This window comes from Armigeres subalbatus, chromosome 3 (assembly GCF_024139115.2).
Source record: "Armigeres subalbatus isolate Guangzhou_Male chromosome 3, GZ_Asu_2, whole genome shotgun sequence".
NCBI lineage: Eukaryota > Metazoa > Arthropoda > Insecta > Diptera > Culicidae > Armigeres > Armigeres subalbatus.
Genome location: NC_085141.1, coordinates 414,764,930 through 414,909,108, shown reverse-complemented (window position 1 = coordinate 414,909,108; position 144,179 = coordinate 414,764,930). Strand labels below are relative to the sequence as shown.

General features: G+C 40.8%; 1 protein-coding gene across 2 annotated transcripts; it reads left to right on the top strand.

Moving 5' to 3' along the window:
• The first annotated feature begins 75,128 nt into the window (after positions 1 to 75,128).
• On the top strand, positions 75,129 to 142,640 carry LOC134224242 (uncharacterized). 2 transcript variants are annotated; one of them, XM_062703565.1, is made up of 5 exons: positions 75,129 to 75,211; positions 141,150 to 141,618; positions 141,688 to 141,870; positions 142,304 to 142,417; positions 142,476 to 142,640. In XM_062703565.1, the coding sequence occupies exons 1-5, from the start codon at positions 75,166 to 75,168 to the stop codon at positions 142,609 to 142,611; spliced, it is 948 nt and encodes a 315-aa protein (XP_062559549.1). In that variant the 5' UTR covers positions 75,129 to 75,165; the 3' UTR covers positions 142,612 to 142,640. The 2 variants fall into 2 exon arrangements, with proteins under 2 accessions (XP_062559549.1, XP_062559548.1); XM_062703564.1 differs by lacking the exon at positions 75,129 to 75,211 and adding an exon at positions 129,582 to 129,764.
• Positions 142,641 to 144,179: the final 1,539 nt, after the last annotated feature.

The following is a 144,179-nucleotide window of genomic DNA, read 5'->3' as shown; positions in this document are numbered from 1 at the left end:
CTCGAGTTTTTGGTTATTTTTGCAAGAGCGAGCGAGGGGTTGCCCACTAGTGAATGTATAAAACAAACAGGGATTTAATTTGGTTTAAAAAATAAATAAGTTTGAACCTTAGTAAGATGTTGGGGTCAATATGACCCAAAACGAAACTTCAAAGTAGAATAACTTTTTACCTGATAATCCGATCGTTCTGAAATTTCTTGACTTTTAATATTTTGTGGAAATGAAGCATCTGACATGAAAAAAGTATTTTAAGGTGCAACAGGAACGACCCCACAAAAAAAGTTACGAATAAGATGTTAGGGTCATATTGACCCAGAAATGTAAATGCTTATAAAACAGTCAAATTATAACCGAATTACAAAGTTTATATACCGTTCAAAAGATAAACTCATCAATTTTGTGGCTATGTGGTGATATGCTGGTTCTGGAGACAATGGCCACCGGGAAACCACTTCCACGGGGACCTTGTCGGTCATATAAGGGGAGCATAAAAATCGCTCCATATATGCCTTTCGATCGCTAATTCTTCGTAGATTCTCTTAAAACGGTAATGTATGGTCCATGAGAGGGCTTCCGACGAAAGTGGCCATTCCTGGTGCATGCAAGGTGCCCCCGGGGAACCCGCAGGAGGGAACATTTTCGTTTTAGCACCAAAATATGCCGTGCGGCGGCTCTTTCGTCATGATTTTCCACAAAATAGATGATTAAGCGCTTGAAATCGATAATTTACCACATTGGCCATTCCTGGTACATGCAAGGTGCCCTGGGGAACCCGTAGGAGGGGACATTTCCGTTTTAGCACCAAAATATGCCGTGCGGCGGCTCTGTCGTCATGATTTTCCACAAAATAGATGATAATGCGTTTGAAATCGATAAAAGACCACATTGGCCACTCCTGGTACATGCAAGGTGCCCCGGAGAACCTGCAGGAGGGGACATTTCCGTTTTAGCACCAAAATATATCGTGCGGCGGCTCTGTCGTCATGATTTTCCACCAAACAGATGGTTATGCGCTTGAAATCGATAAGTGACCACATTGGCCATTCCTGGTACATGCAAGGTGCCCCCGTGGAACCCGTACGAGGGGACATTTCCGTTTTAGCACCAAAATATGCCATGCAGCGGATCTTTTGTCATGATTTTCCATCAAATAGATGGTTATGCGCTTGAAATTGATAAAGAACCAGATTGGCCACTCCTGGTACATGTAAGGTGCCCTGGGGAACCTGTAGGAGGGGACATTTCCGTTTTAGCACCAAAATATACCGTGCGGCGGCTCTGTCGTCATGATTTTCCACAAAATAGATGATAATGCGCTTGAAATCGATAAGTGACCACATTAGCCACTCCTGGCACATGCAACGTGCCCCCGAGGAACCCGCAGTAGGGGACATTTCCGTTTTAGCACCAAAATATACCGTACGGCGTCTCTTTCGTCATGATTTTCCACAAAATAGATGATTATGCGCTCGAAATCGATAAGTGACCACATTGGCCACTCTTCCAGCCTATGAGGTACACCCACCAAACAGATGGACGTGCGCTCGAAATCGATAAGTGACCACATTGGCTACATTTGGAACCTATGAGGTTCCCTCGGAGAACACGTAGAAGATGACATTTCCATTTTTACACCAACATTTATACCTCCGGGGAACCCGTAGAAGGGGACATTTCCATTTTTACACCAATATAAGCCGTGCGGCGGCTCTTTCGGTGTTTTCCCACCAAACAGATGGTCGTGCGCTCGAAATCGATAAGTGACCACATTGGCTACATTTGAAACCTATGAGGTTCCCTCGGATAACACGAAGAAGATGACATTTCCATTTTTACACCAACATATGTCATGCGGCGGCTCTTTCGTCGTGATTTTCCTACAAATAGGTGCCCTCGAAATCGATTATTGACATATTGTCCACCCTTAGAACCTATGAGGTGCCCCCGGGAGCCCGTAGAAGAGTACATTTTCATTTTAACACCAAAATATGCCCTGCGGTGGCTCTTCCTTTGATATTTTCTACCAAACAGATGGTCTTGTGCTTGGAGTTGATTAGTGGTATTGTCTACTCTTGGAACCTTTGAGGTGCCCTGCGAACCCGTAGGAGAGGACATTTTCATGGTTATATCAAATGTACTGTGCCGCTTGCGGCAGCTCTATCTTCGTCTATCATTGTCTACCCTGGCCACAAGTCTTCAAAAAGTTGGTTATGCGCTTGAAATTGTTCATCATTTCTAATTGAGTAATGAGTCAAATTAAAAAATAGTTTCTGAGCTACTATGATGATTCCTTCGAACAGCTCTCCAAGGATTTTCTATTCCGCATCTCGATATTACCATTAGTCTATGGTCCTTTCACCAGCTAAAGACCAATAAAGCAGCTGGTAAGGATGGTATCGGAGCTGAGCTCATCAAGATGGGCCCGGAAAAGCTGGCCACTTGCCTGCACAAACTGATAGTCAGAATCTGGGAAAACGAACAGCTACCGGAGGAGTGGAAGAAAGGGGTTATATGCCCCATCTACAAGAAAGGCGACAAACTGGAGTGTGAGAACTTTCGAGCGATCACCATCCTTAATGCCGCCTACAAAGTGATATCCCAGATCATCTTCCGTCGTCTGTCACCATTAGTGAACGAGTTCGTGGGAAGTTATCAAGCCGGCTTCGTTGACGGCCGCTCGACAATGGCCCAGATCTTTACTGTACGGTAAATCCTTCAAAATGCCGTGAATACTAGGTCCCAACGCATCATCTGTTCGTTAATTTCAAAGCGGCATACGACAGTATAGACCGCGTAGAGCTATGGGAAATTATGGACGAGAACAGCTTCCCTGGGAAGCTTACCAGACTGATCAAAGCAACGGTGGATGGTGTGCAAAACTGTGTGAAGATTTCGGGCGAACACTCCAGTTCGTTCGAATCGCGCCAGGGACTAAGACAAGGTGATGGACTTTCGTGCCTGTTGTTCAACATTGCGCTAGAAGGTGTCATGCGGAGAGCCGGGTGTAACAGCCGGGGTACGATTTTCAACAGATCCAGTCAATTTAATTGCTTCGCGGATGACATGGACATTGTCGGCCGAACATTTGCAAAGGTGGCAGAACTGTGCACCCGCCTGAAACGTGAAGCAACGAAAGTTGGACTGGTGGTGAATGCGTCAAAGACAAAGTACATGCTTGTGGGCGGAACCGAGCGCGACAGGGTCCGCCTGGGAAGCAGTGTTACGATAGACGGGGATACCTTCGAGGTGGTCGAGGAATTTGTCTACCTCGGATCCTTGCTAACGGCTGACAACAACGTTAGTCGTGAAATACGAAGGCGCATCATCTGTGGAAGTCGGGCCTACTACGGGCTCCAGAAGAAACTGAGAAAGATTCGCCAACACACCAAATGTGTCATGTACAAGACGTTAATCAGACCGGTAGTCCTCTACGGACATGAAACATGGACAATGCTCGAGGAGGACTTGCAAGCACTCGGAGTATTCGAGAGACGGGTGCTTAGGACCATCTTTGGCGGTGTACAAGAAGACGGTGTGTGGCGGCGAAGAATGAACCATGAGCTCGCCCAGCTCTACGGCGAACCCAGTATCCAGAAGGTAGCTAAAGCCGGAAGGGTACGATGGGCAGGGCATGTTGCAAGAATGCCGGACAACAACCCTGCAAAGATGGTGTTCGCTTCCGATCCGGCAGGTACGAGACGACGTGGAGCGCAGCGAGCGAGATGGGCAGACCAGGTGCAGAACGACTTGGCGAGCGTGGGGCGTATTCGAGGATGGAGAGATGCGGCCTCGAACCGTGTATTGTGGCGTCAAATTGTTGATTCAGTGTTATCTGTATAGATGTAGACTAAATAAATGAAATGAATGAACTATGGTCCCTTCAATATCGACTCATAGAAGTTTGAGGTTTTCACCGATGGCACTAATAGGTAGATAGCTCTTATTTTTCATATTTGTTTATTTGCATTCTAAAATTTCCTGCTGAACGCAACTTATTGTAAGCCAAGTATAAGTGCCAGAAAAGTGATTTTCCCATGCAGCTGCTAAAATTAGTATTTTTACCATAACTTCGGAGCCCATAGTCCGATCTGGCCAATGTTCAATAGGAAACAATAGGGCAGGATTTTGCGTCGAATGCTATTTAATGCGAGCAAATCGGTTGAGAAAAAGTTCCTAAAAAGTGAGTGAGATTTTGTGTGCACAGACACTTTCAATGGATTCTTCGCGGCACTCCACAATTACCGAAACTGGGCCTGGGGTTCCCCCGGGTTGATATTAGATTTCAAGAGCATAACCAACTATTTGATGGAAAATTTTAGTGAAAGAGCCGCTGCACGGCATGTTGTTAAGTATAAGTAAGAGTAAGCACGGAAATGTCCTCTCCTATGAGCTCCACGACGGTACTTCATAGGTTCCAAAATGGAAAATGTGGTCACTTATTCATTTCGGAATAAAAACGGAAATGCCACCATCTACGGGTTCCCCGTGGGCATCTTATTGGTTCCAAGAGTGGCCAATGTGGTCACTTATCGATTTCAAGCGCATAATAATCTATCCTGTGGAAAATCATGACGTAAGAGCCGCCACACGGCTTATTTTGTTGCTAATACGGAAATGTCTCTTTCTACGGGTTCCCCGGGGACAGCTCATAGGTTCCAAGAGTGGCCAATGAGGTCAATTATCGATTTCGAGCTGAGAAAACCATCTCTTTGGTGGGAAAACACACCGAAAAAGTCGCCGCACGGCATATTTTTTGCTAAAACGGAAATGTCCCCTCCTGCGGGTTCCTTATGGGCCCCTGTTAGGTTCCAAGAGTGGCCAATGTGGTCACTTATCGATTTCACTGGCATAATCTAGTTTGGGGAAAATCATGACGAAAGAGCTGCCGCACGACACATGTTGGTGTTAAAACGGAAATGTCCCCTTTTACGGATTCCCCGAGGGCACCTGATAGGCTCCAAGAGTAGGCAATGTGGTCACTTATCGATTTCGAGCGAATAACCATCTCTTTGGTGGGAATAATAATTGGTGCAATAACGGCCAATGTGGTCAATTATCGATTTCAAGCGCATAATCATCTATTTTGTGGAAAATCATGACGAAAGAGCCGCAGCACCGCATGTTTTGGTACCAGAACGGAAATGTCCTCTCCTACAGGTTCCCCGGGGGCACCTTGCATATACAAAAAGTGGCCAATGTGATCATTTATCGATTTCAAGCGCATAACCACCTGTTTGGTGGAAAATCATGATAAAAGAGCTGTCGCACGACATATTTTGGTGTTGAAACGGAAATGTCCCCTTTTACGGGTTCCCCAGGGGCACCTCATAGGCTCCAAGAGTGGCCAATTTTGGCACTTAGCGATTTCGAGCACATTATCATCTATTTTGTGGAAAATCACGACGAAAGAGCCGCCGCACGGCATATTTTGGTGCTAAAACGAAAATGTTCCCTCCTGCGGGTTCCCCGGGGGCACCTTGCATGCACCAGGAGTGGTCAATGTGGTCAATTATCGATTTCAAGCGCATAACCATCTATTTTGTGGAAAATCATGACAAAAGAGCCGCCGCACGGCATATTTTGGTGCTAAAACGGAAATGTCCCCTCCTGCGGGTTCCCCAGGGGCACCTTGTATGTACCAGGAGTGGCCACTTTCATCGAAAGCCCTCTCATGGACCATACATCACCGTTTTAGAAAAATCCATGAAGAATTAGCGATCGAAAGGCATATATGGAGCGATTTTTATGCTCCCCTTATATGACCGACAAGGTCCCCGTGGAAGTCGTTTCCTTGAGGCCATTGTCTCCAGAACCAGCATATCACCACATGGCCACAAAATTGATGAGTTTATCTTTCGAACGGTATATAAGCTTTGTAATTCGGTTATAATTTGACTGTTTTATAAGCATTTACATTTCTGGGTCAATATGACCCTAACATCTTATTCGTAAGTTTTTTCTAATATCCGAAGAAGGTTAAAACATATTACCATTTTGGAAAAAAAAACATGTATATTTTTTAAGCAAACGTTTGGAATTTGTTTCCGTGCGGGACAAAAGGTCGGTAGGACAGAACGTCGAACGTGGTAAAAGGTCGAAAGAGACAAAAGGTGGAAAGGGACAAAAGGTCGAAATAGACAAGAAACTGAAACGGAGAGAATCAATCTCGCACAATCCAGTATTTTGCACTCGGTAATGGCGTCGTGAGTTCCTTTCAATTTGACATTCAAGAGGTAGAAAACATTAGAACTCATCAAGTATGCCTCGTTTGAATCAATTTGTTTAAAGAAAATAAATAAAAGTCAACCTCCTTCTGTAGCGGCTAGCTTAGTGGTCTAGATATAAGGCCGATACAAATATTAAATTTATTTTATGTCCCCCCCCCCCCCCTCCCTCTTCAACTTTCCAAAAATATTGAGGGGGCGAAAAAAAAAATTTTTTTTTGCTCGTTTTTATTTCTCTTTTAATTTTGAACATTATACCTACACGGTTTTTTACTTGGTACGAAATATATCATTTATAGACCATAAATTTGTCACCAAGAGTATTGTAATGGAAAATACGAGCATAAATCTCTATCGGCACAAATATTCTCAGTACGTTCAAAGTTAATTGACTATATGCCGAGTATTAAGCTACCCGGAGTGAAAATTAATTAGGCCGATACAAATATTAAATTTATTTTATGTCACCCCCTCCTTATTTTTTTCAAAAATATCGAGGGGGCGAAAAAACAATTTTTTTTTTGGATGGATTTTGTTTTTTTTTTTAATTTTGAGCATTATGTTTGTTTTTATTTTGGCACGAAATATAACATTTATAGTCCATACATTTGTCACCAAAAGTATTTAAAGAGAAATTACGAGCATATATTTCTATCGGCATAAATATTCTATATTCGTCTAAGATCCCTTGCAATATGTGACCGACCCATTTCCATTCACGCTTTCGAACATCTATTGTTATCGGTATTTAGTATTCATCGGTTGCTCGGCACACGATATCCAACTGTTATCGTCGAAATTATAAATTTTAGATATCATGTGCGTTTCACGATAGAGTAAAACATTCGAATTTTGGTGCGTGTATAAATCCAATCCGATTGGGTCTCCAAATATTCCGAAAACTCGCGAAGGTAGCCATTCTGACTAGTGCTTCCATGTCGATCCCAATTTTGCAATCTGATGATATCAGACTGTCAAGATATTGAAATCTTTCGATCGTTCGACTACTTCAAAGTTTGAGGGGCTGTTCTCGATGACACTCAACCACATGGTCCTGCTGACGTTGATGGTAAGACGTCCCAAAGAAGGGTCAGCTCATTGAGCCCACTCCGCAGAAAAGAGCGTCTAGGTGTTTCATAAATATAAACTGTCAAACAGCTCAAGGTATGGCACACGGTCAATCGTATCTACCAAGATCTCATCGATTACGATGAGACGTAACCGTGGAGATGAAATACGTCCTTACTTCACATCAGCGACTATGTGAATGGGGTCGGTGAAGCTACGACCCTATCTGTAAATCGTATGCATCAATGGGCGCCACACAGATTTTCGTAATTCAGGCAATATGAATCCCTTCCGTAGTCAATGAATATTTAGCAAATAAAGGGACACTTCAACCTGTTTGACCTGCTCCAGAATGATGCGGAGCGGATATTGCATAATAGTTGCTTCAACATTCGCACAGACAGAATAGGGTCAGCCCTGAACACCTCCGCCGAAAGCCGATCGACCTTGAGGGCCTCTTTAGATTTCATGCGTCGGATGGCTGAGACTTGAAGTGCTCGAACCAACATTTCAGCTGTCCAAGTCAGTGAGTAATTGAGGCAATAATCTCCGGGTGCTGAGCCATCCTTTCTTCATCGGTCAGGATGTCCACCTATGCCCGACTGTCCTGTCTGCAGCAGCGCCCGACTCCCACTTACAGATAAACATACCGTTGACGGGACTCGTAATTTACTTTTCTGGTTCTCTCTGTTTCTCAGCCTTTGCTACTCTACGCTCCTAAATCTTCCGCCGCGTAATCCATTCTTTTCGTTTAATGCGCATCTCACCCAAGCTGTTCTCGCCGTTTCGATAAAAGCATTCTTCGCCACCCCCTTCTCTTCTACACTGCTATCTTCTAGAACATGCTCTACTCGAGTTCCAAGTTCTTCAACGAACAATCTCAGTTGGATCTTCTAATCGGTCTATGTTAATTCGTTGACTGAGCCTCTCCTCCAGCCGCTAAATCCGAGCAATGCGTTGTCGGATCTCGACAATTAGAAGATGATAGTTGATAGTCAAACGCGATGCTATCTCTGCGTTTATTACGGACTCAAGAAGGCACCGTCTCCGTTTTCAGCTGATCCATTTCTAGAGAATCCAAATACTAGTCCTGCCCACTACTCGGTTTTCCAATCTGCCAGATTCACGATTCAATCATCTTGGATTTAAGTATGGCAGAGCCAGCGAGTTTGGTTTAGCCTCCTGAATCAGTTCTCTATCGTGACAGCGTGCGAAAAAAAAATTTCTCGCGCGGCATACCGTATACATTATTTAGATTTTAGATTATATTTAGATGTTCTATGGCTATTCAAGAAAAACAAGAAAAAACTATTCGGCAACAATTCGGTTTTGGCAACATACGAATTTAAATAAAAATTTGTAGGTTGATTGAGCAAACAGCGAAGGTTTACTCAAAAGCGACTGCAATTTGCTTCAAGTTTTGATTGAACAAGGGCTATTTAACCGTCTAAGACGAATTAAGTACTCTCCATTTAATTCCACCAGTTAATTTTCGTTATCTTTGCAGATACGTATTTCGATCACAACTGTGTGGTCGAAATACGTATCTGCAAAGAAAACGAAAATTAACTGGTGGAATTAAATGGAGAGTACATAATTCGTCTTAGACGGTTGAATGCATTCCACTAAAAAAGCGATATATATATTTTTCTGAAGGGCTATTTATTTATTTATTTATTTATTTATTTCATTTTGTATATTTCAGATTTGTTTTATAAACTTTGAGACATAGAGTTTTTGTATCGGTCTTTCATCTTATAGCTACTATGTGCATCCTATTGAAAATACAAAAATTAAAGAGATGAACTAATGGTTTGATTTTTTTCATCAGTGAGCAAACGAAATCATTGTTTCATTCATTGTGATGCAATTTTTTATCGGCCCAAACAAAAAATCTCGTCAAAAGCAGAAACGGATACAATTTCAGTTATCAGAAGTCACGATTCGTGTCTGCATCGGGCAAAGGATACCGTACAATGCAAATATCATGCAAATTCTGCGTTATCTGCGGAATCTTATTACAGCTATGAACTTTCATAAAACTGATTTGCAGAAGCACCCCCATTAAAGTCCCCTATCGTCACGTTTTATCAAGCCTTATACCGTGGCTGTGGGCTATTCTGCACTGCACATCCAAAGAGTAGTAAAACTAATAAAATTCTTGCAAAAATTGTGAAAGATGACACCACAAAGCGTTTTCATAGGCCACCAACCTGCGCAGTTATAGCGAAAGCCACTGGAAGCATATCGCAACAAAACGATTCACGGCTACTGCGAAGAGGAAAAGCAATGGACTGATCCACGTAGTGATGCTTTCTCCTCATCTGTTCACTTAACTCTTGTATCCGTTTGAAATGCAAGGGGCTGAAGAGCGGTCAGTCTGGATCAAGATACTGAATTATTAGGAACACATATCAATGTTTTCAATGACAGAATAATACTTTAAAAATCATTTATCTTTGCTGAATTATAATCATGATCTTTCAAAGTAAAATTATTACTCAACAGATATCTAAACCTTCTATTCCATTCTAAAGGTAAACATGGATCATAAAAAAACGCCAAATCCCTACAGCCATGTACGATCCGGAAGTGACTTTTCCGCACACAGAATCGGTAACAAAACGGCACCTCTGCCTCGGGCTCCGGCGGCGGAGTGCTTGACTATTGTACTCCATCTCGCACTTTGTTACACAATATTGCAAGCGTTCGTTGGGTCTGCTGGTCGGTGCGCGCTGGATGTGGCCTACGGCACCATCATGGAGGCGGCCGTTTCGAGCGCTCAGCCATATTCCAAATCCTGCGGTGTCGCCGGTCCTGGAAGGAAGTCCTTGCGCTCGCTCATCCTAAAGCCTACCTCGGTGCACCGTGAAAGGAGCTGGAACTAAAAGAGATTTATTATTTATACACATTGTACCCGCTGGCTGATGCTGGTCGGCGTAGCAGCAGCACCCAGCTAGATTCTAGATGCAGGTCGCTACATGTAACCAGTAGTAGTGGCGCGCAAGCATATCTGAAGCCCGGCTCATCGGCCTCGACGGCGTTCATACCTTTATGGTGTTATTTTTTGCTTATTATTTTATTATCACGCCTTCTTGCACTCTGCTATGCGGCTGGGTAAAGGTACGCGTGATAGTTCTTACCCCGGTGGTTCCGCACTTGCAGGATGGGAATCAGGCGTTAACAATCTGGAAACAGAGCGAAAATAGCTGCGCCCAACTGGAGCAACGATGGTCTTCATTTGGTCTAAAGAGCAAAGGCGTTTGCGTATCAACTTGAACAGTGATGGGCTCGATTGCGGTTTTGTTAGAAAATATCAAACATTAGCAGTAATTGAATATCTGAAACCTATGAACATAGTAAAGATTTGTGGAAAATTTTAGTGGCAGGAAGAAAGGAAGAGAAAAAGTAGAAGTGACCCCACGTCTACTATACTTCATGTAGCTAGGTTGATAGATCATGGATGTTTTCCACTGCCTCTAATGTAACAAATCCCTTTCAGACGTTCAGAAAAGCCAGACGGTGGAAAGCTTTTTACAGCCAAGCTTGCAGACATTTTGGTATCAAGGTATGTGTCAAGAAAGACAAGCGGCAGAAAATCAACGACATGGTAGTGAAACATATGGCCATCGGTAATCCAGCTACAAGCTGTTTGTTAGTCCTGCAGAACAAATTAAAACGGATAGTTAATTGCTATAAACCATGATATCCTCGGAAAATGACGACTAGTTTTTCAGAAGCAATGCTACTATGAAACTTCACTGTTTGTACTCTTTTTGTGAACTTATTTTATTTGCTTATTAACTAATCATTCCTTATAGCCTATTCAGATTGGGCTATTTATGACTTTGTTAAGTGAGAGGGTATCCAATTATTACGAGGTGTTCAGACTGCAGCAAGATAATATATCTTGACGTTTCCATGTGTCCTCATTTGCACGCTAATACAGGGTTGAATTCAAGGAGAGTTTTAAAATTTAAATTGCGAAATCAAGCATTTGTGTGGCGACAATCGAACATTTTTTCTGAACAAAGTTTCTACGAAAAAATATTTAAAAATATATTAAAAGGATTTTCGGAGAATATTTGAGGCTCTCATTAAGGATAATGAGCGAAGCTACATTCATTAGTTGGGTGCGCCGTTCTTCGGGGAATCAGACTATTCCTCAATTTATTTTTAAGTTTAAAATGTATTTTGATTCTGTACTATGATCGAACGGAGATTTGATAGAAAAATTTAGATACTTTTGGGAATTCTCACAAATAAATAAAAAAAGGACGATTGGACCAATTTTCAAGAAATATTATCGAACTAAAATGTATTTCCACCAGTATCTCCATGTATGAAGGGCAACTCAGCAATTTAATTTTTTTTTAAATGGAAACTGAACCATTGCGTTCTACTCGACAATCAATGATACAGCTTCTAACAAAATCGAATCGTGTGAATGTGATATAATTTAAACTGGATTTTGGATGAATTAATGCATTACCAATCCATGTTTTATTTAAGGTTATTCTACTTTATATATACAATATATACAATATGGAACCAGTATGCTGCTTTGGGAAACAGCAGCTCCGACAGGTAATCTATCAGATTTCGATTTCTGAAAGTTTACCTGCAGTGCGCGATCTGAGAAATATTTTTTTATCAGATGTACAGAGGAAAATAAAATCAAACCTTCATGCAAAACTACTATACCACACTCCCTGTAGACCTAATTTATATCTATTTGCGGTCATATGAATGCATTGCAGCCATTTCTGAAAAAAAAATCGGTTTTGATTTTTTTTTCCATGTTCCCCCCATGGCGAATAACAATGTTTAGCCAATAACTTTAAAAAACACTGTGATCGATCGGGCAAATTTTCAATAGGAAACAACTAGACCACTTTCCGCGTCGATTGCGAGCAAACTGGATAATACTAAGTACCAAAAAGTGTGTCTCACATATTTACATTAGACTGGCCCAGGAAACAAAAAGTTGTCGAATTTCACGGGGCACCCCCCAGGATTGTGTCTATTGGTGAGAAAATCAATCTCTCAAATTTCAGCCCAATCGCTTGTTGCATAAGCTGGCGCATTTGATTTGAAGTTTGTTTGGGGATTTCGGCCAAAATATATAGTAAAATACACCTCCGTCACTCATTCGATCGGGAAATTGGTTCTGATTGCTCGATTGAGCTCAGAATTGCAAAAAGGGTAGTTGGTATGCTTCAGAACAATTTCACAGAACATTGTACGGTGATTAAATGAACTTTTATGTATTTTTCGGCTGATTCGATTCGGTCAATAAATCCAAAACTACACAATCCAGTTCCTAATTAATCAGCCGAAAATCAAGTAAAAGTTCATTTAATCATCGTACAATTACTAGGTCTGAAACTTGATTATGCATATGTACAACATGTGATAGATTTAGTTCGGAAAAGGTATTGGAGGGTAACCGCCTCTTCGGTGGTCTTTCAGAACTAACTCTCTCATATGTATTTTTGTACACATGCCAACCAAGTAGGATGAGTATTTAGTCAGATACTTGCCTATTGTTTTTCTTGGTCATAACATTTGTTCGGTCAAACGACATTTTCGGTCCGTTCGGCATACGGCACTGATGGCTGTATGACTTGTGCGTCCAAAAAAACATTTTCGGCCGAATAACTCATTCGGTCAAATGATATTTTTTATCAAGCGACCATTTCGGCCCAACGGCCAAATAATCTATTCGGTCAAACGACTTTTACGACCAAATGACCTGTTCGTCCAAACGAGATTTTCGGGAGGGGTCGTTTGGTATAAAGTTATTCGTTTAAAATCCATATAGTCATATTCCAATTGAACGAAACGATTATTAAACCGAAAAATTCATATGACCAAATGCGACATACGATCCTAAGCGTCATTCGGTCGAGCTGATTATTTGGACAATATTGTCGTCTCGCCGAAAGTGTCAGAAAGGGCAATTTTTTCGCAAAGACGGCTGAAAATAGTGTTGGCCGAAAATGTCGTTGGGCCGAATGGCACTTCGTCCAAATAGGTCATTTGACCGAAATTGACGTTTTTCCGGAAATGCATAACATGGTGGACAATGTCGTTTGCCCGTAAGGGTCATACAACCGTAAATGTCGTTTGCTGAACGAACCAAATAGCCAAAAATGTCGTTTGATCGAACAATGGGGAATGCAAAAAAGTGGGAGGTGATTAATGTTGATTAAGAGATAAGAGGTAAGAAATAAAAAATGAAAATAAAAAATAAAAATTGATGAGCAAAAAGAGAGAAATGAAAAGTGAGCAGTGAGATACAAAAAAAGTAAGAAAATAGAAGCGAGAAATATCCCTCTTCCTTTGCACTTTCCATTTCTTATCAATTATTGCTTCTTATTTATCATCAATCGCTTCACACTTTTCACATTCACTATTGTTTGACCGAGTACATATGGCCGCCATCATACGACCTACTATGCCGCAGAAGGCTATTCCACGGCTCCGCCACCGTTGCTGTAATCATGGAAGGGCCGAATATCGTTCGACCGAATGCCATTTATCCGAAGGCAACTAGGTCGAAAGTTGTTTAACCGAATATACTATTTGGCCGAAAAGACCATTATGCCGAAGGTCATTTGGCCAAAAGGGTCATTTGGCCGAAAGGGTCATTTGGCCACATGAGACATTTGGCCGAAAAGGTCATTTGAAAAGTGAGAAATAGGGTGTGAAAAGTGAGACGTTTCACTTTTCACTACTTATTTCCCACTTCTCACTGTGAAAAGTGAGTAGTGCGTAGTGAGAAGTGAGACGTCTCGCTACTCACTTTTCACTTCTCACAGTGAGATGTGAGAAATTAGGAGTGAGAATTGAGTCGTCTCAATTCTCAATCCTTATTTCTCATTTCTCACTGTAAAAAGTGAGAAGCGCGAAGTCAGTAGTGAGACGTCTCACTGACCACTTCGCACTACTCTCTTTTCACAGTGAGATGTCTTTCACACTACTTATTTCTCACTTCTCGCTGTAAAAGTAAGAAGCGCGGAGTGAGACGTCTCACTACTCACTTCGCGCTTCTGTGTGAGTGATTGAGAAGTGAGACGTCTCACTACTCATTTCTAATTTCATACTGAAAAACCCAGATTAATCCACCTAGCGGTGATGGTGCCTTTCTCGTTTCTTTCGAGTGAATAATTTCTACGCACTTTTGGTGAAAAAAAAGTATTTTGACCATAACTTCTGAGCCTATAGTCCGAATTTTCAACAGGAAACAATGGAACCGGATTCTGCATCGAATGCAACTTCTTGCGAGCAAATCGGCTGAGGGTACATATGTGACTAAAATGAGTGAGATTTTGAAAAATGTATTTTGGCCATAACTCCGAATCCCATAGTCCGATTCCGCCAATTTTCAATACGAAACAATTGGACAATATTCTACGTCGAATGAAACTTGTTGCGAGTAAATCAGCTAAGAGTAAGTGCCTAAAAAGTGAGTGAGAATTTTTCTTAAAAAAAATTATATTTTGACCATAACTTCGAACCCCATAGTCCGATTGGGCCAATTTTCAATACGAAACAATTGGACAAAATTCTACGTCGAATGAAACTTGTTGCGAGTAAATCAACCAAGAGTAAGTGCCTAAATAGTGAATGAGAATTTTTTTTATCAAAAAATATATTTTGGCCATAGTTTCGAAGCCCACGTTCCCAAATTTCGCGTCGAATGCAACTTGTTGCGAGCAAATCGGTTAAGGATAAGTGCCTTAAAAATGAGTGAGATTATTTTGCGCACACACATACACACACACATACACACACACATACACACACACATACACACACATACACACACATACACACACACATACACACACACGCACACACAGACATCACCTCAATTCGTCGAGCTGAGTCGATCGGTATACAACACTATGGGTCTCCGGGACTCCTATCAAAAGTTCGTTTTTGGAGCGAACATATAGCCTTTACGTATACTTTGTATACGAGAAAGGCAAAAATGGTATAATTTTCGATCCCATAGTCCGATATGGGATATACGATTTTCAATAGGAAACAACGGGACAGGATTCTACGTCGAATGCAACTTGTTGTGAGCAAATCGATTGAGGATAAGTGCCCGGAAAATGAGTGACATTTTTTACGCGATTTTCTCGTATGAATTTGTATTTTGGCCATAAATTTCGATCCCATAGTTCGATCTGGCCAATTTCAAATAGGAAATAATGGGACAGGATTCTGCGTCGAATGCAATTTGTTGCGAGTAAATCGGTTGAGGCTAAGTGCCCGAAAAATGAGTGACATTTTTTACGCGATTTTGTCGTATGAATTTGTATTTTGGCCATAACTTCTGATCCCATAGTCCGATCTGACCAATTTCAAATAGGAAACAATGGGACAGGATTCTGCGTCGAATGCAACTTGTTGCGAGCAAATCGGTTGAGGCTAAGTGCCCGAAAAATGAGTGACATTTTTTACGCGATTTTTTCGTATGAATTTGTATTTTGGCCATAACTTCTGATCCCATAGTCCGATCTGACCAATTTCAGATAGGAAACAATGGGACAAGATTCTGCATCGAATGCTACTTGTTGCGAGCAAATCGGTTAATGATAAGTGCCTGAAAAATGAGTGAGATTATTTTGCGCACACACATACACACACACATACACACACACACACACACACACACACACACACACACACACATACACACAGACATCACTTTAATCCGTCGAGCTGAGTCGATCGGTATATAACACTATGGGTCTCCGGGACTCCTATAAAAAGTTCGTTTTTGGAGCGAACATATAGCCTTTACGTATACTTTGTATACGAGAAAGGCAAAAACTGAGTGGTGCGAATTGAGCAGTAAGGCATCTCCTTACTAACTTCTCACTGTAAGAAGTGAGAAATGAGGAGTAAGAAGTTAGACATCTCACTTTTCACTCCTTTTATCCCACTTTTCAAATGACCTATTGAGCCAAATGTCCTATTCGGCCAAATGTCCTATTTGGCCAAATGTCCTATTCGGCATACTGTCCTATTCGGCATACTGTCCTATTCTGTCAAATCTCCTATTCGGCCGAATGGATTTCTGCCAAATGACCCTTCCCCAATTTTCAAATGGGTTGAATGACATTTGCCAGAAAGTCATTTGCAATGGTGGATGTGATCCCTTCTTTAAAAGTAGGCGTTTGCCGGGATTAATATAATGGAAGATGTGATTCCTTCTTTTAAAGCAGGCGCTTGGTCGGATCAAGGCAATGGTGGATGTAATTCCTTCTTTAAAAGTAGGTGCTTGTCCGGATTAACCCTTTCAGGACGGATGCCCAGGGCACTGAACAAACGTGCCCAGTCGTCCTGAATGGGTTCAGGCAATGGTGAAAGTGATCCCTTCTTTGAAACAAGCGTTTTCCAGAAATGAAGCCAACAAAAATTTGTTTCGAAGAATGCGCTTGCTCTGATTAAGGCAAGGGTAGTTGTTATCCCTAGGTGTTTGCTCCTGCCCGTTTTTTTTTTTTTTTTTTTAACTAATTTTATTTGCTAATTATCTAATACATGCATTTATCTCTTAGACTAGGTGTTCCGTGTTTTCTTAACACTATCATCCTTATTTGCTATGTTACGCTTTTAGATATTATTAATACATTTCAATTGCCTCTGGCAGTTACGATATTTCCTCTGGTTGAATTAAACCATGTAGGAATTACAATGTTTCCTGCCCGTTTTTGAATATGACAATTGAGGACATGATTCCTTCTTTAGAAGTAGACATTTTGCCTAGACTACAAGATAAAACTTCTTCAATGAGGGCAAATAGCTGTCTAGTATGACTTAAAGTGATATTATCCAATTGTAGATATGCTTCAATCAAATGAAGTCTGTGTCTGGCAAGAGGCGAAGAATAATGGTATCCATTCGTAAAGAGTTTGTTTGGTAATAGACAAATATGAATGTATTTTTTTTTTGATAAATAGTATCCATCTTTCTGAAAATAATAATATGTTAAATAATCCCTTTTATGAGAATTAATTATGTATACCGAAAACCCTTTGATTGGTAAATAATGCAAAATCCCCGCTATGCAAAATTATCTTATTTATATATTAGAGTAGAGTGGGGCAAGAGTACGCACTAAGTTTTCAATCGATCATGTGGCCCTTATGAAGCAAGCTTCTGCATATCAAATCTGTGTCGATGATTCATATACTCTTCCTATATGTTACCCAGGGGAAAAAAATATTGAATTTATTGAGATTCATTTTAGGAGAACTCTTTTTGCAAGACAAGTGAAAAACGCACTCTTACCCCACCGGTGGGGTAAGAGTGCGCATCGGGTGGGGTAAGAGTACGCATTTATCTAATCATGTGCTTTAAGTATATATTAACACGAATAAGAGTTAATAACATTTAATTGATGTTTAATGAGCATGTATTAGGGAATGTTTAAAGATAACGTAACTCTCAAAGAGGGAGGGGGTTTTAAAAATGTTCACTTTCATACCATTGCTTTTTATATATACAAAAAACTACAGAGGTAAAAATATATATATCAGGTTTCGCGTGGCGTATACAAAGGCATTTTCCTTAAAGAAAGCCCACCTATCACGTAACGTAAAATTTGGCTATTTCATCACCCCTCCCTCCCATCTTACACTATTTGTATGAATCCTCTAAAAATTATATGGATCGTCACACATCTCGCAACCCCTCCCAGCTAAACGTTGCGTAATTTATGAATGTTTCTTTTGATTAAATGAAATTATCATTTAGATAAAATTGTGTTTTCGTACTATGTTTAGGTGTACAACAAGTCCTAATACAATTTCATTATTTCGCTTCAGTGCTTTGTTCGCTAAGTCCTTTCTAACACCGAATTACTTCAACTTATCCTAAAAACTTGTGATAATTTCGAATTCTGTCCCTTTTTTCTTAGTTGTGGATCTCAACGCTCTGGAAGAAGTTTTATTTCGGCCGGAGATACGGATTTGACATCATAACTTGAAGATTCATATGCGTACTCTTGCCCCACCGGTTCCTGCGTACTTTTACCCCACAGTCCCAAAAATTATTCAAGTAATGGTTTTGACTTCTTGGAAAACCAACCGGATTGGTGTTCTGTACCATAAAGTACTCTATACAATAGGTTATCGAAATGGTATAATGTTCACCTGATTGAACGTATATATGGTAATGAAATACAAAAGGTCTATTCTTGAGAATGGCTTTCTGGCATATGGTCCATTCTGGCAAATGGGTTTCTGGCAAAAACATTCTGAAATTGGTTTTCTGGCTAATGTCATACAATCGTCTTATTTGGCAAACTGTCCTATTCGGCCAATTATCCTATTCGGCCAAATGACCTATTCGGCTAATTATCCTATTATGCCAAATATGCTATCCGGCCAAATGTCCTATTGGCCAAATGGCTTTCGGCCGAATGGATTTCGTCCAAACGACCCTTCCCCGCTGTAATCCTATCCATTCCGAGATCACCATTACATTATGATCGTTGCCGGCGTGCCCCGGTTGAATCAAGCGTAATTCGACACCGTATTTCTGCTTGCAAAAAGATGCCATCTCTGTTGCTCCCAGCATTGGGAATCAACAGTCTCCGTGCAACGACGCCACCGCCCATCTTCGGCGTCCAGTGAATGTAACCATCCAAACCGACTTCTTCGTTGTCTCTCCTGTGCAATACTGCCGAAAACGTAAAAGTCAAGTTCACGTGGCCATCACCATCTGCCACATTCGCGAATCACCGTGACGCGATCCCGTCCAAGCCGGATTCTAATGTGTGAAAGCATAGAGAATACACCCGTAGTGGCCAGACTCCAAAAAACTCTTTCAAAAGACCACTCCAATGGTGTGGGTAGCCTCCGAAAGACGGATGGTTCGCTCACTGTAGAGCCTAGCGATACACTGAGCGAATTGTTAAAGATCCACTTCCTGATTCAATCCCTGAGTCGAGCATCGGCGACCAAGGCACTGGAATTGCTATCTCAGATCCACAAGAGATCCAATCATGGGTTTCTGGATCTAAAAAGACGCAATAAAGGTTGCAAAGGAAGCTTTCACTCGGGCCAGGGTTGAGAGGGCTGTGAGATCTTTCGAGCCATTTAAGTCTCCTGGCATGGATGGAATATTCCCAGCGTTGATCCAAAAGAGGAGAAAACACTGGTTCCACCCTTGGTTGAGATTTTAAGGCGAGTCTGATTTTGGGGCACATACCTAACGAATGGCGTCAAATCCGGGCTGTCTTCATTCCGAAGGCAGGCAAGAGAGATAAAACCAACCCCAAAGCATTCAGGCCGATAAGTTTATCCTCTGTAATGCTCAAAATTATGGAAAAGGTACTATGCGAGTACATAAATCACAAATTTATGAAAGCAATGCCTTTGTCAAAAACCAATTCGCTTATCAAAGTGGAAAATCTACGATCTCGGCACTACATACGGTAGTTCAAAATCGAAAAACACTTAATGCAAAAGAAATTGCTCTTGTAGCATTTCTTGATATTGAGGGCGCATTCGATAACGCTTCTTATTCGTCTATAGAGTCAGCAATGTTGAGGAGAAAATTCGACCCATGCATTGTTACCTGGGTACATGCTATGCTAGCTAATCGGAAAATCTCCTCTGAGCTTAGCGGTTCATACATCACTGTTAAAGCAACAAGGGGGTGTCCGCAAGGCGGAGTGCTTTCTCCTTTGTTGTGGTCACTGGCGGTGGATGAGCTTCTAGACAGCTTAGAGAGAAGAGGCTTCGAAGTGGTTGGATATGCTAATGACGTTGTCATTATTGTACGAGGCAAATTCGAAAGTGTTATCGTGGAAAGAATGCAATCTGCCCTAAATCACACTTTTTCCTGGTGTCAAAAGAATCAACTAGGCATAAATCCTACAAAAACTTCCATTATCCCTTTCACCAAACGGAGAAAGGTACAACTGAAACCCTTTTCTTGAATCAAACACAATTAGCTTATTCAAGTGAAGTAAAATATCTAGGTGTCATACTCGACGCAAAGCTTAATTGGAACTCTCATCTCCAATCAGTTGTGCAGAAAGGTCTCAATACACTTTGGGTTTGTTCAAAACCCTTGGTAAAAGATGGGGCCTAAAACCAAGTATGATCATGTGGATATATAAAACCATTGTCCGTCCCAGGACAACTTACGCTTTCCTTGTCTGGTGGCCTAAAACTAATGAGGCTGCTGCAAGGGCTAAGCTCAACAAAATCCAACGCACCGCTTGCATTGCCATCACTGGTGCAGTTCGTAGTACACCCACTTTGGCCCTAGACGCAATGCTTCACCTGCCCCGGTTAGATCAATTCATAAATCTGGAAGCGGAAAAAGTGCTCTAAGGTTAAAGAGAACAAAAACACTGCTGTCGGGAGACCTTACGGGTCACCTCAGCATATTTAATGAATTTGCCATAAATCCCGCAATAGGAATTTGTAGTGACTGGATGGAAACGGTAGTCAATTATGACTTACCTTACGATGTGTTCATTCCTTCCCGCCAGGAGTGGGAAGGAGGTGGACCCAGCGTTCCAACAGGCTCTATAAATGTCTTCACAGATGGTTCGAAAATGAATAATCTGACAGGATCCGGAATCTATGGCCCTACAACAAAAATTTCTGTCCACTTAGGACAGTGGCCCACAGTATTTCAGGCGGAAATATATGCAATATTAGAATGCGTGTTATTATGCCTGAGGAGAAAGTATGGATTTGCAAAAATATGTATTTTCTCTGACAGCCAAGCGGCACTTAAGTCGCTTAATAACTACACTTGTAACTCAAAGCTAGTGTGGGAATGCATTCTGGCTTTGAAAAACTTATCCATACGCAATCGAGTCTACCTATATTGGATCCCAGGACATACGGGTCTAGAGGGAAACGAGATTGCTGATGAGCTAGCCAGGAATGGATCTAATGAAAGGTTCATTGGCCCTGAGCCCTTCTGCGGGATCTCAGACTCTGTAAAAATCTGACTCTGCTCTGTAAAAATGGAACTGAACAAATATATGGTCAGTCAAATCACATCAAACTGGAATGCACTTCCCCATACGAGCCAATCCAAAAGGCTCGTAACGATTAACCCCAAGAAAACCCAACAACTATTAGGTCTCAACAAAAGGGATCTCAACATCTACACCGGTCTAATAACTGGACACTGCCCCTGCAGATACCATCTACAAAAGATCGGAGCAATCCAAACCTCAAATTGCCGCTTCTGTGACGAGGAGAGAGAAACATCAGAACACATCCTCTGCTATTGCAGTGCACTCACCCAACGTAGGTTCAAAGTTCTCAGCAAGCCCTTTTTAGGGCCTGCTGACATATGGATCTTATCCCCAAGGACGTGGTTGGCTTCATAAAGCTAGTCTCGCCAGAATGGGGGAGTCACATACTGTAACTCAGGATCTCTATTCATCAATAATAGATGGTCTTGAGTTCAGTCGATACCAAGATATCTCAGTGACAAACATGTTACTGAGATAACTTGCGTATTTCACAGCAAAAGGGTATATCACAATAGTCCTAAAATCTGGACGCAGTGATCTTCACCCGACAAACGAGGAAAAAGCCGTCCACTTGGCGCCATCTGCTGGGTCCATTGGAATACAATAGAAAGCGTCCAAGTCACCGCAAGTTCCAGGAGTTCTCTCCGTCATCGGCAGCATTTGACGATCGCCAAGACGCCCATTTTCGCCGCTTACCTCGACGCAGGTCCGCCCCGTTATCACTAGGCGGAAACCCAAAGAGAGCCAGATTGCTAAGCGTATGAAGCCCAATAAAGCGACGATTGACTGTGAGTAATTTGTGTATGTTAGATCCGGAGCCCCGAAAAGAAGTCTTGAGCACCCACCCCAAAGACTGACGTTGGCACTAGACCAGCAGTTTCGAGTTTGCTGCCGGTTTCCCTCCGTTATGAGGTCGAAATTTTGTCTTTTATACTTGATTGGCTCATTGCAGCAAGTGGAAACTCGATCGATGAATAACATTGTTTAAGCAACACTACCATTTTGAATAAATTAAATAAAATCAATTTTGACATTACGCAATGGTATAAACATTATTACGCATACGATTAAATGAGGCTAATATCAATTGCAATACTTTTCAATCTACAACAATTACAATGTTCATTTGGCTCGGATTTGGACAGTGCTCAATGCTCAAGTAGTCGCTTGATGCTCTAGATGGACGCTTCCTCATATGCTTGAATATAGGATCCCTAATTTGATAGAACTCTGTATTTATTTCTTCGCCAATTTGATTTCATATTCGAAATGCCTAATATAGTCGTTACCCGTATTTATTGTGAGGGATATTTTCCGATATTTAAAGGAACACCTTGTAAAAATTTCGAGGAAGCTTTAGAAGAGTTACTGACAATTCGAAAAATAAAGCCATGTGGATTCCAAAGATTAAATAATAGCTTGATCGACACGAAGTGATTCACAAATTACGTAACGTAAAGCTGGACAAATTTAGACCTTTTCCCTTAAACCTTAAATGGAATCGTATTCTCTCGGCTAATGACAACTAGGGCAAGCAAAGAATGTTCCATTGGTCAATTTATATTCAAATTATTTTTCATCACAGATTTTTTTTGGTTATCATGGGAAGTACATTTTTATCCCAAATAAAATGTAACATGTAACACAATCTAGCAAATGGTGATGCGTCGTAATCCTACCTTCGCTTATTGTGCCATTACTCGAAGCAAATTCACTTTTCGCTCAACTCCCCTGAGGACAGAAGACATCGTGCTCCACTGCTTCGTGTCCAATCCTCCTCCCCGTAGCAGCAGCATCCTTAAAGTGACACACAACTCCGATAACAGCATGAACTGCGATGCGACCGGGAAGAAAATGTTGTTGATGCTCTAACATTTGATTACCTTTCATTCAATTTGAATGAAACGAACATCCATAACAATGTGCAGTGCACCAGTCGCTCGTTTCCTTACACGAGGTATGCACAGTCGGCAATCGGTTCTCCGGTTCCATTTGTATGAAAGTTTGTATCATACATGAAGCATAAAGGAGAACAGACGCTGGCAAAAGTGTCACTGAAAGCACTATTAATATTGTATTGCCCTCGTCGCTTTGCTTATATCTTGCCTTTATTTGAATCTCTGAAACACACATTTTTATGGATATGCAGCATATTCTGCTTCGTACATATGAAATCTCGTTTTATTGAGCTGCGCTTCGGAATCACAATCTCTTGGCAAACACACACGTGTCTTCGTGGTATCCAGCTCTGTGTTCTTCAAGTGTGTAGCGCTAGATCTAGCCAGATTGTGATACCTCTCGGCTGCATGCTCGGTGCTGATATGAACAAAATATGCACATTTGTGAGGTAGACTAGAGTCAAACTGTCACTTGAATGTCCAAGATATAAAATGTTGGAAAGTAATGTCTGTTTCACATAAGTTCAGAAAAAAATAATATTACATAGCAGCATATAAAAAACAGAGGTTGGATAACAATACCGCTTTAAGACCACTCTACAACAGTCAATGAGCGAAATAATGTAACCATCCGTAAGAAATCTGGAAAAAATAAAGTATTTCATAATGTTATATTCTAAATTTTAGCAGTGTCGTATATCAATTAGCCGAAATAGGGATGAATAAGTTCTCTGAGGCTCTTGAACCTGTCATGAGTAGTAGCCATTGATCGCCTATTCAGAGATTCGATTCTTCCCAATGACTAGAATACTCGGATTATGAGAAACTTGGTCTACCGAAATAAAATGACATATATTTATGCTAATTCTGAATGAGCGTTTATTCTATTTGAGATTAAAAACGAAGGTTTATGCGACATAAACCCTGTTGATGATCACAAATCATATTTCAAAACAACATCACGAAATATTTACTTCATTTGTTATAAATCGTTAATCCAAAGCTGTTCAACCTTTGCCTACCCTATGAATAGCTAAAGCTATACGAGATCTTTCAATGTGGATCGTCAGGACAAAAAAAACGAATCAACCATTATTCTTCACTCGTACCGAATTGGACGACGCTCAACATTCGCAAAATGGGTCTGATGGAGGAAGCTACAACAAAAAGGCACCTGTGGTGGGACAATAAGGCTGTACTGTGTTGTCAATCTGCTTTGTTCATAACTTATTTAGCAACAGAATATTTACAATTTCATTTTCTCAGCATTCCAATTCAATTTCGTGAGGAAAAAGACGGTAACATTTGGAACATTCGACAATTTAGAAATATCGTGCAATAGTTTAACCTCATATTTGGTTGATTCGATCCGACTAGGAAATGCTATTACATTTGTTGAAAAGTTATGACCCAAATGACGACAAAGACATATTTAGAGAAATTTCATAGCCAGAATTCAGTTATTTTGCAATTGTAGATGCTTTTTGATTGACATATGCAATAATTGTATAATACTTGTCCACAGTTCACTGTTTAGAGAAATTTTTGGAATAGGGCTTTCAAGGGACCTGATTTAGCCTAGTCGGTAAAGGCATGGCGTCACCAAGCCTAAGGTAGCTGGTTCGGTTCTCGGTTCAGTTAAGAGGTTCTTCCTTTCTTTCTTTCCTGCGGTTGATTGCCTGCCTGGCCTAACCTCACCCCTTTTTAGCGTGTATTACATGTTGCTAAAAAAAACCGCTTTATAAAATATCAATAACATTCGATAAAACAACAACAGAGTATCGTAACATAATAATCAGGTATCCATCTATCTAAAAACTAGTTATGTGATTGCTCTTACAGGTGGCAGCGTTTGTAAAAATTTTGGTCGGCGGCGGCGGCGTTTTCGGTGTTACGCCGAAAGCCATTTTAGCCGGCGGCGGTGTGAATCGGCGTGGCGATTTTTCATTACGTTTTTGAAAGATTTTTTTTTTGCATTTTGTGGGGATATTTTCAAGACATTAAAGGAATAATCTTTAAAATTCCGCATGAACAATCTAATGATCTTCTCCAGAAAATTCTATAAGTTTTTCCAAAATATGGAAATTATTTTCGGATTTTCCACGGGAATTACTTTGAAGTTTCGAGAAATCTTTGGAATTTCCAAATAAAAATGTTTGGAATTTCAGCAGAAAATTCGTCGCAATTTACATGAGAAACTTTAGAACTTTCACGAAAAGTTCCTGTTGAGTATTCTTCGAAAGAATTTCCAAGGGAGACTCAGAGGAGTTTACAATTAATGTAGATTTCCGGAAAACTGTTCGAAATTATTGGATTTCTACGAGAAATTCTTTGTACAGTAGACGTTCGATAACTGAAAGTCATTTAACTGTAATGCTTTAACTGTAATTCGGTAGTTACATCAGTTGCAGTTATCGGACAGCTGAACTTCAAAACGATGTCAAAGTCGATGATAGCTGGACTGCGCTGCCCAATAGGTGCACCACTATTGCATCTGACGTCGCGTCTGATCATTGTTCGACGTTTAGAATGCGTCGCAGTATTCGGTAACTGAAACGAAAACATGTTGCAGTTATCGAACGAGTAGTGTATTGTTTCCGGGATTTGGCCACGGAAAATCAAAATCCCGGCCCATTTAAAATACACGGGGCTCAAAATCCGGCCGAAAATTTTCCCGAGGTGTGAGACTGAATAGTTCATCCGCCCAAAAATGCCGTTTGGCCGAAATGGTCGTTTGACAGAATGTTGGAGCCAACAGGTCACATCCGGTAGTTTAATCGTAATTTAGTCAAAAATATCCATCAGTTTGAGCTAATGACATTTACGTTGAAAAGGCCTTTTGTCAAACTACCGTTGAAAGAAAGTTTGTAACCTCTCTACTTTTTAAGTCAATACTGGCCTTTAAGCCAAAAGTCATCAAACCAAATCCCATTAAGCCGAATTGAATGTTTATCCGGAACTGTTATCACGTCGAAAATAGTTTGACCAAAAATGTAGTTTGACCGAAAGCAACATCAGCCGAACTGGTAATTTGGCCGAATAAAATCGTTACACCGAATAGATCATTTGACCGAAAATGCCGTTTGGTAGGAATAGCCATTTGGCCCGAAAAAGTCCTTTCTGCAAAACAACCTTTTCTGCCATTTTCGGCATTTTCCGTCAAATGACCTATTCGTCTAAACGTATCTTGGCAAAATGATCAATTCAGCCGAACGATACTTTTCAAAGAAGGTTGCAGAAAGGACAATTTTCGGCCAAATGGATCTTTCTCCCAAATGACAATTCTTACCAAACATCATTTTTGGTCAAATGATCTATATTCGGCCAAACGACTTTTTCAGCCGAATGGCATTTTCAGTCAAATAACCTGTTAGGGCACTCATTTTTTGAGATTGCTAACGTAAGAACTGTATCACACACACACAAAACGCGACGCGAGACTGGACACAACACTTATGGTTCCTTCAAACGAAAAAGGATTTTTTAAAATTTACCTTTTTGTCGACCGGTTTCGGGCACGATGTTGCCCATCTACAGGACGTGGTCCAACTGGTTACAAATGGGGACGATTACACTTTTGTACTTGGCATAGTACACGTCAAAAAGAGATGGCATTCACATTATTTTTTGTTTCGTCAAGTTGAAAAGGGATGATGATATTGGCGCTTCATCTTCGTTCAACCTGTTAGGGCAAACAACTTTTTACAAGTCAGGGCAAACTTTCCTTTTGGCTGTACTCGCTTTGAACCAAACAAAATTTTCGGTCAAACCAGTTTTGACCTGATAACAATTTCCGTTAAACGTATAGTTTTGCTAAATGGTACTTGGCTAGATGTCTTTTGGCTTAAAGGCCCTTTTTGGCCACATTACCCACTCAGTCCGAGATTCAGTCATTGACAAATTGTTGGACCAAATCACATTTTCGGCCAAATGACCAATTCTGTCAAAAAAACCATTTCGGCTAAACGGCATTTTTGGCCAACGATCGTTTCGGACGACCTGTTAGGGCAAACGGCTTTTTTGGCCAAATTACCAGTTCGGCCGTCTGTGGATTTTGGTCAATGGAATTTCCCAAAAATATATTATCTAAAATAGAAAGATTTTTTTTGTCTTTATTATTGAGATTTTCAGCCCTAGGCTGGCTCACCTCTAAATAGAAAGAATTCTCTGAAGAAATGAATAACCCTGCTCCATTGATTAAAATATGTAAATATCCTTCAGAAACTTCTCCAGCGAATTTACTAAAAATTGCTCCGGCAATTTCTTCAGCAGTTACTCTCAAAATTCCCCCACGAGTTCCTCCGGAAAGTCCTCCATGAGATTCTTCGAATATCCAGAAGTTCCTGCGGAAATTCTTCCAAGAATGTCTTCCAAGAATTCAGTAGTTATTACTGAAATTCTTCCAGAAGTTCTTCAAGAAACTCCTTCAGAAGTTCCTTCGTAAATTCCTATGGAAAATCCGTCTACATATCCTCCGGAAATCGCTCAAGAAGCCCCTACGTAGTAGTTCCTCTAGATATTCATCCACGAGTTTCTCTGGAAATTCTCCCAAGAGTTCCTACGAAAAGACTTGCAAGAGTTCTCTAAAAAAAACTCTATAGGAGTTTCTCCGGAAATTACTACAAAAACTGCTCCGGAAGTAATTTCTGGAGTTTCTTCGTAAATTCCTCCAGTAGTTCTTCTGGAAATTCCTTCAAGAATTTTTCTAGAAACTGGTCATGGAGCTCCATCGGAAGTTCATGTTCGAATTCCTCCGGAAACTCCTTCGAGAAGTATTGCAGGAAGTCCGCCAGGAGTTTTCCCAGAAATTTCTTTCGAAATTTATCCAGCAATTTCTCCGGAAATTCCTACAAGAGTTCATACAGAATATCTGCCAGGAGCTCCTAAAGAAATTCCTCCGGATATAATTTCATACCGTCTAGGACGATTCCATGATCTTGATTCCACTAAGAACGAGACGCTGGAGACGACCTCACAGTTGAGGTCGAAATACGTATCTGCAAAGATAACAAATCTTAGTGGAATTAAATGAAAAGTACAGAACTCGTCTTAGACGGTTGAATACATTCCACTAAAAAGAGCTTGAAGTATTTTTTTCTGAATAATTTCAAGGTTTTTTTAGAAATTGCTTTTGCATTTTTTTCCGAAAATTCCTTCAGAAATTCCTTCCAGAAGTTCCATTGGAAATTGCTCCTGAAAATCCTCCAAGAATTTTCTCGGTTATTCTTCCAGGAGTTCCATCCTTCAATTTCTTCGGATATTCATTCAATTTCTTCGGATATTCTTCCAGAAATTTTTCCCGAAATTCCACCAGGAGTTCCTATGAAAACTCAACCAGAAATTTTTAAATTTTTAAACTTTGAAAATTTTATAATCTTAAAATTTTGAAATTTTCTAATTTAGAAATTTTTAAAATTTGTAAATTTTTAAATTTTTAAGTTTTTAAATTTTGAAATCTTAAAATTTTTAAATTTTTACATCTTTAAATTTTTAGATTTTTAGATTTTTAAATTTTTAAATTTTTTAATTTTTAAATTTTTAAATTTTTAAATTTTTAAATTTTTGAATTTTTAAGTTTTTAAATCTCAAACTTTTAAAATTTTTGAATTTTAAATTTTCTAATTTTTAAATTTTTTAATTTTAAATTTTCAAATTTTTTATTTTTTACATTTTCACATTTTTAAATTTTTAAATTTTCAAATTCCTCAATTTTTAAATTTTTAAATTTTAAATATTTACATTTCTAAACATTTAAATTTCTAAATTTTTAAAATTAAAAATTTTTGAATTTTAAATTTTCTAATTTTTAATTTTTAAATTTTAAATTTTTAAATTTTAAATTTTTTAAATTTTGAAATTTAAATTTTAAATTTTAAATTTTCAAATTTTTATATTTTAAATTTCTTGAATTTCTAAATTTTCAAATTTTAAATTTTTAAATTTTAGATTTTTAAATTTTAAATTTTAACTTTTGAAATTTTAAAATTTTTAAATTTTTAAATTTTAAAATTTTAAATATTTAAATTTTAAATTTTAAATTTTTAGATTTTTAAATTTTTAATTTTACCTTTTGAAATTTTTAAATTTTTAAATTTAAATATTTTTAGATTTTAGATTTCAGATTTTTAGATTTTTAAATTTTTAAATTTTTAAATTTTTAAATATTTAAATTTTTAAATTTTTAAATTTTTAAATTTTTAAATTTTTAAGTTTTTAAGTTTTTAAATTTTTAAATTTTTAAATTTTTTCGGATATTTAATTTCGGATATTTAAATTTTTAAATTTTTAAATTTTTAAATTTTTAAATTTTTAAATTTTTAAATTTTTAAATTTTTAAATTTTTAAATTTTTAAATTTTTGAATTTTTAAATTTTTTATTTTCAAATTTTCAAATTTTTAAATTTTTAAATTTTAAATTTTAAATTTTAAATTTATAAATTTTAAATTTTAAATTTTAAATTTTTAGTTTTTTAAATTTTAACTTTTAAAATTTTAAATATTTAAATTTTAAAATTTTAAAGTTTTTAAGTTTTTAATTTTTTAATTTTTTAAAATTTAAAGTTTTTAAGTTTTAAATTTTTAAATTTTTAAATTTTTAAATTTTTAAATTTTTAAATTTTTAAATTTTTAAATTTTTAAATTTTTTAATTTTTAAGTCTTTTAAATTTTTAAATTTTTAAGTCTTTTAAATTTTTAAATTTTAAAATTTTAAAATTTTTAACTTTCTAAATTTCTAAAATTCTAATTTTTAAATTTTTCTATTTCAATTTTTCATTTTTAAATTTTTAAATTTTCAAATTTTCAAATTTTTAAATTTTCAAATTTTCAAATTTTTCAATTTTTAAATTTTCAAATTTTTAAATTTTTAAATTTTTAAATTTTTAAATTTTTAAATTTTTAAATTTTTAAATTTTTAAATTTTTAAATTTTTAAATTTTTAAATTTTTAAATTTTTTAAATTTTTAAATTTTTAAATTTTTAAAATTTTTAAATTTTTAAATTTTTAAATTTTTAAATTTTTAATGGTCAGGTTAAAGGTTAGGAGTGGCAAGGTGGATCGATCTGGTGGAACGATTTGCGGACTCTCTGTAGATTGCGTGGATTTTGGCGTGCAGCTATGGGACAAGCTGAATATTACAGACGACTGTTATATACTGCAAAGACCACTCCGGCCTTAGTCTGAAAATAAAATAAAATAATAATTATTATTATTGTCTTTATTTCGTAGGCTTTCAGCCCTAGACTGGCTCACATCTTAAAATGAAATAAGCTTGTAATAGCCAGAAGATAGGAAGAATTCAAAGTTGTCACACACAATTCGTAAATTTCTTAGCAATAATAGAGCAAGAAGACGTGTGTTATTACGTTTTATCATTTTCCCATAAACATCATTTACAAGCCTCAAAACATGTATGAATAGAAATTTGATTCTGAGCAGAGCTCACGTACATGTGATACAGTCCCCAATTTAGGTGCAAATTACAAATTCATCAGACTATCGAGGGGCTTGCATTTGGGTTGAGTCTATAAAATAGACGAAATATTGACGTAAAGCATCAATCCATGGCACCCTCGAAGTGTACTCAAGAGTTTCATCCCCACGTTAAATGGTTGATGTAAAAGGATTTTTTTCATCTCTCCCCAACGCCAACGGATCGAAGGGATGCAAGCGGAGGATTTAAGTGGATGTTATCTTTCGTACAACTAAACATACAACATCGAAACCATCAACTTATGTTGTGCAACTTCCTGGGAACATGCTTTTTCCGTTCGACTTCCAACTAGCCGCTGCTTTCTCTACGTTCGCTTCGCCTCATTGCAAATAATGGGGCAAAAGTGCTGGAAAGCAGCTTTCTCCAAACGGCTCCCTTCTGATCCCAAACAACGATTGTCCTTTTTTTTTTGCTCCTCGGATGTTCACTTTCTTTCTCGGATCGAAGGTAATCTACTTTGATTTTATGCTCGAGTTGATTGGGTGTGTTGTTGCTGCTGGGGGATAGATTTCCGGTTGGGGTTTAAAAGCAAATCGAAAGTGATGCAATACTGCACTGAGTTGAGGGAACCCTTGGGGGAAGTAGGAAACCAACAAAATGAGGAAAAGAATCGCCCTTTTAGCTGGAATGAAATGAGTATCAAACTAAATGATTGGTGAAGGATTCGTTCCGCATGTTTGGTTATGGAAGGAAATGCACATTTACAGTGATGATGATAGTGGTACTGGCTTTCTTCTATGAGATACATGAGCTGGACATGTTAGTGTGTTTATTTTGCGAAGTACAACTTAATTCAATTCAGCGAATTTAATCGATTTCTATTTTTTCATCCATCTCGTTAAATTCTAACAGAATCAAATTAAGCTTTGTCCCCGGAACCATGACAATAAGTTTGATAACTGCTTCGCAGAAGCCTCAAAGCTATCCAATCTTTTCACTTCTTCCGCTACATAACAGCATTTGACTTCTAGTTTCGTTTTTTGCCTCTGCTGATCATTCGAAATGACGAGTTACATCAGAGGACCGGGCGATTCCTTTTTCTTTGTTCTGCACTGGCTCTCGGCAGCCTCGTTCAACGGCAACGAGCGACCATAAGAACGATTCCATCCAGCAGCAGTCGGTTCGTTTACTTATTTATGGGCATTTTGTATGCAAATCAAGGATTTTCACCTCCCAAAGCGCGTTTCGGAAGTCGTTCAGAGCTATGGCTGCAATGAAGGTTGAAAAAGCTGGCTGCTTGCTAAATAAAGGCCAAGAGATAGAACAAAAGATGTATATTTTAGTTTGTCCACGGTGACAGGCAGTTTTTGTCATCCCGTAGAAACGTTGGAGATTTTTTTTTCGGGTTTCAAAGGAGGTTCGATCCAAGAGAAGTCAACTCCCGGGCCGTGGCCGGGCATTTTGAAATTTGTGGGCTATTGTTTGTTGGATTAACATGGAAATGCTTATTGATTTGTGGACGTGACCGGGATCCGAACAAGCACGTTTCTGCTCATTGTGGGACAGTAAAAAATGGTAAATCCTGATTCGTTGAAACCGGGCTAACTCCTGTTAAGTTCGATGGTTGTCGAACACTGGCAATGTAATGCTAGTGAAAAGCAATAAAATTAATTTGTCTGTCGAACAACATGATCTTTCATGTATACGACAAAACGGCAGATAGACTATCGCACAGACGGCATTAAAGAGTAGGCATTAAAATGACATCCATAAATAGTATCCACGATGGGAAGGTAGTTTTATCTGCGTGGTCTAAGCGGAAAGCATTGGCTGTTTGTTCCACAAGACAAGATTTATCTCATTGCTTTATTAAGCATTAATGACCATTATTTGCAATCTGCTTCGTATCTTTATTTCTTTTGGGCTTGGTTTGTTGAACCATAGTTTAGAAGGTTACAATAGATAGGCTTGTTAAAATATCATTACTACGTTTGTCCTTGGAGCTTATTATAGATCAAGTCTAGACGCACAGATATAAAGTTGTTTATTTAGAATGTAGAATCACCTAAAGAATTTCGCATAATAAAACTTCGATTGATAAAAAATATTAAATATCACTCTCTTTGAATCGAAATTAGTTTCAAATTTGACTACCATGTTTCGAATGATCTAACCGGCATGCCGCGGTAGTACATTCCTCGATTCAAAGTACCATGAAAAATACATTTCAATCAGTGTGCTGCCGTACCCGTCTGGTGGAAGTGCACAGCCCAGAAAATTTAAATTAACAACCTTCTTTCTACCGCGTTTCGACCTTGTCGCACTTACGGTGCACTTGAAAAAAGCGCCAACAAAAACATCTCGCGCTACGAGATTACACTATTATCTCCCTTCTCGGCGGGCGGGCGGCACGGCGTAAGAACATCTCCGCATCTGAAGTGGATCAGTGCTCGCCGGTTTGTGGCTGCTGGCTGCAGCTCCGGCCACTTGTGTTCCCTTCTAATGGTGCTGCGGGAGCCGTTTCTTGCGGCATCTTTCACTGCTCTAACTGTTTACGACCAGCCGAGCAGCCCTGCAGTGCGACGACGACGACGGGTAACCATGGCGGAACGTTCTGTAGAGGGTTGTGAAGTGGCCACTTGAAAAATGTGATAATTATTCATATAATTTTACACAGGACAACCATTTAGGACAACAAGCGGGCTTCCGTTGTCGACGCCGAATGCTTAAATTTGCCAACTGTTATTACACGTAGGCGGGCGAAGATGACAGAGCCGATGGAGGTGTAAAATGGTTTCAATGGTGAATGATGGATATTTCTTGCAACTCAAAATGACGTAAGAGAGCACTTGACGACTTGATCCCAACGGGAATGGTAGATACAGTGTTGACCATGACTAATGCAACAAGAAACAGTTTTTTTTTTCAAGAACGTATTTATAGTCTATAATGTTATGCGATAGTCGCTACGCACTAAACCAATTCTCGATAAATTTTGGACTACCTAACTGCTCGGCAAGACTTGAAAAATCTACCAAAAACTTCAAATATTGATAAATTTAATCGGCAGGCATTTTAACTTTGGCTTAAAAAGTTTGAGTTTCTTTATATATTACACCCGATATTTAACAACTGTACCTATCATAGTTTGTGGAGTTCATTTATTATTTATTTAATCAGACTAAGGCCGAAGTGGCCTGTGCGGTATATAAGAGTCTTCTCCATTCGGCTCGGTCCATGGCTACACGTCGCCAACCACGCAGTCTACGGAGGGTCCGCAAGTCATCTTCCACCTGATCGATCCACCTTGCCCGCTGCGCACCTCGCCTTCTTGTGCCCGTCGGATCGTTGTCGAGAACCATTTTCACCGGGTTACTGTCCGACATTCTGGCTACGTGCCCGGCCCATCGCAGTCGTCCGATTTTCGCGGTGTGAACGATGGATGGTTCTCCCAACAGCTGATGCAATTCGTGGTTCATTCGCCTCCTCCACGTACCGTCCGCCATCTGCACCCCACCATAGATGGTACGCAGCACTTTCCTTTCGAAAACTCCAAGTGCGCGTTGGTCCTCCACGAGCATCGTCCAGGTCTCGTGTCCGTAGAGGACTACCGGTCTAATTAGCGTTTTGTAGATTGTCAGTTTGGTACGGCGGCGAACTCTATTCGATCGGAGCGTCTTGCGGAGTCCAAAGTACGTACGATTTCCAGCCACTATGCGTCTCCGAATTTCTCTGCTGGTGTCATTTTCGGCAGTCACCAGTGAGCCCAAGTACACAAATTCTTCTACCACCTCGATTTCGTCACCACCGATGCAAACTCGCGGTGGTTGGCTCACATTATCTTCTCTTGAACCTCTTCCTATCATGTACTTCGTCTTCGACGTGTTGATGACTAGTCCGATCCGCTTAGCTTCCCTCTTCAGTCTGATGTAGGCTTCCTCCATCTTCTCAAAGTTACGTGCCATAATATCTATGTCGTCGGCGAAACCAAATAGCTGGACGGACTTATTGAAAATTGTACCACTCGTGTTAATCCCTGCTCTTCGTATTACCCCTTCCAAAGCGATGTTGAATAGCAAACACGAAAGACCATCACCTTGCCGTAACCCTCTGCGGGTTTCGAAGGAACTCGGGCCTGAAACTCGAACTACGCACATCACCCGATCCATCGTCGCTTTGATCAACCGTGTCAGTTTATCCGGAAAACCGTGTTCGTGCATTAGTTGCCATAGCTGGTCCCGATCGATTGTATCATATGCGGCTTTGAAGTCGATGAATAGATGATGTGTGGGCACGTTGTATTCGCGGCATTTCTGCAGTACTTGGCGAATGGCGAACACCTGGTCCGTGGTGGAGCGTTCGCCCATAAAACCCGCCTGGTACTGCCCCACGAACTCCCTTGCAGTTGGTGCTAGTCGACGGCATAAAATTTGGGAGAGTACCTTGTAGGCGGCGTTCAGCAATGTGATTGCGCGGTAGTTGCTACAATCCAGCTTATCGCCCTTTTGTAGATGGGGCACGACTCTTTCCATCCACTCCTGCGGCAAAACTTCCTCCTCCCAAATCTTGGTAATGACCCAGTGCAGCGCTCTAGCCAGTGCCTCACCACCGTGTTTAAATAGCTCTCCTGGTAGCTGGTCAACCCCAGGGGCTTTGTTGTTCTTCAGCCGGCCAATCTACTCCTGGATTTCCTGGAGATCCGGAGCCGGTAGAATTATGTCCTGCGCGCGTTCTCCCAGGTCCATCACCATACCGCCATCTTCGTCTGCCACATCGCCATTCAGGTGTTCTTCGTAGTGCTGCCGCCACCTTTGGATCACCTCACGCTCGTTCGTAAGAAGGTTCCCGTTTATCCCGTTTTGTCTGTTCCGCGCCTGTTTATATCGTGCCTCGTTAGCCCTCGTGCGGTGTTGCAGCAATCTCGCCCATGCTGCATTCTTCTCTTCCACTAACTGCTCACATTCGCCGTCATACCAGTCGTTTCTCTGATCCGGGGGCACCGTGCCAAGTGCAGCGGTTGCGGTGCTACCAATGGCGGATTGAATATCTCTCCAGCCATCTTCAAGAGACGCTGCGCCTAGCTGCTCTTCCGTTGGAAGTGCCACTTCCAGCTGCTGCGCGTATTCTTGGGCTAGTCTACCATCTTGTAGCCGCCCAATGTTAAGCCGCGGCGTCCGACTTCGACGCGTGTTGTACACCGTCGAGAGCTTTGAGCGCAGGCATACTGCAACGAGGTAGTGGTCGGATTCAATATTCGCACTGCGGTAAGTGCGGACGTTCGTGATGTCGGAGAAGAATTTACCGTCGTTTAGAACGTGGTCGATTTGGTTTTCCGTTTCTTGGTTAGGTGATCTCCATGTGGCCTTGTGGATATTTTTGCGGGGAAAGAAGGTGCTTCGGACTACCATTCCGCGGGAAGTTTATGCATCGTTGGCCGTTGTCATTCGATACGGTGTGCAGACTGTCCGGTCCGATGACCGGTCTATACATTTCCTCCTTCCTACCTGTGCGTTCATGTCACCGATGACGATTTTAACGTCCCGCAGTGGGCATCCATCGTATGTCTGCTCCAGCTGTGCGTAGAACGCTTCTTTCTCGTCGTCGGGTCTCCCTTCGTGTGGGCAGTGCACGTTGATGATGCTATAGTTGAAGAAACGGCCTTTAATCCTCAGCTTGCACATCCTTGCGTTGATTGGCTGCCACCCAATCACGCGTTGGCGCATCTTACCCAGCACTATGAAGCCGGTTCCCAGCTCGTTGGTGGTGCCACAGCTTTGGTAGAAGGTAGCCGCTCGATGCCCACTTTTCCACACTTTCTGTCCTGTCCAGCAAATCTCCTGCAGCGCCACGACGTCGAAGTTGCGGGGATGTAATTCATCGTAGATCATCCTGTCGCAACCTGCGAAACCTAGCGACTTGCAATTCCATGTTCCAAGCTTCCAATCGTGATCCTGTATGGAGTGGAGTTCATATTAAGTTCATATTTTCCCCGTAACGCTGGGTAGACACCTTTGCGTGGTGTGTTACGGTGTAAGATCTACCTCGGTCACATTGTCAGCTACAGGCAAATCATGACCAAACGAATATCTTTCCTAATATCCAACTCCGTGATACTTATGAGGGTGTCGCTGAGTCGGAGGCCTCTCGTTAAGTAAGTACCACACCAACACTTCCTTCCCCTCCCAAGTTACGGTGAAGATGGGCGTGGCCAGCAGTAGTAATCCTCATGCTTTTGTGACTTTTATCCTAGATTGAAATCAAGGACCACACCCACCTTGATTTCTGATAGCAATCAGAATAAGGATTTCAAAAGAAAAACATGAGTGTCACTAGTGTCCAATCTACGAAGTATACCGTAACTATGCTATGCTATGGTGAGACAGTTACAAGACAGTCTTTTTTTTTCTTTTTTTCCTTCCTAAGCAATGGAGGGGGAATCTGCTCAACAGACATCTTGGGTTGTCCAGGAAGTGCGGGGCTAGGGACCACCTTCAACAGCAAACGAGGGAGGCAGGACTACATCCCCGACTCGCTAAACCGTTTCCATTGTCCCTTCGGTACAACCAGAAAGTAATGCTTTAAAGGGGGGCCAGTGCACAACGCACCCTCGAGGTTAGCTGCGTGTCCTTGCAGCATCGAACATCGTGACTCGCTTTTTTTAGAAGAATGCCATGGTATCGTGCCAGCGCATTGCCGGCTTTCCAGTTGGCCTTACCACGCCCTATGTCCTCAGAAGGTGGGCAGGGTTGACTTCGCGCCTGCTTCCCCCTGCACGACTGGTATCAAGAATGATGATGCCGCGTGCACCCCAAATTGACCTCTCTGCGACAGGGTCTATTCGCCAACACACAGAGGGACTTGCCAACGCGGTGCCTACGCCTGCCCCAGCCTTGACGAGGACCCCTTTCCGTCCTCGGGCTCGGAACCCGCCCGGTTGACCAACGCCGCGAAAGCGACGATACCATGTTGTTCTTCGCGCGGCCACTTGTTCGATAAAAGGATCGAGTTCGACCACAGAGCATGACCACCGGTATGACCCATGAAGCCGACTCCGATCCCTTGGACCACCTCTTATTTGCGCCTAAACTAGCCATCCTTGAGTCCACGCGCCACCTTCTGTGTAGCTCCGAGACGATTTGGGCGATAGCCGATAAAACGGCGTTCCAGCCAACTTCATCTTTACACATCCTCCGAACTAGGTTGTCCGGGGTAGTGTCCAGACCACATGTGGTCACGCATTGCGCGAAAACGTGAGCACACGAACAACACGTGTTCCGCCGTTTCCTCTAAACCTGCGCACACCAAACACTCGGGCGAGGCCGAGCAAGCCAGCTGCGTTACCTGCACTTTGATTTTGCAAAACGCTTAAACGCCGGCCACATCGAACCCCCCATGGGGTGCTTGCTGTTCATAGCTTTGCTGGAACAAATCAAACAATTGGGAGGGTTCGTGCAGCATTGTGCCTTGTGTCCCTCCAATCCGCAGCGTCGGCAGACATTGCTTCTGTCAGGGCCTTTGCAGTCCCATTGCTTGTGCCCCAGTTCCAGGCACTTGAAGTAAACTTCAAAGGCCTGCGGATATAATTTATCAAACTTCCACTTCACACTGTCGCCGCAGTGCCGTGACGAGCTCTTCGACTTCGGTGATCTCGTCCAGGTCTTTAACCCTTAGATTCACCTCTGTCGTGAGTGCCCTCACCATGACCGTCTCGCCTAGGACTTCCTCCGCCAAATTCTTGTAGGTGGCCCCCTTTTGCGAGACGCCCCGCTTCAGCTCGAGGATCATCTCGCCCATCCGGGTACGTCTTATTCGACGTACGTCGACGCCGAGTTCAGCTTGACGTCACTCCTCATCGCCTTCAAGACGTCCGAGTACTTCGCCTCGTCCGTCTTGATGACTAGGGCATCGCCACTGGAACGAGTGGCGCCTACCCTAGACTTCTTGCTACCCTCATTCGCCTGGGCCTTCTTTTCGGCTCTTGTCGTCTTCAGTTTCCTCTTGTTCTTGACCAGGGTCAAGGAGGCGACATCCCCCTCTATTTTCCTGGTCTGGTGCGGCTCTCAGCCTGCCGTAACCCCTTACCACCGTCTTTCCTGGGTGGACGGACCTTTCCAGGTCCTTCCTCCCCCGGTTTTGGAGGTACCTGGCCGGGGTAGTAACCCTCCGCGTTTTGGAGCGGCCCCCAGGGAGCTCATCCCCTGGAGACTGTCTCCCCCGTTTTTGTGTCTGCTGCGTTGGAGCAGTCACCCCCGACGTGCCCGCAAATACTTGAGCCTCAGTTTGGGTAGACTTTGGCCCCGCGTCTTCGCTGGCACGTCCTCGGTCTATTCGACCTTGCCCGAGTCCGCGAATCCTTGGGCCTCAGTCTGGGTAGACCACGACTCCACGGATTTCACGGGTTTAGACTTGGCCGTCCCGACCGCCCTCTCCAGCTTGGCGTCCAGCATCGACTTTCGAAGTTTCAGCAAGCTCCTCTTGAGTTCCTTACTGATATTATGGTTCGATGACAGAAAGTCGATGATGGCGTCCAGCTGTTCCATCGCCACATCGAAGGCCGAAAGCCCATCGCGTTTGCGGTTCATCGCCTTCACAAGCCATGGGCCGTCTATAACCTCTACCGGCGGAGCCTGGGAGATGGTTAGGTGACCCACGCTGGCGCTGCGCACTGAACAGCCCACCTATTGCGAAGGGGTTGTCGCCTACACTACTACCACTAATTGAAGAATTGACTTGGTTTTCCATTTTGGTCCCACGAGTTGCTCAGGAAAAGAGGTCCACCATGCCAGATCCCAGAATGACGCGGTAAGGGACAATTACTGTGGAGGGTGCCCAGGTACCCCACAGGCTCCGTTAAAGTCCTAGCTCATTATCTCACCCCCCTGGCCATGCATCCCCTCGGCACGGGTCGCTTAACGCCTTGGGATTAGGGGTTAGGGACGATGGTCACGTTGGTCGCACCCACTCACTCTAGCTGATGTCAGAAGGACAACAGTACCCAGGCTGCTCTACCAGGTAAGTACGCAACCCTTAGCTGGCGGTCAATTGTCATCGGAAGACCCGTGGAACCGTGACATTGGAACTTGTGAGGACCAGAGCTGTGTAGGTCGCTCCTTCCCAGATGTCAATTCACCATTTCGCAGCCCAAGTTACAAGTTGTCTGACAGTTACAGTTACAGTTACAAGACAGTCTGGGCAAACCAAACTGTCCATGAGTTCGGGACTTGAGATCTACAGCTACTTAGAAGCTCTTTTCGATATTCAAAGCTTCAATATCCGTTCAATTACACCCATTACACCTCTCGGTGGTCAACGGATATGGTAAGATAGATACGAGATATTGTGGGCAATCCAAACTGTCATTGAGTTTGGGACTTGAGATCTACACCTCCCGAGAGGTCAACGGATATCGTAAAACAGTTTTGAGATATTCTGGACAATCCAAACTGTCTTTCAGATCGGGATTTGAGATCTACAGCTGCAAAAAAATCTTTTGAAATGTTGGTGCTGGTATATTCAATTGTAATAATCACATACATATAGCAACTTTGAGAAAATTTGAAATGTTGGTGCGGATATATTGGAGCTTTGAGTGACGGAAACCCAAAGTAACCACCCAACCAAAGCACTATTTTTTGCCTTTTCGGCAATATAAAGCTATATAAGCCAGGCTCTATAAGCCAGAAAAAACCATGTTTGCACTGTGACAGCGTTATAGTCTCAAGTACGGATTTTTTAAATGCTTACGGTTAGCTGGAAAATGTACTGCTGTTGTATAGGGGTTACAGTAACTTTTGTGCAACATGCGTGCTGCTTGGGTCAGAACTCATAGACAGTTAGGACAACCCAGGATATCCCAAAACCATCTAACCATGTCTCTTGATCTTCACAAATATATTATTGATATAGTTGAATACATATCCAAGCTTGAAGCAACGAAAAATGCTAGAGTAATGGCTGTAGATCGCATGTTGTGGACTCAAGAACGGTTTGGATTACCCGGGGTATTTAAAAACCATCTTACCATGTCTCATGGTCTTCTGGAGTATGTTATGGACAAGGTTGAATACATATTCAAGTTTCTAGTGGCGAAAAAAACTAGTTTCGTGGCTGTAGATCGTAAGTTCTGTATTCAAGGACAGTTTGGATGACGCAAGATATCCCAAAACCATCTTTTTTGATCTTTAGGAATATGTTATAGATATGATTGAATACATATCCAATCTTAGATAAACGAAAAAAGGCTCGCATTGTTACAGTAGATCGCAAGTTCCGGACTCAAGAACAGTTTGGATGAACTAGTACATCCCGAAATAAAAGTTTTTCAACTTGTTTTGTCAGCTTTCCATTATAAATCACGAAAACAAATGGAACATATCAGTCGCAGAATCCAGTCCGTTTCAGTGAGGAGAGGGATCCTATATTCTCCGGATGTGGGTGCGGCAAATGAGGCGGCTTTGCGGCAGATGGTCGCCAGCGCACGGTGTCGAAAAGGCAAGATGCCTGCCTCAGCACAGGCAGATTCGTCTGGTGATGAGAGTAACAATCCTGAACGAACGGCACGAACGTAGGAATTGAAAGTCGGTGACATAGTTTCGATAAGGTTACGGTGGGCGATACAGGTCAGTTCCGGGCCATAGAACAGGCGGATATCAATGATGGCCTCTCTGATCTTTAACCGGAGCTTCCTGTTATTGGTTCAAAGAGGCTTAGACAAGGTCCGAACCAGGTTGACTCTGGTCCGACAACTTACTTTGACGTCGCGGAAGTGCGGGAGGAACGAGAGGTTCCGGTCAATGGAAACTCCGAGAACTTTCACAATTTTTTTGTTGGGGATGTGCTGGTCACCCAATTTAAGGCTCGGTCCAGATAGTTGATGTTGCACCTGTTGACGTGTGTACGCATTTGCTGGCTGTCATTGTAAAACCTACTGAGTTAGCCCAACGGAGGACGGTACTGGTCGCGAATTGTGCCTTGATCCGTGTACGACCGGGCAGAATATCATCTGCATATTCGTAGATTAGAAATGGGCGTTCTTCGGGATAATATCGATTCTGCCGAATCGATGTTTTTATTGTACATTATTGTATGTTTATTCCAATATATCGATACGTCCAAAAAATTAAAAGCACGAGCAAAAAAAAGAGGAAACTGTAGATTTCCCATTTCAGGTCATCGAATCACACATCAAAGTTTCGCCGTTTTTAACAGATTGTGATTAATGTGCTATATTTTTACTTTTGATATATTACGGATCACAGGGGAACAAAATTTAACCTTTTTCGGGTCCTCAGAACGAAATGATGTGTCTCCAGTAGATTTCGGCTCGCTGAATCCGAATCTGCCTTCAGATATGCTCTAACACGTCCAAATTTTGAGATATAGCTAGATGAATACCGCAAATTGGGAGAAATTAGCATTTTTTCAAGGGCTGCCATTTAGTATATAAATGGAATTTTAAATCAATCAATACCCGAAACGATATAAGCGCATCTGATATTTCGATTTATCATCAGATATGCGCGTCGTTATTGTATTTTACTTGGTTTTTCTTCAATTTAAGTTCAGCGAATTTATTTAAAAAATATTGCATGCAAGCCTGTTTCAAAAATTTGCATGCAATCACAGCAGACTGAGACCAAGGAAAATACAACATCATACGGGTAGAGGAAATTATAGAATAAAATATAGGGCTGCTAATCTATATATATTTCATTGGACTTTCTGGACTTTATATATATTTCATTGGACTTTCAATACAATATTCTTATAATCCTTATTCTCTAATTTTTCCACCATTAATTTTATTCTCTACTTTGATGGCGGCGTTTCTTAAACGTTTTTCTGTACGATTTTCGGTTGTGTGTTTCAGATCAATCCGCTTTCAATGACCACACGTAATCTGTCATCATGTTAGAATTGTGTTGTCCTTGGTACCGTTTCTCAAATATTTTTAAATCCTGGTGGAACCTTTCTCCATGTTCATCACTGACATCTCCAAGATTATCGGGGAAAAAGTCCAGATGAGAATGAAGGAAGTGGATCTTTAGCGACATATTGCAGCCCATAGAACGGAAAGCTCGGTTATAATCCGACGGTAACTCACCGATTTATGGTTTCCCAGGAAACCGAAGCATACTTCCTTAAATGCACGCCATGCTCGCAATTCTTTTTTGTTCAGCTTTCCCTCGAATTGGTCGTCCTTCATCAGTTTAGCAATTTGAGGACCAATGAAAACACCTTCTTTCTTTTTAGCTTCGCTTAGCGCAGGAAATTTCAATTTGATATATTCGAAACCGGAACCAGACTGATCCATTGCCTTTACAAAATTCTTCATTAAACCAAGTTTAATATGCAACGGCGGTAACAATATAAGTAAAGGATCCACAAGAGGTGAGTGCAAAACATTTTTTGTGCCTGGGACAAAATTTTGTCTTTTCGTCCAAATTTTTTTTCACATAATGTTTTTTTCTGTCCCTGCTGTCCCATTCACACAAAAAACAACTATGTTTTGTGAAACCTAGCTGCATACCGAGCAACAGCGCAATAATTTTGAGATCACCGCAAATTGGCCAGCAGTGTTCATCGTACTTTATTTTTCTCAAAAGTACCTAGTTCCAGGTTTGCGTACGTCTCCTTCATCGTCACTGAATAGGCTACAGGAATAGTGGGATATTCGTTGCCATTATGAAGCAAAGCAGCTTTGAGACTTGATTTTGAAGCATCAATGAATAGTCGCCATTCGCTAGGAACATGTGTATGACCTAGCGCATTAATAACCGAACCCACGTCCTGGCAAAAAAGAAATCCATTTTCCTCACGAAAGAAGCTTCCAAACTCTTGATGCCTTCCGATAAAATGTAATACGAACATCATGATCCAGAAAGTTCCTTTTATTTAATCGAGAAGCCAACAGTTCAGATTGCATTTTGGACAAATTCAAATCCCTTGCCAGATCATTCAAGTCATTTTGACTCATTAAATGAAGTCCAGGGCTCGACGCATAAGTTGAAGCAGATAAACTTTCTGTCTGCTACTTCATCTGAAATTTCTTCATTCATGCCGTTGTTTTGAAAATTTGGAGAAATTGGTACAGCATAATCATCAGAATGCAAAATTGGCCGATCAGCCGACTCTACGCTCGGGTAATTAATTTTTTGCTTAAGGTTCGATGAGTATCCTGAAATATTGACTATGCAGAAATAACAATCCTTTGCATGGTTTTTCGGCTCTCGCCAAATCATAGGGACAGCAAAAGGCATGTGTTTCGAACCTAATTCAAAATAACCGATATATTGATTATGCTTAAAAACGGTGGCACTATCTTTTCAGTTCGAACTCACCATTATACCATGCAGATAGAAGCCTGGAACACGTTGAACAGCATACATGTGGAGCCCAAGTTTTGTCCTGATGCATAACTTTTCGTCCGAAATATAGCTCATAACACAGCTTGATGAAACTAGTAAACTTTTTTTTTTCTGTTTTGTTGTCATAAACTGACCACAGATGAAACAAAATGCATCGGGATTATTGCGACATGTACGCGGCATTTTAACACAAATTTCAAAAACGACTTCCCCGCGCACGAGCAGATTGTTTACGTTTTCCGGTTTCTGTTGCGTGTTGTCAGCTTGTACGGATTCAGCTTGTACGCAATCGCTGACAAGGACGATTCAAAGCAACTTATCGACTCGTTCGTTGATTTTGCGGATGAAAACTATGTTCGCCAAAATTCTTTTAGTCATGCGAATGCTCGAATGAACTCGAATGAAGAGAAATAATCAAATATATGTAAATATATGTACATACATACACATATACAAATATATGGAATGGCATACAGTCTCCGTCCATGGCTTTATTTGCATGAACGTAACTTGGGAGCTTAATTGACATAAAATACACCATATTAAATGAATTGATTATTGAATATTTGACGTGTCAGAGATAACACATCATTATATTAACATTCAATTTACATTAGTCCAATGAAAACACCTTATTTTACCGCTTTGAGAAAACTATTATATTGAATCCTTGTTGCTTTCCTTTTAGAAACATCCGTGCCACATGTATGCTGGATTTCATGCAAGTTTTTGAATGTGACTTGCATAAAACACATTTTTATATTACTTTTAATAACTAATATTGTAGAAAAATCATATTGATTATGACAAAACCGCTCCATACTCATCACATTTCGAAAGATTGGATCTGTGTGGACCATTTTGAACCTTGATTGACTTATAATTATTTTTGTAGGCTCGTTGACGGCCGTTCCAAAATGGCCAAAATCATCGATTTGACGACATTCATTGAGGTCTATCTTAAAATCTGGACGTGTTAGAGCAAATCTGAGCTCAGATTCGGATTCAGCGAACCAAAAACTATTAGGGACACATAATTTAGTTTAGAGGACAAAATCTTGTTGAGCTGTGTAATGTCTCGGAATTTAAAAAAATCGAAATCCGATATTAGCTACAAAAAATCGATACGGTCAAATATCGATCATAAAAAAATTGATACAAAACATTGATTGATCGGAGCGAAAATATCGATTCCCGATATATCGTATCGGTATCGCCCATTCCTAACGTAGATATATATGTTGGCGGGGAGGGAATGAAAGACCCCGTTCATAGCCACGAGTAACAACGTGATGGCTAGAACGGATCCCTGTGGAACTCCTTTTTCCTCTGGGAAGGTCATCGAACTATGATTATAAATCATGACTTGAAAAGAGCGCCCTGTGAGGAAATTACGAACAAAAGCAAGGAGATTGCTGGAAAATTGTTGAATGTCTTGGAGATATCCAAGGAAACTAGATCCACGTGCTTGCCGTCGTTGTAGGCGTTCTGCAGTACATCTTCCAGGTATGCGAAGTATGTTCCCGTGCCGTATCCCGGTCGGAACGCGTGTTGGTGGAACCCGAACCTACCATCGGCTTCTAATTTAGCCCCCAGACGATGATCCACTAACCTCTCAACGACCTTGGAGACACAAGATGTTAGTGAAATAGGCCGGTACTTTGTGACATCTCTGGAGGAAATGTTGCTCTTGGGAATGGGTACAACGATGCTTTTCCGCCACTCGTCTGGATAGGTTTGATCAGACCATGCTTGGTTGATCAACTCCAGAAACCGGATTTTGGCGCAGGGAGGAGGTTTTTTGATCATGGGGTAACCAATCCCATCGGGACCTGATGATTTTCCGTTACTCCTTGAGACGGCGAACGACAGCTCAGGAGCGGAAAATGGAGAAATAAAACCTTCATTTTGTGAATCCTAAGGAAAGTTGGAAAGAGACGAAGATCTCTCCGAAGATCGAAGACCGGATGATTTGGACAGGCTCTTCTTGCTAGACATTTCTTCGTCCACTAGGTGCCGGGATCGACCTGGTCGCTCCGGTAGGGCATCGTCATTGTGCTCTTAGTCCGAGACCATTCCCGGACGCCGTAGTCGGTCCAAAGGATCCGGTTGGGGTATGGCTTCTGGTCCTAAGGTCCCACGACTGACCGGATCAGGTAACGGCACATATGTTGCAGTAGTGTAGTCTGTTTTTGGCACGCTGGAGGCTATAGCGTGTAGTGTGTTTGAGTGCTCGTTGAAAGTGCTCGGTCAGAGGATGTATTGGTGAGACTTCGTTTGGGGGTATTGCAAGCCCTGATGCCTATTCCGATATTGGAAGATGGGATTTTAGCCATATATGCTAGATCTTTGCTTGAAGATAGCTTCCTGATGCTATGAAACTTATAAGGCGGACGTGGCGATTACGTGCTCAAGAACCTTTCAAATTATTCGTATGGAGCTGACTCTTCGTGTTGAAGTCGACGATTCTGAAGATACGATAAAGGATTTTGTTAACTATATTTTTTCTTGTTTTCTATATTAAATTATATGTTTGCTTCTGTTCCTCGGTTTCCAATAATGTATGGATACTTATGAGGAAACTTTAAATTGCATCATAGAGTAGTGATTCTCAGTGTCTGTGTTTGTCTCGCAGTATCTTGGGCTAAAGCTTTGAAATGTATCTACCCTCCTGGGGCATTGGGACTCAGAGTTACTGCGTGCGGTTGGATCGGGGCAGAATTTTAGTGTAATCTGCCGGCCGACTCTTTTGCTTTGATCGTGTCGTGAGGAAAGGTTTTGGAATCGGTGTGAATTTTAGTACCTTTGGCTGAAGAATGTTATTTTGACAAAAACGAACAGTGGGAAATGTCTGTGACATAATCGCGAAGTGGACGTAGGACTTGACTTGAACATGCCTTTGAAGATGTATAATATATCCAAATCTCTCACGTCACCTTATTTGTATAAAAAATCGGCGACAACAGCCCAAACATTATTATAACAATTTTCATGAGCAATATAGGAAAAATATCTCTAAAAAAGCGCTCAATCGATTTTTCATCTAATAGTGTAATTTTTTGTGATTTATTTCATTATACCCAGTTCTTGTTATGTAACGGTTATGAAAAAATCTTGAAAATCTGCTATTCGCGTATAACATTTTATCTCTAGAGTATTTTAGAATTTTAAGAACTCTTTGGTAAGTCTATCAATGGCTCTCAGAAGAACCGTATGCTTTGAAAATAAACATTTTATATGTCCATCTGTTGCGTCATGTTGCAGTGGATTGTAAAACTAATGTTGGGTGCTCCGGGTGGAGCGCGAAACAAAAGCTGTCTTCATGCAGTGTAGGTATGTGCCGACGTGTGTTGTTTCTCCAGATGGAACCAGCGGGATACGAACTGCCGACCGATGAACCGGTGACCAATTGCGAGCATTATCATTATCTTTCTTGGCCCTGATAAGGGCCGGAAATTAACTTTTTCATGGACAACTGGTTGACCGAAAGAGTTTCTTGTTCGAAACCAAAACACACACGGTTTCTTCAAAAGCATCGCAATTCTTTCTCTTGCTTTTCTTCAGCCTGTCTCGGATCGATACTGATGCCGGCCGGCCTCGGCTCGATACTGATGCCGGCCAGTGTTGGGAAATGAGTGAGCATGGTTCGTTTCATCCTCACTCACTCACTCATATGAGTTGAACCAGTTCTACTCACGCGTGAGTACTCACAGGTATGGTGAGCACTCACGCCTGAGTGAGTAAAACTACTCATTCGATTTTTTTGGTGAGTAAGTGAGGAAATAGGTGTATTAAAAAATATACTGTAAGGTTAGCAATAATTGAAAATGCGAATTTTCTAAGTCAATTGAAGATCATGAAATATACGTGTATAGGTGCGTGTTTGTGTTTAGATGCGTGTTTTTGTTTATATGCGTGTTAATGTTTTGGGTGCGTGTTTGTGTTTAGTTGCGTGTTTGTATTTTGGTGCGTGTTTGTGTTTTGGGTGCGTGTTTCTATTTAGGCGCGTGTTTGTATTTAGATACGTGTTTGTGTTTATATGCGTGTTCATGTTTTGGGTGCGTCTTTGTGTTTAGATGCGTGTTTGTGTTTAGTTGCGTGTTTGTATTTAGGTGCGTGTTTGTGTTTAGTTGTATGTTTATGTTTTGGGTGCGTGTTTGTGTTAAGGTGCGTATTTGTATTTTGGTGCGTGTTTGTATTTAGGTGCGTGCTTGTCTTTAGTTGCGTTTGTGTTTAGTTGTGTGTTTATGTTTTGGGTGCGTGTTTATGTTTTGAGTGCGCGTTTGTGTTTAGTTGCGTGTTTGTATTTTGGTGCGTGTTCATGTTTTTTGTGCGTGTTTGTGTTTAGTTGTGTGTTTATGTTTGGGTGCGTGTTTGTGTTTAGTTGCGTGTTTGTATTTTGGTGTGTGTTTGTGTTTGGGGTGCGTAGACTACGAACATAAAAATAGCTAGAAGGGACATGCGTTATAGTCAAAGCCTTCAATATTATTTAAATTTTCCAATAAATTTCTGTACCACCAGACGTGGTTCGATCATTTAGTTCAAGCACAGACAAACAGACATAACACTCGACAAATTTCCATCGTTCACTGATTTACTGGTCAATTCAAATAATCATTAGTTGGCCAATCAAAAATGCCCAATTTATGCGTAACGTAATTAATGGATCTTCCCTTTAATGTGTTAATTAAAAATATATGAGATCTGTATATTCTCTAGTTTTGTCAATGTATTTTCGTATAAAGATATGTATATGTATTTCGACTCTTAATTGGTCATTTCTACAGTATTTTTCGAATAGTAGAAAATCGTTAATTTATTATTTTTACGGGATAGGGGTTTAAAAATATGGCTAAAAGTAAATATAATAAATAAAGATAATACTTCAAACCACCTTATTTAATGAATAAAATTGTTATAAACAACAAATAAATGCTTTTATTTAGTAATTTCATTCTTAATACCATGCTCCTATATCAATAACATTCGCATCAATTTATGAATTCATGGAGCGGTAACCTCGTATAATATTTTTTATATATTCATTCAGGTTTGTTACGACGGGACCTTGAAATATTTTCCACGCCGGCCAAAACCAGATCCGCGTCATTTACGCGGCATGAACTTTAATCTGCACGACCTAGAACTGAATTAGTGTCAAATACACGTGAGATGTCATTTGTTATCACTAGAATTGTGACTATTTTCACTTGAAGTGCGTTATATAAAAAACGAAATTTAATACCATCAGATATGTATAGTAGATTAACAATACAGCTCACTTCGGGAATCTTTCCACATTACGCAACGGACAGCATCTTGCGTCTCAAAAGGCCCAAAAGCGAAAGTCAAGGGGTGCATTAAACAACCCTTCGCTTTGAAGATATGGTGACTGTTTTGCATGTTCTTTATATTATTGTTATTATTTTTTTAAGTTATAATTTAATGCCTAAGCCATCTTTTCCCCTACAACAATAAATTATGTAATTTGTCTAGATTATGAATTGAAAGACAAACTTGCATAGAGTTTAAGCAATATAATAAACATTCAAGCGCACGTGCATAAACACATACGCGCACAAACAAACACACAAATACACACGCGCGCAAACACAAACACACATGTACGCACACAAAAAAATACCCAAACACGCGCACACATAAACACACACGCGCACACACAAACACACACGCGCGCACACTCAAACACACCCACACACAAACACACGCAAACTCAAACCTAAGCACACACGCGCAAACAAGCACACGCATATGCACAAAACCACGCGCACACAACCATCATCTGTATCGCTGTACGAATATATCGCTGTACGAAAAAGGCAAACATAGGTATATAAACATTGATTTCATACGTAAATTATATCTCAACATTAACCTCAACACATTTATTCTCAATTATTTTAGATCCATAATTTTATTTATTTGATTTTCACCCGAAGCTAAAGCCGCGCCATACGCGCAAAATCCGCGCAGTCGTAACAATCCTGCACTACATTTCGAAATTTATTATTATGCAATTAATTAACATGTTGATAGTAATTCGCAATATATTAGCAATTTCTTATTCGTATAATTTGACAAATTCTTTAGCTTTTTTCATAAATTCATGCCACAAATTTTTACGTACTGCTTGACAACTACCAGAATTGGCCAAAACTTGACATCAACATTGTGGAAGAAACAAAAACTAATCTTATTGGATTACTCATATGAGCAAAAATTCCTCACTCGTGAGTGAGCAAAACCACGTTTGCTCACTTGTGAGTACTCACAGGTCGTGAGTAACTCACGCGTGAGTACTCACGGAAAAAATGAGCAATGAGTGAGGAATGTTTACTCATATGAGTGAGGTTCTCAACACTGATGCCGGCCAGCCTCGGCTCGACTCTGCTGCTGTTGCTGGTATCTGCTCGGCATTGCTGCGGTGTCGGGTCTGTGGGGTGGACTGCTTCTGAAACTTCTTCTACTGCTGTACTGATGGCTATGCTTCGGCTGATGTTGGCCTCGACTCTGCCGGGCCGAAAAAGTGGATAGTATGGACGATGCTGCCTTGCTAAAAGCTGTGAATGCTGTCGAATCGATATTACTGTTACTTGGCTTGTCCCGGGCAGAATGAAAGGAAAAAATCACGTTGTGCTATTTTATGCCTTCTCGTCAGACCCAGCAGCAGCTCATTCGCAGCTTCGACTGAAGGGCCTCCGAGTCCATGCGATATCGACTGAATAAGGAAATTATTTAACTCTTATAGCCTTGAAAAAGGCTGTTTGTTTCGACTTGGTCCAACTAATAAGAAGGACTGAATGCTCTGTAAGCGAATGCACTTTTCTTTTATACTTAATTTTGAATCGTCTCTGCTTCCCGATTGGTCGGCCAATCAGTGAGCGTCTTGTATCCCGTTCCTTTGTCAGCCAAAGCGTCATCATCATCGACGCGTTCGTGATGGGCTTCTTCTTTTTTTGTGTTGTTGCTCGCTGCTGGCGTCTATTTCCTAACGAGACTTAGGCAATCGAGCTAAGAATTGCTGTTCAGGTGGGAAGTGCGGAAAATTTAGGATTGGTAACTTGGAGCGAACATTCAGTCACGTTCGCTTTGTGTGCGAAAAGTATCAAACAATGATGTTCTATATAAATCGATTGATAGCTTTTCATTTTGAGATATCTTTTTAAATTGCTCACGAAAACTGTTATATAATAATGTTTGGGCTGTTATCACCAATTTATTTATCTAAATTAGATTATGTGAGAAATTTGGACATATTAAGTGTCTTTAAAGGCATGGTCAAATCTAGTTTTTCGTCCACTTCGCGGTCACAGTTCTTGTTATGTCACGGTTATAAAAAATCTTGAAAATCTGCTATTCGCGTATAACATTTTATCTCTAGAATATTGGATTTGACACCCAAGTACATTTTCTAACGCGGAGGGTATTTAAAACTTTGATATCATATATATCAGTGGCTCTCAGAAGAACCGTTTGCTTCAAAGAAATACATTTTCTATCTCCATCTGTTGCGTCATGTTGCAGCGGACTGTAAGGCTGATGCTGGGTGCTCCTGGGTGGAGCGCAAAACCAAAGCTGTCTTCATGCAGCGTATCCGCTTGACTTGTGCTGTTTCTTCAATGGAACCAGCGGGATGCGAATTGCCTCAATGCAGCATGCGACGAACCAGTGATGAATGCCACCCAATTGCGAAAATTATTAATAACTCTCTTGGCCCTGATAAGGGCCGAAAATTAACTCCTTTCGGGGAACTGGTTGACCCAGGGGGTTTCTTTACTCGAAACCAACATTGCAGTTCTTTCTCTTGATTTTCTTCAACTTGTTTCGGCTCGATACCAATGCCGGCCGGTCTCGGCTTGCTTGTCCCAGTTAGAATGAAAGAAAAATATCCCGTTGCGCAGTTGCAGCTTATCCGCTAGCGTCTGCATCCATCAGAATCAAGTGAACAAATGACGCGAGGAACAAGCGGCACCCATAATTATAGGTTACAGTGCAGTCAATGTTTTGCTTCGGAAACAGTTTTAGGCCTATTGAAACAAGTTTTTCGGGTCACATCAAGTATGAATATGAAAGGCATACTTAAGATCTGTCGATTAAGGGTTTTCCGAAGAGATCCGTTCACTGGGACAAACGCTATTATCATTCGAAATCTTTCAACACAGCGTAACGCGGTCGATTTAAAAATATTGAAATGACACCCGGTATAGTGAAGAGAGACGTAAGTCCTACGTCAAAATCATTCAGGCCAGAATGGTGGACCTCATAAATAGTGATTTCCCCAATATGATCTGCACTCTTCCAGACTGTGCTAAACCGTTCTGGAAAATAACCAAAGTTCTAAAACCTGGCCCATACCACCTTTGATCCCATTAGACAACAATGGCTCTAAGGATCGCTTGATAACTCCTGCAGAGAAGGTCATCGAAATAGGTCGTCACTTCGTCAGCTTGCACAATCTTGGACAGAACATCGTCAGTCCACACGAAGTTTTTCGTCATTTCATCTACAGGATATTGTTCTAAAATTGTGTTCAGCTCTTCAAAGAATCAAATGAATGGGGCTTGGGATTAGGTACCCATTCTCAATGTACACGTTTTAGGAGCTCAAATATTTATATTATATTCGTTCTTACGGAGAAAGGAAAGGACTGTAAGTCCGACTCTCGTTGCTACTAGAGACTAAGTATACCTCTACATCTCCACGATTGTCTCGGGATAGGATATTGTTTTAGTTACAAAGGATAATTTATCTAGGTAGGCGATGAAATCTATGGGATGGGATACAATTACGCACATTTAAAATAATATACTGACACACTCTGATTAATTAATTGACCGTCAACACAACACAGAACAAATCTTTTATGATCACGCTATAATTCTGCGTCCCACTCGAAATCCCGAACAAACACGCTCTGACTTGCTACCCACCCGCACAAGGTAGAACATCATCAGTTGCTCGGCACCTGTCGTACACGACGCATGCGACTGCGAATGTGTCTTACCGGAATTAGTCTCGCATTTCTATTGTTTGCTTGATAAATTTGTTCTGCTTTGCATCAGTGCACACCGTTAGGTCATTATTTTCTGCTGTGCATAAGTAAAATCAAAACAGATCGTTATGAGTGACGTGTTTAGCAATACCGTTGGCAGAACGGGTCATCCGGTCGAATAGAACATTTGGCTGAATATGACATTTTACCAAATAGATCAGTTGGACGAATAGGACATTTGGTCGAATAGGACATTTGGTCAAACAGAATATTTTGCCGAACAGGACATTTGACTGAACATGTTATTTGGCCAAGCAGGTGAGAAATGAGGCAGAAATGAGGTGTGAAAAGTGAAACGTCTCACTTCTCACTACTTATTTCCCACTTCTCACTGCGAAGTGAAAAGTTAGACTTCGCACTACTTACTTCTCACAGTGAGAAGAAAGAAACGAGGAGTGAGAAGTGAGACGTCTCACTTCTCGCTTCTCATTTTTACAATTAGCAGTGGGAAATGAGAAGTGAGTAGTGAGACGTCTCACTTCTCACTCCTCATTTCTCACTTCTCACTGTGAAAGTGAGAAGCCAGAAGTGAGTAATGAGACATCACTTCTTACTGTGAAAAGTGAGTAGAGACACGTCTTATTTCGCACTACTCACTTCGTCCAATTCGGAAAAATGTCCTATTCCACCAAATGTTCTTATTCGGCCAAATGTTCTATTCGGCCAAGTGACCTATTCGGCCAAATGTCCCATTCGGCCAAATATCATATTCGGCCAAATGTCCCATTTTGCCAAATGACCTATTCGGCTATATGGCCATTTCGGCCAAATTACTTTCAGCCTAATGGTTTGATTGGCTAAATGGTATTTTCCGCCAAATAACTTTCGGTCTAGCGGCCTTTGGCCAAATGGTATTTAGCCGAACAATATAAGTCCAAGCGGCCCTACCCTTCTAATTACCAGGACAAACGAGGAAATTTTTGATCCAAAAGTTGCAGTGATCAGTACATTGAAATTGGCCCCACCTGCAATATGAACCTACTTTGTAGCCACGATTATTAATGCTAGGATGAGAAAATCCTCCGGATTCAGATGACAAAAAGTAAACAAGGCAACCAGAAACGAGTTTATCAGATGCTCATAGAGGTACTATAATACGTTTGTAATAAAAAACGAACTCTACTAATGTTTCACGAAGAGGCTTGAAAGTCATATGAAAAAGGTTAAATAGAAGTGAAATATTCTCATTAACATATAATAACATGAATTTATTGTTGCATTAATTTCGCCCGCTAGTGTTTGTTTGTCTTTCTGAACACAACATTTCATAGTATCCGCCACGATCCAGATTCTATGAAATGACGACAATGTCGTGGAATATCAGCTCCCCTTTGAAGTATTGTCAATAACCTGCCGCCCATCGTGGGGTTGCATAAGAGGCCTCTCGAAAGACGAATGATGATTTAGGTAAGTGGAGTCAGGAAACAAGGTTTTAATTGAATTTTAGTGAATAATGGTTCATTTGTGGTTTGTGGTTTGTGATTTATATTTATGCGAAGGGAATTATGTACTTACAGAAGTAGAGATAGTCACTTACCAAATCCATAGCGGTAGATATAAAAACCAGATGAAAAAAATCGAACAATCCGCAATGATGACACTAAAGATGCCCTTTGCATACATTGTTACTACATCTAACAATCGTTCGTCCTTCTAAACCATTGAAAGCTTACTTACTATGTATTGCATACTCCATTTGTTCGAGCACCTCTCACCGGTAGAACTAACGTAAGAACGAAAATCACAACGAATGTGTAACGATTTGTGCTGAAGAAGATGTTTTCCTGTTATTTAGATTTGAATAAAATATGCTCATCGTTCCGTTTTCGTGTGCCACTACATGAATCGGTGCTCGTACGTTTCGTCTCTTAGTCTCCCCAACATGTCGAGTCAGCAGGAAGCCTTTCACCTCGACCCGGGCAGCTACCTTCTGCCTTCTGCCCTGCACGGGACAAGACGAATGGATTAAAATGTACAAACCCGGAAGTGCTTACCCTTTCGATTACCGAGTCTCATAGGAACCGATGACGAGAGCAGCCGCTACGGGGGTGGCCAGCTATTCTGATTCCAAAGACGTAGCTTACCTCTACAACATCAAAACCAGAAGAGCAGTGCATAAGCGAAATGCATAACAACGAACCGACCGACCTGCAGCGTCATGGAATCCTGCCGATATCATCGATCGTTTAGCCGTGCTGGTCGCCGCCGTCGTTGTCGGCGGATCACACTGGCCGCGAATTCCATCAAATTTTGCACAAAGTTTTTGAATAACACAAGTATTAACTTTTTCATTTCATATGATTAAATACTGCATCCACATCATATCTATCTTGTCAAATAACTTATGTAATATTGAGGAACGTAAAAAAAAGAAAATGTATCATTTTTTAGGCCATTGCGATTTTCATTTATTTGAATATTAAATATTTTTTGAGAATTATTCAACGGTTACCTTAAAAAAATTGTTGGGTGAACATGAGAAAAATATTGCGTGTTCAAAAAAACTTATTTCAAGCTGAGCTATGCGGGAATTGACGACATAGAGATGTGATAAAAAGGGTTTAGTCCAGCATCCCGACCACTATGCGTTGCCGTTTTGCTATGGGAACCCCGGCACATGTTTCGCTCCGTCAAATCTTTCTACAAGCACACTTATCGGTTTTATTTGCTGACTCCGTGTATGTTGGCCGAGGGAGAGCCGGAAACGGTTCTCCACTATTGGTTCGGGGCGTCCGTGTCCAGAATCTGCTCAATATTTTATACATCATCGGGGGGCGCAGGTTGCCACTTGATAGTGGCTTCAGCGCTCAGTAGCCGGCTAGTTCTAGCTCGTGGCGTAGATTTTCCACTCTACGTGTCCTTGTTTATCTTTTTGCGAACCGGCTACGGATGAATTCGAAGGCGAGTAGTGATAAAAAAACGGAGCATGGATTCGTACATGCATATCGAATGCAGTCCATAGCGCATTAAACTGTCTGAATCGCCTTAGGTGAAACACATAGGTGAAGAACGCTATGCTGCACTGTTTGCCTTTGTCATAGTAATTGTGTATTGAAAAAGAAATTGTAGATTTCTACTTAAAAATAAGCTCGACAAGTTTTGGAATTTTCGTATAAAATGGTCCTGGATTACTTTTAAAAGCAAAAACTATCATTTAATCCGGTAAAAACCCAGGCAGTGATTTAATGATTAAAATAAATTGTTTTTTTTTTTAATTTTATTTTATTATTTAGTCTTCAACTGTGTTATTAATCGACTAAAAACTTAAAAACTAGAACGCGACTTGAGCATCCGTTTTCTTAATCATACAAATGACTGATTACATTAAAACATTCACAACTAACGTCAAACGGATTTTTTTGCCCATATAATGTACGGTGTGCAGGTCGTCGAGAAAAGTCTGCTCTCCGAGGGCATTGAAACGGAGTTTCGCCAGGAGATCAGACCAGTCGATGTTGTTCTGCAGTAGGTCAAATACGAAGAACCTCTGAAGAAACATTCTCCTACTCCTCAAAGTAGGAAGACTCACGAGTACGCAGCGGTGCTCACGTCGATTACGCCAGGGAAACCTTCGAAGCGCAAATCTGATGAAAGCCTTCTGGATACGTTCGACTCTCGCTACTTGCATTGCGTGTTACGGAGCCCATACGACTACGCCATAGTCTAGAATGCTGCGAACCAACGATGTATACAAAGTCTTGAGGAAAATATATCGTTGAAATCTCGGGTGTTACGCTTTAGAAGTCCCAATATAGCAGAAGCTTTAGCTGTCGTGGTTGAGATGTGTTCACTTAAACGAAGTTTACTGTCCAGTGAAACATCTAGATCTTTGACGAGTAAGACTAAGTTCAAAGTAAGGTCTTGCATAGGATGTTATCGATCATTTAGTAATTTGCGTTCAATCATTTAGTAATTTGTCAATAACTCATTCCAGAAGCTGAGTAGTTATTGACAAACTAGGGGTAGAGGTGCCATTCGTGGCGGATTTGACGCACATTTGTATACCCGACAGTAACAACACGCTTTAGTTACTTTGCGGACGGATGCTCTAAGGTTGGAAATATGAAACCGCTGGCGTATCTCATTCACAACAGTTTCATGGTTTGCGTGGGCGAACTTACGATGGTATGAGTCAATCACTAAGTGAGTTAGGCGGTCGTCTCTAAGAAGAATTATTGTAAGCCTCGACTCAAATGGCATCCAAAGAGCATATTTTGTGCAGCTGTCTTTACGGATCACCCCGAGTTCATCGAATGCAGGTGATAACTTGTAGAGAGTGCACTATTTTTCTTCAATGCTGAGCGTAACATTGAACTGTTGCGATTGTTTCTTGAGCGCAGCTATTTCTTCCGGGTGAGACTCCGCTTCCTGAAGCTCTTTCTGGGATAGTTCACCACGATGCTTGGTCCTGCAAGCCTAGATGAATCGGAGAATGTAGGCAGTAGATTGCAGAAGACGTTCGAATTTTGAAAAACGTTCACAGTTTATGAAGGACTCATCCTGTCTAATGTGATACGAATGAACTGACTTCAATTCCTCTGTAGTTTCCGAAATCTGGAGTACTTCTTTTGGCCAATTTTGTTGTGGATGATGGAGAAATTGTGGGGCTGCAAACCAGCGGTTCGATAGTGTTTGTAAGAACCACCCTTACCAACTTATTCTGCTTTAACCGCACTGTAACAGAGACTGTCTGCTTGCCATTGTTCTCCGAGTAGCTCGACGGTTACATTGCTTTCCATGAGAATTCAGTGACGTCATTGATGCAGGTGATGGATGGATCGAAGGTAGAACGACGATGATCGGGAACGGTCCTGCGTGATCAGCTAAATCTATAAGTGTGAATTGTTAGTGTTAAGGCAAAATAAATGTAGTTTGTGTATTGTCGCGATAAATAAAGTAGCCTTTATGTGAAGTGATTGTGTTGTACTGTGAAGCCTAATATTACCGGCAATTGTAACCGCCAAGAGGACTTTTCTCGCCGCCAGTCGACCCGACCGTGTCTGGCCCTAGGAATAGCAAGCACCAAGAATCGAGCCCGTCGAGCCACCCAAACCACACACCCTTCATCAACGATCGGTTCAGGTATCCTACAGATAGGTTTACTGCCTCATTATTTGCTTTAGTTTATTCGTCCGCTACGATTTTATAAGATGGTATAAATTGCCATTCTGATTGCGTAGATTGACTAAGAATTTCACTAACTCGGAAGCTGATGTATTGCCTATTACTACTTCGATAACAGCTCTAAAGGATCAAAGAAGCTCATCACCATTCGTAACATCTCCCTTTTGGTTGGAGCTCGATCTCCACTCCTCAATGTTTGCAAATCATCTGGGAGCATGACATGTATAGCCGCCAGACATTCTAAATACTCACGCTCCTCTAATGTGGACGTGTACAATACACATGTGGAAGTATTGGCTTGGGAAATGGATTGCGAGTGATTTGACTATGCGTCCAATTTGGGAATCTCGAGCTCGTTCAGTAGCCGCTAGGTTGCGAAGGCCGACGGAGGTCCTTCGTAGCTTAGTTGGTTAAAGCACCAGTCTAGCGTACTGTAGGGTCATGGGTTCGAGTCCCATCGAAGGGAAAGTGGTTACCTCCAATACATTTTCCAAACCAATATCTTCCACATAACGTACATATTCACATATGAGTTTTCATAACATTGTAAATGGGAACAATGTTTTTGTAATCCGAAACAAGAAGTCCACGGAGGTAATGAAAGCGTTTCTGCAAATCCTTCTTCAGTGCAGTGGGTTGGAAGGTTAAGCTTTGACAGGGTGTGCACAATGTATATCCTTTAAAATGTATTATTTATTACCTCCACGCATTGCAATTTGTATCTAGATCAACTGCGATCAGACAGGTTCAGTTTTAGTAACATCGCCAGTCCACTGCAAACACAAAGTATCCGATCTGCCAATCACGTTCAGCTCACTCGCCAGTTTTTTATCCATTAATGTTAACTCCGAATTATCATCGAGAAAAGCAAAGGTGTGCACGGAAAAGCCATTTCCAAATAAAGTAACTGGAACCAACCGAAACAGTACAATACCCAAGATCGTGATGCAAAGCAATCGTCCCAGCCTTTATTCCGCTGTTTGTCTGCCTACGTTCCTTGGATCTCGTTGAATGCAGTAATTTATGGTGACGATTCTCACACACTTCAATTCCACATACGGAGGTTTTGATTTTGCTGATTCAGATGACTTGGATGAAGAAGAAGACTTTTGACTGCCTCTCGTGCATTTCCTTGAAGACAACGTTGAAGCCTCAACATGTTCTCCGCCTCGGTATATCCGCACATCTCGGTGGAGTTGTTTTAGCTGGTGATGAAAAGTGACCAATCCGAAGAGTTTCGACTAAAATTCGGCAGCTGGTGTCTGGTAGCTAGAAAAGGGTGGATTATAACGATGACCAAGCCTTGCCAAATCCGGGGCGCATCCACTGGAATGTTGCGTCGTTTGTTCCCGGCTATGAACAATGGGTGGCCGGAAGGGTAACGAAACGGAAACATGATGCTGCCCTAGTTCATTATGCGACATATCGTTGGGATTTGTTATTGAGGGCGGGTATGGATGGTAAGGTTTATTTTTTGATAGTAGCATATTGAAATCTTTATTTGTCTGTTGATGATGTTGTACACCATAAGGAAATTGTTTGACTACGTTTATGCTAGTATCACCTACCTGTTGTTGGTGCTGGTTTGATACCTGATTTCTCATCGATGATTGTACCGGAGGCGGGGGATGACCTGATGAGGCTGCTTCATATGATGATGACTTGCTTCGCCACTCGTACTGCGGCCGCAAAAACTGTAGCTCTCTTTCAGGTCCTCCTCGAATAGTGGATATGTTGGCTTGAAACGTCCTTGATGGCTGCACCATTGCACTATGGGGAATCAGGTGGCCGAAAATAAAAAAATGAAATTTGAAAAAAAATGGCAGGCCGCATCCCGGTCCAAAACTTACTTTGACTCATATAATGAGGAATGGCTTGACACAGAATTTGAATTAGAAGAATTTTATCATGCTGAGCCAGAGCCAGTGGCTTCAACATCTCGTGGAAGGCCATCCAAAATTTTTGAGGATTTAAGTGAGCGTACGAAGCGCAGAAGAATTAATGACGAGCTAATGGATCCAAGAGAGGATACCATCGAAAAAGCGCTACTGGGAGCAAGAAGAACTGCCTACAACAGAAGTGATACGAGTATGGTGAAAGTGATAGGCCATATTTTAAAAAACCGAGATCACGCTTCCAGAATGTACACTACTCTAAGTGATTCTCATGGAATGATGTCCGATGAAGAAACTTTTGAATATTTTCTCGATTGTGATATGAGTAAATATGTGTACGAACAAACACATAAAAAACCCTGCAAGATTTCCTTCTTACAAAGTGATACAAAAAAATTAAAGCGATATGTTCTCCTCCGCTGGATTCCATCGAAAAACGGCAACAAAAATACAGGTAATGAAAGAGTGGTCATCTCCTTGAAATGGAATAATATATGTATTCATATTTTTCTTTTAGGTTAGAATACAATCGCTAATGCAACATACTGTAGAACGAATAGTGAAATCATTGAAACACGAAATCAATCAATATATGGATGAAAATAAGCAGGACTTCGTCGAAATGGTCCTAAGTAGTTGGGGTATGGACGGATCTACGTGATACTCGCAATACCATCAATCATTCCCAGGTACGAATCAACAAGATGATTCAGATGTATTTTCAGTGACAACGACTCCAATACATTTGTATTTACTAAGTAATCGTAAACATATTTTCTGGTACAACTTGACCCCACAAAGTATTCGTTATTGCAGACCAACTAAGCTAGAGTTTGTGAAGGAATCGAAGCAAGTTGTGATCGATTGCAAAAACACCATAGAGAGAGAACTAAGTGAATTAGTTCCAGTTAAGATCGATTTGGAGCAGGAGAAATATGTTTTGGTTGACTTCGATTTTGTCATGAGCATGGTGGATGGTAAAGTTCTAAATTACATAACTGGTACGTCATCTATGCAAAATTGCCCAATTTGTAAAGCCACTCCAAATGTAATGACAAGCCTAGAGGTATTATTTTTTTAAAGAAATACTTGTACATTTTTAAAAACTGTTTTGTTTTTCAAATATTCTAGGAGTTTGAAAAGGATATACACCAGAGATAGGGACACTTATTTATGGAATATCTCCATTACATGCATGGATGCGATTTTTCGAGTGCCTTCTTCACATATCTTACCGAATGGATTTTAAAAAGTGGCAGGTATCAAAGATATTAAAGGAAGCGTACTTGAAGAGAAAACAACTTATACAGAAAAGGCTTTATGATAGCTTTGGTGTGAGAGTCGACCAGCCAAGGCAAGGTGGAGCAGGATCAAGTACAACTGGAAACATTTGTCGACGAGCGTTTTCGAATCCAAATCTGTTAAGTGAAGCATTAAATGTCAACGAAGAGCTAATTCACCGGTTCTGGAACATTCTGATCGCGATAAACTGCCAAGAGCCAATCAATCCTGAAAAGCTAGACATGTAAAGCAACCTACCGGTTATATTTGCAGCTGTTTGATTGGTATAAAATTCCTGCTACGGTGCATAAAGTCCTTGCCCATGCTGGGGATATAATTATTCATTCACCAGCACCACTTGGAATGTTGGCTGAAGAAGCAGCTGAGTGTCAACACAAGCACTCAAAAAAAAGCCGGACTCATCATGCCAGGAAAGCCTCAAGAGAAGAAAATTTACATGACGTTTTCATTCGTGCTATGAACTCATCGGATCCTTTGATAAGCTCCCTCAACTTAGGTAAGCGACTTCAAAATAAATCTAATCTGGAATATCCAGAAGATGTTCAAAGTTTTTAGTGACTGAAACTTCTTGCAATACAACAGATTCGAGTACAGAAAAATATACCATAGCAGATATTTAAATCGATCTTGAAGAAATAAATGATGATCTTGTTGAGGATGTTCATGTACATAATGAATAAATAAATGTTGTTGCAGTATACTTATATATCTTGAAGCTTTTATTGCATGGAGTTCGTTTAGCTTTAATAGAGCTTTATATTGTATTCCCTTTACTTGTTTTACGGGTTAAGAGCCTGAACCAATCTGAAAAATCCTACAAAGACAACCTGTTACGTATGTAGATGCAATGGCCTGTATTTGACGGAGTCCTTGTGCAACTTATAACATCTGTACAACTCAATTCACATGAAAACAGTATACAATTTTCTAGTTTGAACTCTACAGGTCGACGCTGCAATAAAATACACATCTATAGACTGCTGTGTACATGAGACATTCGTAGATAAAAGGGATATATTCCATAGAGATCAAAGGTCTGTATTCCAGGGAGTTTGGAGACCTTAGAAGTAATAACGACCTGCAAAACAAGTATTTCACATCTTTTAGACAATAATCTACGATATAAGTGTGAAATATTGCAGAAATGAAATGAAAATATTTTCGGCCACCTACTTGTATGGAGCCGCCTCATAGTGCATTGTAACCACCACCGCTGTATGTACCGGCTGGAATTGTTCCGTGTGAGGCTTCACCTGCTCTTGTACCGACGCGACGGCGGGTTCCAAAGACTATTCCGTTGCGATTGCTCACCACCTCGATGAACAGTACAAGATGATTGGTGGGGGATCAACCCGAAGATATCAGCCTTGGTTTGCATATGATACGTGATCAGAGTGACCTTCGGTTTTGTTCCGAGACGTTGACTTGGGTCCACGGGCCCGGCTGGACTCACGGAGGTAGTATTGCCTACAGGTCTTGCGGTGGAAACCGTACAACTGGAAACCCACAATCCAGAAGCATAACTGGTCGTAGGATACGGACGATGTATAGTGGACGGCACTGGGATGGATAGGACGTCAACGACGTTGAGCTTGGGATACCACTAGCTGTAGTCGGAACTAGCGACAAACGGCCGATGGTCGGAATAACATTTCCTGTTTTCGATTTCGCTGTCGCTGAAGTGCTTAACCTGTCTCTCACCTTCGAAATGCCACTATGACGTGATCGGTGGCTTTTCTCACTGTTTCCGTCGTCATCATCTCATCATGTTCTCTTCCTTCTCTAATCTTTCCTTTTCCATGCGAAGGTTTGCTTCTTTCTCCCGCAGTTGTTTATCATCATTCATAGGCTGCTGATGCATCTGTTCTTCTCTAGGCGTTGAAGCTCTAGTTCCAATCGCGCCGCTCTAGTACTGGAAGTTGTCGACCGTGCGAAGGTAGGCATGGTATTATCCGTAGGGGAAACTGGACACACATGATCCCCACTTTTTGTTTCGGATATAACTCGATGTAAAATGCTAAAATTTATACGACTTAACATGGACTTGATGAACAATTTAATTAGTTACTCAAAAACATCATTGGGAGTAATCATTTTTTTATGAATGTTATCTAAAAACCGAGACTTGATCCCCATATTGGAGGGAATTGATCCCTTTATGAGCTGAACATATTTAGGTTCTTCCATTCTGATGAAAGGCCAAATTGGTTTATTTTAAAATCCTAAGAAGGGCAAGTATTTTGGTTCTCGAAAGTGACACATATAACGTCTGATATATCAACAAACTTAGAATGCTAGACATGTTTACTCTATTGAAAGACAGTGGTAATATTACGACAACCATGATGTTTCCAGAAGGATCTCCCTTTGTGGCTGATACAGCAAGCCAGAGTAAACGCGGAGAGCGATGCGACGCGACTCACGTAAAAGAATAACAATCATTATCAACAGGCTGTCAAATTGCACTGCCGCGTCGCGTCGCATCGCACGTCGCGTTTACTCTGGCTTCGCCCTAACACTCATTATCAACAGCTTGTCAAATTGCAATGTCGCGTCCCGTCGCATCGTACGTCGCGTTTACTCTGGCTTGCCTCTTATGGTACAAAACTGGTTGATCGATACAAAAGTATTAAATATATTAGTAGGATAATTAGCTGTTTCTAATTTTAAAAATTAGTTGATCCTCTAAAGCCATGGCCAGTGGTAAATATCCCAGAGTCTCTATTTTGCGACCAACAAAAAAGGTCTGTGATTTATCGAGGTCGCCAGACTACTACTAATTTCACGACCGCACAGTATAAAAATGTTACAGTATATATGATGTAACAAAAAGGCTCCGTTCGATTAGACTCATTTTTCCATCACTTTTTAAAATTACAGGTCGTCGTTACTATGGAGCTTGTATTCAATATTGCCTACAAGAAAAACTTGGATGTAAAATTGGAGGCTATTGAGCGTAAAAATATGGGTTCAAATATTTCCATAGCGTGTAATTTTCAGAATTTTTAACTGTGCGTGATCATACCAGGTGACTGGTGACTTCATTCATCAATGTGGTACTGTCACGCATGCTTGAAACATCATCATTCTTTCTCTAGTAAGTGTATATTAGGACACAAATGCACAACAGGACACAACCTGTAAAAGAGTCTTGTAACGTTGACCCTTGCAAACCGGCGCAGATATAGTGGTACCAGTTGCAGCAGAGTTCACATTGCATTATATCTTCTAATAAAGCCGGCTAATTGCATACATTGCAGCTCCGAGGAGTAGGACTATTGAGGTTAGATTGCTCAAGCCTCATGGCAAGAGTTTCGAGATTAGGCCGGCTTGGCATCCTATGTAGGTGATCCCTTTGACCACGGTTTCGATGAATGCAATCGAGAATTTACCCTAATAAAATCTTGAAGATTGTTGCTACACTTGCACAATTCCTTCGATTCTCAAAAGCAAAATCGCTGGTTTTACAATCGTATAAGTTCGGTGTCTTAGTATTTCATCAAATTACTTACATTTAAGCTCAAATTTGTGTACTATGCTTTTAAAGAAGGGGTCATGTATGGAACAATGTTCAATTTTATTATTTTTGGCTTTCTCGTATACTAAGTATTTGAAAATTTTTGTATTTGTTCTTTGGCAATTTTGATTTATTTGTGGAAATTTTATATTTTGCAATAGATTTTATTTTAATTTATTGAAATTTCTTCCTTTTATATTAAAAGCATTGTGACCATTGGGTGGTCCCCCGGAAGATCCGGAACATCAATAAGAATGGTCACTTCGTAAAGCGACGGAATTTTTTAGAATAATTTTTTACCGAACCTTAAATATGGACTTTGCATTTGTTTCATTTCATTTATTTAGTCTACATCTAAACAGATAACACTGAATCAACAATTTGACGCCACAATACACGGTTCGAGTCCGCATCTCTTCATCCTCGGGTTCGCCGTAGAGCTGGCCGAGCTCATGGTTCATTCTTCGCCGCCACACACCGTCTTCTTGCACGCTGCCAGAGATGGTCCTAAGCATCCGTCACTCGAATACTCCGAGTACTTGCAAGTCCTTCTCGAGCATTGTCCATGTTTCATGTCCGTAGAGGACAACCAGTCTTATTAGTGCCTTGTAATAAAACATTTGGTGCGGTGGCGAATCTTGTTTGACCGCAGTTTCTTCTGGAGCCCGTAGTAGGCCCGACTTCCACAGATGAGGCGCCTTTGTATTTCAGGACTTACGTTGTTGTCAGCCGTTAGCAAGGATCCGAGGTAGACGAATTCCTCTACCACCTCGAAGGTATCCCCGTCTATTGTAACACTGCTTCCCAGGCGGGCCCTGTCGCGCTCGGTTCCGTCCACAAGCATGTTTTTTTTCTTGAGGCATTCACCACCAGTCCAACTTTTGTTGCTTCACGTTTCAGGCGGGTGTACAGTTCTGCCACCTTTGCAAATGTTCGGCCGACAATGTGCATGTAATTCGCGAAACAAATAAATTGCCTGGATCTGTTGAAAATCGTACCCCGGCTGTTACACCCGGCTCTCCGCATGACATTTTCTAGCACAATGTTGAACAACAGGAACGAACTGGAGTGTTCGCCCGAAATCTTCACACAGTTTTGCACACCATCCACCGTTGCTTTGATCAGTCTGGTAAGCTTCCCAGGGAAGCTGTTCTCGTCCATAATTTTCCATAGCTCTACGCGGTCTATACTGTCGTATGCCGCCTTGATATCAACGAACAGATGGTGCGTTGGGCCTGGTATTCACGGCATTTTTGAAGGATTTGCCGTACAGTAAAGATCCGGTCCGTTGTCGAGCGGCCGTCAACGAAGCCGGCTTGATAACTTCCCACGAACTCGTTCACTAATGGTGACAGACGACGGAAGATGATCTGGGATATCACTTTGTAGGCGGCATTAAGGATGGTGATCGCTCGAAAGTTCTCACACTCCAGTTTGTCGCCTTTCTTGTAGATGGGGCATATAACCCTTCCTTCCACTCCTCCGGTTGCTGTTCAGTTTCCCAGATTCTGACTACCAGTTTGTGCAGGCAAATGGCCAGCTTTTCCGAGCCCATCTTGATGAGCTCAGCTCACATACCGTCCTTACCTGCTGCTTTATTAATATTTAGCTGCTAGATGGCATCCTTAACTTCCCTCAAGGTGGGGGCTGGTTGACTTCCATCGTCCGCTGAACTGACGTAGTCATCTCCTCCGCTGCCTTGACTTTCACTGCCTGTACTCTCAGCGCCATTCAGATGTTCCTCGTAGTGCTGCTTCCACCTTTCGATCACGAAACGTTCGTCCGTCAAGAAGCTCCCATCCTTATCCCGGCACATTTCGGCTCGCGGCACGAAGCCTTTGCGGGATGCGTTGAGCTTCTGATAGAACTTGCGTGTATCTTGAGAACGGCACAGCTATTCCATCTCCTCGCACTCCGCTTCTTCCAGGCGGCGTTTCTTCTCCTGAAAAAGGCGGGTCTGCTGTCTCCGCTTCCGTCTACAACGTTCCACGTTCTGCCGGGTACCTTGCTACATCGTCAATCGTTCCGTCGACTTCGACCCATATACCCGACGTTGTTCTCCGCTGCGTCGTTAATGGCTGCTTTGACTGTATTCCAGCAGTCCTCAAGAGGGGCCCCATCGAGCTCACCCTCTTCCGGCAACGCTGCCTCGAGATGCTGCGCGTATGCAGTGGCGACATCAGGTTGCTTCAGTCGCTCTAGGTCGTACCGCGGCGGTCGTCGGTGCCGAACATTGTTGATGACGGATCACCAGATAGTGGTCAGAGTCGATGTTAGCGCCACGATATGTCCTGACGTCGATAATGTCGGAGAAGTGCCGTCCATCAATCAGAACGTGATCGATTTGTGATTCTGTCTGCAGTGGTGATCTCCAGATGTACCGATACGGAAGGCTGTGTTGGAAGTAGGTGCTGCGAATGGCCTTATTCTTGGAGGCAGCGAAATCAATTAGTCGCAGGCCGTTTTCGTTCGTCAGCCGGTGTGCGCTTAACTTCCCAATAGTCGGTCTAAACTCCTCCTCTTGGCCAATCTGAGCGTTCAAATCTCCTATGATGATTTTGACGTCGTGGCTTGGGCGGCTATCGTACTCACGTTCCAGCTGCGCGTAGAATGCGTCCTTATCATCATCAGTGCTTCCGGAGTGTGGGCTATGGACGTTGATTATGCTGAAGTTGAAGAACCGGCCTTTGATCCTCAACCTGCACATTCTCTCGTTGATCGGCCACCACCCGATCACGCGCCTTTGGATGTCGCCCATCACTATGAAAGCTGTTCCCAGCTCGTGTGTGTTGCCGCAGCTCTGGTATGATTACCTCTAAACGTTTGCACCAACAAACCTCCTGCAGCGCTACGATGCCGAATCCACGGTCCTTGAGCACATCGGCGAGTATGCGTGTGCTCCCGATGAAGTTGCGAGATTTGCAGTTCCACGAACCGAGTTTCCAATCGCTAGTCCCTTTTCGTCGCAGTGGTCTTCGCCGATGGTTCCGGTCCGTACTCTCTTGTTGATTGTTCGTTGCGTGAGTTTTTTTTTTGGCTGGCTTGCAGGGCCTGACACCAAACCCCCTAAATTTCCGGTGGACCATGGTGCACAGTTTCACTTAGAGTCCCTCGCTGGCACTCGGACGATGATCAGCCGCCCCCAACATGGAGAACAGACGCTGTTGTGAGCCGATCCTGACATGGAGAACAGACGCTCAATAAGATTTGCAGCTCCGGAGAGGAGCAAACCCCCCCTTCCCTGTCAGCATACGACCATAGTTCCCACCGGGGTTGGTTATCCGATCTTCCCTAAGGTTGCTCGTATTCCGGCCAGCACCGCGGGGAGGTAGGGATAGGAGTTGCTGGGTAAGAGGCTAAGGACCGCGAGATGGGGTCTATTTTATTCCTTCAGGTACGCTTTACCGAGCATTTGCCGTGCCGACTTTGCATTTGTATTCAATACATATATATCATGTGACGAATATTTGGAAACTTCATTTTTATTCTGATCCAGTTTGCAGAATACCTAGTTGGACCATTAAACTCGTAGAGTTTTTCCACAGCTGTTAATGCACGAATACAAGTTTCAATCGGAAGCTCAATATGCAAAGCGATTGTACGACAATTCTCCGAAAACCATTTCCCCGAATGCAATTTCCCCGAATGTAACAATTCCCCGAATGTAACATTTCCCCGAAAAGGAAGTATCTTCTGCAAAAACAACTTTGCGATCGATTGTATGCGTCCGAACAGAGTAGCATTCAAAGATACGTTATTGAGTGTCTTCTTGGAGATTATTACCTGAAGATCCCTTGATAGTAATGAATGATCTTTATCCTCCAAAATGTGTTGGTAAATAAAAAAAAAATCAGAGTACAGTGTTTCTAGAGTAGTTTTTGTTTCTAAAATAGTCGAAAAATGGCCGCATATAAGACGATTGTACGACAATTCCCTGAAAACCAATTCCCTGAATGCGATTTCCCCGAATGCAATTTCCCCGAATAACAATTCCCCGAATGTAACATTTCCCCGAATGTAACAATTCCCCGAATGAAACAATTCCCCGAATGTAACATTTCCCCGAATGCTTCTCTTCTTTTTGAGTGCGGCACAAAGCGATTGGAGAATTTCTGATCCGGAGGTTGCGAGTTCGATTCTCGGTTCGGCTTAGGATGCTTCCGGGTGAGAAGCATTTTCGGCTCTTTGAACACAGTGTGTCCATTGCACTTGCCACACAAGACATTCATGCAACTGGCAGGCACGGGAAAGCTTTCAATAACTGTGGAAATGCTAGTAGAACACTAAGTTGAAAAACAGCCCAAGGCGAAGTGAAGAGATATTGCTTTCTTCAAATGTATTAGTATCCTTGGTATGATGAATTCATCTGCCCGGTTTAAAGCAAAAGGAAGTGACAATGTCTTCCTCAAATGAACACATTTGCCCGGTATAAGGCAAAGAGGATAGATAGTCCCTTCTTTAAATGAACTCGTTTGTCTGAAATAAAGTGAATCAATGAGACAGTGCCTTCTTTAAATGATCCCGTCTACCCGATGTAATGCTAATGGAGGAGATAATGCCTTCTTTATATAAACTCGTATAAAGTATAAAGCGTCTCGCGAAAGAACGTCTGTCCATAATAAGGCAAGAAGACGAGATAATTCGTTCACTATAGGAGCGCGCTTGCCAGATATAATGAAAGATTGATATGGAGCAATTATATGTTTCAAAACTGCTGCTATGCTACACTTATCCAAGAAAAAGCCAATTTTTAGAACAATCTGAAAAAAAGCCTAACGCTATTCTGAGAAAATGAATTCGGCAAAATGTTTTTCGATTATTATACATTCAATACATATTGCTTATATATTTTTTCCTTATTCTGGCCAAATTGGCATCAAAATAAGAGAGCACATTAATCCTTATTATCATTCTCAATTCATTCATATTTGCATTATTTCGAGCTAACGCCTATTTCTGAAGAAGGGACCACAACTACCATTGCCTTACTTCGTGGAAATGATTTCTTTTAAAGAACGGATTACATCCACATTATCTTATTTCGGGCAGATACGTGTTATTAAAGATAGAATAATAACAATAATAATCTGGGGAAACACTTCCTAAAGAAGCAACGCATTTACCATTGCATTAGTCCGAGCAAATGCATTATTTTTAAAGAAGGAATCACATTCACCATTGCATTAGTCCGGGCAAACGCAATATTTTTGTTTAAAAGGATTCACATCAACCATTGCCTCAAACTTCTTAAGAAGGTATTTACAGGACAGGAGTTTAATTTCGGAGGTAAAAAAAATTATCAAAAACGCTTTCATGCGCAGTTGCCATTTGCGATTCTGCTTTTTAAAAAAACACAGCCGTTGTACAACTATTATAGATCAAAAAGCACCTTGGAAATCACTCTACCCTGATATTTCTATAATTTAAAAACACATCTTGGAGGATCAAGAACATCTAATACTACGAAAGGATATTGAGCTGATAAGCGTAGCATAGTTACGGTGTACTTTGTAGATTGGACGCTAGTGTCCTGTTTTTCTTTTGAAATCTTTATTCAAATTGCTATCAGAAATCAAGGAAGGTGTGAATCAATCTATGATCAAAATCACGAAAGCGAGGATAACTACTCCTGGCCACGCCCATCTTCACCAAAGGATATTGCGCTGGTAATGTCCAATAAGACACACTTGAACGTATCTTTAAACGCTGCTTTTTACAGTCGATTGCGAAGATGTGTTTGTAAGAGGTACTATATGTTTTCGGGGAATTGTTCCATTCGGGGAAATGTTACATTCGGGGAATTGTTACATTCGGGGAAATTGCATTCGGGGAATTGTTACATTCGGGGAAATTACATTCGGGGAAATTGCATTCGGGGAATTGGTTTTCGGGGAATTGTCGTACAATCTATAAGACATATAAGGTAAGGGTGGATGTGAATCCTTTTGAACAAAAATAATGCGTTTGTCCTGAATGAGGCAATGGTGAACGTGATTTCTTCTTCGAAAAGAATGCATCTCTCGGAACAATGCAATAGTAAATGTGTTCCTCCTTTAAAAGGATTTTTCCCGGAATAATGAAACAGTGAATTTTATTCTTTCTTTAATAAAATATATTTTCCCGAAAAAAGGAAATGGGGGATGTGACCCATTCTTTAAAATAAGGCATTTTCTCGAAGTAAGGAAATGGTAGATGAGGTTCCTTCTCCAGAAGCAGGCGTTAGCTCGAAATACGGCAATAGCAAATGAGTTTCCCTGTTGGGGAGCATGGATTATACTCCTTCTGAATGACTTTTGGTGGAATGCCATTTCTCTCCTCCCATCGAACTTGGCCTACCGCCGTCGGGGGTAACAATGGGTCAAATGGGGGTGAGAATGGGTCACTGTTTCAACTACTTAGAATGCTTGTAGTTTAGATTGAATATATCTGAGGGCAAGAAGACTAAAATATAAGAGACCTTTTTGAACGATTTTGCTATCCGACCTCCAGGGTGCCGGTGAGAGCGATGACCCATTTTTTTTTTAAATAAGATTTATTGATCTAGTGTGCATAATAGTAGTTTGTGCAACTAGTTGCAAAAAGATGATTTTTTCAGCACGAGTTGTACGTTTATCCAACGAGGCTTGCCGAGTTGGATAAATACTACGAGTGCTGAAAAAATCGAGTTTTGCAACGAGATGCACACGCTATTTTTTGCAATGACGAAAATGGGCTTTAATATGATAAATCTATATCAAAATTGTACAATCGAATTTACTCCACATGATCATTCATGCCAATAAATTATGTTGCGGCAGAGAACAATAAGATTCCATCTTATGGTGCCAAATTGCATAGCTTGAAAAGCTATGAAACGATGGATGCAATTGCCTTTGGAAAATTGTGATGTTATGTCCAACAAACCATTTCATTTATTACGAGACGCTTAGAGTACACTATTTAAACACTCACCCAAACTAATTCAGCTAAATGTAGTCATGTAACTACTGTCCCAATGTAGGTTTTTCATTATAGCACCCAAATGAGTGCTATAATGAATATTATGCAACCCATTTGAGTTGCATAATGGTCATTAAAGCACCCATTCTGTTGGTATGGAAAAGTAGGCCGTTTTATCACTAAAATGACAACTGTAAACCAGGTATTATGATCAGGAATTGCAAAAAAGCTATTTACATAATTGTTTTAATTTTCACAATTTAAATGAAATTCTAGTGCTGCAATATCAATTACATAATTACAGGTATTAATATAGGAGATATAAAGAGTAAACAATTTTAGCAATTTTATTCTGTTATGAGAACTGATGTTTTGAAGAACCGGTCTCAGTAGGTCATTGAAGCTGAGCTGTCGCCAGCCATTTAAGATCGCTGATATTTTGTTCTGCAATAAGGTCCATGCATCCACAACTCTTGGACACTCGCTGAACTTGTGAACTAAAGTCTCAACAGCCGCTCCGCAATGGTTGCAATTTTCTGTATCCGCTCGCCCGATGTGATGATATAGTTGACGATGTTCTGATTTTTCATTCACAATCAGGAATAGTTCACTCCGTATTGCAGTGGTTAATTTGCCTGTAGATACGTTAAGCCAGATGCGATTCCAGTTGGTGTTTGGACTGTTCCGTTCCACTCTGGGTGTATCCGTTTGTTCTAGGAAGAACCGATGAATTTGTTCATTTGATGGACTACGAAGAATTTGTACTGGGAGTAATCTGTGTTGTTGTTTTATCAATTTGAGGTCTGGAAGATCTGCAGGAATTGGTGTCTGGATATTGTTAACCAGAAAAATGTACAATTTGTACAATGGAATAGATTCAATATCCTGTAGATGTCGATTCAGGATCAATAAACGACATTTTATAGCTGGGATCTGCAATTTTAAACCACCTTTGGAAGAATCACGTGCTAGCTGGAGAATCGGCACGCGTGCTGGGATTCTACACCATAGAAATGTACCTATTGTTGAGGTTATTTTTGCAGTGTGGACCGCAAATGGACTCAAATTGGAGGCAACATACCATATTCTTGATGAAATGAAAGTGTTCAGTAGGATCACTTTTTGGCAAAGATTTAGAGATCGCATAGAGTGGAGCCAAGTGAGTTGGGAGAATTTTCTTACCACTTCATCCCAGTTTAACGTTACCATCAGTCGAATGGAATTTGAAAAAACCACTCCTAGAACCTTCGCTGTATTGGTAGTGCGGAGCCATGGGATGTTCATTGGGTTCCCGTCGATGTATCCAACGTCAAGAGAGTGTGTCTTTTGCATGTTGAGCTTTGCACCGGACACGTGCTCAAAGCGATCGAACAGTTCTTTCATGGTGTGAATCCTTGGTATCGATGTGCTGATTACGGTAACGTCGTCTGCGTAGGCAACGACGAGATCTTCTCTACACATTCTCTCGAGCCTACTAAGTAGTGGATGTAAGTAGAGCACGAAGAGCAGCATGCTCAAGGGGCACCCTTGACGAACAGACCGTTGGATCGGAAAGGTAGATGAAAGATGACCGTTGACTAGTATCCGAGAAGTGGAGAGAGTAGCTATTCGCGAGAGTAGCTCTACCAGTCCACGATTTATTCCGAGCGAGCACATGGTTTGATGAAGGAAAGGGCGATGAACACGATCGAAGGCTTGTTCCAGGTCGAAGGAAATGAATTTGCCTCTTTGCTTTCTCTGTTTTAGTTGAGCTATTCTATCTTTTAGAGAAAGAGTGGCTTGGAATATGTTCCGATTCGGGTTGGCACATTTCTGACTGTCACTCAAAATCTGGTGGACTCGTACTACGTTTTCCAATCGCGCCTTCAGTATCCGTGAGAGTATTTTATAGTCAAAATTTAGTAGTGAAATCGGACGGTACGAGTGGGGAGAGTCGTCCGAACCTTTTTTTTTGACTAACACCACAACTCCGTTAACGAATTCTTGAGGAAAGTTGCCTGCAAGTGCTTCGTTTAGTAATAGATTCAGCTCCCTGTGAATAATGTTAAAGGTTCTTTGGTAGAATTCCTTAGGTATTCCATCTGATCCCGGAGATTTTCTCGAAGCGCTGGTTCTGATAGCATTCAGTATTTCCGATGTATTTATTTCATTCATGCATTCGTCGTTAACTGCGTCATTCTCGGGAATGATTCGATCACAATCGAAGCTTCTCTCGCCGTTTCCATCTAACCTGTCATCAGCTGAGTAGAGTTCGCGGTAGTAGTGTAGCATGTGTTGTTCGATGTCTGATGAGTTGTCCAGAGTTTCATTTCCACCCGTAGACGCGTAATTGTTGTTCGCTTTCTCCTTCGCTCGCCCAGCTGGAATGTCGATATTGGTTCTCCTGCAACGTAGGTTTCGTTGATGCGAACAAACATTTGAGTGAAGCTACGTTGCAAGGTCAGCATTTGTCCTTTGATGCGATTGATCGTTGTCAATACTGCTGCATTTGCGTAATACTGGTCATACGCAGTCCGAAGCTGTGCGTATAGGTGTTGATACTGGTCGTGGAAGTGGTCAAAAGCTAGTTTTGTTTTCCATCTAAACAAAGATTTTATTTTTGGCTTTACAAATGTTATCCACCATGAGACCCACGACGGAAAGTTTTGCCGTTATCGAGTCCATCTTTGCCAGTGTTGTTGGAACTCATTGATGTGATCAGCTGTTAGCAAGTGAGGACGTAGGCTCCAAAATCCACGGCCGGGCTCTCTTGCGAGATTTGGTAAAAATAATCGTGTTGTTACAGCTTTGTGGTCTGTAAAAGAACATACATGTGTGTCTGCCGATTGAATATGCTGTTGCAGATTTGTGCTGACGTAGATGCGGTCGATTCTTGACATTGAATTTGAGGTGATGTATGTATGACCAGGCGTCCGTGGATGTAGTTTCTCCCATACATCGCAAAGTTGCAACTGTTGAACAACCGCCCGAAGGGCAGGACTAGAGTTAGTACCAGTAGCATCGACTTGCCGTATGACACAGTTGAAGTTACCAGCAAGGATCGTGTTCTGGGTATCATGTCGGAGGTAATATGCGTGTTATTGAACAGTCTTTCTCTCTTGCTGCGCAGTTGGGTTCCGCTGTGTGCGTAGGTAGGTGCTAACAAGTGTGGTGTTATTGATTCAAACCGCTACTATTCGACCATCAAGGCTTTTCTCTACATGGGAGAATTTGATGTATTCTTTTAGTGCAATTGCAGTGCCTCTACGTGCTTGATCTACGTTGCTGACGATGTTGTAGCCCGGGATACTGAGATGTTCGTTTTCAACCTCCTGGATGAAGATAATATCCAGGTCCATGGTACGCGCAAAAGAGCGAAGTGCATTTATTTTAGTCTCGTTTGATATTGTGTTGATGTTTATAGTTGCAAGGTTATAGCTAGTGTTCTCCATTATTTATATTGAGTCAGTGCAACCGTCTTCGGGTAGATGCCGCATTTTTTTTGCGTGAGGTCGCCCACGGGTACGCCTGCTGGATGTCGTTGAATCGTCCGTATCGTGACCGTCGCCACGCTGAGAGTCTTCAGGTCGTGTTTGTTGGAGTCGATGTTGTTGATGTTGATTTGTTGATTCAGGTAGGAGTGTTGTCGAAGGCATCTTGCTTGATGATGGGAACGCCGGCGGGGGCATTAGAAAAGCTTTCGGTTCTGTTCTGGATGTAGAAGTGGTTGTGTTGCCGTGAGTTTGCATCTCATTTGCCGGTGGAGCCGGGTCATTGTTAAGTGGTAATGCCGATGTGTTAGTTGCAGAAGATGATGTTGCTGATATCGAGGGTAGTGAAGCTTAGCCGCCACTTTTTGGGAAATTGGATGTGTGTTTTCTTGCAGGTGCTGACTGCTTCGCAACGTTTGCGTAAGACGGATTTGCTTGGTCAGCTGCCAGTTTCTGAATAAGTAGCTTCTTATTCTGAATGCAGGATATGCCATTGTGGGTGGACTCACTGCAGTGACGACACGTGGTAATCTGGCCATTGAAAGACAAGCATGTGGTTTCACCGTCAATAGTGACGAAAGATGGAATGTTTCGTTTCACTATCATTCTTGCCACGCGAACTCCGGATGATACTCCCATGAACAAGTATTTATCGTCCCATGGTTGGTCACGAATCGACAGTACATCGCCGAAGCTTGATAGGAAATCGATAATTGCCTGGTCTTGTATGTCCTCGGATAGGTCGTACAATTTAACGTCAACTCCTCCATCTTCCATCCATCTGGATAGCGCTTATTGTCGATAACAAGTTCGTGTTTACCATCGTGATTGTCCACAATTCGTTGGGCAATTGAAATTCCATTAGTTTTTACAAACACACAGCCAAGGTATTTGCTACACTGAATGCGTTGTATTTCTTCTCGCTTCAAGCCTAGCTGTTCACCGATGAAATTATGTAGCTCCTCGAAGGATGGTTTTTTCGGTACATTGGCGTACTCGATGCGAAAAGTATTCTCGCGGCGGTTCATCGCGATGCCGGAGCCGTTATTAAACGAACACGCGGGCGCGAAATGGATAAACTTCTCGAAGAACTCGTGAAAAGAAGCCGACTTTTGAGTTTGTATATAAACGCGTCTTCCTCGCTCAGAAGTTGAGCGCTAACTGACCCATTCTCACCCCTCAGACCCATTGTCACCCCCGATGGCGATACTTTTCAACTTGGTGTTCTATTAGCATTACCACGGTTTTTAAATTGAAAGCTTTCCTATGCGTACCTTGTGTGGCGAGTACGACGAATACACTATGCCCAAGGTCCAAGTATGTTTCCCAGTCGAAAGCGTCCAAGGCCGGCACGAGAATCGAACTCGCAAGTCACAATTTCCGGATTGGCCATCCTACACCTTTTCTCACATTTTATATTCAGCATATTCAAATAGAAGAGGGTAGCATTCAGGGAAATGTTTCATTCGGGGAATTTGCCTTGCCAAATTGCATTTGGGGAATTGGTTTTCGGGGAATTCTCGCTAAGTAACATTTTTTTCATGAATTTATTTGAATAGCGCATTCAACAGAACAACATGAAAGCTTTTGATTGCAGTACTCAAATTAAATCACGAAAAAAATGTTACTTAGGTCCTTTTGAAAAGTTAAGCGAGAATTGTCGTACAATCATGCAAAGCAATCCAGGAGCATTAACAGTTTGGCCACTAGTAGTGATTATTGAACTTTTCTCCGCTGCTCCACAGTATCCAATTCCATTCAACATCGAATAAAAGAAGATTTAATTAAGCATATGCGGTATTTCGAAAAATTTCGTTTTAGGGCATTCGAAACGAAATTTCGCGTAATTCCGCGGAATTTGAGTATGGCGAAATCTGTTTTTCTGATTTCGTTCCGTATCGTTAAATTTCAAAAATTTCGACTGATTTTTTTTTCTTTTAACGAAATTAAACGGAATTTCGCGGAATTTCGAAATTAATTTTTAATAATTTCAATTTCCATACAATAAAAAAAAATCGGCTGCCCCGCTGAATAAAACCATTCAAATTCTACTAAATTTTTTATATATATACAAATTCTTTTTGTATCTTCTTCAGAAACGCATTTAGCTTTCAATTTGTTAATTTAAATATTATTGTTCAGTGAAGTAAAATAATTTGTAGATCTCATCGTTTTTTATGCTATATTTTTATTTAAATTAACTGATTTGTGTATGAAATATGTAATGTATTATGAGGCGCTTGTTCGATTTCTGCTCTTCTAGTTGTAGAAACTCTTCGATAAGCGAAATAATCCTCACTGGACTACTGAATATTGTCCGTTTTCCGTTGTCTTTTGAAAGTATTCAGTTTAAACAACCATTGTTTGAAAGTAATGAAATGGAGATGGTGACGTTTCAGAAGTTTTCCTGATTTAGTAGAAGTTAGATATTTGCAGATTTAAGAATGCTCCAGATTTGGGACATTCTATGGTATCTCATTTATTTCGGATTTTGGAACTGATTCATATCTTTCCGATTGAGATCATTGTCATGGCCTAAACTTCTACCTTCAGATATTTTTGATTCCGTACATTATGGAAATCTATAATTTTCCCACATTTTCTAGGTCCTTCGGATTTAGATTATTCAATTGTTTCAAAATCGTACCGATTTTCTGTCACAATCGTGCCGGTTGCGTTTACCGTAGGGCAGTTTGTTGCTAGTTTGGCCGTGCTGCTGCTTTTAACAATTAATATTTAGAAATTTTATTTTGCGATTTGATATCAATTTGCTTGTTTAATTTAGAAATACTCCATGTAGTCTGAATGACATTGAGTTATATCGGCGGCTGTATCGAGGAATATCGATAACTATTTGCTTTGTTAGAATTGTTGCTAGGATAATTTGCTTCTTTTTTAATATTAATCAAATCGAGAGTTGGATATTTTCCTTCGTCCTCCTGCTTCCGATGGCGTTTCCGGCCCTCGACTAAATTGTTTCAGAGTTGGATTCTATTGACCAAACTATGTGTAGCCTCGAGACCACCAACAGCCCCAATCCAGAATAGGATTTTCCTTTATCTGAATAGATCCGATGTTGATTTCATCCACCATCCAACCACTTGATCGAAGAGGTCTAATAGTGATTCCAACCAACTCCGAACACCTACCTTATTTCTTTGACCCAACTAGGTCCAATGGTATCTAAAAACCATCCAAGGGCTTACTCCAGATGGCGATTCCGGCCTTCAACTAATCCACTTTAGTGTAACTTTTCTTCATAATTCGACTAGTTCCGATAGCGATTCTGGCAATCTCATTTCCGAACACAGATTACAGATGCTTGCAAAAACCATAAAGGAAGTATTCATTTAGTGCATCACGCAAAAATGATTGATTTTGAACTTTCTCCCCTCGACCCCTTCGTCGCGATATCTGTCTAAATATCTAAATGTTTATCTTTTTAATGGGATGCTTCCGACTGTTATTCTCTATTTCGTATGACTATTATCGTCTCTTTCAGTCTTATAAAGCGGTGTATATTTCATTACCTTCTTCAGGGATTTAGAGGCTATACAACAAAACGTAGCCTTATTATGAGATTCTAACCCGACTCTGTGAGTTTCCTTACATTATTTGCGTAAAAAAGGACAACAAAATTTCAAATAATTTAAGGGTATTTTATTCAATCCCTCTTTGTGGATTTCAGGTATCTGCTTCCAATACATTTCTGAATATTGAAAGTGTTGCTAGAGTCAGCGCATCCCACGCACCAAAGAATTTGTGAAAAAGTCATGGAACAAGAAAAGGTTTTCATCTGACAGTCACGATTTTCGTTTATCTTCCAAGGCTTACTCCATAAAAAAAGTGATGGATGAAAAATGTCCCTCGTCATAAAAAACTCACAACGTAAACAAATCACTTCAAATTTAAAAATTAATATTTTTTATTTTTTTTATAATATTAATATTAATTTACAACAGACTTTAGTAAAAAATTTGAAAAAGTCGAGTTTTGTATTGCAATCAAATGCTTAGATCTGTTGAAAAGACCATTTTGGAAAATTTTACAGATTTAATAAACCTTCATGAATTTGGTCGAATATTTACCTGGAGACTTTATTTAAAATGTTAATTGAAATGGAGGGGTGGCACTTTGAATCTGTAATACTTTTCAAAATGGTGAACAGATCTAATCAATATGAAATTATAACTGTTAGTTTTATCTCAAACAAATTAAAAGAATAAAAGTTACTGTTACTGTTGAGTAGAGATGGTCGGGTTTCACATTTTGTAAACCCGAACCCGACCCGAACCCGACTCAGAAATTCCTTTCAAACCCGGACCCGACCCGAACCCGGAATGAAAAATCTTACCAAACCCGAACCCGACCCGTACCCGACAATTTTTGCAGTCTTAAACCCGAGTTGGACCCGAACTTATTTTTTTGGCGGAAAACTCAAACTAGATAATTTATATTTTTCTTTGCACCTAAAAGGGTATATGCCCGAACAACGAACAAGCCAGAAACGAATAAAAAAATATGCAATACTTTATTTTCTAAACCCGAACCCGACCTAGACCCGACATTTTATCAACTCACAAACCCGTACCCGACCCGAACCCGACATTGTTCTAATTTTCCAAACCCAAACCCGACCATCTCTACTGTTGAGCATTTTTGGAATGCTTCCTAATAGTGGTAAAAACATTGCACCAAGATAAAACGTAACGCCTGCCTGTTTCCGACGCAGCTCGGCTGCGCGAAACCTTATAGCCTATTCAGATTACGCCATTAATGACATAATAATTGGCGTTTCAGGGTAAATACACTTTATGATGTCATTATTTACGTAATATTCCATACATTTTGCGCTGTCAAAAGATACCCTCTAAAAAGAATTTATTACGAACAATTATTACGAGAGAGCTTCCGTTCTAACTGGAATGCAGGGAAAAATTCAACAAAACAAAACTGACAAGCGTCACGCTCTCTTTACCAGAGAGAAAATTCTCTCTGTTTTCATTTCGTTTCGTAGTTGACAGTCATGCTCTTTCTGTCGCACCAGGGTCGAATGCATGTTAGATGGAAATCTTCTGAGCGCTGAAGAATAACTCGGATTGTGATGGTTTTGTGGAAAGCATTTTATATGATGAAAATAATGATGATAATTATTTATTCTCCACTTATTCAACATGAATTGTTTAAAAACAGATGCTCTCTAGAATTAACATGAAGTATTTAACTTAAACCTAGATTTAATAGAACAAATCGAATAAATTTTCAAAGTTCAAGGGCCGTAGGAATGGTTGTAAAACGAATATATTTCATGAATAAACATGATTTCATAAATTGTTTCAATTCTGCTCCTTGAATGGCTTAATATACTTTGGATTTCAACATTTTTCACGTGGGACAACTGTACGATTTTAATGGGTTTATACATATAATTTATACATATTCATCCAACATCCAGTTTAAATTATATCACATTGACACGATTCGATTTTGTTAGAAGCTGTATCATTGATTGTCGAGTAGAACGCAATGGTTCAGTTTCCATTTTTGAAAAAAAAATAAATTGCTGAGTTGCCCTTCATACATGGAGATACTGGCGATAATATTTCTTGAAAATTGGTCCAATCGTCCTTTTTTTATTTATTTGTGAGAATTCCCAAAAGTAACTAAATTTTTCTATCAAATCTCCGTTCGATCATAGTACAGAATCAAAATATTTTTTAAACTTAAACAAAAATTGAGGAATAGTCTGATTCCCCGAAGAACGGCACACCCAACTAATGAATGTAGCTTCGCTCATTATCCTTAATGAGAGCTTCAAATATTCTTCGAAAATCCCTTTTCATATTTTTTTATATATTTTTTTTCGTAGAAACTTTGTTCAGAAAAAAATGTTCGATTGTCGCCACACAAATGCTTGATTTCGCAAATTAAATTTTAAAACTCTCCTTGAATTCAACCCTGTATTAGCGTGCAAATGAGGAAGCATGGAAACGTCAAGATATATTAACTTGCTGCAGTCTGAACACCTCGTAATAATTGGATACCCTCTCACTTAACAAAGTCATAAACAGCCCAATCTGAATAGGCCATTAGCCTAATTTTTGACATTTTGTTATTAGACGAGTTCTCTCTTAATCTCTCAACTGGATGATAAGAATTAGCCAAGAATACTAATTCAGGCCTCTTGCACTTTGGCACTCGAGATAACAAGGCGTAAAATCAGAATACGAGTGGGAGAAAGTTTTAAGAAATTGTTCACTACCGGGCGAACTGTAGTGATATTAAAGGTAATTAATATTAAATTGTATGGTGTTTCGAGATAACCAACAGTGATTTTGTGCCGTTCGAAGGATAAACCTTCGAACGAAGGTTTTTTTGTTGGGCTAGGAAGACGTCGTGGTTGTGGTCCACATCGATAACCTCAATCTGCCCACCGCACACGTGTAACCGGAGTCGACACCAATGAAGCGCTGAAGCCGTGGACGCATAGAGGCCACACCAGCATTAACATCATCGCAGCTTCGAACATCTCGCCGACCCGGTCAACGGAAATTGCCAGCCCTGTTCCGGCACCCAGCGGTCGACTGTGCTCCCGCGGCCGGATTGATCGCACGTGTACAGCACAAATCCCAAACCGAATCGTCATCGTGTGCATATAAAGTGGTCGATAGGGGTTCCCACAACGCTTTGCTCGACGGAGCAGCTCACCATACGAAAGCAAGTGAAATCAAGTCCCGTTCCGGCACCCAGCGGTCGACTGTGCTCCCGCTGCCGGTCAGTAAGTTCGTCATCAACAACAAAAGCAAAGCCCGTTCCGGCACCCAGCGGTCGACTGTGCTCCCGCTGCCGGTTAGGAAGCTCGTCGTCAACAAAAATCAAATCTCGTTCCAACACCCAGCGGTCGACGGTGCTCCCGCTGCCGGGTAGAAAGTTCATCACCAGAGTAATCAAGCCTCGTTCCCGCACCCAGCGGTCGACTGCGCTCCCGCTGCCGGATAGAACGTACGCATGCAGACCACTCGAGTGGCGCGCAAGCCGCCATCCGATCGCCGAGTCTTCGCAGCAGCGGTAAGCAACGACGGTTGCCAACGATACAGGTCAGACCTTTTTAGTTTTATTCATTGAATGCGCATATCAATACCTAGGTTAAGAACATTTCTAAAATTCAATCGAAAATGTATGGATCCACACAAACTCAGAATAGCTACTTTTGCTAAACGCAACCGCACACCTAGTCAAACGATGTGAGCGAATGCCAAAACTGCAATATCCACCTGAAGTCTTTTTTAGAATAAATAGTTTGAACATGAAAACTACTTTGTTGTTCCGTTGAGTTATTTTTGGAGATTGGATCGCGATCGATAGACCCGCCCTGAAAGAGTTAGCCGGGACGGCTTCACATGCGTTTCCGCATCACGCTCTAGGGTGTGTTGGCGCTTAAGCGGAAATTGTTGGTAAATTGTAGGGTATCGGTCGAAGCCGGTCCGAGACAGACAAGCAGCGCGGAACCTTGCGTGCTCCAGGGTACCAAACTTCCGTTTCAAACTTTGCTCCAGTTCCACCTGCTCTCTTTTGTTTCGGACCTCATGCTAATGGTTCATAGTTAACCCCAACCTGGTAAAATCTGTTTTGGTTCTGTATCGTATCGTATCGGCCAGGCTCGGGGTCGTACGCTTAGTCACCATTACAAAATTTGTTGGAAATATTGAGGGATATTAAGCAATGAATATTCTCACGTTGTTTATGGTGAGGGGCATACTTTTGAAAATGGTGAATAGATCCAAAGTGATCTGTTACTTACCTATGTCCTTTTGTAAAGTTAAGCCAGCTCTATGACATTTGGGTAACAATTATGTAGAATGAAATCAGCAGTGATTCAGTTTCATTTCAAATGTTCGATCACTATTCTAGTTTGAATCTGGAACAAAATAGATCGAACTTGCTGGTTTCCCCAACACATGTTTTAAAATTTTTCAATTTAATGAAATCATTTTGTTGCTGCCAAGAAAGGTGCCGTAATTGCAAAGTGGATTGATCCGTGGATAAAATGACACAATCATACACAAAAACAAATAATTTTCCGATTTTTTAAATGTTGTCGCATCAACATTTTGTTTTAGAGAAAAAATCTACGACCTTCACTCAAAAAAAATTAAACAAAATTATTTTCTCCGCGGATTTTTTTTTTATTCGTTTTTTTTGCGTTATTTATATAATGCTGAAAAAAACAATTGAATAAAAATTTCGCGGAAAAAAATTGAATTTCGTTTCGTTTCGTAAAATTTCGAATTAAATGGACCTGGATTTCGTTTCGTTTCGAAGTTTCGGAAGAAAACTTGAATTTCGTTTCGCTTCGTTCCGATCCAACAGTTGCATTTCTAATTTCGTTTCGTTTCGTTTTTGCCTTTCTCGTATACTAAGTATACGTAAAGGCTATATGTTCACTCCAAAAACAAACTTTTTATAGAAGGCTCCGAGACCCATAGTGTTATATACCAATCGACTCAGCTCGACGAATTGAGGTGATGTCTGTGTGTGTGTGCGTGTATGTGTGTGTGTGTATGTGTGTGTATGTGTGCACCAAAAAGCAAAAGTTTAGCTCACTTTTTTGCACTTACCCTCAACCAATTTACTCGCAACAGGTTGCATTCGACGCAGTATACTGCCCCATTATTTCCTATTGAAAATTGGTTGATTCGGACAATGGGCTTAGAAGTTATGGCCAAAATACTTTTCCTCATAAAAAAGCGCGTAAAAAAGTCTAGCTCACTTTTAATGCACTTACCCTGAACCGATTTCCTCGCAACAGGTTGCATTCGACGCAGAATCTTTTTTTCCTATTGAAAATTGGCCCGATCGGACGATGGGCTTAGAAGTAATGCCCAAAATACTATTTTTTTACCGCACGAGAAAGGCATCATCACCGCTAGGTGGATTAATCTGGGTTTTCAGGAAAAATTGTGTTGTCGCATACCCTTAGATTTAATGCCTATTTTCATTCTAATGAGTAATCGGAATGGAAATGGGTTGCGGTTAAATTATGTATGACTTTTGATTGATATTTATTATTGTAATCCTAATTAAACATGTCAACAATGCCCTTGATTTTCAATTTTCCTAAAACTTTAAACCATCTAGACGGGACAATCGTCTTACCCTACTATTGCTTTTTTGTCCAAATCCAAAGCTCTTTTACTTCTCCATTAGTATAACAGCCGTGAACCGTTTCCACACAATTTCCTGCAGGACAGTTTTCCTTTCTTTCCATTTTTTCAAAACTTTTACATTCAACTTCATTCCACTGATTGATCTCTAATCCTATTAAATCTTCATTGCTTTATCGTCATACGGTCGGATAAAAAGTGAGAAAATTGCATCCTCCTTCTGCAAGCACCATCACCTGTCCGCCTGCCTAGTCGATCCAATTCAATGGAATGACTTTTTATGCTTTTTCAAAGGATCAGCAGCTGGTTTTGTTGACTTTTTTGCAGGAAATTAGGTGGAATTTACGCGACGTTAATGCTCTTAGCAATTTTTGGGAAGTCTCTCCATCAATAATAGCCTGTCAGCTTGTTCGTTTTATGATCGGAAATTTCCGAACACGGAGTATTGAATTAGCATCTGAGATGAAAGGAGGTTACATTATCATCACTAGATGGTGGATTAGTTTCAAATAAAATTCCAGACCACTGATAAGTAACCAGTTTCCAAACTGAATTGTAGATATTGGAACATTTTAGAGGAAAGGAAAGTGTTGCGTACCATCTATGGTGGGTTGCAGATGGCGGACGGTACGTGGAGGAGGCGAATGAACCATGAGTTGCATCAGCTGTTGGGAGAACCATCCATCGTGCACACCGCCAAAAACGGAAGACTGCGGTGGGCGGTGGTTCTCGACAACAATCCGACGGGAACAAGAAGGCGAGGTGCACAGCGGGCAAGGTGGATCGATCAGGTGGAGGACGACTTGCGGACCCTCCGCAGACTGCGTGGTTGCCGAAGTGCAGCCATGAACCGAGCTGAATGGAGAAGTCTTTTATGTGCAGCACAGGCCACTCCGGCCTTAGTCTGATGATAAATAAATAAAATAAATAAAAATAGAGGAATGCTGACCTACGATTATGGAACCCGGGATCAAGGAGAATATGTAATAATGAAACAGTTTCAACTCAACGATTTGATAATTTTCTGGATTCAATTTCTTTCTTTCCTTCTTCATTTAAAATTGTCAGTACTTTAAATAAAAGATGTCTTTCGTATGATGGCAATTTCCCAAGATTCAAATTAATTCATGTTAAGACTCAGAGTCTCGTACTGCGAATGAGCTACGATGAAAATTTACCTCAATTAATGTTGTAAATTCCTATTGTCTCAATTCTGACTACGATTCTCCAACCCATGTCCCCAAATATTTCGTGAGCAGTCAACGCTTGTGCTATTCCACCTTTACGCAGCAATGCGATGGAAGCGGGCTTTATGCAGGCTTCATAAATTTTAACAAGCCCTTATTTACGCATTGAGACACATTAACTTTTTTTACACTCCACGCATCCTGAATTTGAAACGGTAATCGCTTTGCGTTGAAGGAGGAATGGGTTATACACGTTATGTAACCATCATCGCCGAGCATGTCCCTTTGCGTTTTGGTGGCGAGAACGAGAATAGCTCCTACTCGTGTCGTGGCACATTGGGATGGATCTATCCACCGTCATTGCCGCAATCCGGTTGGTATACCCAAACCCAGTATCATGTGGTAGGTGGAAGAAAGTTATTGGGGCTTTTTGGAGTTGGTGAATTCTACGAATGAACCGTGAAGCGCGTTCCTTGCCGGTTCGGTGGTTTTGGCGTTTACCAGGATGTGGTAATAAGGGTTAAGTCCTTGATGAGGCGAAAATATAAACGCTTTTTGCGTATTTTCAACTGGAAGCTCTACCTCGTAAACTATGCTCCGTGGTTATAAACGAAAGTTGGAAACTGAATCCGCAAAAAAGTAGTTTTCGCGAAAGTATTCCACACGATTTTATTTCGCGAGGTTGAAAGAGAACGTTACATTTATGTTACACAATACTCAACCAACGTGGGGAAATAAACTACAGAGTTAAAAAGGCTTCATAGTTTTGAATTTATGTTCACAATGTTTACCGGATTTGAGCATGCTTACAGCTGCATATCAGTGAATTGCGATACCAAGGTAGTAACACTCTAAAATATAGATAAAAATGAAAAGCTCAAACGCTTTTTCCACGATTAAAAGTCTAGAGGCGAGTCAGAACATCGCTCAAATGCGAAAAAATAAAATCAGATTCTCTTTAGATTAAACTTGTGCAATATTCGCGGCTCGCTGACTGTGGATGGCCTTTCTTGACCTTACGCTTGGCTAACGTTCTTCGTAATGCTCACAACAGTGGAAAATCACTTTTCTGGTATCTGTTTTTCGTTTCCCTCACTTTGTAGCGCGACCCTGTTGATCCTTTTCTTCTACAGTCATAAATTGAAGATTAATTCAATTTCACTCGCTGTTCTGCGTGCAGCTGATTGTTTTCCCTTATTCTTAATATTGTAAGACAACGGAAGCGAGATCAGCGTCCGGTACGTTTGCCTCCAGTCATGCGCGACCGGATCTGTTCGTCGTGATTAGCAAAATTCTAATTTGTTTCCAAACCAGTCAAGAGAATCGAAGCATTTCGCCGGGTCGATACAGAAAATTTGTATACCAATACCCGTTCGCCTCGTTCCATTGCGAGAGCTCAAAGGCGAATCATTCAGCCCATGAAATCAAGCCCAGAATGAAACGAAGTGGCTTGATAGATTGATATGTGCTAAAAAGAACATCACACATCACGGAATAAGTGTCCTCAAGTGGCAGATTAAAAGTCTTGAGCGGAAAGAGCGCTCGTTCCCAATTTCTAAGCAAATACCCCACGAATCAATCAAGCGATCAATCATCGTTTAGCGGAAGAAATCACGTAAGAAGTGAAGCGTTCGAGTGTATGTCGCACCATTTTCGGTTTCGGCGCGGCGGCGGCATTCCCAATCCAGAAACCGCCAAGCCAATTGAAACGTTACAGTTTCTAAGATCTGACACCGTACAGAAGAGCTGTCGCAGTTCTGTATGGTGTGGCAGCAAATCGTGCTCACCTTACCTCGCTTTTTCTATGCGATGCGATGTTAAAGGATAAAATCAATTTAAATTTGATCGTTCCGACAAAGTGATGTGTGCTTTCGGCAGCGAGGGTGAAAAGGTTCCCCATGGCGAGGTAAAAATTCACGTGATTGATGGGATCTTTTACGAGCACCGCTACGCATGGGAGATGGCTTTTGGATTGATTTTATCACTGACTAAATTGAGCTAGTTAGAAGTTTTAATGTGATTTCGGTGATGGGATGGTAAGATAAATTTTCTGCCGTAGAAATATTATTGCTTTGTATATCAGAAAGCAACCAACGATTGGAACATAGATGTACCACTTCTTGTATCTTTTTATGATTCGACACTCATATTGGATTGGAATCTGGAGCTAAATTTGAAATTGGATTGCGATTTGGTGATTGGGTAGAATAGATATCGGATTGGAATTCAGATTTGGAATTGAAATTAAAGCTGATCTGGATTTGGATTGGATGTGGATTGGATTTGGATTGGATTTGAATTGGATTTGGATTGGATTTGGATTGGATTTGGATTGGATTTGGATTGGATTTGGATTGGATTTGGATTGGATTGGATTGGATTGGGTTGGAATGGATTGGGTTGGATTGGATTTGGATTGGATTTTATTTGGATTGGATTTGGATTAGATTTGGATTGGTTTGGATTGGTTTGGATCGGATTTGGTTTGGTTTGGTTTGGATTGGTTTGGATTGGTTTAAATTGGTTTGGATTGGTTTGGATTGGTTTGGATTGGTTTGGATTGGTTTGGATTAAATTTGGATTAAATTTGGATTGGTTTGGATTGGTTTGGATCGGATTTGGATTTGGTTTGGTTTGGATTGGTTTGGATTGGTTTAAATTGGTTTGGATTGGTTTGGATTGGTTTGGATTGGTTTGGATTGGTTTGGATTGGTTTGGATTGGTTTGGATTGGTTTGGTTGGTTTGGATTGGTTTGGATTGGTTTGGGTTGGATTTGGATTGGTTTGGATTTGGTTTGGTTTGGTTTGGTTTGGATTTGGTTTGGATTGGTTGGATTGGTTTGGATTGGTTTGGATTGGTTTGGATTGGTTTGGATTGGTTTGGATTAAATTTGGATTAAATTTGGATCGGTTTGGTTTGGTTGGTTGGATTGGTTGGATTGGTTTAAATTGGTTTGGATTGGTTTGGATTGGTTTGGATTGGTTTGGATTGGTTTGGATTGGTTTGGTTGGTTTGGATTGGTTTGGATTGGTTTGGTTGGTTTGGATTGGTTTGGTTGGTTTGGATTGGTTTGGATTGGTTTGGATTGGTTTGGATTGGTTTGGATTGGTTTGGATTGGTTTGGATTGGTTTGGGTTGGATTTGGATTGGTTTGGATTGGTTTGGTTGGTTTGGATTGGTTTGGATTGGTTTGGGATTGGTTTGGATTGGTTTGGTTGGTTTGGTTGGTTTGGATTGGTTTGGATTGGTTTGGATTGGTTTGGATTGGTTTGGTTGGTTTGGATTGGTTTGGATTGGTTTGGTTGGTTTGGATCGGTTTGGATTGGTTTGGATTGGTTTGGATTGGTTGGATTGGTTTGGATTGGTTTGGATTGGATTCGGATTGGTTTGGATTGGTTTGGATTGGATTGGTTGGATTGGTTTGGATTGGTTTGGATTGGTTTGGATTGGTTTGGATTGGTTTGGATTGGTTTGGATTGGTTTGGATTGGATTGTGTTTGGTTGGTTTGGATTGGTTTGGATTGGTTTGGATTGGTTTGGATTGGTTTGGATTGGTTTGGTTGGTTTGGATTGGGTTGGATTGGTTTGGTTTGGTTTGGTTTGGTTGGGTTTGGATTGGTTTGGTTGGATTGGTTTGGATTGGTTTGGTTTGGATTAGTTTGGATTGGTTTGGATTGGTTTGGTTTGGTTTGGTTTGGTTTGGTTTGGTTTGGTTTGGATTGGTTTGGATTGGTTTGGATTGGTTTGGATTGGATTGGTTGGATTGGTTTGGATTGGTTTTGATTGGTTTGGATTGGTTTGGATTGGTTTGGATTGGTTTGGATTGGTTGGATTGGTTTGGATTGGTTTGGATTGGTTTGGGTTGGTTTGGATTGGTTTGGATTGGTTTGGATTGGTTTGGATTGGTTTGGATTGGTTTGGTTTGGTTTGGATTGGTTTGGATTGGTTTGGATTGGTTTGGATTGGTTTGGATTGGTTTGGATTGGTTTGGATTAAATTTTGATTAAATTTGGATTAAATTTGGATTAAATTTGGATTGGTTTGGATTGGTTGGATTGGTTTGGTTGGTTTGGATTGGTTTGGTTGGTTTGGTTTGGATTGGTTTGGATTGGTTTAAGTTGGTTTGGATTGGTTCGGATTGGTTTGGATTGGTTTGGATTGGTTTGGATTGGTTTGGATTGGTTTGGATTGGTTTGGTTGCGTTTGGTTGGTTTGGATTGGTTTGGATTGGTTTGGATTGGTTTGGATTGGTTTGGATTGGTTTGGATTGGTTTGGTTGGTTTGGATTGGTTTGGATTGGTTTGGTTGGTTTGGATTGGTTTGGATTGGTTTGGGATTGGTTTGGATTGGTTTGGTTGGTTGGATTGGTTTGGTTTGGTTTGGTTTGGATTGGATTTGATTGGTTTGGTTTGGATTGGATTGGTTTAGATTGGTTTGGTTTGGATTGGTTTGGATTGGTTTGGATTGGTTGGTTGGTTTGGTTTGGTTTGGTTTGGTTTGGATGTGGTTTGGATTGGTTTGGATTGGTTTGGATTGGTTTGGTTGGTTTGGATTGGTTTGGATTGGTTTGGATTGGTTTGGGATTGGTTTGGATTGGTTTGGATTGGTTTGGTTGGTTTGGATTGGTTTGGATTGGTTTGGATTGGTTTGGATTGGTTTGGATTGGTTTGGATTGGTTTGGTTGGTTTGGATTGGTTTGGTTGGTTTGGATTGGTTTGGGATTGGTTTGGATTGGTTTGGATTGGTTTGGATTGGTTTGGATTGGTTTGGATTGGTTTGGTTGGTTTGGATTGGTTTGGATTGGTTTGGATTGGTTTGGATTGGTTTGGATTGGTTTGGTTGGTTTGGATTGGTTTGGATTGGTTTGGATTGGTTTGGTTGGTTTGGATTGGTTGGTTGGATTGGTTTGGATTGGTTTGGATTGGTTTGGATTGGTTTGGATTGGTTTGGATTGGTTTGGATTGGTTTGGGTTGGATTTGGATTGGTTTGGTTGGTTTGGATTGGTTTGGATTGGTTTGGATTGGTTTGGATTGGTTTGGATTGGTTTGGATTGGTTTGGATTGGTTTGGATTGGTTTGGATTGGTTTGGATTGGTTTGGTTTGGTTGGTTTGGTTGGTTTGGATTGGTTTGGATTGGTTTGGATTGGTTTGGATTGGTTTGGATTGGTTTGGATTGGTTTGGTTGGTTTGGATTGGTTTGGTTGGTTTGGATTTGGTTTGGATTGGTTGGTTTCGATTGGTTTGGATTGGTTTGGATTGGTTTGGATTGGTTTGGGTTGGTTTGGATTGGTTTGGATTGGTTTGGATTGGTTTGGATTGGTTTGGTTGGTTTGGATTGGTTTGGATTGGTTTGGATTGGTTTGGTTGGATTGGTTGGATTGGTTTGGATTGGTTTGGATTGGTTTGGTTGGTTTGGATTGGTTTGGATTGGTTTGGGTTGGTTTGGATTGGTTTGGATTGGTTTGGATTGGTTTGGTTGGTTGGTTGGTTTGGATTGGTTTGGTTTGATTGGTTTGGATTGGTTTGGTTGGTTTGGATTGGTTTGGATTGGTTTGGGATTGGTTTGGATTGGTTTGGATTGGTTTGGATTGGTTTGGTTTGGTTTGGATTGGTTTGGTTGGTTTGGATTGGTTTGGATTGGTTTGGGTTGGTTTGGATTGGTTTGGATTGGTTTGGATTGGTTTGGATTGGTTTGGATTGGATTTGGATTGGTTTGGTTGGTTTGGATTGGTTTGGTTGGTTTGGTTGGTTTGGATTGGTTTGGATTGGTTTGGTTGGTTTGGTTGGTTTGGATTGGTTTGGTTGGTTTGGGATTGGTTTGGATTGGTTTGGATTGGTTTGGTTGGATTGGTTTGGGTTGGTTTGGATTGGTTTGGTTGGTTTGGATTGGTTTGGATTGGTTTGGTTTGGTTGGTTTGGATTGGTTTGGTTGGTTTGGATTGGTTTGGATTGGTTTGGATTGGTTTGGTTGGTTGGTTGGATTGGTTTGGATTGGTTTGGATTGGTTTGGATTGGTTTGGATTGGTTTGGATTGGTTTGGTTGGTTTGGATTGGTTTGGATTGGTTTGGTTGGTTGGTTTGGTTTGGTTTGGATTGGTTTGGATTGGTTTGGGATTGGTTTGGATTGGTTTGGATTGGTTTGGTTGGTTTGGTTGGTTTGGATTGGTTTGGATTGGTTTGGTTGGTTTGGATTGGTTTGGATTGGTTTGGATTGGTTTGGTTGGTTTGGTTGGTTTGGATTGGTTTGGTTGGTTTGGTTGGTTTGGATTTGGTTTGGGTTGGTTTGGATTGGTTTGGATTGGTTGGATTGGTTGGATTGGTTTGGTTTGGATTGGTTTGGTTGGTTTGGATTGGTTTGGATTGGTTTGGATTGGTTTGGATTGGTTTGGATTGGTTTGGTTGGTTTGGATTGGTTTGGATTGGTTTGGTTGGTTTGGATTGGTTTGGTTGGTTGGTTTTTGTTGGTTTGGATTGGTTTGGATTGGTTTGGTTTGGTTGGTTGGATTGGTTTGGATTGGTTTGGATTGGTTTGGATTGGTTTGGTTGGTTTGGTTTGGTTGGTTTGGTTGGTTTGGATTGGTTTGGATTGGTTTGGTTGGTTTGGTTGGTTTGGATTGGTTTGGATTGGTTTGGATTGGTTTGGATTGGTTGGATTGGTTTGGATTGGTTTGGTTGGTTTGGATTGGTTTGGATTGGTTTGGATTGGTTTGGTTGGTTTGGATTGGTTTGGATTGGTTTGGATTGGTTTGGTTGGTTTGGGATTGGTTTGGTTGGTTTGGATTGGTTTGGATTGGTTTGGATTGGTTTGGTTGGTTTGGATTGGTTTGGGATTGGTTTGGATTGGTTTGGGATTGGTTTGGATTGGTTTGGATTGGTTTGGATTGGTTTGGATTGGTTTGGTTGGTTTGGATTGGTTTGGTTGGGTTTGGATTGGTTTGGATTGGTTTGGATTGGTTTGGGTTGGTTTGGATTGGTTTGGATTGGTTTGGATTGGTTTGGATTGGTTTGGTTGGTTTGGTTGGTTTGGATTGGTTTGGATTGGTTTGGATTGGTTTGGATTGGTTTGGTTGGTTTGGATTGGTTTGGTTGGTTTGGATTGGTTTGGATTGGTTTGGTTGGTTTGGGATTGGTTTGGATTGGTTTGGATTGGTTTGGATTGGTTTGGATTGGTTTGGTTGGTTTGGATTGGTTTGGATTGGTTTGGTTGGTTTGGATTGGTTTGGATTGGTTTGGTTGGTTTGGATTGGTTTGGTTGGTTTGGATTGGTTTGGATTGGTTTGGATTGGTTTGGATTGGTTTGGATTGGTTTGGGTTGGTTTGGATTGGTTTGGTTGGTTTGGATTGGTTTGGATTGGTTTGGGTTGGTTTGGATTGGTTTGGATTGGTTTGGATTGGTTTGGTTGGTTTGGATTGGTTTGGATTGGTTTGGGTTGGTTTGGTTGGTTTGGTTGGTTTGGATTGGTTTGGATTGGTTTGGATTGGTTTGGATTGGTTTGGATTGGTTGGATTGGTTTGGATTGGTTTGGATTGGTTTGGTTGGTTTGGGTTGGTTTGGTTGGTTTGGATTGGTTTGGTTGGTTTGGATTGGTTTGGATTGGTTTGGTTGGTTTGGTTTGGTTTGGATTGGTTTGGATTGGTTTGGATTGGTTTGGATTGGTTTGGATTGGTTTGGATTGGTTTGGATTGGTTTGGATTGGTTTGGATTGGTTTGGGTTGGTTGGGTTGGTTGGTTGGATTGGGTTTGGTTGGTTTGGTTGGTTTGGATTGGTTTGGATTGGTTTGGATTGGGTTTGGATTGGTTGGATTGGTTTGGATTGGTTTGGGATTGGTTTGGATTGGTTTGGGTTGGTTTGGATTGGTTTGGATTGGTTTGGATTGGTTTGGGATTGGTTTGGGATTGGTTGGATTTGGGTTGGATTGGTTTGGATTGGTTTGGATTGGTTTGGATTGGTTTGGATTGGTTTGGTTGGATTTGGGTTTGGTTGGTTTGGATTGGTTTGGGTTGGTTTGGTTGGTTTGGATTGGTTTGGTTGGTTTGGGTTTGGTTTGGATTGGTTTGGATTGGTTTGGGTTGGTTTGGATTGGTTTGGATTGGTTTGGTTGGTTTGGATTGGTTTGGATTGGTTTGGATTGGTTTGGATTGGTTTGGTTGGTTTGGATTGGTTTGGATTGGTTTGGGTTGGTTTGGATTGGTTTGGATTGGTTTGGATTGGTTTGGATTGGTTTGGATTGGTTTGGATTGGTTTGGGATTGGTTTGGGATTGGTTTGGATTGGTTTGGATTGGTTTGGATTGGTTTGGTTGGTTTGGTTGGTTTGGATTGGTTTGGTTGGTTTGGATTGGTTTGGATTGGTTTGGATTGGTTTGGATTGGTTTGGTTGGTTTGGTTGGTTTGGATTGGTTTGGTTGGATTGGGTTTGGATTGGTTTGGATTGGTTTGGATTGGTTTGGATTGGTTTGGATTGGTTTGGATTGGTTGGTTGGATTGGTTTGGTTGGTTTGGATTGGTTTGGATTGGTTTGGGTTTGGGTTTGGATTGGTTTGGGTTGGTTTGGATTGGTTTGGATTGGTTTGGATTGGTTTGGATTGGTTTGGTTGGTTTGGATTGGTTGGATTGGTTTGGATTGGTTTGGATTGGTTTGGATTGGTTTGGATTGGTTTGGATTGGTTTGGATTGGTTTGGATTGGTTTGGATTGGTTTGGATTGGTTTGGATTGGTTTGGTTTGGTTGGTTTGGATTGGTTTGGATTGGTTTGGATTGGTTTGGATTGGTTTGGATTGGTTTGGATTGGTTTGGATTGGTTTGGATTGGTTTGGATTGGTTTGGATTGGTTTGGATTGGTTTGGATTGGTTTGGTTGGTTTGGATTGGTTTGGATTGGTTTGGATTGGTTTGGGATTGGTTTGGATTGGTTTGGATTGGTTTGGGATTGGTTTGGTTGGTTTGGATTGGTTTGGATTGGTTTGGTTGGTTTGGATTGGTTTGGATTGGTTTGGTTGGTTTGGATTGGTTTGGATTGGTTTGGATTGGTTTGGATTGGTTTGGATTGGTTTGGATTGGTTTGGATTGGTTTGGATTGGTTTGGATTGGTTTGGGGTTGGTTTGGATTGGTTTGGATTGGTTGGATTGGTTTGGATTGGTTTGGGTTGGATTTGGGTTTGGTTTGGTTGGTTTGGATTGGTTTGGATTGGTTTGGTTGGTTTGGTTGGTTTGGATTGGTTTGGATTGGTTTGGATTGGTTTGGATTGGTTTGGTTGGTTTGGATTGGTTTGGATTGGTTTGGATTGGTTTGGATTGGTTTGGTTGGTTGGATTGGTTTGGATTGGTTTGGTTGGTTTGGATTGGTTTGGTTGGTTTGGATTGGTTTGGATTGGTTTGGATTGGTTTGGATTGGTTTGGATTGGTTTGGATTGGTTTGGGATTGGTTTGGTTGGTTTGGATTGGTTTGGATTGGTTTGGTTGGTTTGGATTGGTTTGGATTGGTTTGGGATTGGTTTGGATTGGTTTGGATTGGTTTGGTTGGTTTGGATTGGTTTGGATTGGTTTGGATTGGTTTGGGATTGGTTTGGATTGGATTTGGATTGGTTTGGATTGGTTTGGATTGGTTGGATTGGTTTGGTTGGTTTGGATTGGTTGGATTGGATTTGGTTGGTTTGGTTGGTTTGGATTGGTTTGGATTGGTTTGGTTGGTTTGGTTGGTTTGGTTGGTTTGGATTGGTTTGGTTGGTTTGGATTGGTTTGGATTGGTTTGGTTGGTTTGGATTGGTTTGGATTGGTTTGGATTGGTTTGGATTGGTTTGGATTGGTTTGGATTGGTTTGGATTGGTTTGGTTGGTTTGGATTGGTTGGATTGGTTTGGTTGGTTTGGTTGGTTGGATTGGATTTGGGTTTGGATTGGTTTGGTTGGTTGGTTGGATTGGTTTGGATTGGTTTGGATTGGTTGGATTGGTTTGGATTGGTTTGGTTGGTTTGGATTGGTTTGGATTGGTTTGGTTGGATTTGGATTGGTTTTTGTTGGTTTGGATTGGTTTGGTTGGTTTGGTTGGTTTGGATTGGTTTGGATTGGTTTGGTTGGTTTGGATTGGTTTGGATTGGTTTGGATTGGTTTGGTTTGGATTGGTTTGGATTGGTTTGGTTGGTTTGGATTGGTTTGGGATTGGTTTGGATTGGTTTGGTTGGTTTGGATTGGTTTGGATTGGTTTGGTTGGTTTGGATTGGTTTGGATTGGTTTGGTTGGTTTGGATTGGTTGGATTGGTTTGGATTGGTTTGGATTGGTTGGATTGGTTTGGATTGGTTTGGATTGGTTTGGATTGGTTTGGATTGGTTGGGTTGGTTTGGATTGGTTTGGATTGGTTTGGATTGGTTTGGTTGGTTGGATTGGTTGGTTTGGATTGGTTTGGATTGGTTTGGTTGGTTTGGATTGGTTTGGATTGGTTTGGGATTGGTTTGGATTGGTTTGGATTGGTTTGGTTGGTTTGGTTGGTTGGTTGGTTGGTTTGGATTGGTTGGGTTGGTTGGATTGGTTTGGGATTGGTTTGGATTGGTTTGGATTGGTTTGGTTGGTTTGGATTGGTTTGGATTGGTTTGGATTGGTTTGGTTGGTTTGGTTGGTTTGGTTGGTTTGGATTGGTTTGGGATTGGTTTGGATTGGTTTGGATTGGTTTGGGATTGGTTTGGATTGGTTTGGATTGGATTTGGGATTGGTTTGGATTGGTTTGGTTGGTTTGGATTGGTTTGGATTGGTTTGGATTGGTTTGGATTGGTTTGGATTGGTTTGGTTGGATTGGTTTGGATTGGTTTGGATTGGTTTGGATTGGTTTGGATTGGTTTGGTTGGATTTGGATTGGTTTGGATTGGTTGGATTGGTTTGGTTGGTTTGGATTGGATTTGGATTGGTTTGGTTGGTTGGATTGGTTTGGTTGGTTTGGATTGGTTTGGATTGGTTTGGATTGGTTTGGATTGGTTTGGATTGGTTTGGTTGGTTTGGATTGGTTTGGATTGGTTTGGTTGGTTTGGTTGGTTTGGTTTGGTTTGGTTTGGTTTGGATTTGGTTGGTTTGGGATTGGTTTGGATTGGTTTGGTTGGTTTGGATTGGTTTGGGATTGGTTTGGGATTGGTTTGGATTGGTTTGGATTGGTTTGGGATTGGTTTGGATTGGTTTGGATTGGTTTGGATTGGTTGGATTGGTTTGGGATTGGTTTGGGATTGGTTTGGATTGGTTTGGATTGGATTTGGTTGGTTTGGATTGGTTTGGTTGGATTTGGATTGGTTTGGATTGGTTTGGATTTGGTTTGGATTGGTTTGGATTGGTTTGGATTGGTTTGGGTTGGTTTGGATTGGTTGGATTGGTTTGGATTGGTTTGGTTGGTTTGGATTGGTTTGGTTGGTTTGGATTGGTTTGGATTGGTTTGGTTGGTTTGGGTTGGTTGGGTTGGTTTGGATTGGTTTGGGTTGGTTGGATTGGTTTGGATTGGTTTGGATTGGTTTGGTTGGTTGGATTGGTTTGGATTGGTTGGTTGGTTGGTTTGGATTGGTTTGGTTGGGTTGGGATTGGTTTGGATTGGTTTGGATTGGTTTGGATTGGTTTGGATTGGTTTGGTTGGTTTGGATTGGTTTGGATTGGTTTGGATTGGTTTGGGATTGGTTTGGATTGGTTTGGATTGGTTTGGATTGGATTTGGATTGGTTTGGATTGGTTTGGATTGGTTTGGGATTGGTTTGGATTGGTTTGGTTGGTTTGGATTGGTTTGGATTGGTTTGGATTGGTTTGGATTGGTTTGGGTTGGTTTGGTTGGTTTGGATTGGTTTGGGTTTGGTTTGATTGGTTTGGATTGGTTTGGATTGGTTTGGATTGGTTTGGATTGGTTTGGATTGGTTTGGATTGGTTTGGTTGGTTTGGATTGGTTTGGATTGGTTTGGATTGGTTTGGATTGGTTTGGATTGGTTTGGATTGGTTTGGATTGGTTTGGATTGGTTTGGATTGGTTTGGATTGGTTTGGTTGGTTTGGATTGGTTTGGATTGGTTTGGATTGGTTTGGATTGGTTTGGATTGGTTTGGATTGGTTTGGATTGGTTGGATTGGTTTGGATTGGTTTGGATTGGTTGGATTGGTTTGGTTGGTTTGGATTGGTTTGGATTGGTTTGGATTGGTTTGGATTGGTTTGGGTTGGATTTGGGTTTGGTTTGGATTGGTTTGGGTTGGTTGGTTTGGTTTGGTTTGGATTGGTTTGGATTGGTTTGGTTGGTTTGGATTGGTTTGGATTGGTTTGGGTTTGTTTTGGGTTTGGTTTGGGTTGGTTTGGATTGGTTTGGATTGGTTTGGATTGGTTTGGTTGGTTTGGATTGGTTTGGATTGGTTTGGATTGGTTTGGATTGGTTTGGATTGGTTTGGTTGGATTTGGATTGGTTTGGATTGGTTTGGATTGGTTTGGATTGGTTTGGATTGGTTTGGTTGGTTTGGTTGGATTGGTTGGATTGGTTTGGATTGGTTTGGATTGGTTTGGATTGGTTTGGATTGGTTTGGATTGGTTTGGATTGGTTTGGTTGGTTTGGATTGGTTTGGATTGGTTTGGTTGGTTTGGATTGGTTTGGATTGGTTTGGATTGGTTTGGATTGGTTTGGATTGGTTTGGATTGGTTTGGATTGGTTTGGATTGGTTTGGTTGGTTTGGATTGGTTTGGGATTGGTTTGGATTGGTTTGGATTGGTTTGGGTTGGTTTGGATTGGTTTGGATTGGTTTGGATTGGTTTGGTTGGTTTGGATTGGTTTGGATTGGTTTGGATTGGTTTGGATTGGTTTGGGTTTGGTTTGGGATTGGTTTGGATTGGTTTGGATTGGATTTGGATTGGTTTGGTTGGTTTGGATTGGTTTGGATTGGTTTGGATTGGTTTGGTTGGTTTGGATTGGTTTGGATTGGTTTGGGATTGGTTTGGTTGGTTTGGATTGGTTTGGATTGGTTTGGTTGGTTTGGATTGGTTTGGATTGGTTTGGTTGGTTTGGATTGGTTTGGATTGGTTTGGATTGGTTTGGTTGGTTTGGATTGGTTTGGATTGGTTTGGATTGGTTTGGATTGGTTTGGATTGGTTTGGATTGGTTTGGATTGGTTTGGTTGGTTTGGATTGGTTTGGATTGGTTTGGATTGGTTTGGATTGGTTGGATTGGTTTGGATTGGTTTGGATTGGATTGGATTGGGTTTGGATTGGATTTGGATTGGATTTGGATTGGATTTGGATTGGATTTGGATTGGATTTGGATTGGATTTAGATTGGATTTGGATTGGATTTGGATTGGATTTTTATTGGATTTGGATTGGATTTGACATTTTGGATAATGTTTAAAACTTTAATTCGCACTTATTCGAAATTTTACTCAAAACATTAAACTGGATGTATAAATTAAATTAACATGATAATTGGTAAGAATTCGTTTTATATCCAGGAAAATAGGAAGGAAGACCAACTCATGCGGAAAAAAATCGGTTTCTTGAAAAATGAAACGTTATTAGAAGTCAAATTAACAACAGTATTCTCCTCATCGTTTCTGCATAGAAGAAAAGCGATCCGTTCGACGATAGTCCCCGAGGGAGAGGCCTATAAATCGTCCGTTTCGATTCGCTTGGAAGGAATTTTAATTGAAATTAAATAACTCGAATATAGTGGAACCATTAATACCCCCGGATTTCCCACTGGGAGACGATAAATGCAGAGCGAAACAGTTTAGGAATCACTTCGGCAGTCCTGTGTCGTCCTGATATTGGTGTTGCTTGTAAATATTACGATTGCTGCGGAGAAAGGTGACACACTTGGGTTCGATTAGATAAGAATGGGACTCGCCTTTCTATCGCAGCCTGTGTGCGAGTTTGAATTAATGAGGCCATCCGAGTGTTGTTGCACGCTCAGGGAGGAGTTGGGTGTTTGCAAGATGTTCGGAGGAGCGATAATTAATAGGAGCGGTAGAAAGTTCGTCTTCTGGAAGCAGCACAAGAAATCCCCCGTCCCCGATGGAGAAAGCTTTTGTGTGTTCGGATCAATTACTTTTCGATGGGAATTTATTTGTTGAACATGTACCCTCATTTTCCTTTCCATTAAACCGTGTTTGCTTCGCTGCCTCCCGCAAATTAATTTTTATTTTTAATGCAAATGATCCTGACTGAAAAAGACAACCAAGCAGGGCCTAACATAATGTGAGTAAATCGGAAACATCTTGACAATTGAAAAATTATTTCACTGTCAAAATTTGGTATTCCTTTGTGCATATTTTGATGTCTTCTGTCCGTTTATTAATAAATATAAATTATCATATAATTCTTACTTCGCAAAAATTCTAAATGCTCTGGACTGGCTCATCTCTTATTTTGTTTATTTATTCATATAGGGGCGATTGATGTTTCAACTCTTCAATTAGTTTAGCCATGAGTTTTTTATTGGATTTTTTTAGTTTGGTCTTGAGGGATATGAATTGCTGATTTGCAAAGCTGTGCTGTATGCTCCTTTGGGATACTAAAAACGAGTTCTCCAAATCTCTAAGTCTAATCGTGTTCTGCAAAAATGAGCAAAACTGAGATCCTTAGTAAACAATCTTCAATTAATCTGATTAATGACATTGCGTCCATCCATCAATTATAATGCAGCTGTTATTTGTATTTTTTGTCCCGCACACGAACAGAACCATCTAAAAGACGTCTTGATAGCCATCAACAAGCTTACATAGAAATGGGGACATAAATTTATTACCAGACCAAACATTATTTATTTACATTTCCCATTTCTCCGGACCTCCTTCCGTTCTGCATCGATAACTGTTGAGGTCAGCCCGTTACTTCGGTTGTGAAGACGAGCTTTTGTCTGCCAACTTCCGGACCAGACCTAGCGGACAAAGACGATAATCAATTCAATTAGGACGAAAGGAACCATCCACAGCCAAATGGGTGACAAACAATGCGACTCAATCCAATCGCCAAATGCCATTTCCCTCGCTCTGGTGGCGGCGAAGAGGATGTGAGAATCGAACAATCTGCTCACTGCATCGATATATGGCGTTGTCGTCGTCGATGAGGTCCGTTTTGTTTGGACGAGATTTTGACTGATGCGAAGAATCCGTTCCAGGTCTCGAACCTGAGGTAAGAAAAGGAATGGTCCGGGAAAGCAAAACAATGAGAGTGCACTCTGCTTTCCCTCGGGAACTGCCGGTCCCTTCTTCGACGGACCTCTGGGAGTTTTGTTGACAGTCACTCCAAGATGCTTCTATGTGTGGTGGAAGAGGTTTCATTCTTTTCATATTTCGATTTAAAATCGCTCTGGAAATCGTGCTGTTGTATCAATTGTTGTGAATGTTCTTGTGTGCATATTTGTCTGAACCATTTGTGAAAGTGGTTCCTGTTTGTCTCTTTTGTTCATTACAACTGTGAGTAGTTTCCGGATACAAGTAGACTAGTGAGAAACTGGGTGGTACGAAAAAGAATTAATGGACTGATGACATTGAGAGCTTTTTAATCGAATGGATGTGAGTGAAGATCCATTACATGTGTCACCCATGAAGCCATGGATTCAATCATAGTCTTTGGTGCTAATCTTATTAGTCAGGGGTGGAATAATCTGTTTAAAAATAAAGTGTTTTCTTTTGAAGTACAAATCATAGTGCAGAGAAAAAATCTAAATATTAAGCTGTTTTATAAATCATTTTAAATTAAATGTTTATAACATAAAGAAGTCGAGTCAAGTACGAGACACTGAAGATGTCCCTACGGCCTAAGGGTAAAAAACGTATCTGTTAAAGCTACAATCAAGTGGTGGAATTAAATGGGAACTCGTTTTATGAAAAGTGCTTATAACAGATAAATGGAATGTGTGGCAATCCAATCCATCATAAACAATCTGCATCAATATCTGTTGATATTGTTCGGATTGATGGCCCTTAAAGATCCTTAAATGATTCCATTTCTAAGTTCTTCCTTCCAGTTTCCAGACCGCATGTGTCCTTTCACTAGGCTCAACTGATTTGGAATGAGTAAAAACCGAGCTGCCCCCTGATATCATCCAAACACGAAACCAATCAATCCAGAATCAATGCAGAAGCATTCTATCCCCCAACCAGAATAGAGACCGCAGATAGCCCAGTCACCGAAGCCGGGACTATTCATTCTTTTCAAGACTAGAGCCGGCAGCATGTCGTGGATGCCAGTTGACGACCATCTCTGAATGCGATATTTTTATTTCAGTCCACTTCGAATGCACCGCAAACATGGGTTGTTGTCATCCGTACACAGAGACTACGACTGTCACTGTCATCATTGAGAGGGTCGTTTTGTCTAAAGACGACCCATCATCCGCCTGATGGAGGAGCGCTGGACGGGAGCTTGGGGCCACCCATCGCCATTCCGAATGGAACGCCAAAGGAATCGAACAAACACACCGAGGAAAGAGTGCTTCAACAGGGCGACGTCAAACAGAAGAAGCATAGCACTCAAACATGGTTCTGACGGATCGGATCCGACGGACGGACCATCCGAAGGAGGACGCAAACAACATATGCAATTGACCAAAAGTGTCGTTGTTTGACAAATTGAGAGACTGCTTTCTTTTCGTCGATTGTTGTACGAGATGTGTTCATGTAGTTTTGGCTGTGATTTGCTCGTAAACAAAAATTGCATTTCATTGGGATCGATTTCTGGAAATGTTGAATACATATTCATAATTCCATTACAGCCGTCTTGGCAGGTTTCAAAAGAGTGACAGAATTAGATTTTCGCATACGGACGCGTCCCTCCCGCAAAAAAAAAACGTAAATCGGAGGCACCCCGTAGTGGTGATTAATGGTTCCGTTAAATGAAATAAAGCGTAGAAGATTGAACTTTTTTGACGATTTGACAAATCAAGAAAATGAATACAAATGGCTTTTGAGGTGAACTGGGGGACGGAATACAGGGTACAGGTTGGCATATGGATCGACGCAAACCCAAGGGGTGAAATGTTACTTTCGTTTGCTGTTGAATGCCTAAATATCACGAAGGGTTGCATTTTTCGGTGCCTGGGGTGTCGGCCGGGAGAAATGGGAAAAGTTTAATTTAAATTTTTATTGGAACCGTTTTAGCATGGTCGGTCCTTTTTTGATTCATTTTCAGGGGGAAGGTTGCACTTTCTTCTGGGCGGGATTTGCGGGAGGTCGTATTTTTTGCAACTGCAGGAAGGAAACTATTACAGGGTACGACGGAAGGGGAGCAATTTCGTCACACTTTGGGCCTTTGGGTGAGACGACTTTGTGAAAGATGGTGTTGCAATGGGCTGTTGGGATTCGGATGTTTCGAAGGGTAGATAACCGTTTGGAAATTATTGCATGGTTGAGAGGATTTATGAGTAATTGGGTTAGTAACGATTGACTGAACTTTGCCAAAGGAGAAAGAGACAAATAATTGTTAAATGGAAAACACAACGAAAAATAAGAGAAAAAATAAAGTGATGTCAAGTTTGCTTCATATTTTTCTATAGTTCAAAATGAATAAAATGCTTTATTCAATTATTTTAACTATTTTTGCCTTTCTCGTACACTAAGAACGAGTAAAGGCCATATATTCGCTTCAAAAAACAAACTTTTTATCGGAGGCCCGGAGACCCATAATGTTTTAAACTACAATCGATTCAGTTTGACGAATTTAGGTGATGATTGTGTGTGCGTTTGTCTGTATGTGTGTGTATGTGCAAAAAAGTCTAGCTCACTTTTCAAGCAGTTATTCTTAACCGATTTGTTTGCAACAGGTTGTATTCGACGGGGAATCCTGCCCCAATGTTTCCTATTCAAATTGTCCAGATCGAAACTATGAGCTTAGAAGTTATGGCCAAAAATCATTTTGTTTAGACAAAAACGAATGAATAAATCTAGCTTTTTTGGTATTTACCATTAACCGATTTGCTCGCAACAAATTGCGTTCGACGGGAAATCCTGTCCCCTTGTTTCTTCTTCATCATTGGTAATACATCCCCCACTGTGACATTGCCACCTCGCAGCTTAGTGTTCACTAAGCACTTCCACAGTTATTAACTGCGAGGTTTCTAAGCCAAGTAACCATTCCTGCATTCGTATATAATGAGGCTAACACGATGATACATTTATGCTTAGGGAATTCGAGACAATTTCCAAACCGAAAATTCCCCAAATCGGCAGCGAGATCCCAGCCACCCTCAGCATGGATTGCTTTGTATCTGCGCGTCTTACCGCACGGTTAAGGAAAGCCCTTTGTTTACTTTTGGAATTTGGGCTTATAGGAATATGGCCGATATACTATTTACTACAAAAAAAAAAAACGGTGACAAATTTTTTATTCATAAAATGCATGTCCAAAATTCATCTATTTTTAGGACGCTAAATCTTAAACTTTTTACTCACAACGAGGAGTATAGGACGGCTAATCCTATCTCATTGTTTCCTATTAGAAATAGGCCACATGGGACAATGCGCCCAGAAGTTATGTCCGGAATACATTTTTTATATACAAAATGCGTTTTTGAAAACTTACTCATTTCACGGACATTTATCCTTAGCCGATTTATTGCAACAAGTTTCATTTCGTTCAATCAAAGTTAATTCGCGAAGTCGAAGCTAAATTCTTCACACAAACAATGACAGTTATTTATGGGTTTTTACAGTAGAGCAACAGAGAGGAGGAGATGGCGGCCATGTTTCACTCAAACTCTGACAGATAGCAATGGGATTTCCCATAGGAGGGAAGAGCAGAATTTGCTTCGACTTCGCGAATTGCCTATTTCCGGGGATTAAACCACCCGACCCGATCGAGATAGGGAGAGATCGAGGCATGGAAGGAAAATTTAAATGGGTACTAGATCCAAAAAAGCGAGTTGCTATGAAAAACGACAACAAAACAAATGTCGTTTCCTGTTGTTGATGTGTTTGTTATTGTCCAAAGATGGTCTAGTAGCCTGAAAATCTGACCATATCGACATAAGGAGAGTGTATCCTGAACAAAATATGATCAGAACCCATCGAGATAGAGGGATATCGAGATAGGGAGGTTATCGAGATGTAGAAAGCCCAATGTATGTAAATTGAAGGGACTGAGAAAACCATCGACATATGGAGAGATATCGAGATATAAAACATCGAAATGTAGAGAGTCGACTGTATTATGAAACATATATGCGAATATGTACGTTATGTGGAAGATGTGGGACTCGAACCCATGACCCTCTACAGTACGCTAGACTGGTGCTTTAACCAACTAAGCTACGAAGGACCTCCGTCGGCCTTCGCAACCTAGCGGCTACTGAACGAGCTCGACATTCCCATATTGGACGCATAGTCAAATCACTCGCAATCCATTTCTCAAGCCAATACTTCCACATGTGTATGCTACACGTCCATATTAGAGTTTCATTTGACGATGCTGTCCCACTGTTTTGTATTGAAAATACAAAAGGATATTAAGTTTAAAAATCTAACTCATTTTTCAAACGATCAAAGTAAGCCCAGTAGTCTTTGGTGTTGGTGTCTTCTTCAGGGAAAAAAATCATTGTCTAATGTTTGGTTTAACAATAACTGTCTCGTATGCATATTTGTGGTGCATTACTTCGGAAAAACTTAATTTGAACATTTAAGAACACTAGCAAACAACGGCAGAAAGAAAATTACGTAAATTGTGAGATATTTAAATTTGAGATTACCACAATATGGGAATAGTTGATCACTTATACAGCGAGGGGAGCATTTTTACGAAGCACATTGTTCGGCGTTCGGAAAGAGATCTAGCGATCAGAGGAATTTTTCAAATAGTCCTACAAAAAAAATCGATTATATCCAGTATTTTGCGCGCGATAATGGCGGCCGAGTGAGTGCCTTTTTGACATTCAAGAAAATATTTACACTTTTTAATCAATGTAGGCCTCGAATCACTGAAAAACATTGGAACTCATCTGGGTTAAACAAATAAATGCCAAAATATTTTCCGTTACGTGTTGCAAGAGTTTTATCAACCTTTTTTATAATTATGTATTTTATTTTATTTGCTGAGAGTATGAATGCCCCGAATAAAGAACAAATCTATTGGCAATCTAATGTTGCATGAAGAAGAATAAACAGAAAAGATAACATTCGAAAAAAATCACGGGGAAGCATACCTATGTAGAAAATTGTTAAACTCTTTTTAAACATTCTAGAAGTAATTTAAATAAAAACGGTTAGCATCACGGGGCCGGAAATTTCTCATATTGCATAATAACCACATTATTTATATTTAAAATTTTATTAAGTGACATTGCCCTTTATACACAGTGTAAGAAATTTCCGACCCTGCATTGCTAACCGTTTTTAATTAAACTGCTTCTTGAATTTTTGAAAAGATTTTCAAAATTTTCTTCGTGTGGTTCCGAGTGCAATTTTTTTCGAATATCATCTTTATGCTTCCTCTTTTTCATGCAACGCTTGTTCGTCAATAATGAATACGAACAGCGTTTTTAAGGGTAAAGAAATGTGCAACCAGGCTCCTGGATGAGGCGATACCTAGATAGTGTACGACTGGATTCCCTACGCTCGACGCACTAAAATCCCTCAAAACCGTTCTCAATACTAACATTTCTTGCACTAGTAAATTCTCTCCGGTAATGTTTTGCGTGTACAACGTGCACGGTAATGGCTGCCGGTTTTTGACACTGGGCTGCCGACACCAACTCTTCTACCAGGGAAGCGAAAGTGTCCACAGCTGATGGGCTGTTTAACTTACAGGTCTAAAAGCATCTTAATACCAATATGTCGCCACTTTATCAATAGGTATACTACGAACTAACAATAAGCATATCAAGTCAACTGCAAGTTTGTGAACTTTCTTATGCTTAGTGGTTCCATGTTGGCCAAGATGGTCAAGGTGACAATTGCATGGAAACAAGTTTTTATGTGAGTAGTATAAAGGGAGTTGGTTCTAGTTAGTCTAGCGAAGAAGCGAGCAGAAACGCATGCGAGCATTCCAGTTTGTGACAGCAGCGCGTACGGACTGACTTTTGCTCGCATATTTTGACGTAAACTACGTCTAAGGGGAAGGCTCAGATACAGGGTGTAAAACGGAAATTTCCATACTCGAGACCGTCATGAAATTAGGATAGATTTCAAACGCTAATAGCGTCTTTATCTTTAGATGGATTTTTGACATTTGCTTATCAACCGATGCGGAAACTCTCCAGCAATTTGCCAATTCCATTGATACTATTGGGGTGGGGATTCTCATCGATTTGTTTTCGGCGAAATCGATGAGAATCCCCACCAGCAATTTCGCGGCGATTGATCCATTATAAACATACTATTGATTATCACCGTTAAACTATTGAAAATGTTATTTCTTTCAAAACACGGAGAAAATTTCAGAAATAATCAATCCCGTTCATACATCCCCAACACGGACATCAGATTGCAAAAACATCAGACGCCGGAAAGTATCGACCGCCAGCTTTGCGCTCTCGAGGAGGTGATCACGGCGGCCCGGGAGCAACATGTACCGACGGCTCGGCAGGTAAGCAACTCCTTAAACATCGATACACTCACCAAAGATTTGATTCGATTGCGGAATGTCACTCGCAGGCAGTTCCAGCGTACTGGACTGCTTGAACGAAAGGCACGCTGCAATCGAATCACAAAAATTATCCAGGCCAGAATGGTGGACCTCAAAAATAACGATTTCTCAAATAAGATCCGCACTCTCCCAGATTATGCTAAGCCGTTCTGGAAAATGACCAAAATACTAAAATCCAAGCCTCGGCCCATTCCACCATTGATCCCACTAGACAATAATGGCTCTAAGGATCGCTTGATAACTCCTGTAGAGGAGGTCACTGAAATAGGTCGTCACTACGTCAGCTCAGACAATCTTGGGCAGAACATCGTCAGTCCACACGAAGCAGCCGTCAACGAGCATGCTAACAACATCCATTTGATTTGCAACGACTTCTCGGAGGAGTTGGAGATCTCAGCTGACGAATTGACGGCCTATATCAAATCGTCGAAGAACATGAAGGCCCCAGACTTCGGCAGCATCCTGAATCTCGAGCTCAAACACATGAGTGCTCCGTTCTTTGAGCACCTCTAGCTGATCTTTAATCAGTGTCTCCGGCTCAGCTACTTCCCATCGTCCTGGACGTCAGCGAAAGTCATCCCCATCCGGAAGCCTGGGAAGGATCCTTCCTCCCCCAAAAGTTATCGACCCATCAGCCTTCTCTCAGGGTTATCCAAGCTATTCGAAAAAGCTATTGATCATCGGTTACTTGAGTCTGCCAAAAATCTCAACATCTTGCTCGAGGAACAGTTTGGTTTCCGACGCGGTCGGTCAACTGTACACCAACTGACCCGAGTTACCAAAGTCCTCAGACGGAACAAGTTTGTCTCAAAAACATCCGCCATGGCCTTACTCGATGTCCAGAAGACATTTGACAATGTATGGCATGATACCCTGGTGTACAAACTACAACGCTACAATCTTCCCAGCTACCTGGTGAAAATCATCAACAATTACCTGTCGGCAAGGACATTCCGGGTCTCAATCAGCGGAGCGAGTTCAATGCGCACAACATCGTCGCAGGCGTCCCCAGGGCAGTATCCTCGGGCCCCTGCTTTTCAATCTGTTCACCTTCGACATGCCAGAACCTCCAGAAGACGGCATTCTGTTTCTGTTCGCAGATGACACATCCATCGTCTACAACGGTAGAGTGATCAGAGTGCTAGTGGCAAAACTCCAACGAGGCCTGGATGCCCTGACAGAGTACCTCACCAGCTGGAAGATCTGTATCAACGCGGCGAAGACCCAGGTCATCATTTTCCCCCACTCCAAATCCCCTAAACTTTTTCCGCCTGGGGACTGTAAAATCATCCTCAATGACACGACTGTGGAATGGGCCAATGAAGCTTGACCCTCGACAGCAAGCTTATTTTCAGGCAACAGGTTGACAAAATGGTGACAAAGTGTAACGTCTTGTTGAAACTACTGTACCCTTTGATCAACCGCCGGTCGTCATTGTACCTGAAAAATAACCTTGCTGTCTAAAAGCAAATCATCCTTCCTGTGATCGAATATGGCATGCCGGTCTGGGAGAGCTGCGCTAAAACCCACCACCTCAAACTTCAACGGGTTCAAAACAAATTCTTGAGGATGATCCTCAACACCCCTCCCAGGACAAGAACATCCGAGGTCCACCGTCTGGCCGGAATAAAAACCTTACATGAACGCTTTGGTGAGTGTAAAGAAAAGTTTAGAATCCGTTGCTTGCACTCGGACCAAGAAGCGCTTAGGGCGCTAGTTCCAATCTAGGTTATCAAATTTTTATTGTAAATATTAGTGTACATAGTAGTTAGGTTATCAAATTTAAAAAAAAACACACACTAGCGCCTCCTGAAGGCCGTCATGATACATTATATTTTAAAAATTAAGTAACAACATAATAATAATAATAATAATTAAAATCGAAGTTGGAGGGCCAAGCCGGCCGATCACTGTACATGTTAAAAATAATTGTAGAACAAAAAATGTTTAAATAAAGAAGAATTTTACTACTACTACTGCCCACTAGACTGGCCCAGATTAGTATGGGGAGAAAAAAATGTTGTCGAATTACACGGGGCACCCCTCAGGATTGTGTCTTTTGGTGAGAAAATCAATCTCTCAAAATTTCAGCTCAATCGGTTGTTGCATAAGCTGGCGCAATTGATTTAAAGTTTGTATGGGGATTTCAGCCAAAATGTATAGGAAAATACACCTCCGTCACTCATTCGATCTGAAAATTGTTTCTGATCGTTCGATTGAGCTCAGAATTGCAAAAAGGGCAGTTGGTATGTTACAGAACAATTTCACAGAACATTGTATGATGATTAAATGAACTTTTACTTAGCTTTCGGCTGAAGTATTGAGAGCTGGATAGTGCAATTTTGGATTTATTGATCGAATCGCATCAGCCGAAAACTATATAAAAGTTCATTTAATCATCATACAATAGGGGGTCCCGTAGCGTAGTTGGCTACACGTTCGCCTTACAAGTGAATGGTCATGGGTTCGATTCCCAGCCCCTCCACCAAACCCTCGTCAGTTGCCAGATGCGCAGCCTATACGGTGGCGTATTGGGGAGCGCTCTTACCGTTACGACTGCCTGATGACGACTGACAAATTGTTCTTCTCGGAGGCATTCCTCCAACGTACCCGGATAAATGGCAACCGAACAATGTAACGATCATTGGATTCACGACACGGACAAATGGACACAATGGACTCACGGTGAGATGGACCAGCAACAACAACAACAATGAATAATGAAAAATCTAAAAAAGATTGTGTGGATTCTGGCAGCAGAATACCACAGTAGATTAAGTAACACAGTATCGGTTAAGTAACACAGAGTGCCTACCAAATAAAAAAAGGAATGAAAAAAAAAAAATCATCATACAATGTTTTATGAAATTGTTCTGTAACATACCAACTGCCCTTTATGCGATTCTGAGCTCAATCGAACGATCAGAAACAATTTTCAGATCGAATGAGTGACGGAGGTGTATTTTCCTATATATTTTGGCTGAAATCCCCATACAAACTTCAAATCAATTGCGCCAGCTTATGCAACAACCGATTGAGCTGAAATTTTCAGAGATTGATTTTCTCACCAAAAGACACAATCCTGGGGGGTGCCCCGTGGAATTCGACAACATTTTGTTTCCTGGGCCAGTCTACTGCCCACTAATTCGTTTTCCTGTGTATAAAAAGCCCCGAGTTTCGCGTGCGAGCGTATTTTCATTCTGGATTTCACGGAGAGCAGACCAGGGCGTCCAGAAGCGGTCCCAGTGATAACGGCTGTCGCAGCGGTGGTGGTGCGGATTTTTTCGCTCGGTGGTGGTGGCGGTCGTGGCAGCAGCAGCACATCATTTACATCCGTGTTCCAAACAGCATCTTCGGCGGATCTGGCAATCAACGGCGTCCGTAGAGCCGAATCATCGGATGGCGGTCGCGCAGTCCAGTAGTTGCTGTTAGTGAGGCACATAAGTGGAAATGAATTGGTTCTTTTCAGGACCACCATTATGTTTGGGAGGAAGGTAAAATTGAAATAGTTTTTCTAAAGTGTAACCGCTAGGAACTGGAAAATTCTTCAGTGAAATTTTCTTGCGTGATTCTGAGTTCGGTTGTATTGAGAAAGTTGATATTAGACGAACTTTCTTCATAGAACAGAGCATAATTGTTTGGCTTCGGTAGTGGAATCATATCATTAGTGCCGGTCCGAGCATCGGCGGTCCACGGATGATTGCTACAGCAATTTATTCACCAATGTGCCGTTTGCAACGATATGGATGTTGTCGGCAAAAAATGAAATTTTCCAGCAAGACTCGAACTATGTTTTTTTTCCATTGGTGATTAAAAATGAAATCGGTTCCGAGATTAGCCTTTTTCAAAGTGCAAAACATAATCGTTTGGCAACGGCACAAAGCTGCAGCCGGTAGTAGAATTTCAAGCACGTGTCCGAAGGAGCGTTTGTTTTGAAAATCACCGTTTGTTTTAGAGGAAGTTGATCCGAAATGAATTCTCTTTACAATCGCTTGGCGACGGTAGACAGTTCATAAGCGCGCTTCGGTGGAAGACGCTGCAATGAATTTTTGATCGGCATGGATGGAAGGCGTTTCAGCGGTAAATTATCGCTTTGGCTGTCGTCGGCGAAAAGTAAAATTTTCTCGCAAGATTCTGACTATGGTTGACGTTGCAGCAATTCGCCGACGACCGCCGCCGATGCCGATGCTAGGATCGCTCTCCGCTCTCAGCGACATCTCGAACCGCGCGCGGGAAAGCACTTTTCATGTAATCAATAAAAAACACCCAAGTACCATGAAGCTATATATGTTTGCAAATAATACAGTACAATCATGTAAGCCATAAGGCTTAGGAGCTGCTTTCACCGATGATAGCCAATCAATGGTATTCCAGACGCCACCATTGCAGAAATGTGCTCCACCACAGCCGCCATCATAGCGATCATGGCACTAGAAATTGCCATTTGGCTTCACGCTGCGTCAAATGTGGCGAAAATCACAAAACAGAGAAGTGTCTCTGGTTCATTATCGAGAAGAATCCGGACATGCAGCAATTGGATGTCAACTGCGAAAATTGCGGAGCAGAACACGAGGTCACCGTCAAGGAGTGTCCGAAGCGCACCGCTTTTATTGAAATACGCAAGAAAGCAAGTTTCAAGTACCAGCCAGCGAGAAAACAGCCACCTGTGCTGAATGAATAAAACTATCCTGGGCTAGTTCCATTACAACACAAATGGAATACCTCCATCACGTTTACCACCGATCAACCAATGGCCAACGACTCGTCCTCCTGGATTTTGGCGGCAGCATGAAGAAAATCTGCTTCAGACGCAGATGCTGCTCCACTCTACACTCCGGAGCAACTGGTTCCCACCTTTAGCCAACTGGTTACTCGTTTGCACGGCTGCAAGACGCGATTCGATCAGAATCTTACTCTAGGGATATTTGTAATTGAAAATGGATGTTAAACTGATCCAAATAAATAAACGCCAGCTCACCAGGTTTGGCTGTTTTAGGTTAAGATAGTTTAGATAGGTAGGTTATAAAATTAATAAATTAAAATCTCAAACTAAATGTTATAAAGCAGAAAATGTAAAACAAAAAACAAAAACAAAATACATTTTCACATTTTGAAGAATATAATTAATAGAGATGCAGAACTACTATACATAGGTTAAATCACTAAACATGTAAATCAACAAAAAGATTAAAATAAAGACATATTTTACTGCTTTTACTACGCGCGCGTGGCATTTCATTTGAAATGTCGCGGAGAGCGGATAGCGGTCCCAGCATCGACGGAGTTGCTTATGCAAATTTTATTCCAGCCCATGGCGTAGGTCGTGTGGTCGTCGTCGACAGCTGTTAGTGATTCGAAATATGCATTAATGGGAATTAATAGGTTCTTATCAGGGACACCATTCTCTGCAAAGGATGATTGAGACGAGGCGAATTTTATTCAAAATGCAAATTATCCGCTTGGCGACGCCATAAAGTTGCCGTCCGTGACAGAATCACGAGTGCGCCCCGGAGGGAGATGTATTCGCATGGATGGCATCAGTGGCAGCCAAGTGACATTTGCTCAAGATTCTTATTTGGTTTTGTTGCAGTTTGTGATTGGGAAGGCGGATTATTGACAATCGATCGGTTCTCTCAAGGATCACAATTTTGTGGAAGCAAAGGTTAAGCTGAGAGGATTTTGTTTAAAACTGCTAATTATAATCGCTTGCCGGCAGGAGAATGTTGCCGTCGGAAGTAGAATCACAAGCGCGCGTCAGAAGGAGAAGCTGCAAAAATGTATTCGAATGGTTGGAAATAAAACCTGGAACAAGTAGCAGTCTACCCACTAAAATGATAATCTTGAGAGGAAATTTCACTTGACTCCTACTGCTATCCACGCGAATAATTTTCTGCAGCGTCGACGGAAAACAATCTGCCATCACCAAGCAACTAAGTTTTACTTTGATCAAAATTCATCTCGCCTCAAGTTGTGGCTTAAGAGCTGCTTTCACTGATGGTAGTTAAACGTTAGTACTTCAGACAAGAAAATTTAATCCGAACGAAAGACACATCATGGGGAATTAATCGGTTCTTCTCAAAAACAACAATTCTATACAAGGGAAGATTGAGCCGAAACGAGTTTTATTCAAAGTGCAAATTAATCGCTTCAAAGCAACAGAAAATTTCGTCGGTAGCAGCATCACCAGCGCGCGTCAGAGGGAGACGCTGCAAAATTTAATTTACATGGATGGCATCAACAGCAGTCAAGTAAGACTTTCTCTCAAGATTCTCGATTGGTTTTGCTGCTGTTTGTGCTGTTTATGGCATCCAGTGAAATTTTCTCGCAAGGCTTTGAGACTGAAGTTTGATGGTGTCAATATTAGTCCGAGCGGCGGCCGTCGGTAAGTGGTTGACAATAATTGAATATGATTGCGTCGAAAAGTGAAGCTCGCAAGATTCTGACTTTGGATTTGTTGCTATTAGTGATTGGAAATGCGTATTATTATTGAAAATAAATTGGACTATAATAATTGGATATTATCATTGCACCAAAAGGTTTTTCGTAGTTTACGTCGGGCGGTATTTCAGAGATACTTATTTTTATTAAATAATATTTCCCCATAGAGACACCGTGATAAAACTAAATACGTATTTGTCAACTCAGAATGGGATTATATAGTAGGCTTTGTAGCATCTAAGTAACCATTTGTTATGACACAACTGACCATCATCTGGAAAATATATCATTATCTGTCCAACCCTCTACAAGTGTAGTTCACTCTTCTACATTTGGCGACGAGGAGTGAAAATTATAACTATAACTAATATCGGCTTATTGTAACGGAAGCTTTGCCCGTGCAATCATCGCTGAAGAAGATTGTGAATACGAATTTATCGAAGATCTCATGAAACCGAACTCATTATCAAGGTAGAATCTAGAACAGAAAACTAACGTCCCGCAAACACATCACACGGAAAGAAGCCCAAAGATGGCGTGGCCGATGGTATGCTCATCATAGCCATTTTCGTTATACGTAGAATTTGATGTTTATTTGTTAGTATTCGTCTGGTAGTTTTGTACAAAAACAATGTTTTACTTAGAAATATGCAACTAGAAATTCAGGATGCAGTACGATGTCTGAATGTATAAAGATACTCAGAGCTTCGGAACCTGAAAGTTGATATTTCAGTACACTATATGAAAAAAGAAAGCTGTTGAGACCTAAATGGTGCTCAAAGCAGGAAAGTTTGGGTTGTCTTTTGTAGAAATGGTTCTTCAATACAACAGAAACCAAACAGATTTAAATATAGTACTAAAATAGGAGATACGTGGAACTATTATATGTACCTGTATTCAAAAGGGAATAATTAAAAATTTGTTTGATATTAGGTCAATCCTCTTATCCCGCCATTTGTCGAGAATGCGGAAGGAAGCGTCGCAGTCCGTTGGGAAGACTGGCGGAAGCAGTTCGATGCGTATTTGGACTGGAAGGTATTGAAGACCACGATGTCAAATTTAAAACACTGGCATTGTTTGGCGGAGCAGATATCCGAAGGCTGATTGATCAAGTGAAAGCGGATGTCGATCATATAATTGGAAACCGTTATCATCAAGCTGTGCAAACACTGAATAACTATTTCATTCCTCGGATCTCGATCGCATTCCAATTGCAGAAATTCCGTCAAGCTGCTCCACAACCCGGTGAAAACGTCGCAAAATGTGCTTTTCGGCTGCGGAAGCTGGCAGAGCACCGTGAACTCGGCGATCAAGCCGAAAAGCTGGTTGCTATTCAGATAATGTCCACAACAAAGATGAAAAGATCAAGGCGAAGATTTTGAAGAACGACTTACCATTAGATGAAGTTATTGCTATAGCTCGTGCCCATGAAACGCTGCGGTGCCAGTTGGATCAATGTGGATCAAGTAATGTCCAAGACGTATCGGACGAGAAAATCCTGAAAATTGACACCTTAAATCGAAAACCAAATGACGCATTCGAGAACTCTCCTGGAAATGCGTTGAAAAGTTATAAGCAAGGGAGATGCCGCCGCTGTAACGGACGTCACCGTTTCCGTGAGGATAATTGCCCCGCAAAGGATCAGAAGTGTCGTATTTGTGGAGTTGTTGGCCATTTTGCTCGTTGTTGTCGCCAAATCAAGATTAAACATGCTATCAGACCAGCCAATGCCAGAGGGCCAAGTACTAGAGAGAAGCGTTATATAAGGGAAATTCAAGATGCGGCCGAGACGGAACCTGAACCTAAAGTATTTGATCTATTCCACCTCAACTCGAAAAAACGGGATGTCGTTGTTTCCATTGGCGGAAACATGATAAAGTTCATCATAGACACTGGAGCGGATGTTGATGTATTATGTGATCGTGACTGGAAAATATTGAAGCAGACTGGATTTATGGCGTATGGTATTCGGAAAGGCAGCAGGAAAATATTCAAAGCGTACGGAACCAACAACCATCTAAAAGTTCTCGGGGAAGTCGACACAGAAGTGACATGGAAGGAGACAAGACTTGAAATCACGCTTTATGTTATTGAAGGAGGGAAGTGCTCACTCTTATCCGGAGATACAGCGGAAAAACTAGGAATTTTGAAGTTTGTCCAGGCAGTGGAAAACACAGTTTTCCCGCATATGAAAGGTAACATTTAAATTATTTTGTTCATTGTAGAAGATAACACACACAATCATAAACAAAAATAAATAATTCTTAGGAATTGTGGCTAACATAAAAATTGATAAGACTATCCCTCCCGTCCGACAATCTATTAGACGTATTCCATTCCCGTTAGTAGAGTTAACCTCAGTAAAGCTCAGGGAATTACTTGCACAAGACATTATTGAAAAGGTAGATGTGGCTTCTGAATGGGTTTCTCCAATGCTGGTCAAACGGAAAAGTTCTCCAGAAGTAAGGATTATAGTCGATCTGCGGGAAGCAAATAGAGCTGTTATCCGAAAAGTACATCCTCTACCTACTATAGAGCAAATGACCTTACAAAATCGGAGGGAATAAAATTTTCACGAAGCTTGATGTGAAACAGGCATTCCATCAAGTTTTGCTACACGAAAATTGTCGGTAAATAACTACATTCGTATCCCCACTTGGTCTGATGCAATATAAACGATTAATGTTTGGCCTATCCGCTGCTCCTGAACTTTTTCAAAAAGTGATGGAAACTATTTTTGCTGACATGCCGTGGTTGATTATTTTCATTGATGATATATTAATACCAGCCAAAGATAGCAATGAACTTTCCAAGCGAACCAAACTTGTTCTAGAACGTTTACATCACTACAACGTGCCATTGAACAACAATAACATTATTTCGAACGTGAATGAAAACGATTTTCTGGGCTACCTTACCTCTGATCGTGGTATCTCTGTTTCTCCAAAGAAACTAGAAGCAATACAGAAAATGCAACCGCCGCGTTCATGTGCTGGAACTCTAGTTTTCTAGGCTTAGTAAATTTCGTTCAACGTTATGTACCTGACATGGCTACACTTACGTTTCCATTGAATAGCCTTACGCGGAAAGAATGTAAATTTGTTTGGAAGGCTGAACACCAGGTAACGTTTGATAAAATCAAATCTATATTATTGAAACATGAGACACTTGGTTTCTACAATTCTACTGACGAAACATTCATAATTGCTGACGCCAGCCCCGTTGGATTGGGGGCAGTACTTATGCAGAGGAAGAAAGGAGAACACGGTCGTATAATTTGTTATGCATCAAAAACACTCTCTCCCGTTGAAAGACGATACGCTCAGACAGAACGTGAAGCTCTGGCCTTAGTTTGGGCATGTGAAAGATTTCATGATTATGTGTATGGTTTATCTTTTTGGTTGATTACGGACCACAAGCCATTGGTATCAATATTTGGAGATCGTTTGAAACCATCTCCCCGAATAGAAAGGTGGAAGCTAAGATTGATGTCCTATAACTATAACGTTATGTATCGTCCCGGAAATTCAAACATAGCCGATGTTCTCTCCCGTCTCTGTCAAAGTAATGCAAACATCGATCAAACTTTCGATGAAGAATCCGAACGAATTATGGAAATATTAGCAATTGACACATGTCCAAAGTCGATATCTATGGAAGAAATTCAAACGCACACCAAGACTGACATTGATTTGCAAGAGCTGATAAAATGGATGCAATATCCTGCAAAACGTTGGCCCAAAACACTGTCCAGATACAAGAAAGTTGCAAGCTCCTTGACATTTGCTGGAAACATATTAATGAAAGATAACAAAATTGTAATACCACGAAGCTTACAAACTAGAGTTCTGCGTATTGCTCATGATCCTCATCTTGGCATAACATCAATGAAAAGAAGGTTACGCTCAAAAGTTTGGTGGACCCACATGGACCAAATGATAGAACATTTTGTTCAGAGCTGCTCCGGTTGCGTTCTTGTATCTGAACCCAATGTTCAACCAATAACCAGAACCGAAATGCCAACTTATCCATGGACTAAACTGGCCATTGACTTCATGGAAATACCTGGCGGAAATCACTTGCTAGTGATTACCGATTATTTCTCTAGGTTTCAGTATCTAACTAATTAGAAACATAATAATAAAATATACTAACAATTTATTGTTTTAGATATATTGAAGTAGCCAATCAAACTACAATGACAGCAGAGATAACAATTACAAAATTACGTGAAGTATTTGCGCGATTTGGTTATCCTGAGAAAATCGTTTGTGATAATGGGCAACCTTTTGCATCTGAAGCATTTTCAAGATTTTGCTCAGTAAATGGAATCGAAATACAACATTCGGTCCCCTATGCTGCTTTTCAGAATGGACTTATTGAACGGCAAAACCGGAACCTCCTAAAAACGATCAAGATTAGCGTAGCTACGGGAAGAAATTGGAAAAACGACCTTCAGGATTTTCTACATTCGTACAGAGCAACACCACACACATCGACAGATTTCAGTCCTTCTGAATTATTATTTGGATGGAATATACGAGACAGATTACCCCATGTTAGGAGAAAAGTAGATCTATCGCAAGCTCGAAACAAAGACAGAGCCACAAAGGAAAAGGGTAAACTGTACATTGATTTGAAGAGAAAAGCGAAGGTTTCTAGCACAGACGTTGGTGACCATGTATTAGTCAAAAACATGATGAAGAGAAATAAACTAACAACTAATTTTGCTCCTCAGACACACATTGTACTTCAGCGCCAAGGTACACGACTTCAATTGAAAAATTTAGAGTCTGGCGTTATTACTGACAGGCACATTAATCACACAAAAAGAATTGTAAGTAATAATCCCATAATGAATATTATACCATCAGCAGTTACAACAGAGGAAAACAGAGAAATTGAAAAACGACAACGTCCAGCAGAACAGTACGATATTAGATCTAAACGTATAAGAAAGCCTCCAACGCACTTCACAGATTATAATTTATATAATTTAAATATGTAATTATTAAAACTAAAATAGACAAAGGAAGAGAATGTAGCATCTAAGTAACCATTTGTTATGACACAACTGACCATCATCTGGAAAATATATCATTATCTGTCCAACCCTCTACAAGTGTAGTTCACTCTTCTACAGGCTTAATAGAAAAATTTGTATAACATTAAGTTTTGAAAACATCGTTATGATTTTGTTCAGCGGCGCTGCCAAATTTTTTTAATACACGACCTTACGAGACAGTATGGTTCAAGTCTAAATTTGTTTCGAAATTCCGTAAAATTTTGTTATAAGCTAGTTTTTTCTAGCGAAATTTTTGTAATTTTACGAAACAAAACGAAATCAATAGATCTGATTTCACTATGCTCAAATTCCGCGGAATTTCGTTTCAAGCCACCTGAAACGATTTTTTTTTGAAATGCGATTATTGCTAGTTGAAAACCAGTAATAACCGCACATCTTGTACTGATGAAAAAATATCTCATTATATCTTTAAATTACGCAGTTTGTTTTTTGTTATTTCTGGCTTCATAATTATTAAAACGTTGTACGGTATCAACGTATAAATCCACAAAAAATTGAAGAAAAATCAGGTGGTTCTTGAAAAGTTGTGGAAATTGAGGTGGATCGAGAAAAAAGCGATCCCTATGTAGAAAGAAAACAGAATTGACAAGTCTAATTGAAAGTTTTACAGCAGTATTGTTTTCCATGATCTGAAGTGTGAATGATTAAAAATTCTTCTAGTGATGATTACATCCTAATAAATGGGTTTCGTATTTCGAAGAATAAGGATGGTAAGCATTTGGTACAACTTGCCCACGATGACAACTTGCCCACGATAAAAATCATATTATCGCAAACCCACAGATAAAACAAATTTCTCATATCCTTTCGAACGAACCGATCGCAATCCACCCATCACCCGATACCCACCGGAAGGGAAAGCAAACATTTTCCTTCAAATTTAATTTCACGACAAATATCCTCCCGATGGAGCGTACCAATCACTTTGGGCTACGCTTAATTGTTTGTTTAGGAACCGGAATAAGTGAGTATTAATAACCTCTTCGTCTTCTGCGCGCCGCCTGCCTTTCGGGGCCGACCACTTCCTCTCCCATCCTCCGGAACAAACTGCTGCGTGGAACCGAATCCCTAAATCCAGTTGGCTCGAGTTGGGTGGCATAGTACAAGAAATGGAATTCAGAAGGTGATTCGTTCGTTCAAGAGGTTCGATATTTGTCTTTTGTCTTTCTTCGGAAGCACGGCTACTGCTCTTCAAATGAGTTTCTACGGTTAATTTCCGAAAGAATTTGTTCCTCCTCCATTCTTTCCTCCTCGTCAGTTGTGCTACCAGCACTGGTTGCCGCTCCAGAGCAAGGAGTTGATGAAGATGAATTTGTCGAAGGTTTGTTTGAGTTGGCTACCTTCCTGCTCGTTCGGCACAGTCGTGTTGACCGGACCAGACCAGGTGCTCTACCGGGTAGGAGAGAACTGTGTGGGATTGTTCAAACAATTTGTCCACGTTGGAATCTCGTAAAGTGACATGCAGCCGTTATTTGCTTGGGGCAAACAAACGAAACAACAGGAGCGGGCAGCGTAGGAGAAAGTAACGGTTGACTTAAGTGTAATTAAGATACGGTTGAGGTAAGATGCAAATTAATCGTAAATTTTGTTGCTCTAAATTACGAAATGAAAAATTGTCAATCCGTTAACAATGTAGTTTATAGTGCCGTTGGAACATCTTTGTTGCCTCTTATCACCGTTTCAGATGTCGTAACATTTCACTTGAATTTACAACGTGTGACTATCCCAATGACGCATCAAAATAATCCCCTAAAATTCGTTTTCCTCCGTAGCCGAAGCCGAGCGCACACCTTTCGTTCGCATTTCTAATTATGTTTTTATCACTTAATTAAATCGGGGCCGGAATAGAAGGAAAGCAGGAGTGCATTCCGCTGTAACAAACCCTGAAACGAAGATCCATCCAGGCTTAGGCTTGACGAAGGGCCGTCCATTCCAGTCATTTCCTTGCATATGTGTGAAATGATGAAACAAAAAAAAAAAGAGATCCGGCGCGATGATTAATATTGGCCTTCAACGAACCAACAAATGGGCCCTTGTTCTGAATATGCATCTTTTCACACCTTCCCATTTTTTTTTCGGGGGCCCTTCTCTCCGTGATTATAGGGGACCCCGTTTACCGGCACATGCTTTGAGCCTTTACCCGCAAAGAGAAGTGTGAAGTGTGCCTGAATCGTTTTTCATTTTGTATTTTAGCTGATGTGGTGAAATGAATTGTCTTTTGAAAGATCAGAAGCAACATGATTTTCCATAAACCCGCACGGCTAAGGAGGGCCCTATATCTACATATTCTTATCCTCATGAATAATATCAATTTAAGGTTTTAAAAGATTTAAAACCTAAAGCGTTACCATGAAGCTATTCACACGGCAAAATCACTCAGACTCAAGAATATATGACTGAAATATTCAAAATGACTCCAATTAACGATTATTGACTTTCTGAACTTTCTGCAAACATGTTTGACGTATTTTCCATTCATGTCTAGGCATCCGCTGCAGACGTTTTCGCAGTTATAAAACCCAGATTAATCCACCTAGCGGTGATGGTGCCTTTCTCGTTGGTTCAAAAAGGTTTGGAAAAATCTAAAATAACACCAATATGTGGATTGGTCTTGTTTTTCATATTTGTTTATATGCATAAAAAAATTCTCGCCAAACGCAATTTGTTGCAAACAAATCGGATGAGCATAAGAGCAAAAAATGGCATTTTATTTTGTAGTCTTAAAATTAGTATTTTCGCCATATCTTTGGATCCAATTGTACGATCCGGCCAAGTTTCTATAGGAAACAATGGGACAAGATTCTGCGTCGAATGCAATCTGTTGCAAGCGACTTGAGAAGCACATATATTGCACATCAATCACAGTAACTTATATATGACCGGATTCAGTCACAATATGGTTACTGCAACCAGATTTGTTGAACTTGTGTTGCTTGGGAAATAGATGAAGTCTAAGTGCCAAAAAAGTGAGCTAGACTTTTTTGAGCTCTTTTCACAATAAATAGTAATTTGACCATAACATCTAAGCTCATAGTCCGATCTGGCCAATTTTCAATAAGAAAATATGAGACATTCTGGGTCGAATGCAATTTAATGCGAGCAAATCGGTTGAGGAAAAGTGCCTGAAAAATGAGTGAGTTTTTTAGCGATTTTCCATTAAAAAATGGTATTGTTTTTGCATTGAAACTTTTCGTTTCGTCACTGAAATCATTGACACTTGTCTTCAGCGACTGCCTCCGCGATAGAGCATTTACACATTTTATTCACTCATACATCTATATTACTGTCAAAATGTGCATTTGACAATTCGGCATCAACATTTAAAAAGGGCGTAACTGCTTTTGTAAACAAGAGCTTCTCACGTCTCTGGTGGGCTAATTTGTGCTCACCCACGCAATCCAGCACCATTACTTGAAAGAAGAGGATTCGATGCTTCCTTCAGTGGTATTGGATTGCGCCGGTGGGCTCAAATTGACCCACCAGCGGCGTGAGAAGCTCGTGTTTACAAAAGCAGTTACGCCCTTTTGAAATGTTGATGCCGAATTAGATTTTCAGCTAAAAGAGCTCTATTTTTGACACCGGTGCACTCACACAACCAATCGACATCAGTTGTCAAAAAATCAGGAGTACCAACTTGATGACTATCTCCTTGTCGCCGAGTCTGGCGCTGAGTGCTCGGCGCGGAAACCCAAAGGTGGGAATAAAATTTAGGGGCTTATTGCGAAATATAACTTTTGATCCCATAGTCCGATATGGCCAATTTTCAATAGGAAACAACGGGACAGGATTCTACGTCGAATGCAACTTGTTGTGAGCAAATCGGTTAAGGATATGTGCCCGAAAAATAACTGACATTTTTTACGCGATTTTTTTGTATGAATTTGTATTTTGGCCATAACTTTCGATCCCATAGTTCGATCTGGCCAATTTCAAATAGAAAATAATGGGACAGGATTCTGCGTCGAATGCAACTTGTTGCGAGCAAATCGGTTGAGGATAAGTGCCCGAAAAATGAGTGACATTTTTTACGCGATTTTTTCGTATGAATTTGTATTTGGTCCATAACTTTCGATCCCATAGTCCGATCTGGCCAATTTTAAATAGGAAACAATGGGACAGGGTTCTGCGTCGAATGCAACTAGTTTCGAGCAAATCGGTTGAGGATAAGAGCCCGAAAAATGAGTGACATTTTTTACGCGATTTTTTTGTATGAATTTGTATTTTGGCCATAACTTTCGATCCCATAGTTCGGTCTGGCCAATTTCAAATAGGAAAAAATGGGACAGGATTCTGCGTCGAATGCAACTTGTTGCGAGCAAATCGGTTAAGGATAAGTGCCCGAAAAATGAGTGACATTTTTTACGCGATTTTTTCGTATGATTTTGTATTTTGGCCATAACTTTCGATCCCATAGTCCGATCTGACCAATTTCAAATAGGAAATAATGGGACAGGATTCTGCGTTGAATGCAACTTGTCGCGAGCAAGTCGGTTGAGGATAAGTGCGCGAAAAAAGAGTGACATTTTTTGAGTAGTTTTGCACACACACACACACACACACACACACACACACACACACACACACACACACACACACAGACATCACCTCGATTCGTCGAACTGAGTCGATTGGTATATAACACTATGGGTCTCCGGGCCTTCTATAAAAGTTTGTTTTGGAGCGATCATATAGCCTTTACCGTATACTTAGTATACGAGAAAGGCAAAAAGGATTTTTATTCTGGGATAATGTATTGGAGTGTAATGCAATAATCATGGTAATCAAAAATGCTAATTAGAAAGCAATGGTCTACGGTTAATAAATTTCGCTGCTGATAAAGAGATGGCTAGGGATTACTTTGCACGAAAGAATATTCAATCAGACCGCATCGTGCTTTCGTGCTGTGCGGTTCTTTCTCTCTTTGCGGAAGGAAGTTTTTAATACTACCCGAAGCTATTTAAATTTCAACGGTGCTTCTTAGCGCTATTTGTACCCACTGATCCCGTTACGATCTTTGCAAGGACCCGTGCCTTCGTTTTACGTTGGACCCGTTTGCGGAAGTAAAATTCCGACAAGCGGTGGTAATCCTGCAGGGACACCGTTCTGGGAAAAAACCTCTTAGAAGGTCACGTCTCCACGCTCAGCAATGAGTATTAACAAAAACAAGAGGAAGGGGGAGTCTCTGAATTCTCCACTTCCTTCAAAGAAACAAGGTTTCAAGACCGTCCTGCCCAAGCGCGGAAAAAATAGAAGGAAGCTGGAGAATTCAGATATTCCTTCTAACTCTAATATCGGAAATAATTCTTCTCCAATCGAACTGAGCAATCAGTTCGATTTGATTAATGATGAAATTGAGCAAATCGAATCTACCTCTAGCCCAGGTGATTCGATTCATGCGAAAAAGCAAAGGATTCCGCCAATTGTGGTATCTGTTGCCGAGTTTTCTGGCTTCCGGAATGAGATTTTGAGTAACCTTCAGGGGATCAAGGTTTCATTTCAGATTGCTAGGAAGGGTGACTGCCGCATTTTGCCGGGATCCTTTGACGATCGCAAACGTCTTCTTCACTATTTAACTGAGAAGCGCCATAAATTCTTCACATACGACGACAAAACTGAGCGATTGTTCAAAGTCGTCTTGACAAATGATGATGACAAATCATTGGATGAGATTAAATTGAAATTTCTCAATTACTTGGATTTTCACCAGTCCAAGTAATTAAGATGAAAAAAGAAATCCCATTCTGGTACTTCCCAGAGGGCATTTCTCAAGAATTTTATTTAGTTCATTTTAACAAAAATGAACTAAATAATATGAAAAGTTGGAAAAGGCCTGTATTATGTCCCATGTCCGTGTTACATGGGAACATTTCCCGCAGGCCTGGGGAAATTCAAAACCCTACCCAGTGCCGTAAGTGCCAAAAGTGGGGTCATGGAACCAAAAAATTGTCACATGGATGCTAAATGCATGATTTGTGGTGGAACCTCTCACGCCAAGGACGCATGTCCTGTGAGAGAAGATTCCAATAAATTTAAATGTGCAAATTGTGGGGGCAATCATAAATCCAATTTCTGGGAATGCCCTTCACGCAAAAAAGTTTTGAATTCCCGTGCAAAATTGATGACGGGAAATTCCAATCGGATCCCATATTCGACGGGTAGAAATTTTTCAAACGCTCAAATTTCGAAACCGGTTACCGGTCGAGCAATTCATACCCACCACAATTCACAAACAAATTTTGCCGCTCGTCAACGGGTAGCAAGCACTTCAGTAAATTCCAATTTTTCCAATGTACCTACGTATGCCAAATTTCTCTTCTCAAAATGAGGTTTATACCCATGTCCCAACGGAAAATAACGGTCATGTTGCCGATTCAGGTAGCATGACTGCTTCCATTTTTGATTTTTAACTGAACAATTGCATCACATGATTGATGCAATGTTCAAAGCAAATATCATTCCTGAAGCTGTTCAGGTTGGTATAAAGTACACACAAAAATTGTTATCGGACTCCGTTTCAATGGATCCAAATAATTGTGTGAAAGTTCTAAATTGGAATGCCCGCTCTCTAAAGGGTAAGGAAGATGAATTATTCAACTTCCTTTCAGTTCATAATGTGCATATTGCCATTATAACTGAAACGTATTTAAAACCAGGACTCTCCATTAAAAGAGATCCAAACTATTTTATCTACAGAAATGATCGTCTTGACAGCGCCTGTGGTGGGGTCGCCATTGTCATTAATAGACGTATCAAACATAAATTATTTTCTTCGTTTGAAACCAAAGTTTTTGAAACCTTGGGAGTTTCTGTTGAAACAAATTTTGGACAATTTTCCTTCATTGCAGCCTACTTGCCTTTTCAATGCAATGGGCAGCAAAAGAATTTGTTGAAAGCTGATCTTCAAATTCTGACTCGCAACAAATCAAAATTCTTCGTAATTGGTGACTTCAATGCCAAACACCGTTCATGGAATAATGCTCAAAAGCAATACCAATGGTAAAATTTTATTTGAAGATTGTTCTGCGGGATATTATACTATTCAATATCCCAATGGACCAACTTGTTTTTCTTCCAGTCGAAATCCTTCTACAATTGATTTAGTTTTAACGGATTCAAGTCAGCTGTGTGGCCGATTGGTAACTCATGCTGACTTTGACTCTGATCACCTTCCTGTGACATTTGAAATCTCACAAGAAGCCATTTATAATCCAATCAGCTCTACTTTTAATTATCATAGAGCTGATTGGGATTTATATAAAACGTATATCGGTAGGAATTTTGATGTTGATATTCCTCTCGATACCAAAAGTGATATTGATAATGCTCTCGTATCTTTGACAAATTTAATTGTCGAAGCCAGAGGCATTGCAATTCCGAAATGTGAAGTTAAATTCATCTCCATTATTATTGACGACGATCTTCAGCTACTGATCCGTCTTAAAAATGTGAGAAGAAGGCAATACCAAATAACTCGCGATCCCGCGTTGAAAGTTATTTGGCGAGATTTGCAAAATGAAATTAAAAAACGTTTCGCTATTCTGAGAAATACCAACTTTGAGAATAATGTCTCCAAGTTGGATCCCAGTTCGAAACCCTTTTGAAATTAACGAAAATTCTTAAAAAACCTCAAAAGCCAATTCCAGCGCTTAAAGAGGAAATAAAATTTTATTAAGAAATGGCGAAAAGGCTCAAAAACTTGCTCAGCAGTTCGAGAGTGCCCATAATTTTAGTCTAGGTCTCACTAGTCCAATTGAGGATCAGGTTACACGAAGCTTCGAAGACATTCTCAACCAAGATAATGTTTTTGACCCTACGTTGGGAACTAATTTGGATGAAGTGAGATCTATTACTAGAAAATTTAAAAATATGAAAGCCCCGGGTGATGATGGTATTTTCTACATACTTATCAAAAAACTTCCTGAGAGCTCTTTATCCTTTTTGGTTAATTTATTTAACAAATGTTTTCAATTGGCATACTTCCCAGCTGAGGCTTCTAGTTATCGCCCAATCAGTTTGCTTTCTTCAATAAGCAAACTGTTTGAAAAGATTATTTTAAATAGAATGATGGTTCATATTAATGACAATTCTATTTTTGCTGATGAGCAATTTGGTTTTCGCCATGGGCATTCAACCGCTCATCAGTTATTAAGAGTTACGAACTTAATTCGGCTCAACAAATCTGAAGGATATTCGACTGGAGTTGCTCTTCTTGATATAGAGAAAGCATTTGACAGTGTTTGGCATGAAGGTTTGATTGTAAAATTGATGAATTTTAATTTTCCTCTGTACATCATTAAACTGATCCAAAATTATTTATCAGATCGCTCGCTGCAGGTAAACTATCAGAATACTAAATCTGATAGATTACCTGTAAGGGCTGGTGTTCCCCAAGGCAGCATACTGGGGCCCATTTTGTATAACATTTTTACTTCTGACTTACCTGATTTACCACCAGGGTGCCAAAAATTTTTGTTTGCAGATGACACAGGCCTTTCAGCCAAAGGGCGAAGCCTTCGTGTCATTTGTAGTAGATTGCAAAAAAGTTTGGATATTTTCTCCACTTACTTGCAAAAATGGAAAATTTCCCCGAATGCTTCCAAAACTCAGCTTATAATTTTCCCACATAAGCCGAGAGCTTCTTATTTGAAACCTTCTAGCAGACATATTGTCACTATGAATGGGGTTCCAATTAATTGGTCTAGCGAAGCTAAATATTTAGGACTTCTGCTAGATCAAAATTAACTTTAAAAATCACATTGAAGGCCTTCAAGCCAAATGTAACAAATATATTAAGTGCCTATATCCACTTATAAACAGAAAATCAAAACTTTGTCTTAAGAACAAACTTTTGATTTACAAACAAATTTTTAGACCTGCCATGTTGTATGCTGTGCCAATATGGGCTAGTTGCTGCAATACCAGAAAGAAGGCACTCCAGAGGATTCAAAATAAAATTTTGAAAATGATTCTGAAGTTGCCTCCGTGGTATAGTACCAATGAACTTCATAGAATTTCTAATATTGAGACATTGCAACAAATGTCCAACAAAATAATTTCCAATTTTAGACAAAAATCGTTGCAATCTTCTATTGCAACGATTAACTCCTTGTACCCTTAGTTTTAAATAGGTTAAGTTTAGTTTAAGTTGAAAACATTGTAATTCTTACATGGTTCAATTCAACCAGAGGAAAACATTCTAACTGCCAGAGGCAATTGAAATGTATTAATAATAACTAAAAGCGTAACATAGCAAATAAGGATGATAGTGTTAAGAAAACACGGAACACCTAGTCTAAGAGATGAATGCATGTATTAGATAATTAACAAATAAAATTAGTTAAAAAAAAAAAAAAAAAAAAAAAAAAGAATATTCAAAAACACTACTGGAAACACCCAGATGGTGAAACATGCAACGAGATAAACCATGTTCTGGTAGATGGGTGGCATTTTTTGGATGTGTTCGATGTGTGGAAATTCAGAGGTGTGAAACACGGTGTTGTCAAATGTATCGTTTAACATCGTATCATATCGCGTTTTTACAAGTCGTTTAATTTCCAATACATTTTGCTGTGAACGTTAGCGAAAATATGAGCAATCTAGCACAACAGCAAAGGAGGCTGTGGTTTTGTGTCTACTATCCAACGTTTCGGCGTTTATTTCACCTTCTTCAGAGATTTGGAATTTTCGTGTTGTTGTATTTATTTTTGTCATGTTCAACATGTTGCTGTCTGAATATTGGACGCCCTTCTTAAAATATTCAGACACCAACAAGTTGGACATGACACACATAAATAAAACAAAATGCAGCCTACAAATCTCTGCAGAAGATAAAATATACACCTAAAAATCGGATAATAGACGCAAGACCCATTTTAGATTGTCATAAGGACTGAAGGAACTGGCAAGCACTGTCATCACGTTTCCAATTACCTGTTACATGAAATTCCCGATCTATCTCAACCAAGCTGGCGTAAGTTCAGTCAGCTACTCATGATTTTGAACAAAGCCGTTACAAATAATTTTAGTATTATATCCTAGTGATCAAAAAATGATCTGAACAATCAGGTAGTTTTGTTTTCAGATACGAGTCGAAATCACGGAAATTATCGTCTTTCCGACCCAGTTTGCCGCTTTTCGTCGTTTACAGGATTCTGATCATATTTAAACCATAAACATCTAGCCTAATGATCAAGCTACCCTCAAGTTACGGTATTTAAATTCTTACCATACTTGTCGATCTGGAGCTGGTATTTTTCCATCCTGTCATCTGCTATTTTTTATTTTATGACTTTATATTGAAGTTCAAATAGGGCCACACTTCATGAATAGATTTGTTTTCCTACGCTCGCACCTCTTTTTTCAATTATCACCTCCATCGTTAGTAGGTCAACAATGTTAACTACAAATAATAATACCATGACTTGATACTTTTCTATCTGGATATACAAATAAACAAAATTTTCCATTGATGATTTTTTTTATAAATGCATAAATATCCATATGTTTTTTTTTCAAAAAGACTGGCTTTTCTCGTTGTACGGAAGCCTAGGTGCATATTTCGGACAAATCGAAACCGCTGTTAACTCAACCGTTTAGGACCTAGCTGTTAAGTACTCTGGATCACCCGGCTTAAATCCAAATTTGTTTGAGCAGTAAACGAAATTTGAGTCTGGCTGCAACAGTGAAACCATCTGTCCAACAAACAAGAGAAATGATGGATGAGTTGAGACGTTTATCAGTAGTTGAAGTGTAGAACTGTTGCGTGCCAGTTTGTTGAAAGAGAAGTTTATGATGAAAATCGGTTTGAAGACGGCAATGTTAGTTATATTTCTAGTAATTAGTGATAGTGAATTATTGTGCTCAGCGGAAACTGAAGCAGAACAAATACAAATCCTGCATGATGTGAGAAACGGAAGCACAAAAGTTTTATCAAGAACAAAGCGCTTCTTGCAGTTCCCGGAAGGCAGCTCATTTCAACTTGGTGAGAGAAATAAAGGGATTGAATGTTGTTCAACGAATATTTTCAAATCGGCGCTGGATCCTTGTATTTTAGTCAATGCTCGATGTACAGTCAGATGCTTGGCTACAAAGCAAGACAATGCGGAAGGTGGTTCGCTTCCCAGTCCGGTCTAGGAAATTTTCGTGATGGATATTTTATCGACTCCTCTGGGCATAAAAGTGTCATCGTCTGTCATTAGACGAGTTTAGTACTATTCCATTTAATTCCACCGCCTATTTAACCTTTACAGATACGTATTTAGATCTCAACTGTAATGCTGTCGTCAATGGCTCGTACTTGACTCGAGTCATTAGAAGCCATGAACACAATGATATGGAAACGCTAACATAATCATGTATTTAGACGTACATGTTTATTTAGAGGCGAAGTTATTGATTTGATAGTTCCGTTAGGATACGGCAGGCATGTAGAATGTTTCATAGGAATCGATTTGAAAGTGAGCGGAGGGCAATATTTGTGATGGTATAAATCTCACGTCCTTCCTTTTGTCAAGCTCCCATATGAAGAGGGAGGGAAAAGTATCAGTGTGGAAGCAGATTTCTCTCCATGAAAACAAATTTATCAAACTTGTATGCAACTAAAAAAATAGAATGGGATAAACAACCCCACCGAGAAGTGATGATTCAACGCTTCGTTCTCGCTGATTTTGTGTTGGGGATCATATTGACTTCGCACTGCTGTGCAAAACAAGTTGTAGGGTTAAAGTAGGCATTTTCTTCTTTTCGTCATAGCCTCGAAACCCAACAAAAGAGACACTTTTTTGCCAAACTCATCCGTACGAAATCGTAAGCTCAGGAGAATTGTTCTGCTAATGTGAAGTTCTAGCAAATGGACGTTGCTTTCGTTCGTGTTGGTCCCTACGACGATGAACGGAAATACCTTCCGTGTCCTTAATGCATCATCAGAACCAGTGTCTCGTGTTTGAGCTATTTAAAAGAGATTTACCATGGGGCAGTAGGGACTATGTCCAAGGGTTTGACGATCTCTACCCAGGCAATCTACAAGTTGTGGTGCCTGCCTAGGATGCGGTAGGGTTTGACAGTGGGCTCTGTTGAACGTCTATAAAAAGCTGCATGTATCCGCAAGTATGCTCCGCCAAAGCAAGCGTGTGCCGCTCAAAGCGCACAAGTCCAAGTACTGGTGTTAGGGGGACGCTAAACAGACCTTACACTACGGCCCTCCAGGAGGTTTGTACAGGCCCAATAAGCCGCATTCAAAAACAGCCATTACGAATGACATAGAAGATAATACGACTCGATATAATCGGCAACGACCTAGGCGACGAATAAAGGAACACGATTGGAAGCATGGAACATGAAACTGCAAGTCGCTAGGTTTTGTAGGTTGCGACAGGATAATCTACGATGAATTACATCCCGCAACTTCGACGTCGTAGCGCTGCAGGAAATCTGCTGGACAGGACAGAAAGTGTGGAAAAGCGGGCATCAAGCGGCTACCTTCTACCAAAGCTGTGGCACCACCAACGAGCTGGTAACCGGCTTCATAGTGCTGGGCAAGATGCGTCATTGGGTGGTAATTATAGACCGGTCATCGGACCGGATAGTCTGCATACCGTATCGAATGACGAAGAAACGGAAAACCAAATCGACCACGTTCTAATCGACGGTAAATTCTTCTCCGACATCACGAACGTACGCACTTACCGCAGTGTGAATATTGAATCCGACCACTACCTCCTTGCAGTACTTCTGCGCTCAAAACTCTCGACGGTGATCAACACGCGTCGAAGTCCTCCGCCGCGGATAAACATTGGGCGGCCACAAGACGGTAGACTAGCCCAAGACTACGCGCAGCAGCTGGAAGTGGCACTCCCAACGGAAGAGCAGCTAGTCGCAGCATCTCTTGAAGATGGCTGGAGAGATATTCAATCCGCCATTGGAAGCACGGCAACCGCTGCACTAGGCACGGTGCCCCCGGATCAGAGAAACGACTGGTATGACGGCGAATGTGAGCAGTCAGTTGAGGAGAAGAATGAAGCATGAACGAGACTGCTGCAACACCACACGAGGGCGAACAACCCGACTAGTTAGTCATAACAAAATTTTATCACAATTATATCAATATGTGTTACAAATAACAAAACTTGCAATAATTTTGTTATAAATTCTCTGCCAAAGATGAAGGAAATAAAATTTCATGATCGTCATAACATGATTATAACACAATGTGTTATGTTTATTTCCTCAGAAAAAAAAATTGCCTACATTTTTGGTAGATAGGAATTGGAAAAAAAAAGTAAGGTACCACCTACAGTATAACTTGAACCTACATTCGAAGTTGAACCAGCTGGACAAGATAATTGCCTACATTATGGATAATCATAATCTTTTCAAGAACAAGATTTGTTATAGTATAAGCTATTTTCACCGCTTTTTATGTAACACAACAAGTTATAATTTTGTTCAAATAATAACATATTTAGTAATATTTTTGTTAAAACTAGAAGAGATTTTGTTACAATTTTTGTTATTTTAACTACTAATGGTACATGTTTTATAACAACCGCTGTTATAAAAAACTGCTGTAACAGAATAACAAGGTCTGATATAAATCTGTTACTATCTACTGGTCGGGAAGGCACGATACAAACGGACGCGGATCAGACAAAACTCGAATTTTCTTAGCTCAGCTTAGCTTGATTGAGTGTACACATCATAGTCGTGATTTGCCGAGAAGCAACAAATTTGCACAGCTTACCAATTGAATAGCTTTTCCTTGGATTAGAAAGCCATTCTCGCTGTTCATGATTTGGAGTTTCAATAATTCAAGACCAATAACGATTCCGGCCACGTCCTCATAGCCAATTCAGGATTAGGGGAGGAAAATTAGTTCGACATTCATTGCTCCAAAAAAACGAGGAATCCTCTGCATCTCCGTGAGTGCCACGGGAAGGGATAGTTGGTTAGATAAGAAGTTAATCTATAGGAAGCTGTCTTGGTAAGCGTCTATTTATTTCTTCGGAACGGCGCAATATTCATACTGATACGCAGACGAATCTCCAACACGCGCCTAAAGCATTTCACCTGATAATAAATATATTTTTCTCTTCGCGACGACCAAAAGACGCATTGTATTCGTCCGCTCGAGGGCTTCTGCCAACTAACGAAAATCGCGCTTGTCTCAACCGGACCAAAGGGCATGATCCACTGCACACCCATTTTTTTCTTCTTAACACGACGACCGAACCACGCACTGTACTGAATTTGCCCGATGGCTTCTGCCAACTCGATCATTCTGCTGTCCGAAACCAGCCAGTCTTCAAAGAGCATCCTCTTTTCAGAATGATTCGCAAAAGCAAGCTTTGAAAAAATGATTTAAATTGGAATAAATTTACATCCTCGCTTTCAATTGCTCCTTTGCACAATCGCACTTTGGAAATATCGCATCATTGATTCAAATCATTTCAGGCGATGACCTACCGAATCGTAAATCGAAGCATCAAATTGCCCTTTGAAAGCATGGAACTCAAAGGTGGCTATGTGGTTATATGGCTAGTGGTGTCATATTCAATTGTGTCAATCTCTTGAGTGAAAGTTTGATTCTTCCGTCGAACTTTTTCGTTTTTTATACTTTATTATATGGATATGACTCAAGTGTTAGGACACACGTCGTGGTAATGCTGTGTCGAATGAGGGTACTAACTGTTTATTTTGACGAAAAAAAAACTTCTAACTGACAGCAGCAGCGAAAAATGTAGACAACAACCTTCCGAGCACCAAATCTATAGTGCTCATCGTAATGAAATTTCGATTTCTATTTCGGCGATTCTATCTGTTGGATGAAACCTAATGTTATTGTCATATAATATAATGTGCTAAGAGTCATATAATGTAAACAAGTAGGGTAATTAATTTCTCAACCCAATTCATTGAAGTTTTGGTTCTCGGACCTCTCATTTTGTTTCAAATGTAATTTCCTATTACAGAAGCAAAATATGACAAAATATCCAGTTGCTAACAACAATCGTCTTCGCGACGTAGCAACGAAGTGGAAAGCAAACCGGTCACTAATAATACGCACCACGTGCTTGCCTTTGCCTAGAATCCAATGAAAGGATTCAAATCAATGTTGCAGTATTTTACGAAATGATGCAAGTGCATCAAAGCAATGATCACTTGACACATACGGAGCATTCATTCTCCTGCTCCTTGGATTTTGCATCAATGCAACGAATTGCAAAGGAACTTTTGAAGACTGAACCAGACAAAACGCGCACTGAACTTCCAGACAAAACTCGATTTTTCGGAGGAAAAAGCGCCAGCGAAAGATCGAGACCGTGAAGAGACGGAGCAACTGTACCGCGCTAATAACGCACTAAAGTTCTATGAGAAGTTGAACCGTTCACGTAAGGGCCACGTGTCACAGCCTGATATGTGTAAGGACATAAACGGGAACCTTCTTACGAGCGAGCGTGAGGTGATCCAAAGGTGGCGGCTGCACTACGAAGAGCACCTGAATGGCGATGTGGCAGACAACGGTGGCGGTATGGTGATGAACCCAAGAGCACGAGCGCAGGACCTACGACTTTCGGTTCCGAATCTCCAGGATATCCAGGAGGTGATCGGACGGCTGAAAACAATAAAGCCCCTGGAGTTGACCAACTACCAGAGAAGCTGTTAAAACACGGTGGTTAGGCACTAGCTAGAGCGCTGCACTGGGAGATTACCAAGGTTTGGGAGGACGGGGTTCTGCCGCAGGAGGGGATGGAAGGTGTCGTGTGTCCCATCTACATAAAGGGCAATAAGCTCGAACGTAGAAACCACCGCGGAATCACATTGCTGAACGCCGCCTACAAGATACTCCCAAATTGTATGCCGCCGACTAACACCAATTGCTAGAAAGTTCGTGGGGCAGTACCAGGCAGGATTTATGGGTGAACACTCTTCCACAGATCAGGTGTTCACCGTACGTCAGATATTTCAGAAATGCCGCGAATACAATGAGCCCACACATCATCTATTTATCGACTTCAAAGCCGCATATGTTACAATCGATCGGGACCATCTATGGCAGCTAATGCACGAAAACGGATTTCCGGATGAACTGATACTGTTGGTCAAGGCGACAATGGATCGGGTGATGTGCGTAGTTCGAGTTTCAGGGGCATTCTCGAGTCCCTTCGAAACGCGTAGAGGGTTACGGCAAGTGATGGTCTTTCGTGTCTGCTATTCAACATCGCTTTGGAAGGAGTAATACGAAGGGCAGGGATCGAAACGAGTGGTTCGATTTTCACAAAGTCCGTCCAGCTATTTGGTTTCGCCGACGACACAGATATTATGGCACGTAACTTTGAGAGGATGGAAGGAGTTTACATCAGACTGAAAAGCGAAGGTAAACGGATTAGACTAGTCATCAACACGTCGAAGTACATGATAGGAAGAGGCTCAAGAGAGGTCAATGTAAGCCACCCACCACGAGTTTGCATCGGTGGTGATGAAATCGAGGTAGTTGAAGATTCGTGTACTTGGGCTCACTGGTGACCTCCGATAACGATACAAGCAGATAAATTTGGAGACGCATCATGACAGGAAATCGTACGTACTTCGGCCTCCGCAAAACGCTCTGGTCGAATAGAGTTCACCGCCGTACCAAACTGGCTATCTACAAAACGCTTATAAGAACGGTAGTTCTCTACGGACACGAGACCTGGACGACGCTCGTGGAGGACCAACGCGCGCTGGGAGTTTTAGAAGGGAAAGTGCTGCGGACTATTTATGGTGGGGTGCAGATGGTAGACGGTACGTGGAGGAGGCGAATGAACCACGAGCTGCATCAGCTATTGGGAGAACCATCCATCGTTCACACCACGAAAATCGGAAGACTGCGGTGGGCTGGGAAGTCAGACAGTAATCCGGTGAAAATGGTTCTTGACAACGATCTGACGGGAACAAGAAGGCGAGGTGCACAGCGGGCAAGGTGGATCGATCAGGTGGAGGACGATTTGCGGACCCTTTGCAGACTGCGTGGTTGGCGACGTGCAGTCATGGACCGAGCTGAATGGAGAAGACTTCTGTGTACTGCACAGACAACACCAGCCTTAGTCTGGTAATCAATAACTTTTTTTGAAAAATAGCTAATCAAAGGGTCACAATACTATACTTGGCTATACGGCACTGGGATTGGTTTCCTTCTCAGCACCCATGTACTTGTGCCATTCATTAAGTGGGATCCAAATCTCACACGCTCATTCTTGTGCTCTGAGCACCTTAGGGCCAACGTAAATATTTCCATCCATGACTTTGGCCCAAGTCTGAGTCCTATCGATTGTGTTTATTTCTCTGTTAGGGTTTCGTCGCCAGTAGATCCTATGTTTGCCTCTTCTGCGATGTTCTGCCGGATTCCAGTCCAGCGATTGCTTGCAGATTTCGTCTCCGCTCTTACGTGGCGCGTGGCCGGCCTACGTATATTCACTAAGGGTATGCGATAACACACTTTTTTCTAACGAAACGAAACGAAACAAAATTTAAAATGTCTATGTTGATTCGAAACGAATCGGAACGAAATATAGATTTACTTTCGAGTCTTTGAAACGATACGAAATCAGGGTCCATTTAATTCGAAATTTTTCGAAACGAAACGAAATTTAATTTTTTCCGCGGAATTTTTATTAAATTAGTTTTATATTATGTACGGAATTTCGTTAAAAACATAATTTCACCTGAATTTTCTTTAATTTTTGTGATTTTTTAATTTTCTTTAATTTTTCATAGGGTTAACTCATAGTTTCATTGACGCCAAAAGTCGTAATCGAGTAAAAACCAACCGTGTAAAAAAAACTGGGTGTAATCTACTCTGGATAAAAAAGTTATTCCTTTGCTTCGGAGTTTCCAATTCATGACCAATAATGATGTGCTTACAGTCAATTCATCCCTTAGAGCCTTCTCAACTCTAAAGCGGTGCTTACCCATGTTCTTAAACCTGGTTTGAGGCCGAAGTGGAGGTGAATAAATCGGTTATTAATAAGAAGCGCTGAAAAATGACTTCAAAAGGGCCCTTGGAATCCACGACACGACTTTGCATATTTGACAAAGTTATACTGATTCATAGCTGGTTACGTTAAAACAAATAGGATAGAATAGTTAAAGATACTTTTTGTTTTCTGTTAGATATTTCTAACAAAGCACTGAAGACGTTTTATAGAAGAAAACTAAATACGTATTTGTCGACTCAGAACGGGGTTATGTAGTAAGCATCTCAAATAGCTATGCGAGCAAAAGCGTAGGATTGCCAATCCAGAGATGGCGAGCTCGATTCTCGGTCTGGTCAAAGATGTTTTCGGGTTGGAAACTTTTTCGACACCCTGGACATAGTATATCCATTGTCTTGCCACACAAGATACATACTAATGACTGATGAAGTGCTAATAGAATGCTAAGTTTTTTTTTTTTTTTTTTATTTCTTTATTATAGAGGTTTGCAGCCCTGGGCTGGCTCACCTCTACAAATGCTAAGTTGAAAAGCAGATCTAGTTCCAGTTGGAATGTAGAACCATTAAAGAAGAAGAAGTAAGCGTTAATAGAAAAAAAAATGTATAGACTTAATAAGTTATTTGTTTATTTGTTTATATGATACAGGCTGTATTGGCCCCAATGATGCTTACTTATAATTAATTACAAAATGCGAAATTACTTTCTATGGTCAAGTATCATTATCAACTATTACTAAAAAAGAACTGAACCTTTCGCGAATTAGTTGGCGGGACAAGTTAAAATCAAAACGAGATGCAACTCTGTGGAATAGTCTTTGAAGACCGCCGATAGCATGGAACATACCGTAGTTCGTTAGATGCATAGGAGCCCTGAACATCGAACTATTCCTAAAGGATCGGGGTTGCACGTGGTAGTTAATTTGTTCCAGAAGAGAAGGGCAGTCGAGTCGTCCTTGTAGTAGATCTGCTATCAGTAATGCCCTCGTTGTGCTACGGCGGACGGAAAGGGGTTCCAGATCAATCGAACGGCAACGGCTTTCATAGCTTGGAAGACGGAAGGGGGAAGATCCTTAACTTGATTGACTCGTTCAAGTTCTGTGTCATACAAGATATACTTGTGAATTATTGTTTCCCTTTTCCGCGAGAAAGAGATTACCGAACATTTAGATGGGTTACCATCCATTCGGTTAAGCACGCACCAACTTGCAAAGGCATCCAGTTGGCGTTGGAGAGAGTGACAGTCTTCAATGGAACAAATTCGAAGATACAGTTTGAGGTCGTCTGCATAGCAGAGCCGTGGTCCTTTCATTGTTAGAATGGCGTTGTTGAAATAGATCAGAAATATCAGTTGTCCCAGGTGACTACCCTGAGGAATGCCTGAGGTAGCGGCAAATGGTTCGACTGATGATCTCCGATAACCACGGTAAGGCTGCGACCGGTTAAATACGACTGGAACCATCGCAAGAGAGAACCATTGATTCCGAGGTGATCCAGTTTAGCAATATGCGGTGATTCAATTGGTCAAAGGCTGCTGTTAGGTCGGTATAGATAACGTCCGTTTGACTGCGATCCACCATGCTGCTATTGATGTAGGAGGTAAGGCACAAAAGATTTGTAGCCGTGGAACGTCCGGGCATAAATCCATGTTGGTTGTCACTAATGTATGATTTACAATGGGCGAGTAGAGGTTCCATGATGACTAGCTCGAACAACTTGGCAACAGCAGGTGATACCACGGTAATTTGCAACGTCCCGTCTGTTACCTTTCTTATGAGCAGGGAACATGTGCGCTATCTTCCAACAAGACGGAAAAATTCCTGACGTAATCGAAAGTTGGAAAACATGGACTAACGGAGTAATAATGCCATCGATGTGCGTTTTCAGAAATACGGAAGGAATTCCATCTGGACCGGGGTTGTAGGATGCTTTCAGTTTCAATGCAGCTTCGCGAACTATTTCAACATTGATATCAACCATGCTCATGGCTTGGCCGGAGATAGGAACGGAGCTCATAGCATTTCGTATTTGGTCTTCTGATAATCTTTCATTGTTGAAAACACTGGCGAATTTTTCTGCAAACAGTCTACTGATGTCCTGAGGAATAGACGCCAAAATTCCGTTAAGCGTCATTCGCGAAGGAAGGCCAGATTAATTACGTTGCTCGTTTACGTACTTCCAGAACTTTTAAGGATGTGTTTTCAGCTTCCTCTGCAGTCTACGCTGATAATGCGAGAAGCAACTTTTGGCAGTCCGTTTGTATTCGTGACTGATTTGTGCATAGTGCCGTTTCAGTGACAATGTACGGTACTTTAAGAACTTCCTTAACGCTGCTCTTTTATACGACTTCAGTCGTCGCAGACCACTTGTTTGCCAAGGTGCGTGGGGAGGGTTATGCTTCACTATTTTGGGAACATGTCTGTCAACGAAATATGGTTGGTTACTTAGTTTTACCAGTGGTGATGGAGCCTCGCATATGAACGGCGCGACATCTTGAACGCTGACAAAACATAGGTCTAAGCTACGTCCATTCTGGTTAGTTACGTGATTTATTTGCGAGAGCGTGGCGGAGCTGTAATTGTCTAGAAGGTACGAGGTGTTCTGATAAATGGCAGAGTGGCGCACATCCGGAAAGAGAAAGCCATTGGAAAAATTCACCCAAGAAATTCCTGGGAGGTTGAAATCGCCGATCACAATCATTTCATCGGAGGCTTCCGCATTTTCCAGAATAGTGGAAACAGATTGACAATGAGTTTCAATAATCCTACGTTCGCGATTTTTGTCGGGTGGAATATACAGCGCGCAGAGGAACAATGTATGATCGTCGAATTCGATTGAAGCCCACAACTGTTCCAAGCAGTTCCATTCCTGATTCTCGATTGAGTTGGAGTGAAGTTTTTTATTAACAGCAACTAATAAGCCGCCGCCTGTAGCTTTTTGTCTATTATCCGCAGACCGGTCACATCGCAAAACCTGGCTGGAGAGCGTGCGTGAGTCCAACCATGTTTCAGTGAGAATGATGATGTCGTAAGAAAGGTCAGAAATTGCTAACATAAAGTTTAGAAGATAGTTTTATGATTTAGTTCAGCGACGCAGCTAAAGTTTTTGATAATATAAAGTATGGTTTAAGTTTAAATTTGCTTTGAAATTCCGCGGAATTCCGTTGAATTTCGTGAGAAGCTGGTTTTTTGTAGCGAAATTTTTGTAATTTTACGAAACGAAACGAAATGAATAAATCAGATTTCGCCATGCTCAAATTCCGCGAAATTCCGCGGAATTTCGATTCGAACCACCTGAAACGAAATTGAGCGCTGTTGCGCTGGTAAATCAGTATTATCATCTGCGTTGAGGTCGTTCGATTGCTCTATGGTGGTGGGCTGCTAAAACAACCCATGATTTCGTCGATTACGATGGGCAACAGCAACAAAGATATAATACATCCATACTTGCCTCACTTTAGCGATTCCATTGTGCAGGACTCTGGATTTTGTCTAGACTTCCCTTGCTTCTAGGGACGCTCCACAGTTTTTCGTGACTCAGACGATCGAAGGCTTCAATCGTGGTCAGTCAGCACCAAATAAAGGGACTTTTGAAATTTATTGACCTTCTCCAGAATGATTCAAAGCCTGACAGAATGGTTCTCATATGATCGTCCGCGGCGGAATCCTGTCTGTTGTCGTCGTAAAATGGTCAACCTTTCCATATATCTGAATTAAAATAAGTCGTCAAAACTTAAAGACCTGTGGTTGAATTTGAATGTCAACGGGAACAGCTCCTCAAACTTTACAGTAGCAGAATCACATTCAGTTTCGTTCGGGAAGTGATTTGAAAAGCTCGACTGAGCCCAGGCTTAGTTGTTTCATTGCTCTATTCTAATCTTATTGACATCACTGGGACATTGCCGCCTCGCAGCTAAGGAAGGTTCCACTTGGTTTGGTTGAAAGGTTGGAAAGTTTCGTTGTGTATAAGGTTAATTAACTGAATTCAATTTAATTCAATTTCAAATTCAAGGTGCCGAGCTATGTAACAACCGATTGAGCAAATTTTTTTCATATTTTATTCCACAAACAAATTAATCCTTCTCATACTCACTGCTACGCTCGGTAAGTCTAAAGGAGATAAGTAGTATTTTCTTCGTGAATTCATATTTATACATCTTTTGGTTTAACAGAAGCTAATGCACAGATTGAACAAAGAAGCTTTCCTCAGTTATGGAAATTTGTGAATAAAATATTGAAAAAATGCCGAAAATCAAAATTGTGCTGAATTAAAATTATATATTCTATAAATTATAATTATATAAAAAATAAATACTATAAATTAAAATTATATAAAATTATAAATTAATATTATATAAGTATTCTTTTTTTTCTTTTCAAATCGTTCAAATTTTCGTTTCAGTACAGGATCAAGCGCTACCAATCATTGGATTCAATAGATTGTTCACGGTTGGTGTCACGGTGGCCTTGGCCTATGAGCTGCCTAGCATTTCCATATTTGACATAGAACAATTGTTGCGAGAACCCAACTCAGATGCGATTCCCTCGCGACGGAAGGATGAGAACATCAACAGTAACACCGTGGAAACGAGCACCAGTCAATATGAACAAGTCAATAGACACTCCTATTATTATAGTAATTCCTACGGTCCTAATAATTACCTGCAGCCCAGTTTGCTAAACCACGGAAGCAATTCGAATCAATTGAATCACTATAATTACCCCGCCAATTATAAAACCGGCGGTAATTATGGCAACTATTACAATTGGCAACAAACGCACAGACCAGCCTTTTCAATGAAGGATCTTCCACCAATCTTCTTATCGCCATTAAATTCTTCCGCGAACGATTGGAACAGTATTGTTAACAGGTACGATGTGCTGCTCGAATTCCGTATTTGAGAAACAGTTTTATAACACTCCACTATTTCAATTTTCAGATATATCTCAACGTGGATTCAAAATCATCCACCGAACTATCAGCAGAGCAAACGACCCTTCTTTCCGGTGTTTGGAAAGCGAAGCATTGACGAGAAAACAAATCACAAAGACAAATTCTTTCTCGACCACCATCGATCGACTCGTCATCAACTTTACTCGAAAATTGAAAAATTTCTCGACACGTAAGTGAAGACGTCTCTGAAATTTCGCTAATCAGTCTCTTTTCTTGTCATAAGACGAGTTTGTACAATCCCATTGAATTCCACCACTTAATTGTATCTTGACAGATACGTATTTCGACCTCAACAGTATGGCCGTCTTCAGTGTCTCGTACTTGACTCGACTTGCGACTTAAGTCGAGTCAAGTACGAGACACTGAAGACGGCCTTACCGTTGAGGTCGAAATACGTATCTGTCAAGATACAATTAAGTGGTGGAATTTAATGGGATTGTACAAACTCGTCTTATGACAAGTGAAGACATTCCACTAAAAAGCTCAAAATAATTTTCTTAACAGTCTCTTTTGTCAGAGAGTTGATATTGAACCCAAGACAGCCATACTGAAAAGCTGTTAATCCATGGAAAATCATAATCTGAATTCTTTTACTCTTACAGGAAAGGAAACCATGGCCAGCATTGTGTGCTTCGAGCTCTTTGTGAGAGTGGGCAACGTAGGAACACCGGAAAACCAGATACATATTTGAAGGAAATTTTAAAAGCCATTTTTAGGTAACGAAACTTATAAACGAAAAATCTGGGCAATATTTACACCCTTTTCTACTTTTAGTTTGCCGAAAACACATCAGGCGTCTTCCCACGAGAAGCATCGCATGTATGATGAAGCACACAGCCATGAAGGGGACTGTGCAGAAAAGTTTCATTTCTGCCAAGACAGCATATGGTCGGAAACGTTCAGATACTAAACAACACATATAACTAAAATTCAAAGAAAATACAGGAAAATTGTTTATATGTATATAATAATTATTCGTTCAAATACAAAACATTAGATAAAATGATTGGGACAAACGATTTGTTTTTTAAATTCAAATTTTCTCAATTATATGCAAAATAAAAAAAACGGGTTTAAAAGGGTGTAAACAATTTTTTTTGTTATATATTTACATTTAATCGAAGATATTCCGGATTTGTTGTGATAGTTTCAAAATTGCTAGTGATTTTACATGGGCATCATATTTGATATGTTTTCGCAAAAGTAAAATTTTCAAAACATTTCGCCTGTATTGATAGTTAAGCCCTGGGACAAATTATTATTTCATCATTTTATTATTTATATTTTTCCCATTTCAACAAAGAAATTCATCAATTTTAGTGAAAAAATCTAAACCAGTGCGCGTTCTATTTAACGAAATGGGTGCGTCCCTTCGACAACCGCAATTTGATTGCTGGCAGGTGCGAGCTTATATCCTTCTCAGTCAAAATTCTATCGTCAATTATGTCTGCTTTTCACCTCTCCCGAAAATGTGGTTTGTTGCTGGTCATTCGGCTGTAATTTAGATGCTACTAATTTGATTGTCTACTGTTGCCCGTGTCCCCGACAAGCAAACGAGCATCGCATCCCTCGCCTCATCCTATATGTGCTTTCGGTGGCTCGTTAGCTTAAAAATCCTCTTCAGGTGATGATGAGCGCAAATTATAGGGCTGCAAGCGCTACCTAACCCGACAACTGTTCCGTTCATTCCTTGTTGTTCATCTGAAAGAACCAAATTGTGTCCTGCTGGACGATGGGGCATCGCTCGGTCCGAACTTCCTATGAAATTCATCCGTCCGGATGTGGGTTATCATTTGTTTCTGGCGCATTAGCACCTTTCAGAGGGCTACATGATTGATACAAGCAGTCACAATCCCAGACGATCGCCGTTCCGACATGTGTTCTTCGCAGTCTCAGTTTCAGAGTCACAAAAAAAGCAACGATTGACGATTTAGCACCCCGATAGACAGACGACGGTTACGCAGTGCTCAAAACGGATGAATGTGAATCGGACCTGTTCGTGACGCTTATGGATGGGTGCAATTTCGCAACGAGCTGGCTCCTGCTCCTTTAAGCTTATTCACCGAAGGTACAACTGTCGGACGCGTTGATGATGGTTATTATCATGTGATTTTTTGTTGCGTTGACTCGAGAACGATATTCGGCTCGTGCTTGGATTCGCTCTGCGTTTCAAAGTTATATTAATTACAGGGCGTTTCGAAGGTGCCAATGCGTCACATGGTTGCCCGACTGGTATCGAACAGAGAATATTCTGATCTGGAAATCGAATGTTGAACCTTTCAAAATTTCGGTGTTTTGTTGTCGAGTGAACAACAAGGTGTAAAATGTGTTTCACGCGTTTCAAATATTGCCAATCCGAAAATTGCTTAGACCGGCACCGGGAATCGAACCCAGCCACCCTCAGCATGGTCTTGCTTTGTAGCCGCGCGTAGAAGGAGCTGCCTTATGACAAAAAAGTGAAAAATTGATGAAAGAGAA

What these genes read in the sequence shown, in the direction of transcription:
- LOC134224242 (XM_062703564.1), top strand. Translation starts at nt 129,599, where the DNA reads ATGTTAGTTATATTTCTAGTAATTAGTGATAGTGAATTATTGTGCTCA. An exon ending in AGGCAGCTCATTTCAACTTG is followed by an intron (nt 129,765 to 141,149) that starts GTGAGAGAAATA and finishes TTTTCGTTTCAG; the next exon opens with TACAGGATCAAGCGCTACCA. An exon ending in TGGAACAGTATTGTTAACAG is followed by an intron (nt 141,619 to 141,687) that starts GTACGATGTGCT and finishes TTCAATTTTCAG; the next exon opens with ATATATCTCAACGTGGATTC.